The sequence below is a fragment of the Quercus suber genome, unplaced genomic scaffold, assembly GCF_002906115.3.
Source record: "Quercus suber isolate HL8 unplaced genomic scaffold, Cork oak 2.0 scaffold_65, whole genome shotgun sequence".
Classification (NCBI taxonomy): Eukaryota; Viridiplantae; Streptophyta; class Magnoliopsida; order Fagales; family Fagaceae; genus Quercus; species Quercus suber.
Window position 1 is genome coordinate 1,144,536 of NW_027069530.1, and position 144,179 is coordinate 1,288,714.

Sequence of the window (144,179 nt, forward strand, 5' to 3'; positions counted from 1 at the left end):
TAGAAGTATAAGCATCTGAATAATTTATGATATGATGTTCTTTTAGAATTGTTTGAACAAAATTTGGTCAGCAATGCAATTGGATTGTAATAAAAAAATAAGAATTAGAAATGAAAATGAAGAAGAGTAATGAAAAGTGCATACAGTAGCAAAACCAGAGAGCGTCAAAGCAGGTAGAGCAAGACAAGCGCCGCGTTTGAAGACCTGATGAGGCTTTAGTTTCCGTAGACATCAGTTTCTGCTCTCTCTGTCTCTCTTTATGGTAGGCTTAGGGTTAAGCTTTCTCCAGTAAAGTTAGAAACCTCAGGTCAAACTGATTCGATCAAAACTTTCTCCAAGTCTTCACCTATTTTCCTAGGATTCATTCACCAGCAACCAAAGAGACTCTAAAATAAATATAGATAGATGAAATAAGAACTGTTTTTTTTTTTTTAATAAGTAAAATATTTTAGTAAAGAGAAGATAATGGAACAAGACAATGGAGCATGACAATTATACCCCTCTTTATGCTTGAGATTAGAGCAGTAGCATTGGCCTGGGCAAAGTTTTAGGCCAATTTTACAATTTTTACTTAAGAAGCTACTTTTGTGTTTTATCCATCCACTTTTGAAAACACTCCACATCTGACTTTCTGTTCTAAAATCTATCCATTTAATGCTTAGAATATCCACTGTTACTTCTTGAGTACATATCAACCTAAAATATTATCTGTTGCTATTGAAAATGCATCAAGAAACAAATAACACTGTGATGGTTTGGTTTTGAGGAACCTTACTAGCTCATTTCATATCTAGTACTAGGTTTCCAAAGTAATTTTTCTGGGAAGACTGCAGAGAATTTCTTAATTGAATCCATTTCTCAAATCAAAATTTCAAAGCAACTAGTTGGTAGAACTTCGAGAGGCTTCAATAAAATTATTGTTCAACACGAGGGCTATCGGAGAAGATGCACTGGTAAAGATGCTTTAGAACATCTTCTATTTTCTCACTCTCCCATGTCCTAAACCACAGCTTAAAAGAGACACAACCCTCTAGAACTTAAACACAACCTCCTGAGTTTCCACTATTAAGTTTCTATACTGAACTTGATCTATAAGTTGACACATGAGACTGAGAACTCTATGGAATTTCTCCACATCCAATTCAGTAGTTTCTTTCTTCAACTTCTTCCATCTTCAAACAGACCCAAGATACAAGACCCAGACAAAAATCCCAAAACCTTAATGTTAGAAAACCAGCACATCCTAAAAGATGGTTCTGATAAACAAAAATGCATTAGCTCATTACAATAACAAACACTTACCAAATGGGTATTTGCATATCAAAATTCAAGATTTCCCATTCCAATCTAAACAAAGTTTTCAACATAGTAAGAATCCACAAAAAGCATATATGTGAAACCCCAAGTACCAAATACAAATCCACAAAGCAAAAGCAACTCCATCAATCCAATTCAGACACATTTCACATCTTTTCATGTTACCCAACTAGCAAGGGAGACACAAAACGAAGCAAAATTGAAAATGGAAGTGCAAAAAAAAAACCCAAGTTAAAACAAAAGATAACAAACCTGATAAAAAGGCCAAAAACAAACACGCCTCGAAACTAGATCCAAACACTCTCAGCTCTGCCTTTGCAATTTGCATAATCTCATTCTTCCTCTCCACTGGTCACTACTGCAACCTCCACTTCTCCACCGTCTGATCTATTGCTCACACTCACACACTAGTAGAATCGGCTGAGGTATGGTCTTCTCTGATATCTCTCTCTCTCTCTCTCTCTCTGCTGCCGCTACTCTTTGCTCTTGCGTTTTGGGTTCTTGATTTTTCCTTATGTAGAATCGGCGGTGGTTAACGTCGCTGGCGTTTTGGTTAATTGGTTTCACTAATAATTGCTTTTGGTTTTACTAATTATTGTTTTTTGGTTTTAAAAATATTTTACGGAAAAAAAAATAATAATTAATTTTGTTGAGAATTTTTTAAATTCCTCATAAAAATTGATAGTATAACTTTCCTAATATAATTTATTAACAATTGTCATAGCAACCATTAACATAAGCCATTTATTTTTTATGGGATGCGTTTTATTTTTATTCCTAATCCTTCGGTTTGAGCCTTTTAGTTGTGTATTACAATTACAAGTTTATTACTACTACAAAAGACTTCAATCCAAAATCTTGCGTTTTGAATGTTTTGAACCTCCTAGCTTGTGTTTGGTAAAGAATTATAAATTAAAATTATTTTACTGTTTAGCTTATTTTTATTACTATTTATAGTTCTATTGCACTTTTTGATATTATTCATTAATCTAACTGTACTATTTTAACTCACTTTTACCTTTATCTATAGTATTTTTAGCAATAATTTTTTAATTTTAACAAAATAAACAGTATTTAAACACACCCTAAATACATAAAATATGTAAGTTCTTGGATGCAAAAATATGTAAGTTCTGATTCATCAACAACACAACATCAACCAAAGGGTACAAGCACACTATAATATTACTAACCCTTCTTCACCAACAGATTAAAGGTCAAATACTTATGTGCACACGCTATTCTATACACTCTTATACTCTCTTAAAATGAATTGAAATCCTGACTTGATTTCAATGCATTTTAAGAGTGTGCAAAAGTGCATAGAATATGATGTGTATGATAACACTTCCATAAAAGGGTTTGTACGCCACAAAACAACTCTCACTATAAACCGTTAATCCTTTTTTTTCTTTAACAACAATTTGGAACCACAGATGTAAAAATGTTAAGATATTTTTCACAATCGCTTCTCAAAAGGTCTCTGGTACACTGAGCAATCAAATGGAGATCTTTTGTTTTCCCAACCTTCATCGTGTTATTCGCGTACATATTTGGCGCGACAGAGGCAATCCTTCCTAGTTCACTTAACAAATTTCCAGTTATTTGGTTATGCTAGGTTGGATCACTTGCACTTTTAGGGTATGTTTGGTCAAGGAAGTCAATACCGTACCGGAAGTTGTACCGGTTTGGCCACCGGTACGATATATTTCGGATATCAATCAATACCAATGTACCGTTTCGAGTTTACTGCTATTTTATATTTTATATATATACATACACACACAAAATAATAAAAAAGAAAAAACCGTTAATGATATTGTCAGTACAACAAGAATCTTGTCTACCAATCTAACATTTAGAGCCACATTGCCATTCCAGATATTGTGTACGTGTAAAAAAGAGAGAAAAATGCCCAACACTTTGCTTATTCTAGTTTTTCTCTTCCCTTGTCCTACATTTATTTTTTTTCTACTATTGCACGCCTGAAGCCTCTTTTTTTTTTTACATTAAATATCAACTTTGCTATTACCAAAAAGAACTACATCCATTATCCATCGTCTAATGCTCCACATCTTCCAAAAGAACTACATCCATAGGTTGGCAAGCACGCCTGAATCTAGTTGCCTGCCAACATCATTCCTATTTTCAAGACCTATCATTCCTATCTTCAAGTTCAACACATCAGCTTCACACGCTATCTCATTCCAACCACACATTACCTCTTCCTCTTTCGAATTAATTTTGTCATCACTCTTCACTTTTTATTTCATTTCTTCCCCATTAGTTTCTATGATTTCTCTATTCCATAATCTTCTTACACTCCCTGTTGTCTCTCCTGAGTCTACACTATAGTTGGTATCAGAGCCATATAATTTGTTTCTCCTCCTTTGATTAGTATACTTTGATTATTGTCCTGATTAGTATGCTCTGTGATTTACAGTTGCCACAATACGTGGATCCTCTGTATTATTCACATCAGAACACTGGATTTGATAATCAAGTAGAACACTAAGGGGTTTGTTCTTAGAAGTCTCAAAGAACCTTGTTTTCCTTAGTAACCTTGTGGACGTTTAAGCCCGAGTTGGTGTTTAGTCCTGTCAGGCTTTGGTAAATAGTTCTTTCTCAAAGAAACTATCATGGCAAATGCATCTTCAGAAATCACTGATATAACTAGCTCTGTCTTTGATCTCTCCCTTCACAAATCTACTGCAAATAGGTTACCTGTACGAAATTTCTCATATTCCTGAAGATAGTAAGATCCCTATTATTGATTTCCTTATTGTAAATCCTTATACTGTATTTGATAAACCTCAAACCTCTTTCAAACAATCTATAAAAAAAGTTGTTAGGTCCTTCTCGTCCCTCTACTGTAAAAGAATATGTTCAAGCCTCTAAGTTTGACCAGTTTAATATCCCAGAAAGTGAAACAGAAAATTTTATTACTCTTGCCCTTCCTAGAGAGTTTGTGATTCCATGGCAAAAACAAGGGTACACTCATCTTCATTTTGGTGCAGTAAGGCTGGCACTAACCTTCCACGGAAGAAAGGGACTTCCTATAGCTTCTAGAATTTCACTTCTTGATTCTAGATTTCTAAAATACCAGAATGCGGTTATTCGAACTGTTCAAACCACTCTCAATGCAGGAACAGTTTTTGTTACCCTTTTTCCCAACTTCAATATGTCCCTCAAAGATCCTCATCTTTGTGATGCTCTTAAAGTACAAGTTAAGATTACAAGTGCTTCTCAGGTACAAGATACATTTGCAGCCACACTTCATTATCAGTTGGCCTATAGACTCCAGAATCATGCTTTTGACATGGCTGTACTAGATCTAGCTCAGTCGAATGATACTCTACTGATTCAAGTTGATCCAGGGATGACACCGATGTGTACATTTGTTCCTAGACAACTGAATAGGGAACAAATGACTTCTATTTTTTTAGAGTCATGGATTACAAGATATTCATCAAGCAACTAAGCCAATTCAGTCAAACAAGCCTTTCTTTATTAGAAAAGCAAATGGTGAAGTGGAGACAAGATTTATAATGGCTCCTCCAGAAAAGAAAGATGTAACAGTCTTCCCGACTCAAATGGCAATGCTCTAGCTGGTTTTATATGTTGGTGAAAATGGTCTTAAAATTAAGGCATTTGGTAAAGATGAAAAGCCTTGTTACGAAGGAAAATCATTTTCTGGCCACATGTGGTGGGATGTTTGCAATTGTGTTGACTGCCAAGAAGATGAAGATTTTGAAGAAGATAATTCAAGAAGAAAGAAGAAATCTTCCCAGCAAAAACTCAAAGAAAGATATGAAGCAGGAGAACCAGAAGTTGACCTCCTTGGAGAATCCTCTGGTAAATTTGACTACTACGTTCTCTATTCCAGAACCAAGAAACAACCTCTTCCTTCTCCTTCCCTATGCAAAGAAGAGCATAACCAAAACTAGAAACCTCCATTAATCCCATACTATCAAAAGATCCTTCCCCAGATATCAAAATGTCAACCCCTCACTGTTGACCAAAACCATACACAAAAACCTTTACCATGCTACATGTTTAATCAAGCTTCGTCTTCCTACTCACAGGATTTCCCTCCATTAGAAAGATTTGATCATCCTCAATCCAACACCAAACATGTGTGGAAGATCAAAAACCCTGTTGGAGTTAATCCAGATGGAACCAAGAAGCAGGTTTCCTCGGCAGAAGCAACTTTAAATTGGCAAGCAGAAAATGTTGTGGCCCAAAACCAAGTTCTTTCAAAGATTCTGGATAATCAACAAAAGATGGTTGACGTAGTTACTCATACCTTTTCATCCTCAAACGCCCTTATTGAGGATTTGAAAAAGAAAATCAAAGCAGTTGAACAAGAATTGGCAACCATTACAGCTATAGTAAGAGATCTATTTGTCTCTTTTCCTCTTATTGGGCAAAAAGAAAAAAAAAAAAAAGAAGACAGTTGTTGCTACAACTCCATTCTATGGAAGGATCACAAAAAGAAACTCCTCAGACTCCTCCGATACATGTTCATATGCCCCTTCAGCCTCGCCAATCATTATATAAAGACTTGTCTGTACCATTGACCTCTCCTTTTTCCCTAATCTCTCCCTATCAAAGTTTTCAAACATTAGCCATAACACATCCAGACCATAATCCTTTTAAACCAAGTGGAATTTTCCCTGCCATAACCTACAATATTCCACCTTAACCTGAGCCTCAAAACAAACCACAAACTGAACGTTTTCCAATCAAGAAAGACAAAGAACCTTTGTACCAACCTCCTGATCCAACTGTTGGTGCTTCTTCAAGGCCTCCAGACATGAACATGTTGGCTGTAGACCCTGACCCTCCAAACCCAATTTCATCATTCCTCAAAACCCTCACCCTTGCTGATTCAAGAGAACCGTTTGTGCTCCCTGTAATTGAGGATTCTGAATTAGACCTGTCAGATCTTGGTCTAGAGGAAGTGTTCATGACAAATATAGAACCGAAAGTAGAAGAAGAAGATGATGTTCTTCGACCCAAACAGCACCCCCCCTTCACCACCAATATTTCCCCCACCACCTATTATCCCAGAATACCAAACAAGGTTGACTTATTCATCAACCACTGACTCCAAACATCTGTTCACTCTTGACAATATCCCCCCTTCTAAATGGCATGAAGAATTTTTCAACATATACTCCTAGTGTATCGCAAAACTCCAAGCTCCAAATGCCACTGTTTCTCAGATTATTGCTAAGTTTGTTGCAAGGATCACAGGAAGATTGCGAGAATGGTGGATTAATCTAGGAGAATATAGGCAAAGACAGGCCGCTCAATGTAATACCTTGGAAGATTTTTTCACGATAATCCATAATGAGTTTCTTGAATCTATGACTCACTACACTAACGTAGCACGAGAAGAATTTCTACTGATGAAATGCTGCTCATTTGAAGAAGAGATTTGGAGAAACATTTTAATAGAATGTCAAGAAGATACTACTCTTTCAATGGTATGGATGATGTCAATGTCAAATATACTTTTCTCAATTCTCTTCCACAACCATTGGGAGACGAAACTCTTCGCATGATGAATCTCCAAAAGATAACATTGCAGCAAGCTTCCTTGGGAGAAATATATCAGCATGTGCTCATTGCCCTAGAAAAACTCTGCAACCAGAGAAATTTTCTTTCAGAAATTAGCAAGATTCATGGCAAACTCAAGGATAATTGTAAAAAGAAAGATTTACGAATCAAGTGTTATAACAAGAATTGTACCTACCCAATAAAAAGAGGAGATCATTTCAAAAAATATTCCTGGAAGAAAAAACACTATGCAAGTCAAAAGAAAAAATCTTTTCGCAGAAAGAAATGGAAATTTCTTAGAAGAAAGCAGTTTAGAGGAAAAACTTTAAAAGTCTGTTTTGTATGCAAAAGATTGGGCCACTTTGCAAAAAATTGTCCAAAACGGAAAAAAGCAGCAAAACTTTTGGAGCAAGCACAGATTCAAGCAGATGATACTCCTTTTTCAGATGTAGAGTCCCTCTTTTCATTAGATGATGAATACTCCCCTCAAGCCTTAGCAGTTATGGCTTATCCCACTTCTGAAGAAGAATCAGATCTAGACAATGAAGAAGATTCAAACCCAAAAATCCAAACCATCTTTACATCACAACCCATTATAACCCCCCTAACCAGTCCTACACCTATAGCTCAAGTAAATATCCTCCTTAATACTTAAACCAGACCCATCCCAGTAATAGCCTTATTTGATACAGGAGTAGCAACAACAATTCTCCATCCTAAGATATTACCCAAAGAATGTTGGTTACCTCATCATCAGATGTTCAGAGCAGCAAATGGAGAAACATTTTTTATCACCCTGAAAAGCAAGCCCATCCTCATCAAAATTTTTCCAACACTCACCATCAAGCACCAAGTCCTTGGCTTCCCTCTTACAGGAAGAGATCTTCTTATAGGATTTAACCTCCTTCATCAAATACCCAACCTTAGATGGTCTTCTAAAGGACTCATGCATAAACAACACCTTCTCACCTGGACTCAAGTTCCTCATTTATTCACAGTTGATCTTTTTGATTCTCTAAGATTTTAGATTATCAATGACTGTTGTGCAAACAGTCACTCTGAATTCCTCCTTAAAAATCCAAACCCTTTGTGGAAAAATCCAAATTTCTTCATCAGATTGCCTTTCAAAAAGAATGAAGACGTTAACCCCACAAAAGCTAGTCACAAAAGAATGAACCTAGAACACTTAACTTTGGCCAAACAAGAACTATATACCCTCCTTTCTGAAGGACTCATTGAACCTACAATCTCGCCATGGGCATGTGAAGCTTTTTATGTTAACAAATATGCTGAGCAAGTACGAGGAAAACTTAGATTGGTAATCAATTATCAGGATCTTAACCATTTCCTTGCAGATGACAAATTTCCCTTGCCAAATAAGAATGCTCTTTTCCAGCATCTTTCAAATGTCAGAGTATTTTCAAAGTTTGATCTTAAAGCAGGATTTTGGCAACTAGAAATCCATCTAGAAGAAAGATACAAGACGGTATTTTGCATTCCAGACCATCATTACCAATGGACTGTCATGCCTTTTGGCCTTGAAAATGCTCCATCCCAATTTCAAAAAGCAATGGTAACACTATTCCAGCCCCTCTTGACAAATGCATTAATTTATTTGGATGATATCCTTTTGTTCTCAAAGGACGAAGAGTCTCATGAAAAGTTACTCATTGAATTCTATAATTTGGTGAGATCTCAAAGGGTAATGCTTTCAGAAAAGAAAATGGTCATAGGACAGTCTTCCATAGACTTTTTGGGAGTAAATATTTCAGATGGAAAGTATACTTTGTAGCATCACATAGCTGTCTCTTTTGGTGAATTTTCAGACAAGCTCATGGGTGCCAAGCAAATACAATAGTTCCTTGGAATTGTCAATTATATGTCAGATTTCATCCCAAAGATTTCCAAATACAGGAATTGTTTGGCTTAATTACTGAAGAAATCACCTCCAGAATGGAATTCTGTTCATACAGAAGCAGTCCAACAACTGAAGAAATTAGTAGAAAAGCTTCCCCCTTTGCAGATTCCAGGACTAGGTAAACGAATACTGCAGACAGATGCTAGTGATGAATACTGGGCAGCAGCCCTTTTTGAAGAACTTAATGGCAAAAGAAGCATTTGTGGATATAAAAGTGGTGTATTCAAGCCTTCAGAACTTCATTACCACTCCACTTTCAAAGAGATTCTAGCAATCAAACATGGGATTGACAAATTCCAGTTCCATCTCCTTGGGCATAATTTTCTAGTAGAAATGGATATGTCTTCCTTTCCCAAAATGCTCCAGTTCAAAAGGAAAATGCTTCCACACCCTCAGTTACTCAAATGGTCAAATTGATTTTCACAATGGTCTTTTCAAGTAAAACACATTAAAGGCAAAGATAATCTCATCACTGACTACCTTTCTAGAAAGTCTCATGTCCTTAATACCACTATTATTCTTCCACCCCTGTGTGTATATCCTATTACTGATCTATCCTCATCCTCAAACCCTTCCCTGGCAGAACCTGATGATATCCTTACCATGATAGACACTCTCCCTCCAGAAATAAAAGACTAGATAAAAACTTTGACCCTTCAAGCCAGATCCAAAAGAATCATTAGAACCCTTCATGAATACCTTAAAAAACACCAATGTCACTTTTTAGCTGTTTTTCCTGACATAGACCAACCATGGAAAACCCCTTTTGCCTTTTGGGTAACTAATTGGAATGTTGCACATTACCTCTACATGTGGTATTTACTCAATAAGTATTACCTATGTCTTTATTTTGAACCAGAATTCTACAGATATATTTTCCCCCATGGAAATAAATATTTTCACAAATTCTGGTTTGAAATCTTAAAAAATGATGCTCATAATGGTGAATGGATAATGTATCCAAAAACAGAACACCCAAGATTTGGTCATAAAGTCACTTCAGCATGTCTAGTAGCCAAGTTCAATTCCAAAAATGATATCCGGGCAGATGGAATTCTCCACCCTTCAGAGATGCATTGGGTTACTAATTCAGATGGTACTCTCCATACACATTCAGATGTTTATTGGGTATCATGTTATCATGCATTCACAATGACTGAATCTCTTAATAAAGGAATCCTCCCTAAAATAGTACTAACTAATCCAGATGGTTGCAGACAACAATGGCCACATGAAGATCATTAGGAAATGCCTAATCCTCTTGTGGGATATGATAACCCTCACTATCATAACCATGATCCAAATGATGTTGATGAAGAATGGTTCCAAGGAAGAGATGGATGAGATTAAATATCTTTAAAAAAAATAAAAAAAAAAAGGTCCGAGAAACGTCTTCAGACGTAATCCTTTATCTTCTACTGTTCACTATCTATCCCTTTGTCAGAAGCATATCCCGGATAATCCACCCCTGCACATAGGCCCCTGTGTAGCATGACACTTGTTGACCAACTCCAAGCAGGCCTCACCTCTTCAGCAGCTTATCCTGACATATGAATTAAGATGGTGGTAGATCCTTATCTGCCAAAAGACTCTTCAAAAGCCAGGCCCCTACCCTTATTATTGACATTTGTAAATCCATAAACAAGGCCCCTACTTTTCTGATATGTATTATGCATGCTGTAGTACGAAGCCGGTATGGCCAGTATTTTTTTTGGTACGAAACAAGGGGGTATTTGTACTGGTGCACTGGTCGGTACGATATATACTGGCCGTAGTACAGTACGAAATTAACTTCCTTGTGTTTGGTAACTGTTTTTTCCCTTTATTTTCTATTTTCAAAAACAATTTTTTTTTTTAGACTAAAAAACTTGTTTAACAACCCAAAATAAACAGAATACAAAAACTATTCTTAAAACTCAATTTGTGAATGAAACTGAAAACATGTAAAAGTCTGTTTTTAGTTTCTAATTTTCAAAATTCAATGAAAACACACATTTAATTTAATAATTTTGTCTCATTTAATGAGTTAGCATTAGAATTCAAATCTTAATAACAACATATTTTAGTATTTTCTATTTTTTTTTTAAAAAAAACTATCTTTTTAATTTTGACTAACCAAACATGTTTTTTATTTCAATAATACCAAAAAAAATTGTTTTTCTTTATATTCCCCAAAACAAGTTTTTGAAAATAGAAAATAAAAGTTGTTACCAAGCATAACCTTAGAGTCTATAATTTGGTAACGGTTGTGGTTGTCAATTTGGCCAAAGAAATTCTCGTCATTATATTTTGTAGTCGGCCTTTTGTTAGATTGGGCTGGGCTGCCTCCTGTGGTACTAGGCTCAAGTGTTCTAAGTAAGGGAGTTGAAACTAGTCCAACTGCAATTCAACTTGGTCCGGCTAGTGTGCAATCTATGTCTTGTTTGCCAAGAGCATGCTTGCGGCAGGCAGAACTATTCTAGATGAATCGTGGCAAGCAGATATGATAATAAATAAACAGAGTACTTTGACTTTTTAATCAAAGTGAATAGATAATCCCTAATTAAGAAAGATAATCATAGTTTAACAACAATTACTTTTATAAAAGGAATGAATGAGTAATATATGGGTTAATCAAAAGAAATAAAGAAATCAGATCAAATCTAATCCGCAGGACCAAAGTCAAAGAGGGAAGAACGTCCCTTCTCAACCTGAATAATCTCCCAGGGATATCCTGCCATGGAAATTACTCACTTTGAAGGAAACAGACCTAAATGGTTGATGCCAAAGGAACCCTTTTGCTTTTGGCAAAGAGCATGACTTTAAGAGAGAGAGAGAGGGAATCAACCTATTGATGTACGATCTAACTCTCTCTGTTTTTTCCTTTTTATTTAATTTTCCTCTTATCTTTCTTTCCTCCACACTTGATTTCTATTTCCTAGTTTTCCTTATAAGTGCTTGTTACCGTGATTCTTCCTTTCTCTAGGCATGGCTAGAGTCTCCCTTTATAGTGCCTGTCGTGACCAGATTTTATTATTTTAGCCCTTAACCACCTTTGTTTGGTTTGAGTGTACTTGTCAACCACCACTGGTCCGTCTGTGTTCCACTCCCTATCTCCAGACAAAGGAAAACTATTTTATTTGTTAGTCTGCCGTGGCACTCTTTCCTGCCATTGTGATTCTCTCCCTCTCTATCCCTCATGGCATGCACCTAGTGGTTCCAACTCAAACTTACTTTTTTTGGGTCGTATGTCATTCCAGCAGGACGTATCTTCCAAAAGAGCTTGAGCAGGAACCCCAGAATAGGTTTTCTCCTCTCCCCACCGCCAAACCATGCCCTCTTACCTCTGTCCCATGACCTCATCATGTCCCATATTGGCTGGGTACATGCTAGTGATGTCTCGGCCTTGCGCGTGCCTCCCTTTCATGTATGTCCAAAATTTGTCTGCTGCTTATGCGTTTGCCACGGTTTGGAGGCTTGCTTGCACAGTCTGCCGTCCGTCCTTGACCTTTTATGTAAGCTGTTTTCTGATTTCTCGCTCCTCTTAGGTGCTAGGCTTTGTTTGATGTTGAGCTTTGCCTTCTTTCAGTCCACCCCTTTGATTGCTATCATTTTCTGCCATATCACTCTATCATTCCTGCTATGACATTTATTTGATCCAATCTTGCTGGACCTCTTTGGGCCTGCCGTTTATTCTTTCTCCAGTGACTCAATATGGCCATTGGTTTTTTTCATCACATTACTTGCGGGCTCCTGTGTTCCATTTGTTTTCTCTCCGGCATCCTTGGCCCATTTGTTTTTTTACTAACTTCATTGGGCTTCCCCGGCCCAATTACCTTGTTCTCATCTTTGGGGTTCATAGGCTTGCCATCAATCCCTTACTTTCTTTGCTTGCATTACTTTGGGCCTGCCATGGCTCATTTTCACTTTTCTACATTATATACTGCCCATGGGTTTGCTATTTCTCTCTTTCCGGGCTCCTTTGAGCCCGTTTGCTTCCTCAAGACCCATTTGTTTATTTTATGGACTTGTGACCCATTATTCTTGCCGCTTAGGCTTAATGGTTTTTTCTATCTATTTACCAACTCCTTTTCTACCCATGTTGTTGGGCTCCTTTCTCATTTGACTTCCAAAATGACCATCAACATATTTCAACATGCAAAACTTGTACCATATGACTACACGTTTATTAGTTAGACAAAATGCACTAACTAAAAATGTAGCATTGGTAACATAGCTCTTGCAGTCTGTAGGTGTGGTATCACCAACACAAAGAGCTAGGCCATAGCCCATATGCTTTGTCTGGGTCTTGGCCTTTATAACCCTGACCAAACCTGTAGGTGCGATTTGATAAGTAAGGTTATTGAGTCCAAATCTTCTGTCCCACTTTTCCTGCTTCACTCTATACTTCACAAATAAAAACTTACCACGTGTTCACCTAATTAATTAAATACTATCATTATTAATTTATTAATACTACCGTTATTAATTAATAGTAGTATTTAATTAATTAGGTGAACACGTGGCAAGTTTTTATTAATGAAGTATAGAGTGGAGCAGGAAAAGTGAGATGGAAGATTTGGACTCAAGTTTATTAAGTAGCCTTTCAAGGTTCATTTCATAAGGGTCTTCGGTCATGAAATTCCTAGTGCTTATACAATCATGAACAGAAGCTACAGAAACAGCTTGTAGAAAAAGAACACTAGTGATTAGCAAAAAGAAAGAGGTGGTGAATTTCGAGACAGACATTGTTAATGTGGGTTATAACTTATATGTTTAATTGGTGACATTTCAACACTGTATATATAGGGATAATTAGCTTTGGCTTTAATATATATATATATATATAACCATTTTAAAGAGTTATGACTCATTGTCATTAGGCAATGTTGGTGACCTTTGGCTAAACTTTTAGGTTAACTGATCTTTGGTAAGGTCTTTTTTGTTGACTTGGGGAGCTACTTCAACTTGCATTTGTAGGGAATTCAACCGAAATTCCCAACTTGTGAGAAACAAAAAAAAAAAAAAAAAAATAGAGAAAACACACGCCAAAGAAAACAATCACACGCACAAGACAGTATTTACGCGGTTCGGTAATTTGTTTACGTCCACGGAGTTGCAGGGATTTCACTATTATCAAGGAAAAAATACAAAGTGTAGCTATAGTGTTTTTCTCTCTCAAAAAAACAACAAGACCGAAACCCTAATACCAAAAAATGGTTTCTATATTCTGCACACAGGATTCACAATGGGCTACAAAACGAACTAAAAATTTTTCCTAGGGGCGTTGCCCCCGAACCCCTAGGAGGCTTAGCTCATGGAGGAAAGGCTCATTATTCGGGTCGAGTCGTCAACCGAATCAAACACAACTAAGCTCCACAAAACCCAACAGCATTGTACAACTGGTGCCTGGTGGGAAGAAAGCAATCTCAACCATTAACATTAGTAAGTGATGAGTCTATCCAATAGTCACATTGTGCAGTTGATAAAAGTATTCATTTAAAGGGGTGAAATTAAATAACACATTGACCTTATTTAAAATTGGGGAAACATTCCCTCTGATTATAATCCTCAAATTAATCTAGACATGCAACAGTGGAATTTATATAATTTTATGTAGTTTACATGTAATTTTGGCCGATTCGGCTATTCTTCTTAATAATATTATAGTGTTCTTTCTAAAAAAAAGGGCTGTCAAATACCATTGGATTTTTAATTTTAAAAAAAAAATCACGTGTATTACATCTAATAAGTGTAATTTTTACATGATTTTTATTATCCTCTTATTTATTAAAAGTGTTAGTTTTCCTTTATTTCTTTTGATTTGTTTTGATTTTTTATTTATATTTATCTATTCATTTGTGCTTTGAAGGATTGAGAAGATTTCAGATTAATCCACATCTTGTGGATGTAAATCGGTTGACTTGAAGACCCAATTAAATTTAAGTCCAATTCGGATTAGGATTCCAGCTCGCACATTCGTTAGTATTTTTGGCATAACTTTTGGCTCAGATGTCCAATCGAGATGATTCAAGTTGAGCTGGAAAGTTAACATAAAGGGCTACAACTTTGTAGTTTACCAAGAGCCCGATTTTTGAACTTAAATGGGCCAAAATCGTTGGTTAAGTGAAGCCTAAAAATCTGGAATTTTCTCCAAACGAGAATTCAACTTGTAATAGGATTCCTTGACCTATTTAAAAGCTCTTTAGGGCAAATTTAAGGGGGGCCACATTGAAGAATTTTTTTGGGAGTCTTTCTGAGGAGGAGGATCTAAGAACAAAGGCGAGAGCTTCATGTTGATCAACCAATTCAGATGAAAAACATAAGTTTTATTTGTTTTCTTTTCAATTTTATCATGAACTAAATTTTATTTTCTAGAGCGTTGATGTAGTCTAGCAATGAACACACAATTTGTTTTCTGAGTTATTTTATTTTTAATATTTCCATGATTGAGTGTTTAATTCTTATTCTTAATGCTTACTATTATTTTACAAATTATTGTTTAATCAATTGAATTACAATGAGACCGAGAGGTGATTTGTTATTTTAGTTCTAGAATTAAACACTATTAGTTGAGCGAAAGTAGAGATGCTTTACCACGATTAGTGTGATTTTTCAGAAAATTCAAAGTACGTAATGAGTTTCCAGTTAATTAAATTCACATAGAAATATGGAATTGTTAGCTGAAAATATTTTTGATATTATTCGAGAGAAGATATTGAATAGTTAAGGAATTTTTAATCATCAACCGGAGATTATTAGAATTTAATAATTAAGAAGAATAAATTGTGTGGGATTTGTTAGGTGAAATCAACTGCTCTAGATCCATTCTTATCATATTTTTACACTGTTAGATTTTTACGCTTTGTTAATTCTTTTTATTCGTAGATTTATTTTTATTAAATAGTTTAATTTAATTTAGATAGTAGAACGTTCCATTTATTTTTGATTTTCCAAATAGTAATTTATTTAGTGAATTTTAGTATTCAATAACATAGTTAATTCATGTGGGTTCGACATTCGTTTTCTAAAAAAAAAAACACTTTACTACTTGTTATGATTCTGTGCACTGGCAGATAATTTTACGCAAACAAGTTTTTGGCGCCGTTGCCGGGGATTAAATATTTGTTATTGATATTGATACTAGCTAGATATTTACTACTTTGGATTTTATTTCACTTATTCAAAAATTAAAAAATTAAAAAAAAATTAAATTAGTGCATTTGAGTTTGCTTTCTTTCTTTTCAGGAATTAGAAGTGCATGCCCCAATCTAAACTATTAGAGCATACACTTTTTGATCTTGAAATTGAAAGAACCTTACGTCAGCTCAAGAAAGAAAAGAAGAAAGAGGCCAACACATCTCTATCTAATATGGCCGATCAAGAGCAAAAGGCGTTAAGAGATTATGCTATGCCCTTGGTCAATGGAGCTACATAAAGCATAACGAGACCAGCCATACAAGCCAATAATTTTGAGATCAAGCCGGCCATCATTCAGATGATACAGCAAATTGTCTAGTTCGAGGGGCTGTCACAAGAGGATCCTAATGTCCATATTGCAAATTTCTTGGAAATTTGTGATACTTTTAAACATAACGGAGTGACAGATGATGCGATTCGACTAAGGCTTTTTCCCTTCCCACTTAGGGATAAAGCAAAAGTTTGGTTGAATTCTTTGCCATATGCCATCATTACTACATGGGAGGAGTTGGCACAAAAATTCTTAGCAAAATACTTCCCTCCCACAAAAACAGCAAAGCTAAGGAATGATATCACCACATTCATCCAATTTGAGGGTGAATCATTATATGAAGCATGGGAGAGGTACAAAGATTTATTGCGAAGGTGTCCTCATCATGACCTTCTAGCATGTCTTCGAGTGCAAACATTCTACAATGGTCTAGGAGCTACAAACAGGTCTATGGTTGATGCAGCGGCTGGTGGAGCTTTAATGAGTAAAACTCATGAGGCAGCCTATGAACTTCTGGAACAATTGGCATCCAACAACTATCAATGGCCTACAGAAAGAGCAATGCCAAGAAAGACAGCTGGAGTTTTAGAACTTGATTATATTACCTCATTGGCAGCACAAATGGCAACTTTGACTCAACAACTAGGTAAAATGAATGTTAATGCTATTCAAACTAATGTTTTTTGTGATCATTGTGCAGGAAATCATTCAAGTGTCGACTGCCAAGTGGGAAATCCGTTTGCCCAATCGAGTTATGGATAAGCAAATTACGTGTCAAATCTTCAACGTCAAAATAATCCATACTCAAACACGTACAATCCTGGATGGGGGAATCACCCCAACTTCTCATGGAGCAATAACCAAGTACAGGCTAAACCACCTCAACAATTTCCACAGTAAGAGAAGAAGCCGACACTTGAGGACATGTTCATGCAATACATGCAGAAGACAGATGTGGTGATCCAAAATAACTCAGCTTCAATCCGTAATCTTGAGGTGCAGATTGGTCAGCTTTCAAGGATGCTCACAGAGAGGACTGCAGGAACTTTGCCAAGCAATACTGTCACTAATCCGAAAGAACATGTAAAGGAAATATCATTGAGAAGTGGACGAACATATGAGGAGCCAAAAGTAACAAATGCCAAACAAGATGAAGCTGTGGATAATGAGGAGTCAAAGATAAAGGAAGCTGAGTCAGAGATGAAAGAAGTGGAGTAAGCTGAGAAAACTAAGGAGAATGAAAGAGCTTCAAAATTCAAAAAATCCAGGGAAGTTAGTTTTGAGACTTATTCTCCAATTTATGATCCACCAATTCCTTTTCCGCAAAGACTAAGAAAAAATAATGTGGCTGATTAGTTTTCTAAATTTCTAAGTATATTTAAGCAATTTCATATTAATATTCCTCTCATTGAAGCTTTGGAACAAATGCCTAAATATGCTAAATTTTTGAAGGATATTATATCAAAGAAGCGGAAATTGGAGGAGTATGAAACAGTAATGCTGACAGAGGAGAGTAGTGCAATCTTACAAAAGAAGATGCTGCCTAAGCTGAAAGATCCGGGGAGTTTCACTATCCCTTGCACTATAGGAAAATCTTATTTTGATAGAACTTTATGTGATTTAAGGGCAAGTATTAATCTAATGCCTCTTTCTATTTTCAGGAAATTAGGTCTTGGAGAAGTAAAGCCGACCACTATCTCTTTACAATTGGCGGATAGATCTATTAAATATCCAATAGGAGTCATTGAGGACGTATTAGTAAAAGTTGACAAGTTCATCTTCCTGGCTGACTTCATTGTCCTTGATATGGATGAGGATGAGAAGATCCCTTTGATATTGGGTCGACCTTTCCTTGCGACGAGGAGAACCTTAATTAATGTCCAGCAAGGAAAACTTGTTTTGAGGGTTGGAGAGGATGAGGTCACTTTTGATGTATTTAAGCCTATGAAATTTCCTTCTGAGACACATTCTTGTTTTCAAATAAGTGACCGAGATGTGATCATGGCCGATGAGACTTGTGCAATTGATTTTCTAAAGTTACCACTTGAGGTATGTCTTACTCGCTCTACACCTGTTAAATTCAATGATGAAGAGGTTAAAGAGTGTGAAAGATATTTGGAGGCTACACCACTCTTTCCTTCTTCAATGCAACCAAAAGTAGAAGACTTAAAATCATGTTAGCCAACATCTCCATTAGAGGAACCACTTAAACTTGAGCCCAAACTGCTTCCATCAAATTTAAGGTACGCTTTCTTAGGCCAAGACTCTACTTTTTCAGTTATTATTAACAGTTCTTTGAGTGATGTAGAGGAGGAAAAGTTGCTGAGAATCTTACGGGACCAATAAATGGCTTTGGGTTGGACCATCTCTGACATCAAAGGAATTAGTCCTTCAATTTGCACACATAAGATTTTAATGGAGGATAAATATAAGCCGATTGTCCAACCCTAGAGAAGATTGAATCCATCAATGAAAGAAGCGGTGCATAAAGAAGTGTTGAAGCTATTAGATGCCGAAATTATTTATCCTATCTTGGACAGCGCATGGGAAAGCTGTGCTTTCGGTGGTAAGGACCGTTTGTGGTAACCCAAGTTTTTCCCTATGGGGTGATTAAAGTCCATCATGAACAAAAAGGGACATTTAAAGTAAATGGACAAAGATTAAAACCCTATATGGATGGATACTTTAACTCAGAAAAATGCTCCATCGATCTCATCTATAAAAAAGGATGAGAGGATAACGTCTAGCTACAGACGTTAAATAAAACGCTTTTGGGAGGCAACCCAAGTTTTTTTTTTTTTTTTTTAATTTTTCTGTTTATGTTTTTATTTTTTTTATTTCCTTCTCTTTATCTTTTTTTTTTTTTTCCCTTCCATTTTGTAGGAATAAAGAGATCAAAGAAATCTTCAATGGGTACATGGCTGGACCTCAAGGAAAAATATTCAATTAAAAATTAGGGGAGCATCTCTTCTCCTTTCTCATTCTTTTAATTAGTTTTTCTTCCTTTTTCCCATTGAGGACAATGTGAAATTTAAGGTTGGGGGAAGGGAATTTATTTTATTTATTAAAAAAAAATTGCCTATGATAAGAATATGGTTGAAAATTCTTATAATTTTTAGGAATCATTCTCATTGCTTAAGTCCAATTGTTAATTCTTTACTTGATCTTGTTTAATTTGATATGATCATTAATCATTGTGCATATGTAGAGAAATTTTATGTGAATTTTGTAAATTTGGATGGTCTCTACTTATTCTAGAACTTGTTGAATTATTCTCATGGAAAAATCTTATACAGAATATTACTTGGGAAGTGATTTAGGCATTCTTTAAATCGATTGAGCCTTTCAAGCTTACCTCTTTATTATCTTTATCCCTAGTTACCCAATTGATCTATTCTTAAATTGGGTTGAAGAAAAGAGAACAATATAATATATGAGTGTTTAAAAAAAAAAAAAATGTACAAAGTTCTATTTACTCCAATGTTTTGATTGCTTAGTAACTAGGGGTATTCATTACCAATGTTTACTCTTACGTCAAACTGTAACTTGAAATATAAGTATGCAAAAGCACTTCAAGTTTGTGACTTGTTGAGTAACTGGGTGCATCCATCACAAATGTCTGCATTCACGTCAAAAGATAAGTGGCGACTTGAAGTAAGAAAAGAAAGAAAAAAAAATTGATGAAGAGAGGCATTTTGAGATATTCAAAGGACTGAAAAAAATTTATATTTTAGAAGTGAGAGTGCTCTATTTGCTTAAACCTTATCTTTTCTTAATAGCCCTCACCATAGCCATACATCACAAGCCTAATAAAGACCTATTGATCCTGGGTAAAATTTTGTTTTATATTAATGGAGAGTGATTTAAAAAGCAAGCTTATGGAGTTTTTAGAGATTTGTACTTATTTACTTGTTTGCATAAAGCTATCAGGGAAGCTAATGATGAAATGAGAATGATAATGCGATGGAGTTGAGTTTTGAATTAACTTTTGGACTTGATTAATTTGGAGTGATTCCTTTGAATTATAAGCTTTATGCAGATCTTTGAGGCAAGGAAAAAAAAATTAAAATTTATGAAGCAAAGCTTGTTCTAGTTGTTTTTTTTGCTCGAGGACTAGCAAAGTTTAAGTTTAAGTTTGTCCTTAGATTCTCCTCCTCAGAAAGACTCCCAAAAAATATTCTTTAATGCGGCCCCCCTTGAATTTGCCCTAAAGAGCCTTTAAATAGGTCAAGGAATCCTATTACAAGTTGAATTCTCGTTTGGAGAAAATTCCAGATTTTTAGGCTTCACTTAACCGACGATTTTGGCCTATTTAACGTCAAAATTATGGCTCTTGGTAAACTACAAAGTTGTAGCCCTTTATGTTAAATTTCCAGCTCAACTTGAATCATCTCGATTAGACATTTGAGTCAAAAGTTATGCCAAAAATACTAACTGATGTGCGGGCTGGAATCCTAATCCGAATTGGACTTAAATTTAATGGGTCTTCAAGTCAACCGATTTACATCCACAAGATGTGGATTAATTTGAAATCTTCTCAATCCTTTAAAGCACAAATGAATAGATAAATATAAATTAAAAATCAAATCAAATCAAAAGAAATAAAGGAAAACTAACACTTTTAATAAATAAGAGGATAATAAAAATCATGTAAAAATTACACTTATCAAATTCCCCCAAACTTAAACTTTGCTAGTCCTCGAGCAAAAAAAACAACTAGAACAAGCTTTGCTTCAAAAATTTAATTTTTTTTTTCCTTGCCTCAAAGATCTGCATAAAGCTTATAATTCAAAGGAATCATTCCAAATTAATCAAGTCCAAAAGTTAATTCAAAACTCAACTCCATCGCATTATCATTCTCACTTCATCATTAGCTTCCCAGATAGTTTTATACAAACAAGTAAATAAGTACAGATCTCTAAAAACTCCATAATCTTGCTTTTTAAATCACTCTCCACTAACAAAATATTACCCAAGATCAATAGGTCTTTATTAGGCTTGTGATGTATGGCTATGGTGAGGGCTATAAAGAAAAGATAAGGTTCAAGCAAATAAAGCACTCTCACTTCTAAAATATAAATTTTTCTCAGTCCTTTGAATATCTCAAAATACCTCTCTTCATCGTTTTTTTTTCTTTTCTTTTCTTACTTCAAGTTGTCACTTATCTTTTGACGTGAATGCAAGCATTTGTGATGGATGCACCCAGTTACTCAACAAGTCACAAACTTGAAGTGCTTTTGCATACTCATATTTCAAGTTACGGTTTGAAGTAAAAGTAAACATTGGTAATGAATACCCCTAGTTACTAAGCAACTCAAAACATTGGAGTAAATGGAACTTTGTACAATTTTTTTTCAAACACTCATATATCGTTCTCTTTTCTTTAACCCAGTTTAAGAATAGATCAATTGGGTAACAATGGATAAAGATAATAAAGAGGTAAGCTTGAAAGGCTCAATCAATTCAAAGAATGCCTAAATCACTTCCCAAGTAATATTCTGTATAAGATTTCTCCATGATAGTAATTCAACAAGTTCTAGAATAAGTAGAGATCATCCAAATTTACAAAATTTACATAAAATTTCTCTAGGTATGCACAATGATTAATGATCATATCAAATAAAACAAGATCAAGTAAAGAATTAACAACTGAACTTAAGCAATGAGAATGATTCCTAAAAATTATAAGAATTTCAACCATAATCTTATCATAGGCTTTTTTTTTTCTTTTTTTAATCAATAAAATAAATTCCCTTCCCCGAAACTTAAATTTCACATTGTCCTCAATGGGAAAAAAAAAAGGAAGAAAAACTAAATAAAAGAATGAGAAAAGAAAAGAGACGCTCCCCTGATTTTTAATTGAATATTTTTCCTTGAGGTGCAGCTGTGTACCCATTGAAGATTTCGTTGGTTTCTTTATTCCTACAAAAATGAAAGAAAAACAATAAGATAAAGAGAAAAAAAATAAAAAAAAATAAAAACATAAACATAGAAATAAAAATAAAAACTTGGGTTGCCTCCCAACAGCGCTTTATTTAACGTCTGTAGCTAGACTTTATCCTCTCATCCTCTTTTACTGATGAGATTGATGGAGCATTTTTCTGAATTAAAGTCTCCATCCATATAGGGTTTTAATCTCTATCCATTTACTTTAAATGTCCCTTTTTGTTTATGATGGACTTCAACCGCCCCATAGGGAAAAACTTGGGTTACCACAAACGGTCCTGACCATCGAGAGCGGAGCTTTCCTAGAAAGAGTCAAAGTCTTCAATTAAATAATAGAACTTTTTGCCCAACTTCGAATTCCCTACTTAGAATATGCTTATCATGCCATCTCTTAGTTTTATCTTTGTAAATTCGAGCATTCTCATAAGCATCATTGCGGAACTCATCCATCTCATTGATTTGTAATATTCTCTTCTCGCCAGCTACTTGTAGATCAAAGTTCAGTATCCTTGTTGCCCAATAGGCTCTGTGTTCTAGCTCCACCGGTAGATGGCATGCTTTTCCATAAACAAGCCAGTATAGTGACATCCCGATTGGTGTTTTGAATGCTGTTTTATAGGCCCATAAAGCATCATCTAACTTTCTCGCCCAGTCTATACGAGAAATATTCACAGTCCTTTCCAAAATATGCTTCAGCTCTCAATTAGATACCTCGACTTGTCCGCTCGTTTGAGGATGGTATGGTGTTGCCACGTGATGTGTAACTCCATACTTAGTCAGTAGTGCTTTAAATTGGCGATTGCAAAAATGCTTTCCGCCATCACTGGTTATTGCCCTTGGAGTGCCAAATCGGGAGAAGATATTCTTTTGTAGAAAATTCACTACGACTCTCGCATCATTAGTCAGCAAGGCAACTGCTTCCACCCATTTGGAGACATAATTTACAACCACCAAAATAAATCTGTTAGAATATGAGGATGGAAAAGGACCCATAAAATCTATGTTAGGACATATGTGTTTTCACTTGTTAAGAACATATGTCACTTATTTATGTAAATTGGCTAATCCTTTGACAAAATGTACTCTACTTGTAATTGGGTAGTTCTAAGTGTTTTTAATACTTCAAGAAACAAGGTTTCAAGTTCAAGTGTTAAAGCCATGTAAGTCTATCCGAGAATCAAGTGAGAAAGTGTTGAAATTTAAAGCTCAATAGCTACTCGACACCTCCTCGATACCTGGCTATCTGTTGAGATCTTCAGCTGATTCTTATCGCAATCTCGATAGCTTCTCGATAGTTGGTTGATTGATCAAGAAAGCTTCTATCCCCTCGACACCTGCTCAACACCTTCTCGACACCTGCTATCTGTCGAGGTTACGGGAATTCAGATTTCTATTTTTGGGCCAGGCTTTTGTATTTGTGTAGGGTTTCTTTTCTCACAACCCTAGACCTATATAAGACTTATTTTAAAGGCTGTCACATAAGAGAATACAAGGAGAACATATGCAAGAGGTGACTAATACCTTATTCTCTTTGAAAGAAACTACTGCGTCTTTGCGCCTTAGGGTTTTGTAACCAAGTGCTTCTTGATCTTCATTATTGATGAAGTGAAGAGCTTTGCAGCCAACATCTTCTTCTAGTTGGTGATTGAGTGAGTCACGTATTGGGATTCATGCAAAAGAGTTAGTCACGTATTGGGATATGTGCAACAAAAAGGGTGGCGTTCATATATTGAAGAGTTGAGAGGTTCTGAAACAGTAGAAGGTTTCTGTTATGAGTTCATCTACGAGGATTGTAGAGTCTAGGGACAAAATTTTTGTACTAGATTTGAAACCTCTCTTTACTATAGTGGATTGCTTTTCAGGAAGGTTTCCCCCCAGGTTTTTTACTGTGAAAATAGTTTGTTTCATTAGTTTTCCTAGGTCATCATATCTTGTCTTATTTATTTTTCCGTTACATAATTTTGACATGATATCGATGTTTGTTTGTTTTTAACAAGTTTTATTAATAATAAACCTAATTAACAACTTGGACTTAAAACTTGTTAATTCTATCAATCGGGGTCTAAATTTCACAACAATCTATACCCCAAACATCAAATAATTCAATAACTAAAATATTGTTTAAAGGCATCTCATGTTTCCTAGAAATATTTCCAACTCTTTGACAATGATCACACAAATTAACAAATTTAAATGCATCTTTAAAAATAGATGGCCAATAAAACCCGAATTGTAGAATTTTTGCCGTTGTTTTTGCACCACCAAAGTGGCCGCCAACTTCCAATGAATGACAATGTCTGAGCATGTTCTCCATCTCCTCATCAGGCACACATCTTCTGATTATCTGGTCCACACAGTGCCGGTATAAAAAAGGTTCTTCCCAAAAATAATATTTCAAGTCAAAGAAGGACTTCTTCTTTTGTTGATATGTCATCCTAAGAGGTAGAATTCGCGACACCAAGTAGTTGACTATGTCTACATACCATGGAACAAGTTGTATAGCCATCAAATGCTCATCCGGGAATGCTTCTTTTATTTGAAATTGTTGCTCATCATCTGTACCTTGAAGCTCCATCTGAGACAAGTGATCCGCCACCAAATTTTCAATACCCTTCTTGCCCTTAATCTCCAAATCAAATTCTTGTAGAAGCAAAATCCATCGAAGCAATCTTGGTTTAGCATCCTTCTTTGCAAGCAAGTACTTCAAAGCAAAGTGATCGGTGTAGACAATCACCTTTGAACCTATCAAGAAAGAACGAAATTTGTCAAAAGCAAAAACAACTGCTAATAATTCTTTTTCAGTAGTGGCATAATTCAGTTGAGCTTCTGTTAAGGTCCTACTTGCATAATAAATAACATGAAAATTTTTATCTTTTCTCTACCCTAAAACAACCCCTATAGCATAATCACTAGCATCACAAATTAATTCAAATGGTAAATTCCAATCCGATGACACAATTATAGGTGCTAAAATTAATTTCTTTTTCAATGTGTCAAAAGCATGCAAGCATTCATCAGAAAATTCAAATTGAGTGTGTTTAATCAACAAATTGCAAAGAGGTTTAGTAATTTGGGAAAAATCCTTAATAAACCATCGGTAGAATCCGGCGTGTCCCAAGAAACTTCTTACGCCCTTCACATTGGCTGGTGGTGGGAGTTTTTCGATCACTTCTATTTTTGCTCTGTCAACTTCAATTCCCTTAGAGGAAATTTGGTGGCCTAGCCCTATCCCCTCCTCTACCATGAAGTGGCATTTTTCCCAGTTCAATACTAAATTTGTCTCCTCGCATCTCTGCAAAACTGAAGATAAGTTAGACAAACAATTATCAAAAGAATATTCAAAGACAGAGAAGTCATCCATGAAGACTTCTAAAAAATTTTCTAACATGTCTGAGAAGATGGACATAATGCATCTTTGAAATGTGGCTGGCGCATTGCAAAGGCCAAAAGGCATCCGCCTATATGTAGATGTTCCATATGGACAAGTAAAAGTGGTCTTCTCTTGATCTTCAAGCGTGATGGCTATTTGATTATAACCAGAGTATCCATCTAGAAAATAGAAGTAAGCATGCCCTGCAAGTCTTTCTAGCATTTGATCAATAAAAGGTAAAGGAAAATGATCTTTACAAGTTGCATCATTAAGTCTTCTGTAATCTATGCATATTCACCATCCTGTGGCTGTCCTTGTTGGTATAAGTTCATTATTATCATTTTTGATCATGGTTATTCCACCTTTCTTTGGGACGACTTGTACTGGACTTACCCATACGCTGTCCGAGATAGGATAAATAATTCTGGCATTTAATAGTTTCAGCACTTCTTTATGCACCACTTCTCTCACTGATGGATTCAATCTTCTCTGGGGTTGGACAATCGGCTTATATTTATCCTCCATTAAAATCTTGTGTGTGCAAATTGAAGGACTAATTCCTTTGATGTCAAAGATGGTCCAACCCAAAGCCATTTTGTGTTCTCACAAGATTCTCAGCAACTTTTCCTCCTCTACATCACTCAAAGAACTGTTAATAATAACTGGAAAAGTAGAGTCTTGGCCTAAGAAAGCGTACCTTAAATTTGATGAAAGCGGTTTGAGCTCAAGTTTAAGTGGTTCCTCTAGTGGAGATGTTGGCTGACATGATTTTAAGTCTTCTACTTTTGGTTGCATTGAAGGAGGAAAGAGTGGTGTAGCCTCCAAATATCTTTCACACTCTTTAACCTCTTTATCATTGAATTTAACAGGTGTAGAGCGAGTAAGACATACCTCAAGTGGTAACTTTAGAAAATCAATTGCACAAGTCTCATCAGCCATGATCACGTCTCGGTCACTTATTTGAAAACAGGAATGTGTCTCAGAAGGAAATTTTATAGGCTTAAATACATCAAAAGTGACCTCATCCTCTCCGACCCTCAATATGTGTACTATGAAGACACAATGGTTATCTATATTTGCTAATTCCATAGTTGCAAGTAGGAGATTTAAAGTTTGGACATCTACATTAGTAACACCTAGATAAGTCAAACTATCAAACTATAATGCTCTTGACAATTGTTATCTATAACTCTTAACACTTCAAAAATAAATAAATAAATAAATAATGTGTAGCCACTTGACTACAGTTTCTCTTAAGAGCCTCTTTCCATTTCTCTCTTTCCTATAATTTTTTCAGTAATTATTTTTTTTATTTAACCACATATTACTTTCTCATATAAATTTTTATTTTTGAGGTTTAGACAATAGTCTAATGGTAATAACATCCTTTGTAACTAAAACCTCATGTAGTATTTTGAATTTCATCTTTCCCTTTTCCATTATCTACCTATCTAAGGACAAGTGGTATGTATTACAACGTATCAAGGTAAAGGAGGTAAGTAATTGAATGTTGAGATATTTGTAAATATTCTTTAGATTCAAGTATTGAATGTTGTTTCTTCTCCACCAAAAAAAAAAGTATTGAATGTTGTGATATTTTCCACATAGGCAACTCCCCTCTTTGAAAAAAATGAAATTTCTCCAGTACTTGTCTTACATGAGAGAGGTGGCCACCATTAAATAGTTAAAATCGCATTCACAATAATGAGCCTATCATCATAGGCAAAAATAGTGCAAAAGGTTTGAAAAATGAAAATTACAAGGTTGGATTTTTAAGCTAATCTCAGTTGAGCTTAGGTAGCTTGAACTTTTAGGGTTAAAAATGAATAAGGTTGCTCAACATTGGCTCATTTGCATTATCAAAACTAGAGGCTTCTTGATTAGGACCTGATTGTGTTAGTCATGAGCTAAGCTCGAGAAGCTCAGATTGCTTTACTTCCCTATATATTAATCTACAGCCCAATATTAAAAATTTTAATTATCACATATTTTCCAATCCTTCCCCAAAGCTTTCTTCCTTGCAAAAGATGGATGGGTTCTGCAATTGACTTTGTAGTTTGCAGCATATCCCAGTTTATTGGGTTTTAGATCTTGTTTTACCGACAACAGAAAAACATGGTCTAGTCTGAACTGCTATGTGCTAATCCCATTATTCATCTCTGCAGCTGGTAGGAAATGTTGCTGAAAAGTTTCATGCTTTGTGCTCGAATAATAGTTTTCGATGTTCTATATGAGGATCCTTATATTCAGGATTTTTCTCTTTCTTCCAAATGTTCTTTCATCATCTGTGGCATACTTAACTGTATGCAGTTTATTATAGAATAAATAAACTCCCTTTCTAGCATTTCTTGTTGGCCTTATAATTGTCCAAAAAGTCGATGCTTCAAGTAGGCTTTGTGATAATTTTATTGTTTAATGTTATCCCAGATTGGCATTAATGCAAAGGGGCAATCACATCGGTTATAAATACTGAATCAATGTATTGTATTTCTCCTAGTAATAAAATATACATGAGTGTTGGGCTTTGTGGAGCCTAGTTGTGTTTGATCCAGTTGACAATCCGACCTGACCTGAAATAATGTTGCGTAAGTATTAATAGAAGATTTTCTAAGGCTTAGTCCATGGAACTACGGCTTGGGCCAATAGGCCCAAGCTGTAGCGCTCATTTTTGGCCTGTTTTGTAACCCATTATGAATCTTGTGCGCATAATGTAGAAACCATTGTTTTGGTTATTAGGGTTTTCTAGTTGTAGTTTTTTAGAGAAAGAGAAAAAAATTATACTGCCGCACTTTGTATTTTTCCTTGATAATAGTGAAATTCCTGTAACTCCGTGGACGTAAGCAAAGTGCCGAATCATGTAAATATTGTCCTGTGCATGTGATTATTTTTCTTTGGCTTATGTTTTCTCTATTTTTTGTTTCTCACAGGTTTAAGAATTTCGGGTTAATTCCCTACAACGAGTGCCTTATATAGGAGGCAAAGTGTGTAGTACAAGTATGTGTGCTATACAAGTAAACAAGGTGGGCCTAAAGCCCACAATCTATTACACTTTAACAGCGCCCCTCAAACTCAAGGTGCGTGTGAGACTAACTTGAGGTTGTCAACCAAAGTACAAAGGCGTCCCTTAGGACGTGACTTGGTGAAAATATCTGCAAGTTGATCTTTAAAGGAGACCGAGAATAGCTTGAGACCACCATGGACAAGATGATGATAATAAATTAAATGACAATCGATCTCGATGTATATAGTTTGTTCATGGAATACATCATTGTGAGTAATATGAATGGCACTCTGGTTGTCAGAATAAAGAGGAGTAGCAGAGGATGTGGACACACCTAAGTCCTTAAGAAGCCATCGTAGCCAAATCGTAACCAAAGGAGCTCAGATGTGGTATCAGCAAGGACACGATATTCTACTTTAGTACTGGAGCGGGTCACAAGGGTTTGTTTCTTACTCGCCAAGAAATCATAAAAGAGTCAAAAAGAAAGCAATAACCAATAGTGGACCTGCGATCAGTAGGATCTCCTGCCCAATCAGTATTAGAGAATGCACAGAGAACAAGAGGAGATTGAGTAGAGTAGAAAAGGTCATGGAAGAAAGTGTCTTTCAAGTATCGAAGAATGCGTAGAACAACAGCATAATGAGTTGATTGTGGAGCAAACAGATACTAACTTACTTGGCGAACAATATAGGAAATGTCTAGATAAGTGATAGTGAGATAAACTAAGCTGCCAATCAATCGTCTATAAAGAGAGGGATTAAACAATGGTTTCCCCCCCGAAGGAGTTAGATGCGCACTAAGTTCAACTGGAGTGTCAACAGTCTTGCTATCAGTGAGTTCAGCTCGAGACAAAAGTTCAGAAGCATACTTGGCCTAAGTAATATAAAGACCATCTATGGAATTAGTGATTTCAATACCCAAGAAGTAGTTTAGATGTCCAAGATCTTTCATCTCAAACTATTGACTGAGAAAATTCTTGAGTTCTTGAATGCCACTAAGGTTATCACCAGTTATGATCATATCATCCATATATAAGAGAAGTAAAATGACGTCTTTTTCATTGTGACGAAGAAATAAGACAGAATCATAATAACTGACAATGTAACCTAAGCGAGAGATGGTAGAGCTTCGGGGTGTGTCGGTTCGGTTTCTGTCAGTTTTCTAAGTGTTAGCCAACCGAAACTGAAATTTTCGGTTTGTGAAATTCTCAATCGAAACCGACCGAAATAGTTGAAAAACCATCGGTTTTGGTTTGTTTCGGTTTCGGTCGGTTTTGGTGGGTTTTTTCGGTTTCCTTATCATTTATTTTCTAACAAAGCAAACAAAGGAAAAAAAAATAAACAAACCCAGAACAAAGAGACAGGAAATTGAAAAAATAAACAAACCCAGAATATAAACAACCAAGCACAAGGGTTTTTTCAAAACCCTAACTTTATTTGCACATAAAAATTGAAAAAATAGCATTGATTCAATATTAAACAAACCCAGAATATAAAAAAGAGAGAGGAAATTATGGAGAAATTAAGCAATAGAGCGATTGAACAAAGCTAATGAACAAAGTTAATACAAAGCGACAGAGAAAGAAAGCAATAGAGAAAGAAAAGAGAAGACAGAGAAAGAAAAAAGAAGAATCATACCGTGAGAAAAGAAGGAAGATGATCGTGTCGTGGGGAGACCGGTATGGGAAGGCCATCATGTGGAGGCCGGTGTGCGGAGGCCAGCAGCAGAAAGAAGATTTGGAGTGACTGTGGAGTAAAACTTACCGATGTGAAGGGTCTCTCTCTGTCTCTCTTGCTTGTGTGTGAGAGTGACTGTGGAGGGCTGGAGGCTGTGTTCTGTGTGTGAGAGTGAGAATGAGATGAGAGTAAAATGTGTACTAGGTTTTTAAATTTTTGTTTTAGTTTAATTAGTTTACCTAATTAATTTAAGTTTTATTAGATATTTAATTAGTTTAATGGGTTAATGGGCTTGATTATATGCAAGGCCCGAGGCCTAATGCATTAATGCATTTGAAAGGCCTAGTTGCAGGTTGCCCAATATATTTGCAAGGCCAGCCCAATCTGATTTTATATTATATATATAATATTATAATATAAAATATATTATATATATTATTCAGTTCAGTTTCGGTTTGTTCAGTGCATACATACCAGAAACCGAAACCAAAACTTTGGTTTGTGAGAAATAGAAACCGAAACCGAACCGAAAATTTAACATCGGTTCGGTCGGTTTCATTCGATTTGTTCGATTCATCGGTTTTTGCACACCCCTAGTAGAGCTAAACTTGGCAAACCAAGATCGTGGAGCTTGTTAAGGCCATAAAGTGCATGTTGAAGGTGACAAACCTTGTTTGGTTCAATAGATAAACCAAGAGGAGGTTGCATATAAACTTCTTCACTTAAATTCCCATTAAGAAAGATATTTTTGACATCCATCTGAAAAATGTCCCATTTACGAGTAGCAGTAATAGCTAAGAGGGCACGAACAGATGAGATTCGAGCAACCAGAGCAAAGAGTTCTTCATAATCAATCTCATATTCCTGTGTAAAACCTTTTGAAACAATACGAGCTTTATATTGCTCAATGGACCCATCAAAGCGAGTCTTGATATTGTAGATCCACTTACAACCAACTAAAGATTTCATAGGGGGGAGAGTCACCAAATCTCAAGTATAGTTTTTAAATAATGCATCAAGTTCCTCTTTCATTGCAGTCTGCCATAAAGGGTTAGTGGAGGCCTCACGATAGATGTGAGGCTCGTGCAATGTAGCAAAGGCAGTATAATAATGATAGTCAAGCAAATGTGTAGGAATGGATCTCACCCGAGTTGAGTGACGAGGTGAAATGTCTTGTGCAAGATCTTCAGGTGAAGCAGGAACAGGGGATCCAAGTTCAGGGTTGGGCAACTCATCTTCCACCTGTTCATTAGAGGATGATCCACAAGAGGCATCAAAAATATCTAGTGGTTGGACAAAGAAGTCTATAGAAGGATCAGGAGTAACTATAGAAGGAATATGTTGCTCATCTGGAAAAAGATTTAATACAGAGGAGGTAGATAGGGAGGCACGGAAGTAAGAGAGCTCGACAAAGGAGCGATGTTCTCAATAGATAACATTGTGGGAGATACAAAGATGATGAGAGATAGGATCATAACACCGATACCCCTTTTGAGTTTCGTCATAGCCAAGAAAACAACAAACTCTAGACTGAGGCTCAAGTTTGTTATGCTTATGTGGTTGAAGAAGAACGAAACAGGCAAAACCGAAGGAGCGAAGGTGATGATAATCTTAAGGTGACCCAAAAAGACGCTCATATGGAGTTTGATTTTGGATGATAGGACTGGGAATGCAATTAATAGTATGAATAACATGAAGAGCAGCTTCGCCCTAAAAAAGAGCAGAAACTTTGGCAGAAAGAAGAAAAGCATGAACAGTATCAAAAATATGATGAATTTTTGTTTGGCTCTACCATTTTGTTGAGAGGTACTTGGATAAGTTAGTTGATGAACAATGCCATAGGAATGCAAAACAGCTTGAAAAGCATATTGAGTGTATTCAAGAGCATTATTAGATCGAAAAATTTAGATACATTTGGAAAATTGAGTTTCAACTATTTTTACAAAATTAGAATATACTTGCAATAATTTAGAACGATGTTTATATGAAAAATCCAACTATAGCGGGAATAATCATCAACAAAGACAACAAAATCGAGATCCACCAATACTAGAGACAAAGGAAAGCCCCCAGACATCAGAATGAATAAAGTCAAAGATATCAGTGGACATTGATTCACTAGTATTGAAAGGCAAAACTGGTTGTTTTCCTCATTGACATGAAACACAATTAGAATTTTCTGTGGACACTGAACCTAACAAACTTCTATAAGCTAAGTGTTGTACCCGAAAGGAAGATGCGTGACCAAGTTGAGCATGCCAAAGTGCAATGGAAGGAATAGAAGAAATTGCAGCAACAACAGAAACAAGAGCAACAGGTTGAAGATGAAGATTGTCCATAGGAAACATACGCCTAACTCTAGGACTGGTCCCAAGCTCTTATCCCGTCCTCAAATCCTGCATAATACACCCAAAATAACCAAAGGTAATGCGATAACCCAACTCAGCTAATTGTCCCACAGAAAATAAATTGTAAGAAAGGTTAGGAACATTAAAAATCCTAGGAACCAAGAGGTTAGAGGTCGAGATAGAACCTATATTATGACCAAACATTGTGAAACCAATTGTGCGAATATTGAAAGGGTGTGGTGTAAGTTCAAGTTGAGAAAATAAAGATGAGTAAGGTGTCATGTGATTGCAACAAGCAGAATCCATAAGCCAAGAGGAATGAGACATGCCAGATGAAACTGAGAGAGAAGAGAAATAAGATACATTACTAACCATACAAATGGTATTAGCGATGATGTTTTGTAGATCAACTGTGGAAATAGTGATAGTGGATCCAGAAGACTTGGAATTTGTGGAGACGGGAGCCATTGGTTGAATACTCTCAGTGTTAGCAACAATAGCAGCAGAAATGGAAACAACTAATTTGTTGCATTGATAGCAAGTCTCAATATTATGGTTAAGACGTTTGCAAAAATTGCAAAAACGTTTGTTGGATTGTCGGCAATGATTGTGCAATAAGAAAAAAGACTTGTCCTTACTCTTCATTTAGAAGCAAAATGTGCAAAAATGGACTGCAAAAATGAAATCTACGCGAGGAATTGGGTAAAGAGCATTGGACTGCAAAAAGTCAACAGTTAACGCTGGTCAAAGTCAACGGATAATGTAAGCATGATGAAGTCAGTGGTAATGTGGCGCTAACGTAAGCAGATGACGTTAGCTAGGGCTAATGTGGCAGGGTGATGTCAGCGGGTGCAGAGGAGGCGCATGAGGTGCATAGTTGACGCTGCAGAAAACTATGGTAGTGCGTGAAGGCGTGTGTGGCGTCCGATGAGGTTGGTTCTTTCTTGACGATGTAGATCAAAGGAAGACAATTTCAACAGTGATAACGGTGACTGAATCGGAGCAACCCTTATGGTGCGTGGAAGAATTTTGCTAAAATTTTGACCGACGCGCAGCGGTGCGTGGATGGTCAAATGGTGATGTTCTGGCAATGTTGTGTAGAGTTGTTGAAAATCTACATGATGAAATTTCTTATGTGCTAATAGGAGGTCTGATGTGAGAAATTTGAAGGTGGCAGTGGTCTTGGTGGTGGTGAGTGAACTTTTGACAATGGAGATTCAACCTTGAGAACCTCTGATGGCAGCTGAGCAGTTAGGAGAGGGCATTGAAAAGGTTTACTAACTGGAGAAGTTGAGGCAGCGGAAAATACCAACAAAGATAAGACTACAAGATACAAGAAAATTAGAGCAATGACTCTGATACCATGTTAAAAATACTGAATTAATGTATTGTATTTCTCCTAATAATAAAATATACATTACTGTCTTATATAAGAGGCAGAGTATGTAGTATAAATATGTGTATTATACAAGTAAATAAGGTGGGCCTAAAGCCCACAACCTATTACACATTAACAACATCATTATAAATTCAACACAATTTTCTTTTTTTGGCAAAGCATGGATCTAGAACTAGTACGTATTTGATAAACACCTAATATCACATGGATCTCTTTGCTTTCTAATATTTTGCTTAATTTCTCAATAAAAAATATTTTAAAAATCGCTTAATGATTTTTCTTTAAAAAAATAAAAGCCAGAAACCCCAATTTTCACGATCGAGACGACAATAACATGTTTCACCAGCAATCAGCCAATCACAAATGCATTTAAGGAGCTGGCTTAAATCCAGTGCACAGAACACTGGATCCGTTGTCACGTATTTACATTTCAACCAGTTCAGTGCACAACACAACAGTCTAGTGCGCAGGTGCCCTCAACCAACCTTGCCATTTACTACAATTTTTACTTTCACTTCACATATATAGAAATGGCGGGAAATAGAACGGCGTCACGTGCATGTCACACGCATTAACTCTCCAACTTTCCCCGCCATTTCTAAACCCAGACCCGCCCTCTCTCTACTTTTCATTTCCACTTTTCAAAACCATCGCTATCTTGCACCGCTGCGCATTTTAGCACCACCGTCCCTGTCTTTCTTTGCCTTCACCGTCCCCAGTCTCGCTACTCACCCCGGGTCTCACAGTCCTTCCAAAACTTCGCAATCCCAAACTGTACACGTGGAAATTAGGGTTCAAATTTAGGGTTTTGTTCAGATGGGGAATAAGGTCACGGACGAGCTCTTATCCACCGTCCGATCCATCGTCGGCTCGGAATACTCCGACATGGACATAATCAGAGCCCTACACTTGGCCAAAAACGACGCCACCGCCGCGATCAACATAATCTTCGACACGCCCAATTTCAAATCAAAAGAATTACCAGCCATTCCCAAAACCCCCAGAGTTTCTCGCGCCGTTGCTTCGAATTCTTCGAAGCGAAACGGCTTCGAGAACCAGAATTCGAATTCGAATTCTACAGTGCGCGAAGCAAATGCTACTGATTGCAGCGTTAGTGACTCCGGTGAGGGTTTCGTCGAAGAAGAAGTCGTGAGCCGAGAGAGTTCGCTTGGGGACGAGTGGTGGTTCGTAGGTTGCAGTGAAGTTTCCGGGCTGTCCACGAGTAAAGGGAGGAGAGTGAAGCCTGGTGATGAAGTGGTGTTCACGTTCCCGCTGAAGAGTAGTTCTTCTCGTTCTCCGTCGCCGGGAAAGGTTTTCGGGAAGGGAAGACAGCACGCTGCGGGGGCTTGTTCGGAGATTGTGAGGTTTTCGACTAAAGAATCCGGCGAGGTAATGTGGAAAATAGTAATTTGAGAATCAATGACTGATTGTGAATGTGATTGATCAATTTGAAAACACACACAAGGAAACAAGAAAAAAAAAAAAAAAAGAGCCCCTAATCTATTCTAATAGAGGAAATAAAATCCGTAAGGGTAGAACAATCTGAGAAACCCCAACATCGAGACCAATCAAAGAGGGTCCTTTGGCACAACTCTAATAACTGAACCACAGATTTCCCCTCATCCTCAAAAGCCCGCCGATTCCGCTCAGACCAAATAGTCCACATTAAACAGCCTGGGACCAAATCCCAGATATCAGAACTATGCTTCCCAAGCCAATGAAACCAATAGAATAATAAGTCCTCAACTGAACCTGGCATGACCCAATCGATCCCAAACAACTGAAGCATATGCATCCACAAAGAATGAGCTATTGGACAAAAAAGTAACAGGTGATCCACAGATTCTGCATTACAACAGCACAAATAACAACGATTCACCAAAGGACGACCACGAAGCATAAGATTATCCAAGTTAGNTATTTTTACAAAATTAGAATATACTTGCAATAATTTAGAACGATGTTTATATGAAAAATCCAACTATAGCGGGAATAATCATCAACAAAGACAACAAAATCGAGATCCACCAATACTAGAGACAAAGGAAAGCCCCCAGACATCAGAATGAATAAAGTCAAAGATATCAGTGGACATTGATTCACTAGTATTGAAAGGCAAAACTGGTTGTTTTCCTCATTGACATGAAACACAATTAGAATTTTCTGTGGACACTGAACCTAACAAACTTCTATAAGCTAAGTGTTGTACCCGAAAGGAAGATGCGTGACCAAGTTGAGCATGCCAAAGTGCAATGGAAGGAATAGAAGAAATTGCAGCAACAACAGAAACAAGAGCAACAGGTTGAAGATGAAGATTGTCCATAGGAAACATACGCCTAACTCTAGGACTGGTCCCAAGCTCTTATCCCGTCCTCAAATCCTGCATAATACACCCAAAATAACCAAAGGTAATGCGATAACCCAACTCAGCTAATTGTCCCACAGAAAATAAATTGTAAGAAAGGTTAGGAACATTAAAAATCCTAGGAACCAAGAGGTTAGAGGTCGAGATAGAACCTATATTATGACCAAACATTGTGAAACCAATTGTGCGAATATTGAAAGGGTGTGGTGTAAGTTCAAGTTGAGAAAATAAAGATGAGTAAGGTGTCATGTGATTGCAACAAGCAGAATCCATAAGCCAAGAGGAATGAGACATGCCAGATGAAACTGAGAGAGAAGAGAAATAAGATACATTACTAACCATACAAATGGTATTAGCGATGATGTTTTGTAGATCAACTGTGGAAATAGTGATAGTGGATCCAGAAGACTTGGAATTTGTGGAGACGGGAGCCATTGGTTGAATACTCTCAGTGTTAGCAACAATAGCAGCAGAAATGGAAACAACTAATTTGTTGCATTGATAGCAAGTCTCAATATTATGGTTAAGACGTTTGCAAAAATTGCAAAAACGTTTGTTGGATTGTCGGCAATGATTGTGCAATAAGAAAAAAGACTTGTCCTTACTCTTCATTTAGAAGCAAAATGTGCAAAAATGGACTGCAAAAATGAAATCTACGCGAGGAATTGGGTAAAGAGCATTGGACTGCAAAAAGTCAACAGTTAACGCTGGTCAAAGTCAACGGATAATGTAAGCATGATGAAGTCAGTGGTAATGTGGCGCTAACGTAAGCAGATGACGTTAGCTAGGGCTAATGTGGCAGGGTGATGTCAGCGGGTGCAGAGGAGGCGCATGAGGTGCATAGTTGACGCTGCAGAAAACTATGGTAGTGCGTGAAGGCGTGTGTGGCGTCCGATGAGGTTGGTTCTTTCTTGACGATGTAGATCAAAGGAAGACAATTTCAACAGTGATAACGGTGACTGAATCGGAGCAACCCTTATGGTGCGTGGAAGAATTTTGCTAAAATTTTGACCGACGCGCAGCGGTGCGTGGATGGTCAAATGGTGATGTTCTGGCAATGTTGTGTAGAGTTGTTGAAAATCTACATGATGAAATTTCTTATGTGCTAATAGGAGGTCTGATGTGAGAAATTTGAAGGTGGCAGTGGTCTTGGTGGTGGTGAGTGAACTTTTGACAATGGAGATTCAACCTTGAGAACCTCTGATGGCAGCTGAGCAGTTAGGAGAGGGCATTGAAAAGGTTTACTAACTGGAGAAGTTGAGGCAGCGGAAAATACCAACAAAGATAAGACTACAAGATACAAGAAAATTAGAGCAATGACTCTGATACCATGTTAAAAATACTGAATTAATGTATTGTATTTCTCCTAATAATAAAATATACATTACTGTCTTATATAAGAGGCAGAGTATGTAGTATAAATATGTGTATTATACAAGTAAATAAGGTGGGCCTAAAGCCCACAACCTATTACACATTAACAACATCATTATAAATTCAACACAATTTTCTTTTTTTGGCAAAGCATGGATCTAGAACTAGTACGTATTTGATAAACACCTAATATCACATGGATCTCTTTGCTTTCTAATATTTTGCTTAATTTCTCAATAAAAAATATTTTAAAAATCGCTTAATGATTTTTCTTTAAAAAAATAAAAGCCAGAAACCCCAATTTTCACGATCGAGACGACAATAACATGTTTCACCAGCAATCAGCCAATCACAAATGCATTTAAGGAGCTGGCTTAAATCCAGTGCACAGAACACTGGATCCGTTGTCACGTATTTACATTTCAACCAGTTCAGTTCACAACACAACAGTCTAGTGCGCAGGTGCCCTTAACTAACCTTGCCATTTACTACAATTTTTACTTTCACTTCGCATATATAGAATGGCGGGAAATAGAACGGCGTCACTTGCATGTCACACGCATTAACTCTCCAACTTTCCCCGCCATTTCTAAACCCAGACCCGCCCTCTCTCTACTTTTCATTTCCACTTTTCAAAACCATCGCTATCTTGCACCGCTGCGCGTTTTAGCACCACCGTCCCTGTGTTTCTTTGCCTTCACCGTCCCCAGTCTCGCTACTCACCCCGGGTCTCACAGTCCTTCCAAAACTTCGCAATCCCAAACTGTACACGTGGAAATTAGGGTTCAAATTTAGGGTTTTGTTCAGATGGGGAATAAGGTCACGGACGAGCTCTTATCCACCGTCCGATCCATCGTCGGCTCGGAATACTCCGACATGGACATAATCAGGGCCCTACACTTGGCCAAAAACGACGCCACCGCCGCGATCAACATAATCTTCGACACGCCCAATTTCAAATCAAAAGAATTACCAGCCATTCCCAAAACCCCCAGAGTTTCTCGCGCCGTTGCTTCGAATTCTTCGAAGCGAAACGGCTTCGAGAACCAGAATTCGAATTCGAATTCTACAGTGCGCGAAGCAAATGCTACTGTTTGCAGCGTTAGTGACTCCGGTGAGGGTTTCGTCGAAGAAGAAGTCGTGAGCCGAGAGAGTTCGCTTGGGGACGAGTGGTGGTTCGTAGGTTGCAGTGAAGTTTCCGGGCTGTCCACGAGTAAAGGGAGGAGAGTGAAGCCTGGTGATGAAGTGGTGTTCACGTTCCCGCTGAAGAGTAGTTCTTCTCGTTCTCCGTCGCCGGGAAAGGTTTTCGGGAAGGGAAGACAGCACGCTGCGGGGGCTTGTTCGGAGATTGTGAGGTTTTCGACTAAAGAATCCGGCGAGGTAATGTGGAAAATAGTAATTTGAGAATCAATGACTGATTGTGAATGTGATTGATCAATTTGAGTCTGATATGTTGTGTTTGAATTGATTGGTAACGTGGCAGATTGGTAGAATACCGAATGAATGGGCTCGGTGTCTTTTGCCACTTGTGAGAGATAAAAAGGTTAAGGTAGAAGGTTGTTGTAAATCTGCTCCTGATGTTTTAGGCATAATGGACCAAATTCTTTTGTCGATAAGGTATATATTGGTTTTAACTTAATAATGATAATCTGCTTTTGATTTCATATAATTACTTTTATCTTTGAGATCGACTCGTAATTTGCTTTGGATTATAAATAATGACTTCGAAGATGTTTTGGTTAATTTTGCGTTGAGAAATTGATGACGAGGCTAGCATGATTAAGATAGTGTGGTTTGTATTAGTTGCATATGATTTTGTTTTGGATTTTTTATTTTTTATTTTATTATTTTCTATCTGGTTGGTGTGTACAGTGGTTGATGAATTTACGTATTTGTCTTCAATCTAGTGTGTACCTCAATAGTTCTATGTTCCGTAAGCATCACCAGACCTCGCTCAAGGCAGCCAGCAATGCCACTGAGGAATCAGTAGTTCATCCTCTACCAAATTTGTTCCGGTTGCTCGGACTAATCCCTTCTAAGAAGGTGATAATTTGTTATTTTACTTGTTTCATCTTTCTCCTTCAAGTTTATTCCTTTAATCTGATCATAGATGCAGCTGGTGCTGCTGAATTTGGATATATGATGTAGTTAGCATCTTTTTGTTATCGTATATTGTATCCTGCTGAGCTTTTACATAGAAGTTGTAACTGAATTTTTATTTACTTTATTGATTGGTTGTAATTAGGCAGAATTCACTCCTAGTGACTTGTACACAAGGAAGCGGCCTTTAAACCCGGAGGTAGGGAAACATTAAAAGCTTTCTTTTTCTAGCTGTGTTCATGGTGGAGTTTAGAGCTTAATCTTGCTTTAACAGGATAGTTCTGGTCTTCGGGCCTCGTTGTTACACGTTAACAAGTCTATGAATCCTTCTCGAAACGAAAATGAAGTGGAAAATGAGGAGTCCATTTCGGATGCTGATCTCGACAACATTGTTGGTGTTGGAAATTGCTCTGAGTTAGAGGTACTGTCATTTCTTAGATGATATTGAACTTTAGTGGGGCTTGCTTATGCCTATATAGAAGGTGAAATTACTCAAAAGTGTGTTGTGTTATAGGAAATGGATCCCCCTGGTACTCTTCAATGTGAACTTCGACCCTACCAAAAGCAGGCTCTTCATTGGATGATTCAGCTGGAGAAGGGACAATGCCTGGATGAGGCGGCAACAACACTTCATCCATGTTGGGAGGCATACCATCTTGCAGACAAGTACGTTAGATCATTATGTTATCTGATCCTCTCTAATCTTGAGACTCTGTATTCATGGGAGTGTTTTTCTATCTAGGAGGGAGCTGGTTGTCTATTTGAATGCATTTTCAGGTGATGCTACAACAGAATTTCCAAGCACACTGCAAATGGCCAGAGGAGGAGTATGTTCTGAGATGGCTCATACCTAATTTTGATTTTAATTCCCATTCATCATTGTTATAACTCAGTATATTGACTTTATTTTGCAATTAAAGATTCTGGCAGATGCAATGGGTCTTGGGAAGACTATTATGACCATATCCCTTCTCCTTGCTCATTCAGAAAGAGGTGGATCAACAAGTAGTCAGTACATGAGTCACCCGTCAAGTGAAGATAGTGAACTCAGTGGTATGTTGGACCACTGCCAAGATCCACCAAAGAAGACAACAAAAATTTCAGGTTTTGATAAGTTGATGAAGCAAAAGAACATCCTTATTAATGGTGGAAATTTGATTGTATGTCCTATGACACTTCTAGGCCAGTGGAAGGTATTAGTATTGGAATCCTTATTTACTGTTTGTTATTCTGCATAATTGTATCAAGTGCTTCATTGAAAGTTGGTACTATAAGTAGCAAAGCATATGCATGCTCATATGCTTTTCTGTTTATGAGAGTCAGACTGAATGATTCAGTGAATTGTCAGGCAGAGATTGAGACTCATGCACAACCAGGGGTTTTGTCTCTATATGTTCATTATGGACAAAGTAGACCAAAGGATGCAAGAACTCTAGCTCAGAGTGATGTTGTAATTACCACATATGGAGTGTTAGCCTCAGAGTTCTCGGCAGAGGTAATTTAAACATTCTTATTACGTATCAAAAATTTAAACGCTCCTTCTTTATCATGGAAATTGTCTGAGTATAATTTGCTGCCTTTCTTTGCCTGAGATCAACAAATGCATTTTTCTTGTTGTATCTGTTTATCTATGTAGAATGCTGAAGACAATGGTGGCCTTTACTCAGTTAGATGGTTTAGAGTGATTCTTGATGAGGCACATACCATAAAATCCTCTAAAAGCCAAATTTCTATGGCTGCTGCGGCTCTAGTTGCTGATCGTCGCTGGTGTCTTACTGGCACCCCCATCCAGGTCAAGTTTTTATGGAACTTGTTGTAAACTGGTCAACTTTCTTTGGAAATTATTGTAAACCAAAAAGGGTTCTTGTGAATGAATGTTACTACTTGTTGGGTGTCCTCTCTCTCTCTCTGGTACTTCTGTGCAATCTTTTTAGCAACCAAATGAACAACTTTACTAAATCTGAAGAAAAAAGGTTCCTTCAAACTTGTCCACTATTTCTTCTAGATGTCTTTTTTAGTCAGTATTTGCTCTCTCCCTCAAGTCTATTTCATAGCTGAGAAATCTGACCATGAGCTGCGGTCCACATAAAAAAAGCCACCCTATTAGGAACCTTAACTTTCCAAATACCCTTCCAAGGGAAGGTGGAGGGATCTGCATTACGAATCTTATGATAGAAAGATCGAGTATCAAACTTCCCACTGCCATTAAGATCCCAACAAAGCCTATCACAACCTCCACCCCTAGGGATTCGGGTTTGAATGAAGTGGAAGAGGGAGTAGGAAGCCGCTAACTCCCAATCATTGAATGCCCTCTGAAATCTTAAACTCCACACTCTGTCATTATCACCCGTTGAAGGGCTTAACACATCAGAAATACAAACCTCTTTATTAGCTGAACACAAAAATAACTGAGGATAAAGACTTTTAAGAGTGACATCCCCAGTCCACTTGTCATGCCAAAAAAGAGTACGAGATCCATCCCCCACCACAAAAGAGAAATACTTAGCGAAAGTTTCCCACCCTTCACTAATACTCCGCCATAACCCACAACCATGGGCCCTACTACAAGCTCTAGTGCACCAACCCCCTTTTCCCTCCCCATATTTCATGGCTATGACCCTTCGCCACAGATGAGAGGTTTCATGGCCATACCTCCAAAGCCATTTCCCTAAGAGGGCCTGATTAAACGGCGCCAACTTTCGAACTCCTAAACCACCCAACTCACGCGGTAAGCAAACCTTTTCCCAAGCCACCAAAGGATATTTGAAACAGTCAACTGATGAACCCCACAAGAAGTTCCTTTGAATGCGTTCCAATCGAGTCGCCACAGCTTTGGGGATAGTAAAAAGGGAAAGGTAATATGTCGGAAGGCTTGAAAGGGTACTCTTCAGCAAGGTGAGTCTACCACCCTTCGACAAATAAAGCCGCTTAGAGAAGGTGAACTCATTTGGTTGTGATAGCTTAGAGAACCATGCTGTTCTCCTTTCAGAATATCTTTTATAGGAGATCTGAGTGAATTCATATAAGCATTTTACTTTTCCATCAGATTCAGTTCTTTGTAATTTGTCACATCAATCAGTATTTCAGTAGTTTCCTTTTTGTCCAGGAATAACATTTCCTTTGTTCGTCTGGATGGGACTCTAAATCTGCAGCAGCGGGAAAAAGTGTTAAAGCAGTTTTCAGAAGATAGCAACATTCTGGTATTTGACTAATTTATGCAGTAATGTTCCTGTTTATCAAAAAAAGATGCAGTAATTTTCCTTCTTTTGTACTGTGGGTAAAGAAAAGTAGTCTAACAAATGGTTTGGGTTTAATAATTGGAGCTTGGTTATTGCATTAGGTATTGCTGATGTCACTGAAGGCTGGTGGAGTTGGAATAAATCTAACAGCAGCTTCCAATGCCTTTGTCTTGGTATGCAATGGAGATTGAACTTTCCACTTTTTATTGTGATATGCTGTCTTCCTTGTATGAAAAATAGCACAAGGAATTGGCATTGGTATATCTCATTCTATAAGCACTAACTTCTTGTTTTTGGTTGTCAGCAAGTTATAAAATATAAATGAATCTTTGTTAAGGTTACTGGGGTTTTTGCACCTTCATAATGTCCGACTTAGGTGGCAATTTAGCCAGATCATTATTATTTAGGAGGATCAGCTTTTTTATGCTGAAAATTTGGCGGTGCTTGTGAAATTGTGTAATTATGCATCTGTTTTTTTTTTTTTTTTTTTTTAAAATTACTAGATGAGATAGATAATGCCTTTACAAATAACTTGCATATATGTTTTAAATAAGCTATTCTGCAGTAATGTTTTCTTCCCGCTTTTGTTCTTCAGTTTCCATGTCCAATACTCTTTTGGGCAAGTGATTTTTGCTTTGGTGAATTTGGTGTTTATGATCTGATCGACTTTTTTGTAGGATCCATGGTGGAATCCAGCAGTAGAGGAGCAAGCTGTCATGCGCATTCATCGGATTGGACAAACTAAGAGTGTGATGATCAAACGGTTCATTGTGAAGGTTCTCTCTCTCTCTCTCTCTCTCTCTCTCTCTTGAATCCTTAGCCCATGTGGCCAGAAATTCTAGTTTTATTCTTTCAGTTTTATAGTGACACTGGCAATACAGAGTTGAACTTAGTGACTGCACTGAGTCGCTGACTCAACATTTCTTCAGTGGTAATATAAATAGGGTTTAGAATTTTCCAACAGAATTGCAACTTGTCCCTTTCTACCAAAAGAAAACAATAATAATAATTAACGCAAGGCTCGGAGGACCTTTTGCTTTACATGGGTAAAGCTGGGAGATATGTTGCGAACATTTTGTCTTGGACTCTACAATAAGCACTATTACCAATTATGTCATGTCTCTCTGATGCAACTGTGTACGCTCGTTTAAATGCTTTGGATGGCAGGGAACTGTAGAAGAAAGAATGGAAGCAGTGCAAGCACGTAAGCAGCGGATGATTTCTGGAGCTTTGACTGATCAAGAAGTCAGAACTGCACGAATTGAGGAATTGAAAATGCTCTTTACTTAGACCACTACAGAAATATAATAGCTGTTCCTTCACATGATGTCCTTTGATGAGAATGCTCTTTTGCTCTAAGAGCGCATGAGATCAAGGTGTTTATGACCTGGTAAAATGAGCAGCTTCTGATGCGGCACTAGAGCTTGAAGGAAGTTGACTTGGGGCTATTTATTTAAGCCAACATGCTATACTTCTTGCGGAGGCAGATCGGGGCGGCAAGAGTTTTTTGCTATGCAATTTTCTTGCATGCTCATGTATTTCCACCATGGGTTTTAAAGCGGTGGTCAATTTTTGTAATTTGATGGATACAGAATGAATTCAATTTGATTTGATTTACTAGACAGACGTTTTAAGTTAGGTCAAGTCTTCAAAGGCAACGAATCGAAATGAGAAATGCTATGTCCACAACACTTTCACAACAAATCTTAGGTGATATGTTGTTATTTGTTGTTATTGGTGGATAAGAAAATAATCAATGGCAGGTTCAAATTAAAATCAATGACAATTTGTCACCTAGGACTTGTGAAAATTTTGTGGACTTAGCATTTTTCAATTGAAATTGCATGGCCGCATGGCCTAATGTATATCATATGTATATCGTAAGAGAGTATTTTAACGTGTTAAGATGGAGATAGTTGCATCAAGGTTAGCATATTGTAGTTAATCGTAATGACAATTGTGTTCGTGAATAGTCAAAGTATGGTTGTCTAATTTCATCTTAAACTTTTAGTGGCCAAGTATCTTTAGTAGCATCCTTAACATGATTTGGATTGGATTCAATATTCTTTTTCATTCAGTAATATTTCTAGTTATCAACGAATTTTTCGAATTTTAGGTGGGATGGGGAACTGACGACAGGAAGAACACTACTCTCCCTAGACCTCATTACCACCCCCCCTTGAGGAGCGTAGGGATTCGGAAGAGTACAACAAGCTTTTTCATTTACTGGAAAATGGTGAAATATAAGAGAAACAAGGCTTAGTGTTGGAGGTGGGTTGTAAAATGATTTTGATCAAGCCTTGCAGTGGATTGTTCAAACTTTGTTCACCAATGCCAATCAACATGATGGATAATTATAAATTATCTTTTGAGCCAACTCATCTACTTTAGCTTAGTTTATTTAAAGCTCTGTTTAAATTATGTCTTAAGCTTGGTAGTGTGTTGTATATATGAACACTCCTTATTGAGTGAGGAGTTATTATTCAGTGTTTCGGGTGCACAATAAATGTGTGCTCCTTCCTTTCACATAATATTGACTCTCCCACCATAATAATGAGCACAATAAAAATTATTTTTGTTTTGGAAAGGAACCGCGCTAGCCATAGATATGAACTAGGTGTCGACTTTAACTCTTGGATTTTTGGGAGATTGGTTTTCAATTCAAAGGGCAACCAAAAAAAAAAAAAACAATATTTTATATATTATATATTAGCATATCTTAACTATTAAAAAAAAAAACATGTTTCATAATATATTAACATATCTTAACTAAAAATTTTCATGTCTCACAGATCATGGATCTTGATTCTTGAGGGTATTTGAGGTTTAGAAACTTTAATAGACTTTTAATTTTAAAGAAATTGAAGGGAGAATAGAAGAAAACATGCTAATCATAAAGGATACCTTGCCTTGTGGCTTAAAGGGTTTTATATATATGTATGTTTTGGGGGTTGGTGTAGTGCCTAAAACTCCAAAAAATACCCTTGAACCTATGCTCACCCATAGGATTGGATGATTGCTATCAATTTTGAAAAGTGGTTTTAGGGTTTTGGGGTGTTGAATGTGTACGCATGCACTAATCAAGTGTATCCATCACATGGTTCTTATGGAACCTTAACTTCCTAGTCATTCAAGGCCTTATTGCTTGGGGCATAGTGGTTAAGTTTTCATCTTGAAATAATTATTGCTTTGCCATTAAGGTTAAAGAACTAAGTTGTTGGACAATGCAAAATAAGATGTCTACATGTGGTCGTAGTTGCTTACTAATAGTAATGGCTTTGGATTTCCAAGATTGTTCAACAATGGTGAAATTTAAGGCACAATTTGATAGTTTTTGGGATTAGCTCATTATTAGAAACACTGGCTAATCGAGTGTTTTGGATTGTGAGTTTTAGGTTGTGGGTGTAGCAACCGACAAGTAGATGAGAATTGTGTTACCAAACAAAAATTTAAGTTTTGTTCTCAAACACACTTGGTTTAGTTGGCACATTTTGACATCCCTTCTAAATTTACCCTATGGACTATACCCCCAACTTTAGGTAACCCAAAAAAAAAAAGGTTTACTCCTTTCCAAACAATGTTTTGTTTTGTTTGTGTTTTTTTTTTCCTATGCATATCAATAAAAAGAAAATTGTTCTTACCATTGAAAACGTGATGACATAGCTTTTTGAGAATAATCTTAGTTATAATTTTGAAATTGTGTCTTGAAAACATGATTTCATAATTTAATTGAAATCGTGTTTTGACCACACGATTTCAGCTAATGTGGCACACACACTCCGTAGATATTGTTTATAATAATCAGCGCTTTAATTTTATAAACAATATGTTAAAGAAGTGGTGTTATATGTGAACAATGTTGAAAATGATGTTACTCTAATTATAACATGTTAGGTCAACAATCGTGAAAATTATAGTTTATAGCCTTCCTCTTTTATAAAACTATCTCATACCCTCAAAACCCATGAAAATTTGGATTGCAAATTTGGGATTCAATGAAATAGATGATAACTTTTGCTTAAATGATTTATCATATCATATAATTTTTTTTTTTTTTGAGAAATATATATCATATAATATCTATCTAGGGTCCAAATTGTGCAACTATCAACTCTTGTTCCCAATTTTACAAGGACTAGTCCGAACTAAAATTAACCGTTGGACTAGGACAGTGACCGTTACAAATTACACCAACAATGGAGACAAAGTTTTTGAACTTGGAAAAAAATAGGGCGGGAAATTCCATTAAATAGGACATACTTCCCGCCATTTTGATCTAATTTGTCCCTTCATAGATTTAAGCAAGTGCAACTATTCGTGGTGAGACTCGCACCCAACTTTTAAAGTCTTTAACTATTTGGCTTTTTTTTTGGAAAAAATTCACGGGATCGGGTTAAATTCTGAGTCGACTCGCTTTTTTCAGAGTCAACCATGCTAGCGGGTTTTATAAAATTTATTTATTTCCCACTTTTTCATATTATTATTGATTGTATTGTATTTTTCATGTTTGAGGCGGTGGGCTTAGGGAAGCAAAATCCCGTGGAAATAGTATTGCCTTTGTTTTTGTGCAACTGGTTTGACTTTTCATGTGTCAAAAGTTATGGACCCCACATCGTATGGTTTTAGTTAGCTTGAAACGTACCATGCGGTTTTGTACCCTTTAGCTTCATAGTACAAATACCGTATCCACGAAAATCATTATAAATTCATAAATTATGTTTTTTTTTTTTTTTTTTCAATTTAAGTGTTTATAGCTCTTCAACACATAATTATTCACCGGATGTGTGTATTCTCTAAAATTACAAACACTAAATAATTATATGGGAAAATTATTTAGGAGTGACCATTAGATGTTTACTAAAAGTTTTAAATATAGAGCCTCATGGATCTTACTTTAAAAACTATTACACTAACCATTTGGAGTTATAAATTCGAACATAATCAAGCACAAAAAGAAAGAAATCAAATTTCTTTCAAATTGATAAGCATTTTCCTTATGTACATATCATGATTGGCTCTTCTAGTAAGCCATTTAATCAACGATTTAAGGCCCTTCAAGTGGAAGATGACCCCAATTATTGGTCAATAAAAATAAAAAAAGGCCTATGCAATATTTGTCTCAAAGTTTCTGCTTGAGAACAACTTATTTAATTGAAACTAAAATTTTTTTACTGAAAGTACTATAAATAAAGATAAAAGTTAGCTGAAATAGTACAGTGAGACTTGTGAATAGTAAAAAAATAAACTAACTTTTTAAGCCAATGCCAAACACAATCTAAGTATGTAATAGTTTTAACTAAATCTCAAATTTTAGCTAAAAGATAAAAACAACTATATGAAAATTATATCTCTCATCATAGGCTACACACACACACATGTATATATACTTTTTGGCTACATTTTTTGTACATTTAATTTCAATTTGGGCAAGGTGTTCTAGAATTTAAAGGATTTTTTTTAGAAGATAGAATTTAAAAATTTTTAATTAAATAGGAATAAAATAGAGTGTAAGAGTTGATAGTCAATAAATGTTAAAAAACATAGTTTTTTTTTTTTCCTTTAATATTTTGGATCAATAATTTATAAAGATTGATATTAAAGATGATGTAAATCATAATATAAGAGTAACTTGGATAAAGTGGAGAAGTCTAACAATTATGAAAAAAAAATTGTAAAATTTATTGTTATCAAATAGTACAAAAATAATTTTTGTACTATAGTGGGAATTTATGCCAACGAGAGTTTTTATTTTTTGTACACTCTTTATAAAATGGCAAAGTGGGCCATGTATAATATCCATACGAGTGGGAGGACTCACAGTACGGATATGAGGACGCCCTCATCTTATAGTCATTATTTAATAATTTTAAATAGCACAAAAAGATCTCAAATAATAAATAACTTAAACCCGTGACTCAGAGCCAACTCGGAGAGAGCAAGCGAGTTCCGAGTCAAAGAATAAGCACCACGCGAGCCGCTATAATAAAACTTGGTAGAAGAGTGTGGAGAGAGGCCGTTGTTGTTGTTCTCTCCTATTAGGGCTTTACTTCTCTATTTCTCTCTCTCTCTCTCTCAAAAGCCGCGTGCACTTCGTCAATGGTGATTATCAATCAGGTAATTTTTCGCTTCACTTTTCATCGAAACTTTTGAAATTCCCAATCTATATCATTCCGAAACTTCAAATTTTTTTTTTTGTGCAAAAAGTATAATTATACTGTAAAATTTTATTCTGATCGATTTAGTTTTTGCTCTGTATTTGTAGGATCTACATAAACCCTAATTTAAACCAGTATTTTTCATGTGAGGAATTTTTTTTTCCTATTGTTTTTGGTTGATTAGAGCGAGATAGAGGTTACTTGAAACCCTAGAAATCGCTTTCGATTGGATTCGGAATTCGGATTTTAGGGTCCGATCCGATTCTTGCACTCTAGATCGGTAAAATGGAGCCTCCGGTGGCCAGATCGAGGGGTCGGCCGAGGAAACGGAGGCGAAAAGATGCTGAGAACACTCCGGGACCGGATGCGAAGAAGCAGCCGGTGGAGACGAGATCGTTGGCTTTGGTTGGGCGCTATGTGCTGAAGGAATTCAATGGCAGTGGGATTTTTCTCGGGAAAGTTGTACATTATGAGGAGGGATTGTATAGGGTCAATTATGAGGATGGTGATAGTGAGGACTTGGAGAGTGGCGAGCTTCGCTTGCTTATTTTGAGGGATAATGATTTCGACGAAGATTTGGATAGAAGGAAGATAAAATTAGATGAATTGGTATTGAAGATTAGTGAAAAGAGAAGGATTGAATTGGAGAAGAAAGCATGTGCCTCGACAAATGAAGGGGATAAGGTTGAAGTGTCTACTTTGAGTGAGGTGAGTGGTGGATTGACAATTGAAAAGGATGGGGAAGAGGTTGAAGGCGATGCTGATGCTGATGCTGATTCATCGAGTGATTCTTGTGAGTATGCGATGAATAGGGATTCAGGGTTCGATACAGAGACCCCACCTATCCCGCTACTTGAGTTGCCACCTTCTTCGGGAACCATTGGTGTGCCGGAGCAGTGTGTTTCACATCTTTTATCCGTTTATGGCTTCTTGCGGTCGTTTAGTATCTGCTTGTTTTTGAGCCCATTTACTTTGGATGATTTTGTGGGGTCGCTTAATTGTTGTGTTGCAAACACCTTGTTGGATGCTATTCATGTTGCATTGATGCGTGCATTGAGGCGTCATCTTGAAACGCTCTCATCGGATGGCTTGGAGCTTGCTTCAAAATGCTTGAGGTACTTTTTTTTTTCCATCTCTTTATGTCTTTGGTTGATAAAACCCGACATCCTGAAATTTAAACTTAATTACTGTCAAGTTGTTGTATAAGCATTGTGGGAATGATGTTTTGATGGAATTAACTAGTCACTAGTTTTTCTTGTGTAGTAGATGTTGGAAGTATTTTTTTTATGCTGTTTTGTTTGGTTGCAAACTGCAGAAAGAAAGGTGGAAATGGGCTATGTTTTTCAACATACTATTATGTACTTCACTGTTCATGATACCACTGACTATTTCATTTAAGTGAGTTGTTTATATTTTTCTTTTAAAGCTAGAAGTACTAATCTAAGAAGATAATAATGCATTATCACTTTCTTTTCCATTGGCTATCAATTGAGCAACAACAACAGCAACAATTAAGCCTTAGATGGATTTTATTGATCTTTTGTTAAAATAGATGTTCGAATGGTGATTTTGATTCCCCATATATCTGAAGTGATTGATTATAAGATGTCCTTTATTTCTCTGCTAACCTCTACCTCTGATATTATAAGATAAGAGATATATTTCTTCATGCCATTATGCATAATTATTTTTTATGATAAATTACATTTGAAACATGATTCTATTTCCAGTTTACCGTGTTAAAAAGTTGGTTTCCCCACCCCTTTTTTTTAAAAAAAATATTTTTTTGTTTCCTGTCAGGTGCATTGATTGGAGCCTCCTTGATTCATTGACGTGGCCTGTTTACTTGGTCAACTATTTAACAGTTATGGGATATGCAAAGGGACCTGAGTGGAGAGAATTTTATGATGTGGTTTTGGATAGAGAGTATTATTCCTTACCTGCAGTTAGGAAGTTAATGGTTTTGCAAATCCTGTGTGATGATGTCTTAGAGTCTGCTGAGATAAGATCTGAGATTGACATGCGTGAAGAATCAGAAGTTGGATTAGATTATGGTACAGAAGCATCCAATCCTTCTGAAAACGGGCCTAGAAGGGTCCACCCCAGATATTCTAAAACTTCTGCTTGCAAGGACAGAGAAGCTATGGAGATTATTGCAGAAACGCATGAGATGAAGGCATCAGGAAACATAAAATTTTCAGGTTACAAAGGTACCAAACAGGATATGGATGCTGCTGATGTTGATGTTGATAGCAATGGTGATGAATGCCGGCTCTGTGGCATGGATGGGACCTTGCTTTGCTGTGATGGGTGCCCGTCAGCATACCATTCAAGGTGTATAGGTGTGATGAAAATGTTTATACCTGATGGGCCATGGTATTGTCCAGAGTGCACTATTGATAAGATGGGGCCTGCCATTACAATGGGAACATCACTTAAAGGAGCAGAAATATTCGGCATCGATTTGTATGGACGGATTTTCTTGGGTTCTTGTGACCACTTACTAGTGTATGTTTTCAATCCTTTTCATCTCCCTTATTGTTAATTACATTATACTGAATGTTTGATGAACCTAGCTTTGCGAAACCTAAACTTTAGTCTTTGATCCCTCACCTTATCTCAGACTTGTTCTTCAATTCTGTCTGTGCTGCTTTAATTTTCTTAATTTTTGAAATTTTCTTCAACCCATTTATAATATTTTGATATTCATGATTGTAGGCTTAAGGCTTTTGTAGATTCAGAACCATGTTTCAGATATTTCAATCGGAATGACGTCCCTAAAGTGCTGCAAGTTCTTTGTTCATCTGTGCAACATACAGTTTTATACTTGGGGCTGTGTAAGGCAATTTTACAATATTGGTCTATTCCAGAAAGTGTCTTCTCTCTTCCAGTACATATGAATTTAGCAAACATAAAGGATTATGGAACCCTTTCAATGTCATTCCCTTCTGGCAAGGAAGACCAGAAAGTTCTTCATATGCCTGAGGCTGAGAACTATAGGAATAATGAAAGCAAAGCCTCCTTGGATACAACTATTCACACTGACCATTGCAGTCTTCATAGCAATGGTGGTACAAGACAACAGGATTGTCAACTTATGGATATGAAACTAACTGAGGGGATAAAAATGGACTGTGCCATTTCTGGTGACTCAGTTAGTCAGCAAGCTGATCAATCTGACTTGACACACCAAAGTTTGGTTGGCCGATCAAGTGCAATAGAGCTTACTATGTGCACCTCCAGAAACAACAATGGCAGTTATGCTGGGCATGGCAGTGGTATGTGTTTTCCTGTGAATTTTCCCTCTCAAAGCAAAGAAGGTAATAGATCAGTGTATGGAAAGGGTGACAGCAATTCAGTTGATGATTTTTTGTACTTGGGGTCATCCCTTAAACCTCAGGCATACATAAATAACTATATGCATGGAGATTTTGCTGCATCTGCTGCTGCTAGACTGGCTGTTCTTTCATCAGAGGAAGCTCGGGTTTCAGAGGCTCATGCTGCAGATCCAAGGAAAGTTGCATCTTCTAACAATCTTTTGCAAGCAAAAGCATTCTCATTAACAGCCTCTCGTTTCTTCTGGCCAAGTTCTGAAAAGAAGCTTGTGGAGGTCCCAAGAGAGAGGTGTGGTTGGTGTCTGTCTTGTAAGGCTCCTGTTTCAAGCAAGAGAGGATGCATGTTAAACCATGCTTGCTTGTGTGCCACAAAAGTTGCCACGAAGATCCTTGCCAACCTTCGTCTCAAAAAGAGTGGAGAAGGGAGTCTTGCGAGCATTGCGACATACATTTTGTATTTGGAGGAGAGTTTATGTGGTTTGATAGTTGGCCCCTTTTTGAATGCTATTTACAGAAAGCAATGGCGTAAGCGAGTAGAACAGGCTTCAACTTGCAGTACAATAAAGGCTCTATTGCTTGAAGTAAGTTCTTTTGTTACCTGGTTTATTTGGTTATTTGGTGTATATATTAATCGGTCTATGTATTAATGTTAGGTATTGTTTGGCCTAGTAATGCATTAGTTTTCTCTGTTTAATCAGATGTTTAATGTTATACTGACAGTTAAATGTTCCACTTTCAAATTTATTAAAAAAAAAAAAAAAAAATTATTGCTGGTTTTTTAATGGAAAACGTTTCTTGAGTTTGATCTCAAGTGACACCCCAAATGGTTCTATAAGAATTGAAATTGAATTAGGGCCCAGAAAGCTCCACTAATATGTTTGAGATAAATATGTGTATGTGTGTGTTTGTTTTGCTTTCTGAGCTTCTTAAAGCTTCTGATGTTTGTAGCCAAATTCGAAAGCTGTACTTTTTGTTAATAAAAATTGCATGAACACTATTGTGCAGATTGTTGTTCCTTTGAGCTTGTAATGTGTAGTTTATAATGTGCTATATGTGAAAAGTATTTTGGAAAAAAAAAAAAAAAAAGACTTTGTTGTCTGCTTTAGTAGGTACCTATAATGATTGATTGTGAAATAGAACGTAAAAAAGGTATGTTGAATGGTCTTGTGACAAATTTCTGTTGGAGCTATTAAAGGAAATGTGTCAGAAGTTCTAATTTCCCTTTTTAGATTCATGGTGCATCCTAATTGTCAAAAAAGTGTGGATCTGGTTTAGATAGTCAGAAACTCTTTTCATATCAAATTTTTTTTTTTTTAATAAGTAATAGTACTTTATTAAAGATGAAAAAATGCTCTGTTCATGGAAAGACAAAATACACAAACAAAATTTTCATATCAAATTTGTAATTTTCAGACCTTGGTTGCCAATTCTGAGTTTTACATCTAATGGTTGAAAGTTTTTATCCATTGGCTTATGCCTTTTAATCAACAAAATGCAAATGCAATATTTTCATAAGATTATCTTCTTGTATAATTTGGATTTGCAAACTTTTTGTATTACAAATGTTTGAATGAATGAGTGGCACTAAAAATGACTTGGCCACTTTCAGCAGCAATCAGCGGGACTTTGAGTATTCAAATTGTCTGATCTTGACTTGGTGTCACATGTTTATATATGTTTAATTTATATATTTCTTTCTTATGGGCAAACATAACTCACAAAAACGTGCCAAACTCAACCCATGACTTAACCACCATCCTCCCCTTGTTTATGGGAAGAAAATAAATTCTATTTAGTGCAATTTTTTATGTAGGCATTTTTGTGCGCATGCCATCTATATTTTGGTTGATTAGCTCAGTTTTGATTTGCAGCTTGAGGAACACATCCGCATCATTGCTCTTTCTGTGGACTGGGTTAAGCTGGTGGATGGTATGTTAGATGAATCTCTTATGATTCAAAGTTCTACATGCACCATTGGAACAACACAGAAACGTGGACTTAGTGGAAGGCGAAACAGGAAACAGTCTGCTGTGTCTGAAGTGACAGCTGATGGTTGCCGTGACCAGAGTTTTGAGTGGTGGCGAGGTGGGAAGCTGTCAAAAATTATATTCCAGAGGGCAATTTTGCCTCGCTCATTAGTTAGAAAAGCAGCTCGCCAAGGTAACTATGATGCCCTAGCCTTTCATTTTCTGAAAAATAATCTTACAACTTCTCCCCTTATTGTAAGCATCCTTTCCCCACCCCCTCCCCCAATCAGTTTTTAACGACAAATGGTAAACATTCCATCGCTATTGTAAGCATCTTTAGTCTTCAGTTGCATTACTGAAAATAAAGGGAAAATGTACTAATAGTATTCTGGCTCATCAGGTGGTCGGAGGCGGATTTCTGGTGTTGATTATTCTTCTGATATTCCTAAAAGAAGCCGACAGTCAGTATGGAGAACTGCAGTCGAAATGAGTAGGAATGCATCGCATCTTGCGCTTCAGGTTCGTTCTCATTTTTATTATAATTTTGTTGCTCTCTCTCTTTCTCTCTCTCTCTCTCTCTCTCAGAAAATTCTATAGGTCTTGCAGCAGATTGAACTATCTTTTGAAGATTGTAGTTGTATGACTTTTTAAATATGCAATTGGAATTTGCATCAGGTCAGATACTTAGACTTTCATTTGAGATGGAGTGATCTTCTTCGTCCTGAGCAGAACCTCCAGGATGGAAAAGGTCCAGAGACAGAAGCTTCTGCCTTTAGAAATGCTGTTGTTTGTGATAAAAAAATTGTGGAAAAAAGGATTAGATATGCAGTTGCTTTTGGGAACCAAAAGCATCTTCCTTCGCGCGTCATGAAGAATATCATTGAAATAGAGCAAAGTCAAGATGGAAAAGACAAGTATTGGTTTTCTGAATCTCGCATTCCTTTATATTTGATCAAAGAGTACGAAGAAAGTGTTAATAAAGTACTCTTGCAATCTATTGAGGAGCCCTTGAATGTAACCTTAAAGTCTCAAAGGCGGTTGAAAGCTTCCCGTAGAGATATTTTTTTCTATCTTACATGCAAGAGAGATAAATTGGACGTGTGCTCTTGTTCCTCATGTCAGCTGGACGTTTCTCTTGGGTAATTATTTTATAATATTGTGTTTTTTCCCCAATTGTTCAATAATATTGTATGTTTCTTATATATATTGTATTCGTTTGTTCTTTTTAATTAGTTCTTTACATTCTACAACTTGGTCCAAGTTCATTAATATTCTCTGTTGTGATTTTCAGAAAGGCAGTCAAGTGCAGTGCATGCCAAGGTATATAAACTGAGCCATCATGCCTATATCAAGTAACACGCACACTCACACACTCACACAGAGATACATATTTATGTATTTATTTATTACATGAAATTTCTGAACCATTGTATTATTTGCCATAATGTGGGCAGGTTATTGTCATGAAGCATGTGCCAGAAGTTCAACAATTTCCATGAATGATGAAATTGAGTTCTTGATTACCTGCAAACAGTGTTACCATGCAAAGGCTCTTGTGCAAAATAAAAGCTGTAATGAATCTCCTACCAGTCCCTTGCCATTGCAAAGGCAAGAATATCCTAACTTAATGACAGTCAATAAGGGTGGAAGGCCTAAAGCTAATAATCAATCATTAGCATCTGTGAGAACTCGAGATACTCGTTCTGAGCTAAAACAAGCTACTCGAGATATTCGTTCTGAGCTGAAACAAGCTACTTCTGATTCTAGCTTGGCAAACAAAAGCCGTCGCAAGCTGTGTTCTTGGGGTATTATATGGAAGAAGAAGAACAGTGAAGATACAGGCATCGATTTCAGGCTTAAAAACATTCTTTTGAAGGGCAGTTTGGATGTACGTCGCTTGGAACCTACTTGTCACTTGTGCCAGAAGCCCTATAGATCTGATCTTATGTACATTTGCTGTGAGACATGCAATAGTAAGTTTGCTCTAGATATAGACGCCACATGTTTTTTGACTAAAGATGCCTACTCTCTCTCTCTTTTGTTTTTTATTACTATTATTTTTTGATGCCTTGTGTTTGTGATAATTGGCAGAATGGTTCCATGCTGAAGCTGTTGAACTTGAGGAGTCAAGAATTTTTGAAGTGGCAGGCTACAAGTGTTGCAGGTGTCGTAGGATAAGGTCACCAGTGTGTCCTTACTCAGACCGTAAAGACAAGCTTCCCGAGGTCAATAAGACACGCACAAGGGATACAAAACAAGGAAATGTAAGAGTGGACTCTGATTTTGGAATAATTTCTGAATCTAGAGAACGTGAACCTGCTACTCCTGTGTATCCAATAGCAGAAGTTCCAAAACAAGAATATATAGACTGTGAACCAGCTACTCCAGTATGGAATATGGATGAAGGTTTGGACCAAGAATTTAAAGAGTTTAAAACTGTTACTCCAGCGTTTCCCATGGCAGAAGTGTCAAAACAAGAACATGATCCTCTTTTACCTCTTTCCAAAGTTGAGCTAATCACAGAGCATACTTCAGAACTGGATATTGAATGGAGTACTGCTTCTGTGCCAGGGCCGCAGAAACTTCCAGTCAGAAGGCAAGTGAAGCGTGAAGAGGATGTAGATGGTTTATTTGGGAGTAATCTTTCTCATGCTGAATTATCGACACACCCTGAAACAGACAGAGTCTTGAATCATGAGGAAAAAGCATTATCTCCTATGGTGGAATGGGATGTTCAGAGCGAGATGATGTTAGAATATAATGGTTTTAATTGTGAAGATATGGAATTTGAACCCCAGACCTACTTCTCTGTTACAGAGTTGCTGGCATCTGATGATGGTGCCCCATATAATGGAGTTGATACATCTGGGGATTGGTCGGGGTACATGGGAAATGCTTCTTGTACAATTTCACAAGATGAGTTCCCTGAACAGTATGGAATAGTGGGTAATTATACTGATCAGGAAGAACCTGCAAATTCTGTAGAGCCTACCGTTAACATCATTCACTGTGGGAGGTGTTCACATGCAGAACCAGTTCCTGATCTTTTTTGCCAGAATTGTGGGTTGCAAATACATAGTCACTGCTCACCCTGGGTTGAAGCATCATTTGAGGAAGGCAATTGGAGGTGTGGTAATTGCCGTGAGTGGCGATAGCTAATCTAGTTGTCCCCTTTTGAGGCTTTGGGTTTTGTCTACAATTGAAAATTTTATTGATCTGAATGGATCAGGATGGGAAAGTTCATTCTCCAATGCTGTTGGAACTGCGGAGAAATTTTTGTAAATGCTATGGTTGATGTTTAATAGGCCAAGCAGTGTCAACCGCTGCTGATTTTGAGGGAGATAGTTGCAGCTTCCTGACAAGTGGCTCCCATTCTGATGGATTCAGTTTCTCATTGGGAAGTTTGGAAAGATTGGCTTTACTATTTGTAGGGTTGATGGATTTAATTGATGATGCTAGGAGGTTGCAAATATAATATAAAAATGGAAAATTTATTTCCTTATCAGTTATATAGGTAAGGCCATCATTTTTCAAGCTACAGACTTTCTATGATCTTGGAAGATAAGCAGGTTTTTTGTGCTTATCTCTTTGAATTTCTTGTATTTAAAAAAAGAAAAAAGAAAAAAAAAAGGATGAAGAAAAAGAACTACCACAAATTTTTTGCAATCAGATGGGGTTTTTATTACTTGAATGCTGTTATGGAAGTTGTCTCTGTTTGCTGGAGAGTTTCTGTTGCTATCAATGCACTTATATTACCCAATGGCTTTTAGTAGTTTGAGGTTCTCTCTCCCCTGCGCGTTAGAAGAATTTTATTTTATTTTATTTTTTTTGGTATTTCATCGTTTTATGACATAACTAGGAAACATATTTCTGCCCAATCATCCAATAATTACTCTTATAATCTTATTGAAAATATTACTATGGATTAATAAAACAAAAACAAATGATGCAAACTGTTACAACTGGTTCTACTTCGTGCAGTATATCTTACATGCGATCAAATATTCATGGTACAGAAGCCAATCCAGTGAAATGGAAAGGGGAAAAAAATGAATAACAATGAAAAACCCTCACCCCAAAAGAGAAAAAAAATCTCACCAAGGCACAATTACATTGTGCATAAAGAATCTCAAAATCGCGACCAACCCCCCCTTTAGAAATCCCCACTCATAACACTAAGCCGACTACTAAATTAGCTCACCCTTTAATGCCGCCAGCCCTTGCATCTTGATTTTCTTTATCCACATCTTTAACTTGAGGGACATGGGTGGCCCCGCTGTATAAATCAGGTTTACATGTGTATAATGAACAAATCTTCAAAATTCCACTTTGTCACAGTAAACCAGCCAGCAAAGCCCCAGGATCATCTGTTAATGCTGCTGCTGGTGGACTGGTTGGTTGAGGTGCTGGTGGTGCCGGTGCAGGAGCACGGGAGGCTGTAGGAATACTAACTAATTGCTCCTTGATGAACTCCTTCAACCTGTACATCAACAGTCAGAAAAATCTGCCAAAGGTATTAAACTTAGGTTAGCAGTATGCAACAACAAAATTTTTAAAACGTACTCAAATGTCAATGTGGGGTCCCCTGAAGCAACTGTCAAACGCAATTGGGTTCGGTCTGCTGGATCTGTTTCAATTCTAGCCTGGAGTATCATAAAAGAAAACAGTCAAAACAGCAACCTCATACAATGCTATTACATCATTAATCTTATATTCTAAAAATCACAATACGAAAGCATTATCTACACCGAGGAAGTTTTCAATTTGCATCTTTTTCCAATTATATTCCCAAAAGGTCCTTCAACATTGTCCAAAAAATAAAAAATAATAATAAAATGATAAAATTGTAATCATCAGTGCTACTATTCCCAACTGACTCTCTCCTCCCAATTGCCCACCTCCCATTTTTTCTCCCTTATATTTTTTTAAAGAAAGCGTTCTCTAATAACTTTTTTTAATTGGCAAGTCACACTAGCACCCGTGATCATTTACTTAAATGTGGAATCATTTACCCAAATGTAGACCAAAAGTTTTAAAATTCAGTTAAGTTAAACTTTAAGTCTTACATACTAGGTCAGGTTAAATAATGAAAACAATAGCAACACATCAAATCATAGAAGTTATACGCTGAAAATGGATGGACATCACTTACCAAACAGAGCATGGCCCTTGTACTTTCTGAATAGAATGTTGTACTTGCTACAAGATTGTTTGGATTTGGGTCCTATACAAGAGAATTAAAAAATGAACACCTTCATACAACTAATAGGAGTCCAAGGAAAATTCAACATTTTTTAAAATTTCTTTTGAGAATACTTACAAGCCCTGGACTAACCATCAACCGTAAACTGTTAAATAAATTTGCCATGTCCAGGAGAGGCATTGGTTTTACGCCTCTAACCTGTTCACAGGAAAACATGAGCATATTAACAAATAGCAGATTTTTAATGGGGGGAAAATTTTACTCTAATGCTATAGAGAAGGCAAAAGGTACATACCACTTCTTGAAGCTTCAAAGGTGGTCCTGAAAGTGATCTCCATTGAGGGAAAAACTCTTCAGCAGACACCGGTATAGGCTGAAGAAATTTACTCAATACAGCAGGAAGACGGAGTTTGCAGTTGACCTATGATAGGGACAAGTAAGATAGATGAAGCCATGGATATTACCTAGCTTTGTGTTGATTGCCAGCAAAAAAACACATAAGTTACAGATATAAGTACCATATCGTTACCAAACTTGTAGGAGAAATCAAGAACTGCTACATCCCTACTAGGGCGGAGATTAACAATTTCAAGTGGGCATTGCACCTAAACAACCAAAGATTAAAAAATAAAAAAGAAGAAGAAAAAGAAGCAACTGAATAAGGACAAAAGATAAGTGGCTACTAGATACACCAACAGTCAGTGATCTACTACGTGAATAGCAAATAGTCTTCACCTGTGCCCTGGGAGGAATGGTTTCTGGGACTAATGAGAGCTCCAACTTCAAATGGGATGGAGGCAATATTATAGCCTGAACTGATAGTAGTGGATTAGTATTCTTGTTTCCCAAGAAAAGAACAAGACGCCCCTGATGTGCTCGCCATTCTGCTTTAATGCCAATCTGGGGTAACAAACAACAAAATTACCACAACACCAAGTTGAAGCATTAACTTTTTAAACAATTAAAGGCCAACAGGAAATACTACAAAGGGAGGTTATCCTATAATAAACTGCATACAGTTGAGTATAAATATGTCACAGATGATGAAAGAACTTTTGCAGAAAGAGAAAAAAAACCTGGATATAAGGATCCTCATATAGAACACCACTATCCTTCACACACAGTGCTTGAAACCTTTCAGCAATACTTCCTATTGGCTGCAAAGATGAACAATGGGATTAGCGAGTTAAAAGTTAAATTAATCACAACCAAACCTGGTCACTATCTTAAAGCACATAGCAGTTGAGACTTAGACCATGTTTTTCTGCTGTTGATAAAACCAGATGTGAAACCCAATAAACAAGGATATGCTGCAAAGTCTATTGCAGAAGCTCTCCATCTTGCAAGGAATAAAGTTTTTGGGGAAGGATTGGAAAAAATGTGAAAATTTTTATAGGGACTGCAGATTAATAGGGAAGCAAAATGAGCTGAGCTGCTTCAGCTTAGCTCATGATTGAGACAATCTAGTCCTAATCAAGAAGCCTCTAGCTTTCATAATGCAAATGAGCCAATTTTGAGCAACCTTGTATTTAAGCTCAACTTCATTTTTGTCTCCTAAAAGTTCAAGCTACCCAAGCTCAACTGAGATTTGCATATTAAAGGCTTGCTCAAGAGTTGAGATCACTCAAGAATGAGTCGAGCATGAGCAATGTAATACTCACCTTGTTTACAATCAAACCAGGATTTTTTTTTTTTTTTTAATTAATTTAAAATTTTTATAAATAAAAAATAACCCTGTCTGAGTGTAAACAAGGTGAGTTTTCCTAATTACGCCAGATTTCACTGCATAACATCTTTTCATTTTGCCCACCTCTTCAAACAAGCAATACAATGTATCATGAAAAAGGTCAATGGTACCTGAACAGAATTTGTCTGCTCTCCAACAGGTACTATGGCTGTGGCTTCCACTGCATTTGGAACACCTTCCACTCCAGAGACTATATTTTGTTGAGGCTGGACATCAGCACTAGGAGGGCCTTCAATAGCCAGTGGACCCAAGAGATCACCAAGGAGATCAGCTGGCGGAGGTTGGGGATCTACTGTAGTCAAGGTTCCATTCTCCTGGGACAATCCTTGATCTGCTACATGATGATCCTGTCAAGATTATCAAGCATACATCAATTTTCAATTAATAACATAAACAAACAAACTATTCAACCTAAGATTTCAAAATTAATGAGGGAAATTACACCAACAATGGTAGGTTCAGGAAAAAAAAAACACACAAAAAAGAATTTTGCAAAAAAGAAAGAAAGAAAAATAAAAATCAACCACTAACCACATTACTGCTCGTGCTGGGCACCTTTACCAGACTAAGCTGGGTAACAGGAGGTGTCCCATTCGCAGGCCGCTGGTCGGTTACAACCAGAGCATTTGATGTTTGCTGCAGTGCCCGCAACTTGATAGCACTTTGTTCCGCAGTATCAACTTCAATATCTTCAGCCTTCTTGATCAATGAGGACTAAATGATAGAGAGATATTAAAGTTAGCGCCAAAAACCTTCAGTTTCACTCCAAATAAAACCATCTATTAAGTATTAAGAGACTCATCCTACAAAACAAGAAAGTAAATTTCCACTGAAAAACTGCACTACAATGCACCTGCCGCTCAGGGAATTTGGGCATTTCAGCCAATATATCCATTAGAGCTGCACCTTTCCTACTCAAGGCAAAATATTCTACAGCTCGTTGTTGTATCTCAGCATCAATGCAACTCTCGTATCTACATGAATTAAAAAAATGTGTAATAGAAACCTACATCAATTTGTGACAAACTAAATCAATATACAGGGTGCAAAGGTAAAAATCTCACTTGTTAAATATTGCCCAAATCAGATTCTGTAGTTCTGGTTCTGGGGGTTGAGCGTGCATTAAAATTTTAGCATATGTTGAAAGAAGAATAGGAATGGTAGAAGACCTGTAAATAAAGAAAGGACTCTATGATATTTATATATATACTAGAAGGAATGAAAGCCAGAAATTAGTAAACAAGGGTTAAGGGCCCTTACGATACGGTAGGAAGCTTCTCATGTATGATGCTAAATAATTCCTTCAGACTACACCCAGGTCGTCTGGCCAAAAGGTGTCCAAATTCTCCAATGAGATATGCACTGACCTGTTGCATTTATGCCAATTCACAAATGAACTTAAGACACTTGACCGAATTAAAATGCTTGTTTGATGTATTTTTATATGTTTAATTAAGCTCCAAATGGCTGAGCTGGATTAACCAATATTTGGTTAAGCTTGGCACATGAACATAAACAAAGACAGCATGCAACTATGAGTCTATGATGAGTATTTTGGTAAAGCTTAGAATCATGCTCAAAAGGAGTTTTTTTTTTTTTTTTTAACCAAAATTTTGCATTTCTAATCTAGAATTAGCAATAACCTCTTATGAAAATCCTTATAAAGCATCATTCAGCAACAGCACACCGGCAACGAGCCATGCAATATAGAGTGAAAGACAAAACAAAGCAAAACCAAAATATATCTCTAGTTCTTAAATATATATAATTATATATATAGTTTAAAATTATTATCATGAAACCAAAACAAAGGAGACAGTATACAATATACAAACCTTCACCATAGTCTCATGTATAGCAGGCTTGTCAAGATACTCTCTGGCTTTTGCTGCTGCATAAGGCTGATCAGATGCACAAACTCTCAGTTAAATAATATAAATATAAACATTTGTCTTAGAAACAGGTAATTCATCCACATCCAAAAAAGGGGGAAAAAAAAGAAATGAAGAAAAGATAAAGGAAGCACAAAGTATATGTTAGAACATTTTGATTACCTGTAGGTCTTCATTGTTTGTAACAAACTGCACAACACGAAACCATATGTCATCGCTAACAAAATCCCCAGCCTTGTCAATCAATTGAAGAATCACATCCACATACCTGTGTCATATTAAATCAGAATGATATCATTTGAACAAAACACTCAGAATGCATGTTCTGACACATTAACAGCCAACATTTACTCAAGAAATTCAAATTGAAGGCCTAAGATATAACAGAACAAAATTCCCAGAAACTTAAAAAATAAAAATAAAAAATAGATATAGGCTCATAAAATAAAGCCTCTTTTTAAAAATTAAAAATTTAAGGGGGGAAAAAACCTAAAGAATTACAATCGTAAATCCAAATGGTCCATGAATTACTAGATAAGCGCCCCCCCTCCCCAAAAAAAAAAAAAAAAATATATATATATATATATATGCACAAAAAAAAGACTTAATCTCATTGATAGATCTCTCCATGCCTTAAAAGGTTCAATTATTTCAATCTCCAATTGTCCACAACAATGTGGAGTCACATTCCAAATGATACAATCCCTTCTAGCAAGAGTACACAGCTATGACCTTGGCATCACCCAATGAACCCCAAAAACAAAAAACACAAAAGACCACAGATCATGAGCAAATGAACAATCTACATTAGACCACAACAATAACATCTATTAATCTTCTCACATCCTCCAACAAATATGTTTTAAGTATTTAAGAAACAATTAATTCTATCATCATAATGGTGTTATCTGGATGGCTGTCCCTCATTGTTTCATGTGGTGCATTTGGACGGAGAGAAACAACTGGTGTTTTGAAGTGAAGCCAAATAGTCAATTGGCATATCATTTGAGTTACTTGCATAACATTGAATGCTGAAAAACGCATCAATTGACCAAAGTGAAATATTATAAATAATTTTAGCATCCACTCCCGCAGAGATATACTTTCGTAAGTGAAGCTAAATGTGTGTAGTTTTAACATCAACTATTATTTGTCATATTTAGTTAAATTGATGCAATCATGGTGGCATAATAAAAATAGAAACACAAGCCCTTGTTAATTTCCTTCTAACTTATACGTGAATAACCTGGATATCATGCTTTCAATAGAGTTTTGTCTGATCCTAAGAAGTCGCACACAAGTGCCATGCTTACCATGACAGATCAGGGGCAAACTTCTCCGCAAGAATAGCAGCTTTAAGTGACAATTCCTCACGCATTGCAAATTCTGCTGTACTGAGATACTGAAAAGAACAGAAAATGGCTTACTCATTTTGTGATTGAAATGGAAACTATCTCAGCAAGCTAATATTAGAAAAATATATGTAATTCAAATAAGACTGCCTCCACAAAATAAATAGTCCACAACCAGCATTGGCATACCTGCAGTATTTCTTCAACTATGTCCTTTGCATTTGTAACATCACACATACCATAAAGCAAATCAAGAGCACGCCTACGTATACTGAGCACACAAAATGATTTCATTAAGCAGAAGGAATTATAAGCACACCTGTGCGCACATGCATACATGGAGGCTAGCATCCTCCAGAGTAGAACATAATATTTATCTTTTAATTAACATGATCAATTAAATAATAAATAATTTTCAGTGCTAGAACATGTGCCGCACAAAAAAGAAAGCTATTGCAAATGAATTAGTGGCAGTATCAAGAGTTCTAACATTTTCAGAATGTAACGAAAACACTGCATGATAGCAAACTTAACCTGATGTCAGGATCCTTCAATGAGGTTATGATCTGAGCCTGATGTCTTTTGATAATATCTTGCACATCTGTTACCAACAACATCCGAGTCATATTCTCCTGCACCAAAGCAATGTAAAATCAAATCAAGCAGTTACAATGTAGCAATTAAATTTACCCTTCCAGATTTTGATATAGTAAGTCTCAACATGCTACCAATCATAAAGACAGATAAACTGTAGCGTTTCTAAAACTTACCAAGCCAAGATACCGAATATTTGGTTCCCGCACAGCAATAAATTTCCCAAGAAGGGCAACGCACTGAGACATCATCTCTTTTTCAGCATCAAGATGCATGACCTAAGAAAGGGCCAATCAGAACATGAGTATGTTGCAAGGAATGAAAGTGTCAAGAAACAACACTTAATCCTTCAATGTATATAGTAATTTGTTCCCACAAAATCCAATTGAAAACACTAGAGTTCCAAAAGCTTTCATCCTTTGGTTAGTTTTAGCAAGTTCACATCACAATAACATTGTCTACACAATCATATGCATTTGTGCATGTGTACATAAATACATCATTGTATGTATGCACGAACTATGAATGTGCATAAGAGCTCTTAGAGCTGTTAACAATAAAAAACCATTAAACCATTAAACAATCATAAGCCATTTTAAATAACAAATACCATATGCTAAAGATTTTTTGGGCCAAAAACTTACTAGAGCAAGGGCTTCAAAGAGAACAGCATGTGATGCATTGTTCTTATTTACATTTTTCACAACATCAGTCCCCATTAATATCCGTTGTAAGACCTGAAATTCCGAAATCAAATTTTAATATAATCAAAGAAATATGACCCAAAAAAAAAAGTCTTTTAACAAAAGCAGAACCTCAAACAATGATCTTCTGGTATTTGGATCTTCAATAGTTGGAAAATACTGAAGAGCCCTCATTGTCTTAACCTGCATTAACCAAGTGCTAACAAGCATTAATATGAACCTGTTAATACATTGACCTATTACAAACCCTCAACAATCAATCACCCACACTGGGTTATTTGTTAAGATGGAAATTGACTGAAACTAATTACGGGTAGCATAATTCTGTATCATACATCTAAAATATCAACAAATAAGAAAATTCCCATTCTAGGCTAACAATAAATAGGATTTCAGGGATTTCTAGCCATACAAAAGAAAAAATGTTTTAGAATAAACCACAGTGAACTGTACCCACTATGGCAAAAAGTATTAAGAAGCAGTCTCTTTGATAAAAACTGTCAATTCCTACTTATAGTTAATATATCTCCCGCTAAAATTTAGATCATATCCATTACTAAAACATTTAAGGACATTTAGATGTTACATAAAATGAATGACTCCAGTTTTATGGATTGACCATCAAGAATGAGCCACCAGAAAAGTGAGACGGATTGTCGTAACTTAAGCACAGAATACACTTATTCTTTCATGGCCTCTTTGACAGTGGATTTCCAGAATATACATACATATATTTTAGGGTAAATTATACTCTTAGTCCTTGAAATTTTCATTCTCTCTCTCTCTCCCTCTCTGTCTCTGTCTCTCTCTCTTATTTTTTCCCTCTTTTTCTTTCTCCAGTTTCCAGCCACTATGTGAGCCCGCTCCACCATTTCTCATCACAACTGCCTAGAATGCCTCCAAAGTCCAAACTAAAACACCATCCCACACCCCATACCAGTGGCAACCAAGACCCAGCCCTCATGAACCTACCCATAGTGAAAGACTCCAGCAACACACCCACAAGATAAGAGCCTAAACCCAAAACAACCAATTAGTCATTCACGAAGATTATCTTCCTCTCAGAATTTCTCCACTTTAAGCTACCAAGGACAAAATTTAAAAATTAAAAAATTAAAAAAAATAAAAAAGAAAAAGAAAATCATGAGGTAACTTACGTAATAAAATATAACTAGCAATCTAATACACACATTATTTTTCTACCTCCAATTTCATTTCAACTTTCCCACTCATAGATTGAGAACCCAGTAAGATTTTGAGTACATCCACCAAACCTACAGCCTTGAAAATGGTGGTTTTCATTCTCAGAAGCTTCTAGAGATCCAATGTCATGTTCGGCTGCTTGAATGGAGTTGCATGGACCATTGTCGATTATGTCAGAAGATCAAAGTCCAATCTGGAGTACCGAAGCACCCAGACCATCCATGTCTCTTCTCTCTCCCCTCCCCAATAAAAACCAATTTTCAATTCTTTTGTGCTTCAGATTTTTTCATGGCATGGGATATCTAAGTGGGAGTTGTTATTTTGGGCTTGGTTGCTAGGGTATTTGGTCCGGGGTGAAGGGGCCATGGGGGGATGAGAACAAAAGCATGTGAATGGGCTGAGGTGTCCTAAAAACATATAATTTTAGTTTTCTTAAGGTACCACCATGTATGCAAAAAGTGAACGGAAAATAAAATGGAAGGACTAAATTGTTAACATTTGAATATTTAAAGGACCGACTTTTTTTAATTTGAGGGACTAAAATCAAATTTACCCCAAATATCAGGGATCAAAATTATAATTTACCCTATGTTTTATGAATATGTATGCATAATATTAACAAGGAAATTCAAATTCTTCCAGATAAACAAGGATGTGCTGATTATTAGAAAAAAATTTCTTTGTCTATCAGTCAGTCTACAAGGGACCACCAATCTGATTGCATCACAAGCAATTGCAGGATTCCAAAGTTTTATCAGTTTTCAATTTATCTCATCTAGAAAAGAGTGCATTCTTGGCAACAACGATCAGAAATGCTGGCTAAATTGGGCATCAATTTGGCATCCATTACATACAAAGCAGGAGGAAAAAAGAACACAAACCTGAAGCCAGGGAGATGGGATACCATAGTAAGTGTATTCTTGTGGAACATCCTGGTTCCTGGCAAGCCGCTCTAAGGTTTTAACACACTTTGGAAGACAACTCCAATATGCTTCATGGTTATTTGATACTAAGGCAACAAGAAGGCTCATAGAAGATGTCAAAACACCAAGATCACGTTCATCTAATAGCTGTGCCATCCGATCCGCCCTAACACATATGGCAAAAAGGACTAACAAAATAAGCACGAGAAAATCTATTTCAGGAAAACAACCTTTTGTCAAAAATGGAACATTCAAACATACCAGCCATCTACATTGACAACATCAGGATTTTTCCTATACAAGCGCAGCAAACACAATGCAGCCTTCTTTCTCACAAGTGGTCTGGCGCTGCTAGAGATCTAAATCAAAAGGCTAGGTTAAATCAATAATTAAAATTAAAAAAATTTGCGGTCACCAAAAAATAAAAATTTGTGGTCTCTTACAAGTAACTTCTGGACATCAGGTGCTAACGACTCAGCAAAGTCTCTCCCACCAATGTTGCCAACCTACACAAATGAAGACAAACAATGGAGGGGCACATGAGGTCATGACAGAGGTACAATTTTGAATATATAGTATAGCACAAGAAATGATATGCAAGAGGAACAAGAAGGAAGACATTGCATCAGTGACAAGTTGATAAATCAATAATCTAAAAGACTTGTACCAAAAAAAAAAAAAAAATCCAAAAGACTAAACTTCAGAAAAATGAAACCAAATAGTCATCACAATACTATAGTTAAACAACAGAATGCCTTAAAACAAAATTCCACATACAAGGTTTTTTTTTTTTTTTTTTTTTTTTTTGAGAAGAAAATTTCACATACAAGTGATTGCACATTGCATGTGCTGTTACATGTAACATTGGAAAAATGAAAACTTGCTAAGTTTTTTCAATTAGTGAAAAATGAAAAACTTGCCAAGTCTTTCAGAAAAATGGAATCAGTGAACCATCATAGAAAGTATGTGAGAATCTAGGTACAGACTAAAGTAACCAAATATTACAAAAGAGAAAAGAAAGGGTGTATAATGAAGGGAAGGATCCACTGTCACAGCTTTAGACTTTCTTACAGGCAGTCATAAACCAGGAGAAAGGATGCTTGTTTTAATGATAGTGAGAGGAAAACGGTTGATCAAACCTTTTATGAACCAAGTTAAAAAAAAATAAATAAATAAATAAAGAAGAAGAAGAAGAAGAAGAGAGGATCCATGAACCAAGTCATTCTTAATGTTATGCTCAGGAATGAATAAGACCCTACTTAAAAGAGAATGGGGAAACTTATATAAGAAAATATGACCAAATTGTAAAGTAAAAAATGTGGCATTGTTGAGTAGAAAAAATTATGCACTTGCATGAGAAATTATTTAGTCTTTTCCTTGTAAAGGATTCCTCCAACATCAAAATTCCACAAGCTGCCAGGATTTAGTCTCCCGTGATTACTGAAGTGGAAAATGTAGAATATGAAAATAAAAGGGTAAAATAAATCACCTTCCCTTGAGGTTTATTGCAATGACCCCCCCCCCCCAAAGTTTGTATAAATGACACTCCCCTCTTGAGGTTTGAATAAATATAACAGTTAGGTCCATGCCCTCAGAAACTGTAATATAACAGAATATTCAATTTTTTAAAAAGACTCTTATCCAAACTATGGATGAAATGACACCCTCAATCCGTGAGGGTTGTCGATGAATGATACTCCCCCCCCTGAGGTATGTATGGTTAATAGGATTTTTTTTTTTTTTTAATGGAATATTCTGTTAGTCTTAAGAAGGGGAGTATCATTTTATAAAATGTTTGGGGTATTGTCATTTCTGCAAAACCTCAAGAGAGGTTGATGTAATTTACTCTTGAAGAAAACCATTTAGGTGATCAAAGCATGATCTAACTGTTTCCTTGTGATAAATAATTAAAAATTCTAACACGCTTTTACATCTGTTTGATTTAGCTTAAAATGCCAGTTTATTTTCACCACAATCTTATGTATAGGTTTGTAAAGCCTCAGATTTTTTCTAGGTATAGTTGTACTTTTACACAACTTATTTTTTAAACAAATTAAGGATCTATTTATTTTATATAATGTCAACCTATTTTCTTTTCTTTTTTATAGGTAATAAGAGTATTATTGAACAAACTGAAAAACAGATGAAAGCAAATACAAGGTGTTCATGATGGTGAACACAAGGAAATGCAACAAACAAACAAACAGCAACAAACAACAAGAAAAAACTTAAAGTGCAATACTAAGAGAAGAAATAAACTCAAAGATAGTGGAACAATCCGAGAAGCCCCAACACCTAGACCAATCAACCTATTTTCACCACTAGCTTATGTATAATTTTTTAAAACCTCACTTTTCTAAGTACAGTTGCACATTTACAAAATTTATTTTTTAAACAAAATAAACAAGTAAAAAGAAGCTCATCCAAACGCACTCTAAACCAATGAAAATATGCTCATCCAAATACAGTCTCTGCTATTTAAATACACAGAATCATGCTCATTTTTTTAAAATAATCAGTCTTGAGTCAGTCTTATCCAAATAAGCATATACTACATGTCACAATGTCATCATTCAAGATGGAGTTTGATTCCAACAGAGAATCTCCCTAGCATTTGAAACAAATTAACTAAAACACTTCTTAACTGTAACGTCTTGAACATAATGATTACAGAACATCCTTCAACATAACTGCTTCCAACTTAAAACATTGTATATCTGAAATTGTACACCATATATCTTGGAATAAGGGAAGAGAAAAAAACTACACAAAAGGAAAAACAGTAATGTTGCTTGTCAAGCATCACCACGTAACAGCCCTTCAAATACAGAAAGTACAGGTCATATTTGCGATCATGACAAGTGAAGGATCAAAATATGAATTACAGTACAGGCTAAATATTCCAGAAGCACTTGGTAAAGTCAAACAGGAAGTATAGTTTTGGCAGATTAAATAGTAAGCTCTTAAAATGTTAACAGCAATCGTATTGTCATACCATAGTCAATGCCAAACACTGGAAAGTCTCGTTGCGACCAATGATATCATTGCGCACAGTATTTATCGCCAGTCTCAAAAAATCATGGTTCTCATTTAGCAAACATGCTGTCACAATGTAACCAACCTGCACCCATTTTTAGGACAATAAAAATCAATCTGACAGTTGAGAGTGAAAGTATTTCTGACATAGAGGATGAGCCAATATATGACTAGCTTTGAGCATTAAAACAAATATGAGACGAGAAACATGTCTTTTGAGGACCCCAAGTTTGATAATAACAAAGCCATGAAGCCATAGTAAAAAAACCATAGTAAAAAATTCCTGGTCTTTAGCAGTTAAGAATGAACTTTGGATTTTGCCAAGTTCTTCTAATATTTCTTTAAATTCAGATCTATAATTATTTCAAATAATTGGGGCACATAACATAGACGCTAAGCTTAATTTAAGTTATTCAGGTTATAACGCAAAATACAACACAACCAATGTTGTTAAATCATTAATATTATTTTACTGATATGCTACACATAGACCCAATGTGTTTTTGAACCCTCAATCCATACTTTTAGGAAGAGGAAATCTTGAGCCAGAGCGCATTGGCTCAAATTGACATGCAAGATGATACTTACCTGCTTTTCTGGATACTTTGGCGCAGATATTAGAGAAACAGCTTCCATGTGACCAAAATCCACATCATAACCCAGCATATAAATGTAGAGCATTTTCCAAACATATTTCTTCTTCTCATACGGGGATAAACCCTATTGAAAGAACAAAAAATTTCAATAATCAATAGCTTACTTGTCTAGATTAGATATTGCCAATGTTCTGTAGAATAAGCAATGGTTGTTGCCAACAAGGGAAATATAAAAACAGCTATTCTCAAAGTAGCAAACAACCAAAATAATACAGGAAACTATAATTAAAAATAGAAAATAAATAACAACTAAACAAACAAAACATGTATGACACAGTAATTCATGGGAACCCAATCTAAAGCAGTTGCGCAAAAGGATTTTTTTTTTTTTTTTTTTCTTTGATAATCCAATAGTACAATGGGGAGGAGGGATTTGAACCCTAGATGTCTCCATTGGAAACACCGGAGGTGCCAATTGAGCTACAAGGCTCTTGGCAGAATCTTTTCTTTGTAGGTAAATACAACTCACACACCCAGACAGGATAGAAGTAGAACACTGAATTAGTGGCAAAATAATAGTCTAACAGCCCAAGCTGACATTCAAGCATGTTTTTTGACCAAGGATTAATTCCTGAGCATCACTTGAAGTGGCCAGGAAAATTTGCAATTCAACCAAGCAATAGATATAGATGGAAATTTTTCTTTGTGATGAAATTCCTTAAAAATTGATATAACGACACTGATTTGAACAGCAGGTTCAATCACCAGGCCAGTGAACTACCACACAAACACAAACATAAATCGCAAAATAGAGACTCAAGAAGTTCTCAATGTGTGTCTGTATAAATGTTTTTAGCGAAAAGGACTTTCTGCACAAAAATTCTAAAACTAAGGGTGAGCTAACAATCAGTCTCACTAGCTGGTCTGGACATGGACAAGTCACCTTCACCAAGGATGTTAAGAATATCCAGTGTCTTATAGTGCCTTATTTCATCCAAACTTATATCTTTGTCCAGAATTTATTGAAGTCAACAAAAAATCACAACAACAAGAACAGCAAATGCAGAATGACCAGAGTAAGTGTTATTTTTGTTCGCCACCCTACCAACTATATACTGACAAAAACAGTATGTCTCACTTTTGTTAGCTGCCCCTACAAGATGTCTAAACTATAAACTAGTATTGTGAAATTCAATCTCAATGATTTCTGCTAATATAATTTTACACTCCCTTCATAAAAATCCACGGGGAAAAAATTAGCTTCTTATACTTTAATTTCTAAATTAAATTTGACATAACGCCAGGAAAGCCGCTAAGTAGAGACCAACACTTACAAAAAAACAAGAAATCAAGAACAAATATTAGGGGATTAACAGCAGAGAGTCTAGGTACTTCACAATCTCTATTAAACACAAAAGAAATTGACCCTTAAGTAGTATCTATAAAAGTCCTAAATTTATCGGCTTCCCCTTGAATATGACCACTTGAACTTTATCCAAAACAGATGATCAGTCCTAAATTACATCTTCAAACTTTTCAGTATAATGATTAATGAAACAATATCTATGAGCCATATTAGGGGCTTGGGTGCAATGCTTACTCCATATGAGATCCAAAACTAGAAGCATTTTCCCGTCTTATTTGATTTCATTAACATACCAGATCTAATCCTACAAGAGCTGTGGGAAAGCATAAACAAGCAAATTAAATCTGAAGTTCACTTTTGCAGATTGAGCCATATTCACTTTTTCAGAATCATGCTTATCTTCTGAAATTATAGCTCCAAACAATTCAAGGAATAAAAACTAGTTATTATAACCAAAATCCTGGGATAGAAAATTAATTGGTCACAGTTAACAAGTCCCATTGAGCTATTAATACTAAATCTTATGACATATAATTTCCTCCATTCAGTACTAAGTTCCTAATGCCTAGCAAGCTATTCCAAAGATATTTAAAACAAGCTAGAAAAACCAAAGGCCTCTCTCATGCCAATGCCAACATATCCAATTTGAAGAATGAATCATAGAAGGCGCCATCAATCAAGTCTCTATGTTCAGTAGCTCACTAAACTAAAGCAAAGATAATTCAAATTCAGACCTAGAATTTTACATGTTCAATTCAACTATTCCTTCCGTTTCGCAAATTGCTTCGAATCCTAATCTAATCAATCGAAATGATGAGCAAGAAAATGAAGCTGAATTAAAATTCAAGCAAAATTATAAAATGCATATGCCAATGCCAGCATATACGACTAGAAGAATGAATCACAGAAGTCACCATCAATCAAATCTCTACGTTCAGTAGCTCACTAAACTAAAGCAAATAATTCAAATTCAAACCTAGAATTTCACATGCTCGATTCAACTATGCCTAGTAGTATGTCCAATAATTCAAAATCCCTTCCGTTTTACAACATTTTCAGCTAACGAAACACACAAATTGCTTCGAATCATAATCCAATCAATCGAAATGATGAGCAAGTAAACGAAGCCGAATCAAAATTCAAGCAAAATTAATCAAATGCATGTGTACGATAGAGATGGAAATGAAAAATGGAAACCCTAACCTTCTCGTTCTTGAAGCGTGTACGGACATTTCCGAGCTCCTTATCGACGCGGAGGCGCTCTTGCTCTTTGTTCTGGCAATTGCGTATGTCGCTGATGAACACCGAGAGGCCTCGCATCCCTGACAACGCCATCGCCGCTCAGATCCACACTCTCACACGCACACACGCACAGAGACAGAGAGAGAGCGTAACCGTAATCGTTTCTCTCTGAGCTCGCGAATTTCAGATCGCCTCAGCGTTTTGGATCTAAGAGGCTATATATAGCAATCTTGGAGAAGATCAGCTCCAAAAAAAAAATTTCAAAAAAACAAAAATGCGTAGAGAGAGGGAGAGAAGGGGATTTGATCTGAAAGATTGTGGAGAGAGAAAACAATTGTTTTTGCTTCTAGAGAGAGAGAGAGAAGGTAGACTGTGGAAAATTGGTGAAGCCGTCGCGGAGTAAAGGGAGGGAGACGACTTTTATTTACTGTGCCCCAATTGTATCATTTCCTTTCATTTTCCACCTAATACTTTTTGTTTTTCTTTCTGACCCATCATTTATCTCTCTTTTTAGTCTTCTTTTCTTTTCTTTTTCTTTTTTTCTTTTATTATTGCATTTATTACATTCATCTTATCCTCTATACGTTTGTGTTAAAAGGACAAAAATTTAGTTATAAAATTAATTATATTTTTGTATTTTAAAATTATAATTTTATTTAATAAATTAAATATTATTATATATTTTAAAAATTTATCAGTTGAATTTTATGTTCTTTACACTTTTAACATATATGTCAAATTTTATGTTAATCGAATATTATTTACTATATAATTTATAAATTTATATTTTTCACATGATTTTAAATTACAAAAACTTGCAATTTAAATAATTTATTGATAACATAGCTATTAATTTTTAATTTTTTAAAAATTTTACAAGCATGATGGATATAAGAAAAAATTATAGTTTAATAATAAATTTGTCAAAATTCACTCCTTATAAAAAAATATTGAATAAGATTGTTTTGTAATTAAACTTTGTCAATCTAATATATTGCCAAAGTTTTTTTATTTTTTATTTTTTGTATAAGTAAATAGTGTTCTATTTTATTTAGAAGAAAATAATGATTTAACCTCGTATTATTTATGGTATCAGCCACTTGGAAATTTTATGAATGAAACTTGGGAGTTTCAATTTTACGGCAAGTCCTTCAAATCTGATATTCAGATTATCTTCTTTTTTCTTATTTTTTTTCCTTTCTTTTTTGTGTTTCTAACTTTGTATTTCATCTAGGGATTAAGAAATGTGTCGTGCTATTTGTGTCCTTTCAAATTCTGTTTACCCGTGAAGTGAAGGTTTCCAAAGGGTAAAATATTAAGACAGTTAAAAAATAAATAATTTTTTTTTGTCTATATTAGTAAAACTTATATAGAAGGTAAAAATTTATTAACTTGGTCAATAAGATTGATTGTAGATTAGATTATTGATTCATCAAAACTCTCAAATTTAATTCTGCTCGTGAATTTAAAGGGACAGCTGGTTTTGAATTTTTTTTCTTTTTAAAGCATAAGGAAATTGCAAATATTAGGATATCTATATTAGTAAAACTAAAATAGGAACAAACAAAGTAGAAAAATTTAAGATGGGGGCTTTAATATCAAGTGCACACCCAACCTCTGCCAGGATTGAAATTTAAGATTATACACCTTTCAGTTTATTTTTGTCTACATTTCATGCATGCTTATCATTTGAAAAGACATTCTAATATAAGACGAACAAAACCCTTAAACCCAGATGGTTTCTAGGTTCTACAATGAATTTTTATTGGTTTTGAGTCATCGAAGCTCTTATTTTTATTTTCTTCTACGTGGTCCCTTCGGCCACATCGGATAAAATTGAAACGATACTTTTTTGTATGTGTCTTACGAAATCATGGAAAAATTTAAGCTCAGGTTAGTTCTTCTTTCTTGATTTGTTTAAACCTCATCATTTTTTTGTTGAAACGATTACAAGAAACAAATATTTTTTTAATTTTATTTATTAATTCTCAAAGAACAAACTGCTTCTATCTTATTAATGATCTAGAAACTCCCAAAGTTCTTGCAGAGTATAATGAACCAAGGATTAGAAAGAAAAAAAATTATGAGTTTTTTTTTTAAAAATAGATACGTTGGATTCATAGTGATTATTTTTATTTCTAAATTAAGACATCAATTAATTTTAGGTATAGGCTTGGATAGGGTTTGAATTCTAAATTCCTTATTTGATAACAAGTAATTTTATTTTATTTTTTGAGATAATTTCACTAAATATATTTCATGATTTGGTTACGGAAGAAATGCCGGTTGTAGTGGGAAAGGGTTGGGTCATGGGATATGGGTATTGGTAGGCCTATCATACACTTTTTGTCGGTTTCAGAAATGTCATGCAGGTTGTAGAGAATCTAGAGATGCTCATGGTATTGTCCATTGGATTTGGCATCTAGAAAATGGTTTTGATGGAGCTCGCTTTCCAGTTGAGAGTGAAAATGTTAGTGGTGGTTCTGTTGGTAATGGAGGTGATGGTAACAGACATGACATTTGTGTTTTTTTTTTTTATGAAGGTCTATAGTTAAGGTGGTGGAAAACAGCAAACGCTGTTGGCGTCATGTTGGGCATGATGGTTGCAGCCAATGCTGGTATTATGGTCTCGGTAAGCATCACGCCATACTTTGTTTTTTATACATTAATAATGGATAGGATGATTTAAATCTTAGATATCTCGTGGTATATTTTGAAAATTGTTAATAATTAAGGAGAATTTCAATTTTCCTCCAAAAAAAAAAAAGAGTAGGAATTCCAATGTAAAGTCCTTTTTTTACGAGAGAGACTGAACAGTTGCAAGCCACAAGTCCTTCAAAGTGAAATTGCTAATCACTATGAAGTTACCACACGTTTTTAATTGCAGAAAAACATACTTTTTAAAGTTATGAATCATTATTAAATGGACCGTAAAAAGGGTACATGACCATCCCTCTTTATATTCTTTTTGTTTTTTTAGTTTTTATTTATTTATTATTATTTAAGGTTTCCATGCTTTCAAAAGCAAGTTGCACCATGACAACACAAGGTGATGCTAGCAGCTTTTAGCCCTTTTGAGAGGCTGACGGATTTGAAAATCGAATTGCATATGGTAGTCAAACTTTTTATTAGTCTACACTACCAAATGAGCTTTTATTGAATTAATAGTTCAAAACATCGCCTTGAATTATATATTCTATTTCATTTGTAGTATCTAGAGCCAGGCCGAGAGTCCCAAGTACTTCTGCAGCCACTCGATTCCAACTTTACAATATTAAACCAACTTTGAGCAAGTCTAAATAAGACACCATACAATGTTTTGATCATGGTTTGCCAACATTACAAATTAGAGTTCTAAATACATAAAATCCTAAGACCTTAGAACCTAACAGTATCTATAAGAAGATTATCCTATTAAGACTAGATTTTTATATGGTAAGAATATATTTTCAACTCTACTTAAAATACCTACAAAATATGACTCTCCTACTAATCCATGTCTTCAAAACAAACTTATCCAAAAAAATAAAAAATAAAAAAAAGGAAAATTATGACATTAGACAAAGAAAAAAAAAAACATTTTCTTATAACACACATTAAATTTTGTGTTAGTCGAATATTATTTACTATAATTGCAATGAATTAATTAAAAGTTTAATTTTAGATATTTTATAAATAAGATCATTATAGATCTTGAAATTTTCTAAATATGTATGTGTGGGGGCCAAATAGCCAAAAGGTACTGTTAAAACTGTATATATTGGGCCTATGGCCTAGCCCGAGGATATTTACTTGTCCGAGGATGGTCAAACAATATTATGATGGGAATGGAAGAAGAGGAAGAGATAAAAATTGTATATGATAGTCCAAAAGATGTCCGAGGAGAGAAGTCATATCGAAAATGTGAATCCAAGATCAGTAGGAATGTCCTACCATCCTAAACATCCTATCAGGTTGCATCACGGTTAGAAGTCAGACATTGGATAGGAGAGGAGTAGAGGAAAGCAACAAATATCTACAAAAGCTGCTACCTCCGCATTAAATGCTCTGCAGCTAACTCCCTGGCTGCATTAATGTGAAGGTGATACTTGAACAGTGTATTTCAGCCTTACAACTACTACATGAAGACTTATAGGAGGGGTTGATGAGACAAATATTAACACCGACCATCCTGCATACACGTGAAAGGTGGAGATGAAAATGAAAGGGAGTATATAAAGGAAGGGTGGCAACCAAAATTGGAGATCGAGAATTCATGAGAAGAAACACTGTATCGTATAGTAAACAAACTTGTAACTGAACCTGAGAGTAATACAGAAGATCAGACCTCCTTTGACTTTGCCGAGAATAATTTTTCTTCAATACGTGCCTTCTTCTTTTTATTCTCTTATCATCTAGATCCATTTAGTGGTTGTTTGATCAACTACAGCTAATATTTAAACTCATTCTCTACAAATTTATTGTTTTAAACTTTTTTGGGCCTAAATTCATTCACACAGTAGACTTAGAATTCAAACTTGGTCCTTACAGTATGGTATAAAGAGAAAATATGATTTAATAGTCGATTTGTCAAAACACATATAGTATAAACATTACTTAAATTTATATCATATATATAATTTTAATCCAATTTATATATACCTATCCTTTTTAAGGAAAAACTTATATATACTTATCACATGGATTTTTTTTTTTTAACAAAAACCTTATTTATATTATATTTGATGTTCTTTTAAAACAATATATATATTGCATATTTTTTACATACGTTTATTTGACTTTTTTGTTTTGTGTTGTGTTTATTTGACTTTTTTTATTTTGTTTTATTTTTTTATTATCAGACCAAAACATTAATCGGTTTTTTGGCATAGACAGGGATTGAAACCTAGATATCTTATTCAACAATTAGAGATTTTACCAATTAAGCTAACTAAAACCTACCATTTTTGTTTATGTTAATAATTAGTCAATAACATTTCACTTTTTATGTTTTTTTTTTCTTTTAAATTTTGAACCGAACAAAATGAGTGCATATTCTTTTTCCCCCTAAATAAATGGGGGCATCTTCTATTTCTATATTATATATATTTGGTAAAAGTACTATTTTATCCCTAAACTTTAAAAAATTCATTTTTGTTCCTAAAATATTAAAAAATTCATCTTTCATCCTTAAACTATTGAAAATGTTTTTGTCCTTAATTTTTTTTTTAAAAATCATCTCTATTTTTGCCTTTAAAATATTTATAAAAAGAACTCTTTACAAAGTTTAAGAATGAAAAAAAAATATATATATATATATATCTATATAAGTTTAAATATGAAAAACAAACTTTTAATAACGTATGAAAATAGTATTTTACCCTGTATAGTTCATCTTGTAAAAAACTTTTAATAGTATTTTATTAACTATAATTGTGTAAACTTTGGTAGCCCGTAATCGTTGTCATTTCTTTCACATGCACCTAAGTGATAAGTCTAGATAGTAGATACACAACAGATAAGTTTATAATTTTTTTAAAATTTATTTATCAAAAAAAAAAAGTCTATAATTTTTTATTGGATTTATCTAAACCTACTACCGATATCACTTTACATTTACATTAAACCCTTGTCATATCAAAAATATTACTACTGGCCGCTGCAGTAAAGCATGGCAGACTTAAGTACCAACATCTGTTTATTATAATTCAAATTAATTTCTTACGTTGGTGAGCCAATTCACAAAGTTTTAGCTAAGATTTATTGGATACAATTATATTGATAGGTCAGAGTAAAACAGAAAGAGGTCAAAAATACTTATAACAAAGTTTTAATAAACCAAAAAGATGGCCAAAAAAAGAAGCTTGATTTTGATTTATTGCTTGTTGATATAAGCACAATCTCGCATCCCTGTAAGTTGTAATATAGGAAGCCAAACTAAATCAGGAGGCTTCTAGCCAGATCTAACGCCAAAACTTGAAGTACCTATCCTTTTAAGTTGAGAGTTGAAAAGCAGCTTCTACAGTAGAGATGAGTTTATATTGCTATTGTACCCCACTCAACTTAGCCCAGTCTACAAACTGCATACCACCATAAATATTGTTAGCAAATCTCACACCGACTGTGAAAGCCATTGCAACAGGTGGTAACCGCTTTGCCAATGGAGATGCTTCAACCAGTTGCTCCAGGCCATTTATGATTTGGTATCTGGTATTGGAAGACACGGCAAGAAAAACACCTGAAAGAGAAAGCATACGATAAGTAATTCCAGCAGCAGCAGATGGAAGAAAGTTACCTTCCCGTCCCATGGGTTCATTACATAGGAATTTAGGACAGGATACGTTAATCTTTTATAATTAGTCAAATTTTAGTTGTTCATTCGACAAGTTCTCGAGAATTACAATAGCCATAAACATCTCAATTTCCATGAAACTCAAGAATTCTAAATTCCACCTTTTCAGGTAAGAAATATCAATTCTCATGCATCTTGTATTTGTGAGAAATACTAATTTTATACTTCAATCTGACTTTTCACTTCTTTCTTAAAACAAACCAAATAAAGTTCATTTTAGAACAAAACTATTTAAATTTTCATCCGAGTAAGATTTTTATCAATATCTAAGTGTATTTTTATCATTTAAAACTATTATCCAAAATGGACAATTATTAATTCTTTAGTTACTAAAATAATATGTATGACTAGTTTAAACAATTAAAATTTATATTATTAAATATACTATTTTTATAATATGATATAAATTCAAATTCAAAGTATATCTGAACAGATAAATGTCAACTTTTAGTAATTTAATTTGTGAGTTTAAACTCCTAAGAATTTATAATTTTCAAGATTTGAAATTCTTCTCCTTATCGGAATAGGCCCTGAAGGAAATGAAAAAAATAAGAGAAAACAATTTAATCTCTCACAACTAATAAAGCTTTTATACTCAGACTAGAATGGGTTCACACTTAAGAGCATATATTATACAACACATCACATCTCATTTTTAAAAGTTGCAGAGGTCAGAATCAGAGGCATGCTCATTTCCATGTTACATAAGAAAGGAATAATATCCCTATAATGAACATTCTATAAATACCAAACATAAATGCCAGAACTGCATATATCAAGATTGGAAATAATGTATTAAAAAAATCAAAGCAATATGAATAACTCTAATGTTCACCTTAGCTAGCAATAACAAAAAACCAAAGTTGTCCACATGCATCGTTTTCTTAAAGTACTGACAACTATAGGCTATAGCAACACGTACAGTTTGTCCAAATCAAAACAGAACTTAATTAAAATTGCTAAATAGTTTATTCTTTTCTTTATTTATTTTCCTTTAGAAAAAAAAAAAAAATTTATAGGAGGGGCCATGGGAGAAAAGATATGGCAAGACATCTTTTAAAAGAAAAAGAAAAAAGAAAACCAGAATAACAAGCCCCCCAACCTAGGAAATCAAGAAAAAGCTAAAAATGCATATATTTCCAGAAAAGGGCTTCCTTAGTTCATCACCAATCTAACAAACCATTATCCATGTTGCTCAATCCAAAACATGTTACACCATTCAAATAAACTAATTTCAGTGACAAGAAGAGTCCCCTCTATTTATCCCTCTTATCAGTCCCTTCTTCAAAGGCAATATAAGCCAAACTAGAATTTTGGTCCCCTACACATTTGTAGCAGTTTCAATTTCATCCCATGTACATTTAATTGTTTCAATTTCGTTATTCAACTTTCAATATCAAGGTCTCTCAACTATTATTTGTATCAATTTCATCCCTCAACTTTCAGAATCAACCTTTTAAGTTTGACTTAATTTTGATTTTTTTTTTTTTTTTTTTTTTTTTGAGAATCACTTAATTTTGAAAGTTGAGTGATGAAATTGACACAAATAATAGTTCAGGTACAAAATTAACAACATTAAATGTATAGATCTCGAATTGAAACTGCCCACAATCTTGGAGGACCAAAAGTGTAGTTTGGCTAGTAACATATAGTTTTTAAGTAACATGAAGTTTTGTGGGAAGTAGCTATAATTATGAAGATTTTCACTTAAACCTACCTTATCAAATGCTACTATGTTCTAAGGAAAAAAACTATATAAAAAATTCATATATCCACGCAGTCAGGTAAGTCTTCTACCTTGTTTTGGTTCAGTTATGTGTATTACAATGATTCATCTGGTGGTAATTTATTACTAGCCAAAGATGTTCAAAGTAAATTCAAATTAATTAAATTTGAAAAACAACAGATGTAAGCCAACAAAGATTAATTGACAAGCATATGTACATAAGTCCCAATGGCCAGTGTTAATCCATATTTATCCACTTTTATTATAAATTTTTTATTTTTTTTATAAGTGATGATGATTCAATTGAAATTGTTAATAATTTTCTTTGCACTTTGAAACCTTGTATCTTGTATACATTAGGAAGATAATAGCTAAAAAAGAAAAGAGAACTTCTTTTTTGACATAAAAAGCTAATATATATGAAAGGCTAAAGCCAAAAAAAGAGAACCTTCTTTCGGTGAACACCTTAGCAATGTGATTTAATACTCGGAAGCAACTAAAACAAAAAGGCGTTCAGAAAAGTACAGAGACTATTGAAAGTAGTTGTAAGGGACTTGTTCATGCTAATACAAAAATAGGTAAAAAAATATATTATGCTAGTACCCTGTAATTTTGTACTCAGGAGCAACTAAAACAGAGAGCCATTCAGAAGAGCACAGAGACTATTGAAAATAGTTGTAAAGGGCTTGGTCATGCTAGTACAAAACTATAAGTCAAAATATTGGAATATGAATAATTACCCCAAAGAGCAGCACTTTGTACAAGAGGCGGCACAGGTATGTCCTCATCTGATTTGTTTAAACTCCTGATCATACATTCAATTACAGGTGGTATGTTAGTGTTTCCTTCAAAATATGGGGGCAAAAGAAGGTAATGGCAACAACAGTCTACACATGAATATCATTTCCCTAACTGTTGTCTATATGTAGGTAGTCTTTCTTTAGTATAACACTTACGACTAATAAATATAGGGGGAAAAATGGAAGTATATATTTGAAATTAACATTTTTTAATTTTTTATCATTTATTGTTTTTGCTTACAAAAATTTGGGAAATGAGGGAGTTAGACCCAGGTTCTCCCCCATTCAGGCAGTACCATTAAGCCACAAGGCTGTTGGCTAATGTTTGTTGGTCAATCTAAAATATTATCATAGTTTATTGATTAATGGAATTAGGGGTCAATGCCCTCTAGCCAAATCAATTTGTCTATTATTCATCAGTATTTCAGTAATTCAATCCTGAAAACACTTAGCACAAAGTAGACTTTTTCTTGTCACATTTTTATTGATAAATTTATTCATAAAATCCAATTGACATATTTACATAAAGTACAAACCAAGCAACAAAGTAATGCCAAAGAAACAAAGAAAATTCAAGGGGAAGCACAATTGGCTAGGGACCATGCCTCATGAAGCATAGGTCACTAGTTTGAGTCTCCTACTCATCCTCCCCTTGGGGCCAAAACTTAATTATCAAAAAAAAAAATTATAAAAAGGGAAAGAAAAAAAAAACAAAGAAACAACAGAAACATGTAGGATATGTATGTATATATATATATACACATATATATTTATATATATTTTGATATATAAGTAGGATAATTATCCTGATAGAAGCATACCGTTTGGCATTCATGATCATATTTGCAATGCCTTGGCCAATTAGACCACATCCAAAGCCAACTGATCCATATAAGACACCCTGGATCCAGAATATATCAACCAAATGAATTAAACATAGGAGATAAATATATACTAACACTTGAACCCATCTTTGGGCATATAGAGAAGTCAGGATTGAGCAAGAAACTGGTATCAAAATCCTGTTTTAAAGGGAACATTAAACAAGATACCACAATGAAAACCAAGGATGGAGCCAAGAACTCCATCCCACCCTTCCCACTGCAGGAGCATTATCCACAATATTCATTGTCCAGAAGGCAAGCAAACAGTTATCGGTTACTTATAAAGTTCAATTACATATGGTACCTTATAGAAGTATGTGGCAATCCGCTGCTTTGCTGAGAATCTACATCCTGGCCTTTCCGCTTCAAAAACACTGCATTAGAGATATATTTTTCTATGAATGAAGCACTCCCCAATCATCTAAAGTTTTGTGCAAAAAGGATGTGAAGTCCTTAAAAAGTTGACCAAAAGAGACATTAAGGAGGATATTTATGAGGCCCTTGCAAGGTATCTACTATCTATGGGTCCACAGTTAGTCAACAAGATTCTATCTCCCTTCAATATTGCTAGTTTCTAAGGATTTTAATCAATACTGTTAACATTTTCTGAACCATTTTGGTTATGATCATGATCCAAGACCCTAGGACAGTACTGTTTTACTAGCAGGCCCAGTTCACTAGTTTAATGCACAAGACACTACTCCAAGCCTAACACTATCAATACATTAGACTATATTGTAGCACTTATGCTTACATTCTTCCTAAATCCATTAATCATTCTTCCATAAACTCTATACAGTAACTTCTAAATAGCCAGATTTCTTTTTCAGCACTATTACCACCATTCTTCTCTGTAAATAAATCATCCACCTATTTACCAAAAAAATAAACTGTCCACCTGTCAACCAGATTCAATTCTGTCTCCCTAGGCCTTTCATTCGAAATCCAAACTAAAGCAAACTAAAACACTTTATATCTAAACAGTCACTGATCTAGTATAAAATACATATCCAGCACTAAGCAGCAAGGTGCATACAGCATAGGAAAAAAAACACTGACTACAGAATTATAGTTTTAGACGGATCCTATAAATTTTAAAAAAAAAAAAAATCATAGTGTCAGTTTGCAACAAACCTACTAGGAAGAGCTGCACAAGCCCGGTTAAAGCTTCCAAATAAACCTCTTGGCATGGATGGCTGACCAAATCGAGCATAAGGTGCTAGTAAACCAACCAAAGCAATGTCTACCACTACACCAACTAAAAGATCAGCAGCGTACAACTCAAACTCAGCCCAAAAATCCTTGCCTCTTTTCTGAACTTCCGCAAATGTTGCACAACAAGAATCTATGACTATCTGCATAACACCAAATCAAAAGCAAGAATTTCATTATTACATTAACATTAGATACATGGCACCAGCTCTGAGAAACCTGTAATATGGACTCATTCAATCTGAACTACACACTTAATAACCAAAAGCTGCAATGATTATTTAATTTCAATATATATATATATATAGAGAGAGAGAGAGAGAGAGAGAGAGAGAGAGTTAGGATCAAGTTACACCACATCTAACTTTTTCTTAATTTTACAGCATCTAATAACATGTTATTGAATTACTATTTTGAAAATCCCAACATTGGATTACACATGTGCCAAATTTTGTATCAGTTAGATGTTGTTTACTATTCGATCCATAAACTCATTTTTCTTAGTAAATTTTAAGTACAAAAAGCTTGAAATTTTAAAATAATATAGATGAGATAGCTATTGATCTCTAATTGTATCAAAATTTGCAAACATGAAGGGTATGATAAGTTATCAAAATACACATCCATTAAAATATTATTGAGTGGTGAACCTCTCTCTCTCTCTCTCTCTCTCTCTCTCTCTCTCTCTATATATATATATATATAGGTTACTCTCTCTCTCTCTCTCTCTATATAAATATATATATATATATATAGGTTGCCAAAAGACAATATCTTTTCACATCATAATGTGGCTTTTAGAGTTACAAATAGTCCTAAATTATTATTATTTTTAACTAATTAGAACTCATCATCTTCTTAGATAGAGCAACCCTCGCAACACTAAACAAATTATAATTAAAATTATGTTTGATCTTCTCTAACCAAATTCTAATAAATTAGGTAAGTTTTTTTCCCTATAAATTCTCTAATTTGACACTTTTTTATTAATTAAATACTATTAATTAAACACGCAAACATAAAAATTGTTTTTTCCATTAAAAAAACACTGAAAACAAACCTCGGTTCCAACTTTAAAGAGAAAAGAAGGATCAGCCAGCATTCGATTTCGAAGCATGGAACAGTACTTCATCAAAAATCCTAATGGCCAACCGGACCCCTGCAATCAAATATTAACTTTTCTATTCAACTCTAAAAAAAAAAAACTATATGGAAAACTCAATTGGATTTAGTAACATGCAAAGCACATTACCTGCAAATCCAAGTATCGCTCAAGAAACACTTGGCGAATCCCAGTGATCTTAGCAGCCTCCAACATATCTTTAGGAAGCTCAACACCGCGATCCTTCGTTTTCCTCATCACTTCCTCCAACTTCAATATCGGCCCGAACTCCTTTTCCTCACCATTCTCTTCTCCGTCGCCACCGTCGCCGCCGCCGCCGCCACCATTACCATTACCACTACGATCATCGTCATCTCCGCCGTTGCCGCCAAAATCGGGTTTTTGCCCATGATTACCATCCAAAACCCTAACTTCATCTTCCGGCACCGTGATCGCGTTGGCCTCCGACGACGACGACTCGATGGCACAGTTGAGTTTGAAGGAGCGGTGGTGGTGGTGGCTCTCGAGAGGCGGGTAGTGGCGTTGTGATGAATGAGAAGAAGAAGCTATTAACTTTGGTGGAGAGTACATGGTGGCCGTGTCGTCGAATCGTGAAAGACTGAAGTGGACGGTGAAATTGTGTTTGTGAGTACATTGCGGCGTCGGATTGGTGGTGGTGGTGTCGTTGAAGGGGTTGTGTAAATAAGAGAGCTGGAAGCTCGGGGAACAAAACGACATGTCGTTGAAGGAATTGGGAAATGAAAAAAATGGTGGCGGCGGCGAGCGTTGAAAAAAGCTCGGGGGTGACAGTTTACGATATGAGCAATCGAATAGTTCAATACAAAAAGCAAAGGGGGAAGACTGAAGAGGGGTTTTAAGGTTTTGTGCAGTGAAGGAGAGAGTAGAGAGAGACAATTGGGAAGGTTGGGATTAAATGTGGTCAGGTCCAGGGAGCTGAACCGGATCATGCAATGAAATTTTGGCAAAAGAAAATATGAAATTTTTGAAAAAACAAAAATTTATTGCGTCGCCTGAGAGATTCGAACTCTCGCGGGGAAACCCCATGTACTTAGCAGGCACACGCCTTAACCACTCGGCCAAAGCGACGGTTGATGTGAGGTGTTGTTATTTTTCCATACACATACGTTTTTTTACAAATCTTACCCATTAATCTTTTTATTATTATTATAATTCTATAAATACAATGGAGAAGGGAGGTTTTGAACAAAAGACCTAAAGTTCGATTCTTGCCAAAACCAAAAACTAATTGATATTTTTCTCTTATTACAATAAGTAGTTGTAAGGTAGGAATTTGTTCCCCCCACATCTGATTGTATCCTACCGCGGTGCGGTTTTGTCCTCGTCCCCGAGTGCAGGCACGAGCAAGCAAGCGCCTAGCTTGGACTTGTACTCGTCGAGTCCCACATCGGTTAGAGAGAGCGCCCCACTACCCTTTATAATGCTTCAGGAGCTTGGGTAGTGGGGCGCTCTCTCTAACCGATGTGGGACTCAACCATTACCACTACGATCATCGTCATCTCCGCCGTTGCCGCCAAAATCGGGTTTTTGCCCATGATTACCATCCAAAACCCTAACTTCATCTTCCGGCACCGTGATCGCGTTGGCCTCCGACGACGACGACTCGATGGCACAGTTGAGTTTGAAGGAGCGGTGGTGGTGGTGGCTCTCGAGAGGCGGGTAGTGGCGTTGTGATGAATGAGAAGAAGAAGCTATTAACTTTGGTGGAGAGTACATGGTGGCCGTGTCGTCGAATCGTGAAAGACTGAAGTGGACGGTGAAATTGTGTTTGTGAGTACATTGCGGCGTCGGATTGGTGGTGGTGGTGTCGTTGAAGGGGTTGTGTAAATAAGAGAGCTGGAAGCTCGGGGAACAAAACGACATGTCGTTGAAGGAATTGGGAAATGAAAAAAATGGTGGCGGCGGAGAGCGTTGAAAAAAAGCTCGGGGGGGACAGTTTACGATATGAGCAATCGAATAGTTCAATACAAAAAACAAAGGGGGAAGACTGAACAGGGGTTTTAAGGTTTTGTGCAGTGAAGGAGAGAGTAGAGAGAGACAAATGGGAAGGTTGGGATTAAATGTGGTCAGGTCCAGGGAGCTGAACCGGATCATCCAATGAAATTTTGGCAAAAGAAAATTTGAAAAAACAAAAATTTATTTCGTCGCCTGAGAGATTCGAACTCTCGCGGGGAAACCCCATGTACTTAGCAGGCACACGCCTTAACCACTCGGCCAAAGCGACGGTCGATGTCAGGTGTTGTTATTTTTCATACACATACGTTTTTTTACAAATCTTACCCATTAATCTTTTTATAATTATTATAATTCTATAAATACAATGTGGAAGGGAGGTTTTGAACCTGGTAATTAAATCTCCCCATTGGAAACAATAAAGGTACCAACAAATTAAGTTACAAAGGCGTGAATTTTAATTGACTTAAATGATAAGTCTCTTATGGTCGAACAAAAGACCTAAAGTTTGATTCTTGCCAAAACCAAAAACTAATTGATATTTTTCTCTTATTACAACAAGTAGTTATTAAAAGCGGACGTCATAGGTTAAAACTCTATCAAATAAATAATAAATAAATTACAATGCTCTAAGCAGACCATCATTAATCCTTTTATATTACTACCATTGCGACAAATAGAATATTTTTCAAAATATTTTCCTTTAATTTTATAAATAAAAAGAGTTTTATGTCCACAACATTTTTACAACAAATCATAGGTGATAAGTTGTTATTGGTTATAATTTAAATGTACAACTTAAATTACTTTTTTTTTTTAAGGAAAACAACTTAAATTACTTTGCCCACTCATAACAACCAATAACAACTTATCATTTAAAATTTATTGTGAAAATGTTATGAACATAGTATTTCTCTTAAAATAATTAATCTAATTATATAAGACGTGATATTACTATGTCCTTGATATTTCTTAAATGATAGGATTATAATTTATTAAACCCTTTAAACTAATTATGTATATATATTTTAAATAAGGTGGCCTACAACTCCAGGCCAGGCTTAAATTTGACGATGATTAAATTATTAAAGTAGGCTACCATATAAGTAAATCACATGATACAAAAGAGAAAAATGAAAGAAAAAAATGTAATGAATGATGTCGCTTGTAAGGAACTTAAATTACAATGTCAAAATGTTCTCATGGACTAAATCGACATAAAAACATAATATTCAAGGAAGAAATCAATTGTTCAGGTCGAAGCAATTGACAATGTGGAAAGTGGAAACTCCAACCAAATCCATCCCTGTTCTAACCATGACTGCAGCCAAAATTATTGACAAAAAAGCCTGAGACAAACTCATTCCTCAGCCGGCTAAAACTCTTTACAAGTTACAACCTCACAGGTCACAGTCCTTTCCTCTGACACTGTATCTGACGCATCCACTTTCTTTTTCTTTTCTTTTTTTGACCTTTATAGGTTTCTAATTTTCTATCAACTGTACTTGAAATATAAACTTATATGGTATATACACAAATGGCCATTCAGCAAAAGATTTTTAATATCATTTTTTAAATATTGTGAAAATATGTGTAGATAAAAAAATATTTTAAAAATATGTGTTGTGTTTAAACACTGCAAATTGTTGTTTAAATAACAATACCAAATATCTCAAAATGTGTAAAATGTTGTACAAATTGTGTATGACTATAATATAAGTTTATAATGTAAGTTGTAAACTAAGATTATTTTTTTTTTAATTATTCTAATTTTTAATGCCTAACAATGCTATGTGCTTATTGATTTTGAAACTATGCTTTACAGTTTACATCACCAACGTTAAACACAGTAACACACTCTTTGCTCGGACGGTTTGGCGTCGTGATATATGCAATCCTTTTTTTTGGCACGAGCAAATCATGAACCTAATTAATTGCAAATGCTTTGTTTAAATTAGTACTTCTTAGCTATTACCTATCACATATAATCATATATTTCAGTCAAAAGCAATGTCATTCATGTTGATTTAAACGGTATAAAAATTTTGAAGTTGTATGTGAAATTATCACAAGTCACAACAATTACTTAGCTATACCATTTTTTTTTTATAAACACTTGGCATACTAAACCATTGTGAATAAATGAATAGTAATACTAGTTTTGTGGATAGCATTTGAAAAGGAACCTTGATTTCATGATATGGGATCAAAGCATAAACTGAAATTTTTTTGCCATTTAAGAGTAAAAAATATATTAAGATTACAAAATAAATAAATACACGAGTAATAAGACTGACATCTATAGTATTTACTCAATGTATTTAAACTTAATCATCTCAAAATAGAACTTGGCATTCTTTTAAATCATGAAATTCATTATCTCACAATCTGTACAATATCATTCCAACTAAAGCCCTAATTAGATTTCCCGAAGTAATTTTTTTTTTTTTTAAAGCACACAAACAATCCTTTAGATGGAACAATACTACATGAGATTGGCAAGAAGCAAAACCCAAATAACCAAGTCCCAAATCTCTTTGAAATTTTTATTTTGTATCACATCCACCCCTTTGTGAGTGGGGTGTTATATGTCCACGTGATACAAAATAACACCTCCTAACTTTGGGTCTCATATAACAAATCGCGCCAAAGCCTATTGCCAAACATATAAATCATTTTGCATAAAAACAAAAGAAAAACAAAATCACACACACTTAGCTGCAATGTGCAGACAACAGAGTTGAGGTGTTCTTCTTTGTAACTTAAAATATTCTCCACATATATTGAACCGTGAAAAATGCAGATGCTGTCTAATTTCATGAGTAGGTTACAAGAACAAGAGCTGCAATCTACTTTTGAAATTTGAAGTATCCTAGATGAAGGCTATGGATCAGAAGCGAAAAGCTTACAAAATCGTGCCTTTCAACAAGACCATCATTTCCATTGCGGCATTTCCTATGAAAAGCCTTCACATTATCCCAATATTCATTTCATCTTTGCACTTCAAACCTTAATATGGAGATTCACCAAAGGCTAAACAAAATAACCAGAACTCAGTTCATTTGGAAGTTCAGACACAGGAAACATAAACCTTTTCTCATCTTTCCAATGTTTGACAAACTTATAACTTGATTCACTGTGCTGTACATGTATAAGCACCAAAGAAGAAATAACTACAGAAATGAAAAGTATTAACAATATTTAACTGTAACTTGATGTATTCACTTGTATAGACTCCACCACAGAGATTGTGGAAAACAAAGCTGTGAGTCCAAATTTCAGATGGGATCAATGCTCCATCTTCAATGACAAATCATTACTTTCTGATTTTCTGGTTAATTCTTTGATGCCTACCAACCCCTATTCTACAAGCCCCAAAGAAAAACAAATTGGCAGCCATTCTCCTTCCAGACACTCCAAAAACAATTCTGAGGAGCAAAACTAAGGCTCTTTTTCGACTGCCTCCTGATAATGCCAGATTCAAACAAAGGAAAGAAGAGGAAAATGCTCGATTGTTGAAAAAAAAAAAGCCAAAAATAGGAGGCAAATTGTAACATTTTCCTTTCCTTTCCTTCGCACATTCTGAACGAAAGAGTCTATGTACGAAAATGCCATCCTCAGTTTTCTTGTACTAACCCTCAAAACAAAGAGAAACTTTTCCTGTGTCTGGAATGACGGGGAGGACATGCCTGCTCAACTGATGCTCTTGGAGTAGGTCCAGTGCTTTCACCAGTATCTGGTTGAGCATCTGAGGGTCGTGGAATAAGCTTGAATCCAAGTTTCTTTGCAACCAAACGAGGAGAACTAAGGGTACTATGTGATTTCGTCACCTTTTTCATTTCTTGCTTTATTTTACTAAATTCTTCCTCAAGTTCCCCAACTCTAGACCTCATCCTTTCCATATCCACCTTTAGAACCTGGTTTTCACGTACTACTGTCACCCACCCGTCCCTCTGTACAATCTGACCTGCCATGTCACCTGGGACAGTCAAAGGACCTGCAGGGGCACTTTCAGCATCCAATACATGGAGACAGCCAGCTAGTGCTGTCCTTAACTGCATCTGCTCGAAGAACAGAACTTGGAGAACAACTCTAAGTGGCAACCTATCATTTTGGGATGCATGGGCACAAGCATCAATTGATAGCTTCTGGTAGTCAATTACGTTGCAGAGTTCTTCCTTATCCTTCTCTGAAAGCCAAGGGTGTGCCTGCAAAATGCCATTTTTTCCCTTGTAAATACAATGCTATTATCAATTATAAACCTCAAAAACCAAAAGATGCTTTCACTTTTATAGTAGGTTAAGCAAACTCAGACCTTGAAATATATATCCACTGCTCTGTATAGCCCATCATGCAAAGGTCTTGAAGATTCTGGGAGGGCCACCGCAAGTGCACGAATCTTTCCTGGTTTCAAATTCACATCAGAAGCTACCTCTGCTATATAGCCATCTATCAACTTTGCAACTTTTCTTAATGGTCCGGATGATGGCGATGTTTCCAGGTCAAATGATGATGGAGAAAATGATGTTATCCCCGACTCTGAAGACATAAAATAATGAATGATCCTTTCAACACAGTCAGTATTATATAATGTGTCAGAATCTGAATAAGTAGGAATCAGAAGACCATCTAGGGTTGCCAGTTCTAGTTGCATTCCTATCCTCCTCTCCAAAGAGTCCTTGCACGCATGAGAGACGCCCAATATCAATGCAACACGAAGAAGTCCCAGTAAGAAACGGCAAAAGGATTTCCCCTTTTTTTCTGGCAGGAGCTTCGCAATGCTTTCCAACAGAACTCTTTGATCCACAGTAGCAGGTGTCAAGCTAAAACTTGCAACTGTTCTGGTTTTGCCACTTTGTCCACCCTGCCATCGGCCTAGACCCGGTAGGTACTTTCTGGCGTAGTACATTGTTGCACCAGCTAGGTTTTCAGGTCTTATACCTTTTGCTTCCATTGTCTTCATGAGTTTCTCAAACAAACTCACACTAAGATATGAGATGTCTTCAAACCACCAATCAGATTCAGAGCTTCGAATTCTGGCCCCTGTGTTAATTCCGTTCCATAAGATGCTTCCACCAGGGCTCTGTAAACTGCCATACATCATCATGGGCCAACCAAACAAACTAGGATCTGTACAAACCATCATAGATAGAGCATTAAAACATTTGTTCAATATCTGGAGCTTTTCAGCCCTTGACATGACAGGCTCAGAACTTTGAAGAGCCAAAATACAATCTTTCCAGTTGCGAAGTATATTCTTATGGAAGAAACTCTCTGACTTAGAGATTAAATTTCCTTCTCCATACTCATCTGTCATTTCAAGGTAGTCTGCCGCACAGTACACCACTACTACGTTTCTTGGTGTCAGTTCGACCCGGACACCATAGCAGAATTTAACTGCGATCAAGAAAGTGTCAGGGCCACCGGGGAACTCTTCCAGCACTGCAGTGAAAATCTTCTCATGATTACTTTGGGATTCTTCATATTCTCTTGCTATCTTCCCACATTTTGATATGAGAGGAAACTGGAGAGTCATCCATTGTAATAAATTATAATCTTATTTAATATTAATGCAGTACAATACATAAAGAATAAAACTTACAGCTCCAACTGCAGCAGTTTTCTATGAATAATGACATTCAATTGTATTTCAAATACAAGAACATACAAAGACCAAACTAACTGCAAACAATATGCCTAAGAAGTATAGCATGCTTTTTTTTTTCTTTTTCTTTTTCTTTTTTTGAAAAGTGAGTTTTGGCCACAAGGGGAAGGGGCCTAGGAAATATAACATGCTAATCAATGAAAGTTAACAGCAAGATGCAGATTTCAAAGAATAAACAGTGCATGGTAATAAGGGGAACACATCTAAAAATGGCTACTTGGTTTTCATTAAACAAATGCCCTACACAGTTTTTTATGCTAAATCTATTGGAAATTTTGATACTGATGTACATAATATGGCAGACCAGTTGCATATAAAACATGTGGAGAACAAGCAAAATCGCCACTCATTCAGGTACACCAAGATGCTCCCTTTATGTAAAAATTTTCAACGATTTTAAACATATTCATGAAGTTTGTCCTTGTGATCAACCATATGAAATTGACTTGTGGACTAGCTCTCCCTCTTGCCTCCCCATTCCCCTCTCTTACTCTTGGTTTGGGACTACTGTTGGTGCAAACTCAAAAACTTGGAATAACAACTTGGGATTTTGGTATTTATGTAAGCAGTGTGAGATCCTTGATGGGCTAAATCTAATTGTTGTAAAGCTTGGCTTGGCAACGACATTGATAGAGGCAGTGTGAGTATTCAATGGATGGTAGAACTGGATTTCTAGCAGTCCCTTAATTCTTGGGGTCATGATGTTTCAAATTTATGTGATTTAGCAGAAGCAATGTGCAATGAAAAAGAGAGAGAAGGAGAAGAAGAGGGGCTTTGTGGTGAGTGCAGTTGGTGTCCTTTTTCTGGTGGTGTTTGGCTGTTAAGAAAATCAAGGAAGAGAATATAGCCTTTGGGGTTTTGTCATTGTTGTTTGATAATTTTAATTTTTTTCACTTTTGTAATCTTTATTAGAGAATAAATTCTCCATAAAATAGGATTATGGATAAAACCTCAACTTGAACATCTAATTCTCTCCATTTTTAACTCCCCCAAAACCTATGGGTCTAAAAACAAGTGTCTTTTAACATGTCATCAACATGTATATTAAGTTAATCATAGACTAAAACTTTAACAGATAATACAAAACAAATCAAAGAATTGAGAAACCATTGAATGGATATGTACACACAAAAGAGAAAAGAAGATAAATCAAGTTCTTATGATGAATACCCACAACAGAAAATGGATAGAAATACCTTGTGTAGATGGAAGTTAATGCCATCCACCACAACCGTAATATCACTCGGCAATCCAGCATTGCAGAACCTGTCAAACCCATAAAATCCACCAAAATTATTAACATAACTACCTCCAACAGAGTTTTAAAGCTATAATTAATTTCCATTGTAATAAGCCTTAGGCCTTCGAGCTTTTAAAGGCCTATTTATTCTAGGACACAATAAATAATAAAAGAAGATAAACAAGAATCAGAATTAAACAAGCTCAATTAGTAAAAGGAGCCTGAGTTCAAATTTCAGCTAAACCAGTTTAGGCCTGATAATAAAGTGCGATCAGTGGACGCCACAGGTTCAAATTCTATAACACTATTTTTTTATAAATGAACTAAACAGAAAAATTTAAACAAAATATTATGAAACCAAAGCATATGAGAAGTGGGGTTTGTGTGAATGAGTACCAGTCATTGCCTTCTCGACGAAACCCAGAGACCTTCCCAGCTGGAGCCATGGCCAAGCGAGAGAAAGGAAAGGCCTTTCTGTCTCTTTCTCTCTCTCTCTCTCTCTCTCTCTTCTACCAAGTCCACTTCTTCATTTTCCGTTGGAGACCCAAATATTAGTTCTCTCTAATAAAAAATAAAAAATAAAAAAAGAGAAAGAAAGAAAGAAAACAAAGATACCCAACAATGAAAACAAACAGAGCTGAGAGCAAGAATCGGAGTCCCACTGAGTCAACTGGGGTCGTGTCGGCAACAGTGGGCCTTTACAGCTAGGAAATGTCCGTGCTGGTGTGCCCACCAAAGATAATAAAACCAAACAAAAGCAATCACTTTGGGATTTTGTGAAAAAAAAAGAAAGAAAGAATTTTATAGATCACGACCAAGCAAAAAGTGTGTTTAACGTTGGTGGTGTCAGTTTTTTTCAACTTTTTAAGCACAGAAGCAGAACAATGAAACTATGAAAGGGTAAAGCTTTTTTTTCTTTTTTTTTAATATAATTTTAAAAAACAGGAAAGTGGGTGTGAGAGACAACGTCAGAGGAAAGGTTGTAGGGGTCATAGCCGGCCGAGGATTGATAGGTAATTATATGAAACCGGCCGAGGTTGAATGATGTTTGTCTCATACTTTTTGCCGAACATCTTGGCTGCAACAATCAATGGCAATCATGGTTTTTGAAGCGTGCGTTGTTCTTGTTTGGTTGGAGAAGCCCAGCACTGTGTGTGTGTTATTAGTGTGTATTGGGGGAAAGTAAAGTCTGAAGAGAATTGGGATGTACGCATGTATTTGTAACTGCTCAGTCCATTGTTAAGTGGGTTATTTTAGTGTTTTAGGTTCCGTTTGGTAGGGCATTTTAGCAAAATGCTAACAAATGTCTTTAAGTACTGATTAATAATTTATTTAAAAATTTTTTTTATGAAAAATTAAAAAAAAAAGTAATTAATATTTTGATAGCTTTTTTTATTTTTCATCAAAGTGATATAAAAATTTTCATAAAATGAATTATTAACTAGTGCCCTAAAGGCACTCGTTAGCATTTTTCTTTAAATAATATTAATGTATTTCTACATACTTTTTCACCCACATATATTTCAAAAAAATTCAAATAACATTACTCAAACTCTTTAATCAAACAGGTCATTACTAATTCAATAGTGAAAATAGTTGAGGGGTAACAAATCACATTCATTTAAACTTATTATTTTTTTCTCCCCATGCCAATTTGGCACTAATAAGTATATATGAATGTGATTGGCTACCCTTCAACTATTTTATTCAAGTTGCGACAAATATTGTGGTTGTAGAATAATATTATGAACACAATTTATTTTACAACTTGCTATGATGGCAATTTATGAGTGGAGGATACTCTCTTTTACATGGATCCCCTATAGTTTATGTCATTTTTATTTTTCACACTTACAACCTGTTATTTTAACAAGGAGTGAACAACAATTGGCCATGATGGAGAAAAAATAAGAGGTTTATATGAATGTGATTGTCTACCTCTCAATCACTTTATTTAAGTTGTGACAAATGTTGTACCTCTCAATCACTTCATTACTAATTCAATAGTGAAAATAGTTGAGGGGTAACAAATCACATTCATTTAAACTTATTATTTTTTTCTCCCCCATGCCAATTTGGCACTAATAAGTATATATGAATGTGATTGGCTACCCTTCAACTATTTTATTCAAGTTGCGACAAATATTGTGGTTGTAGAATAATATTATGAACACAATTTATTTTACAACTTGCTATGATGGCAATTTATGAGTGGAGGATACTCTCTTTTACATGGATCCCCTATAGTTTATGTCATTTTTATTTTTCACACTTACAACCTGTTATTTTAACAAGGAGTGAACAACAATTGGCCATGATGGAGAAAAAATAAGAGGTTTATATGAATGTGATTGTCTACCTCTCAATCACTTTATTTAAGTTGTGACAAATGTTGTAGCTGTAGAAGAACGTTATGGGGGATGTATGCATTTATTTGTGACTACTCAGACCATTGTTAAGTGGGTTATATTAGTGTTTTACTAATACAATAGTGAAGAAAGAGTCTATGGAGGCAAGTTTAGTGCCAAATTGGGCAGGGTGGAGAAAAAAAAAAGGTTTATACGAATGTGATTGGCTATCCCTCAACTATTTTATTCAAGTTGCAACAAATGTTGTGGTTGTAGAATAATATTATGAACACAATTTATTTTACAACATGCTATGGCGGCAATTTATGAGTGGAAGATACTTGCTTTTACATGGGTCTATGCTGCCTATTATTTATGCCATTTTTATTTTTCACCACTTACAACCTGCTATTTTAACAAGGCATGAACGATATTGTTTTGTATGGCAAGTTTAGTGCCAAATTGGCCATGGTAGAGAAAAAATTAGAGATTTATATGAATGTGATTGTCTACCTCTCAATCACTTTATTCAAGTTGTGACAAATGTTGTGGTTGTAGAAGAACATTATGAACACAATTTATTTTACAACTGGCTATGGTGGCAATTTTTGAGCAGTAAATACTCCTTCTACATGGGCCCATGTTGCCTATCATTTATGCTATTTTTATTTTTCACCCCTTACAACTTGCTATTTCAACAAAAAAAAAAAAAACTTGCTATTTCAACAAGGCGTGAATAACACTAGTTTGAGTAGTTTGTAGGGCTAGTCCTTATCCTTTCTAGTTGTTATCCTCTCAAATATTTGTGTAGATAATATTAGGGATGCATATGTTTTTCATAATGGTCAGTTTTGATTGGAAATTTGGAATACAATTACTTATTCCTATGTTGCATGGCCAACCTTCCTTTTTAGTTGTCCTTTTAAATATTTGTTTGGAATAATGTTAGCTATACACAATTTTTTATAACATTTATTATAGTCGGTTTTGATTGGTGTAATATTACTTATTCCTATGCGGCATGGCTAGTCCTTATCTCTTTTAGTTGTCTTCTTAAATATTTTTATGGAATAATGTTGGGTATACATAAACTGTCATATCAGTTATTTTAGTTTGTTTTTATTGGAGTAACATATTTTTTTGTAGAAGATGATTGGAGTAACATTAGTTTTACGTTTTTCAACACCTTATTATATTTGAATCATAACATATATTATTTAGAAAATTAAAGATAATTTTGTTATACTTCTCACCTTTTTTTATAATTATAATTTTCACTTTTAAATAGTAAGAAATGATGAAGATGAATAGAAAGTTAAAAGATTGAATCTTATCATAATTCAGTCATAATCACATTTAATCAAATTATAAATAGTACTTAATGTGATGACGATGTAAATAGGTCTTTCGCATGTTAATAGCATGGAATTGAAGGTCTTTGTCTTTGGCTTAAACTAATTTTTTATTATAAAAAAAAAAAATCATTAATCCTAAACATATTTAATATATTCGTTCCTATATATATATATATATATTTTTTTTTTTTAGAAGACTAAAAAGAGAGACCTAAATCTTTGTAAGAGATTGAAAGTTAAAAGATTGAATCTTATCATAATTCAGTCATAATCACATTTAATCAAATTATAAATAGTACTTAATGTGATGACGATGTAAATAGGTCTTTCGCATGTTAATATATAGCATAGAATTGAAGGTCTTTGTCTTTGGCTTAAACTAATTTTTTATTATAAAAAAAATCATTAATCCTAAACAGATTTAATATATTCGTTCCTAAATATATATATATATATATTTTTTTTTTTTTGAGAAGACTAAAAGGAGAGAACTAAATCTTTGTAAGAGAACAAAAGAAAAAAGGTTTTTTTTTTTTTTACTTTTTTTTTATCATTTATAAAATTAGAGCTATGGACATTATGTTTTTTTTTTTAATAAAAAAATAGAAGAAAGGACAATTGTTGATTTTGTAAGATCCTTATTGCATTAATCATTTATGAAAATAAAAAATTTATAGTTTTTTAAAATTATCTTGTATATATATTTATGCATGTGAATAGACGTGCATTACATAAATTATTTCAAATTGATTAAATTTTTATATGTTTAATAAATTTTAAAAATATTAGCATACTACAATTGTGCAACTTCTAAATTTTTTAATTAAAAGTCTTGATATCAAATATTCATTAAAAAAAGTAATTGAAACTTTTATGATTTAAAAGGTATTTCACAATTTACAAACTACTAGAAAAAAAATAATTAAGTTATTAACATATTAAGTTATGTAAAGACTACCTTAATGTAAATATTTTTGTTATATATAAGAAAATAACATATTTTAAAATCATGTTATATGCATACTTTATGTATGTATGTATATAATAGGTTATTTATTGGATTTAATTTTTTTCATATATTTAGTACTCCCAAATAATTTTAAGTTCTATTGCCATTTGTTTGTCTTTTTTTTTCCCCATTTCAAAAGAGACATATTGACCTTATAATAAAGAACAATCATCATGACATTGTAACATTATATAAACTCTTTTAATGAAAAAATAAGATAAAATATCTCTCTTTCTCTCACTTATTGTAACAATTGAGTTATCAAAACATATAAAGCATTGTCATAATCAGATTCTCTTCCAGATCTAATTATCATAATTATGTTAAAAATTATATCACATGCTAGTCTTTTCAACCTTTTTATCTAATCTTTCTCTTAAAAAAAACACTTTTTGTGTAATGTTTATTAAATAAAAAATTGTTTAGAGAAGTCTCTGAACACAATAAATCACCAAAAAAATCACGCACCATTTTTAACATGGTGGAGCCCAAGTGAAGGGAGTGGAAAGAAAACTGAAAATTTTATGTGAGTGTTTTTATTTTTCTTATGATTTTTATTTCTCTGGTGATTTTGACAGATTGGGGAAGGGTTGATTTCTTTTTAGTACATTTTTAGCAAAAAATATTTCAACAAAAAGTTAAATAAATTGTTCCCAAATGAATACACTTGTTCAAATTATCTTAACGGAATTCAATCATTTAATAATTAAAAAATGTTACTAAAATTTATGGATTCAAATTAGTAAAAACTAAAAAGTCTCACCTTATAGTAGATAAGGAGTAAGCATCATTGTTGATTTTTTTTTTTTTTTTTGGACATTTGCTAGTTTTCTTGACAAATTTATGTTATCTTAACAATAAGATGCCTAGTTTTTCTTGACAAATTGACAAAACCATAGCTCTCATGCGTTCTCCACCCAAATAAGAAGATGATTTGATTTCTTGAAGCTGACAACTCATTAGGCTGGTCCCAAAGCAACAACCCCATGCCCTAGAGAATAAGTAGAAGACACATGCTTTGCTTGCAAAAGTAGATCAGATCATCAGGGGAGTGAAGCTGAGAGATTATGGATTATGATAACTAGTAGTATATAGTGGTTGTGATATGATTATTAGGACTGTCTTTCTAAAATAATGGAAGAAAGAGAGTCGAAATAATGTCTCGTTATCAGAAATTATATTCTTGTGATATACTCAAATGCCCGGCAAGGTAACTTGTATTATTATTATCACAAAGCTGGGACATGGGACAACAAGACCTGAAGGAGATCGATGGAAGCAATCTTGATTGGCAAATTATGTAAGGCTGCCTAATAAAACAAAAGGAAAATAAAGAGGGAATTGGACAGAACTTCTGGAAAAGAAGCAGGAGAACTAGAAGTCTAGAACATAGCTCTGATACAATGTAAAAGTAAAAGCAAGAAAATAAAACAATTTAGAGAGAGAGACAAAGTGGAAGCAAGAGAAAAAAAGAAAGGGAATTCACTAAGTTTGGTTATATAACAGTTTACGTCCATAAAAAGCCCTAATTTTTATAATATAATATAATATAAAGAGAGAGAAAGAAAACAAAAGCAAGAGAAAAAAGACACAGGAAAATTACATAATTCAACCTAAAAACCTATGTGTATAGAAGATATTATTTTATAATTATAGGTACATCTTTACTGTGAACTCTATGTATTACAAATTTACAATGCACCCATAGCAGGATATTTATAGAAGGCCGAATCTTAGACTAAGTTAGTTATAAGAGTAACAGCATCAGATATTATAAAAAAATTATATTTTAACACACAAAAAAATTATTTATTTATTTTAGCATAGCATTTAACATTACATTTTAATTCATATCTTATTTTAACACAACATCCATTAAAATAACCTAAAATAACATCTACCATCTATTAAAAAAAAAAGTAATAAAGAGAGATTAAAGAATTAATTCTTTCTCTTGTCAAAAAAAAAAAAAAAACATAATCACACATCGTTGTAATCAGAAATACAATAATATACTATGTAGCATCCTACTCATAGTATATGAGTTTCATAACTCTATGAAACCCCATATTATGAAGGAGATTTATATATACTGTAACTGGATGTAGGAGATAAACTCTCTTAATTAATGAGATGGGTCTTTTTTGATGAACACATGAGATGGGTCAAATACAATGTTTTAATATGGCATTTATTGTAAGCAGTCCANTTTATATATACTGTAACTGGATGTAGGAGATAAACTCTCTTAATTAATGAGATGGGTCTTTTTTGATGAACACATGAGATGGGTCAAATACAATGTTTTAATATGGCATTTATTGTAAGCAGTCCATCAAGAAACAAAAAGATTACCCACGCAAAGGGATGAAAAATGTGTCACTTCAGTCATTAAAAGTATTAATTAACTCCATTACAGCGATAGCCCATAGTAAGGACACATTCAATTCAAGCAATGGACAATTAGTCAATTCTACTTGACTAGATTCAAGAGAAATCATTACGAATGTTGGCCCATAACCCTTTTTTCTCCTCTTTTCTTTTGAGTTTATTGTTATCATTACACAAATCTTGATCACATGAATGAATGTGTTTTTCCCCCCTCCCTTTTTATAGTAAACACTAGAAGAATTTGAAACGATTGAAGCGGGAATGGGCAGGAGGGGAAAGAAGTTAAGAGTAGTTCTTAAAGCATTTTGTACTCTAAAATTTCATATTTAATCTTCCATACTGTTAAAGAGTGGTAGAATAATACCTTTTAATTGAACATGTCCCCACAATCCATTATATATTTTGTAAGTGTTTTTAGGCAAATGGGAAGACAAAATTTATCTAAAACTTAGTCCAACTAGCACTTAAATAAAATTGATTATATATTGATCAGATTTTCTCTAATAAGCTTGAAGTATTATTAGGAAATTTGAAAGAAGATACACATCAAAATTAGTTCTAGAATTATTTTATTTTATTTTATAGATACCAATAGAATTTCAAACTATGGTATCTGATTTATGATGATTGTTTTTTATTATCAGACCAATACATCATTTGATTTTTAGTGAAAACGAGATTTGAACTCTAAATCTCTTATTCAATGACAAAATACTAAATCAATTAAGCTAATTAAAAATCACAAATCCTAAAAATTCTATTTACAAACAACCAAACAAGTGAACTACAAACTTCTTTGAAATCTTTTATACTTTGATCTTTTTGTTAAACCATAATATACTTATTAATGAAAAAGAAAATGACAGGTAAATTTATCACTTCTTTATTATAGATCTACATTATAGGCAAAAGGATGAAACAATGATAAAAAAATAAATTAAGACTAGTAGTTTTTTTTTTGGTGAAAAATTAAGACTAGTAGTTATTACCATAAAAACGTATAAGATAAACTTTATTTTCAACGTTAGAGTTTAGGGGTGGTTAAATTTTTTTTTTTTTTTTTTTAAAAAAAAATTCAATTAAACGTATTTTTGCTAAACACGCGTGCCTTGAAGTTGAACACTGACCCAAATCCACATGTGCCTAAAGGACCATTTTAAAAAAGGGAATCAAATTTGATAGATCAAATCAAAATAATCATTAAAAAATCTCAAACGTGGTTCAAAATAAAAAAGAAAATTTAGTCATAATATTATAAAATGTAATTTCTCTACTCTTTAGGATTTAGAAATTAAAAAAAAAATTACGTCAGTTTCAAGACTTAATGGTAGCCCATTTGACAAAAGTGGACAAGATGCTCACATTCGAAATATATGTAAGCTAAAGGACTTCGGAAAAAAAAAAATAAAACCTATTACTTCAAAAAAAAAAACAGACCAAATATAAAGGGTGTAATGTGTAATCACTGACAAAGTTAACCTTCTTTTTTTAGAAACTAATTAAGTTGACCTTAATTTGATCATATAGTGAACTATAAAAGTGACTAAATCAAAGAAAATTATAAAATAATATTCTGAGAGTATCTTAAATGTATATTTTTCTTCTAATATGAATTGTAGATTTCATTATGAATTTATTTAGTAGAACTCACTATTATGTGGGAAGAATAAGTATATATTTATTGTACTTACCGAATATTTTATAATTATTTGTAAATCAGAATGTAATTCTTTCTATATTTTGCGGACTGATTATATAACACCTCAAAACATAAAAGGCATTGTCTTCTCGTTTCAACATTTCCAAAACGGTCAGCACCCGGCATCTTCATAAAGATTATTAATATATTTCCCAGTTGGGAGAATTTTCATATAAAAAAGAAGGGCAGCGAATTGATTGTCAATTTCATGTGACAAAGGTAGCCTCTAATTTCAACAGGCCGGGTAACTGTCGTGCCAACTGCCAATATGAAAATCCAAAGTGGTTATAGGTCAATTTGTGTGAGAAAAACATATGATATTGACATATTGTGCTTCTGGGAGCACCAGAATAACACAATATGCAAAATGCCATTATACAATTTTTATTTTATTTTATTTTTGATAGAGCCATTAGACAATTTTAATTGTATGAAAAAACGTAAAGTATTGTACAAGTGTCAGCATCTCCTTTTGCTCTACAGTCTACATGTAGCATTGAAAATTTTTTTTTTTTGAAACAGTGGCATTGAAATTTTATCACATAATGCTATCAGTTATTACATTGTTTAAAGTACATGAATAGGAAACTTTTTGCCTAAATTCCTAATGCAGTGTCAAATGTCAACGTACCCATGTTTTACTCAACAGTATTGTTTCTTTTTCGGACTGGTGACTCAAACAGCACCAAAATCCTCAACCCTTTTAGATTTATCTCTATATTATTATATAGTTGAAATTGAAACTGAACAAAGAATTAAAATAATCTATTATGATTTTATGCCAAGTGTCCCTCCAATTTAAAAATATTTTAAACCAAATAATATTTGCAAAAATCTTTTGGCAATTTATTTTGTATGACTGACAACACCTCTTCTGTTTTGCTTGTATGACAATACCTGTCACATAATGATTGTTAATATTATATAAGTTCACAGCTATGTAGGGCCGATTCCAAATTAATATCCCGTGCAAACAAAAAAGAATCTACTTACACGAAAAAAATCAATTAATATATTGACTTGGGCAGCTTACGCACAAGAAATTATAAAGTTCGCTGATAGACTATGTCACTAATTTATTATTCTATTAAAAAAAATTTATTTGTTTAAAATTGTTGAGTCAGTAATTAATTTTCGTTTAAAAAAAATTTCTAACTAACAATTTTAAACAAGTTATAATTTTTTAATGAAATTGTGGATCACGTCATTTGTCCACCATATGCGTCTTATAATTTCTCCTAGGCGAACTCAAAAATAAATAAAGCAGTCCCATACATCAACCAGTTATATAGCATGGGACTTCAATTCTTTTCAAGTCATTGTTCTATTCATTTATTGATTTGATTAATTATATTTACTCCTGTGAATTGAATGACTAGACTAATTTATAATTGTGGCATAGTTGCATCCTGCATGTCAAAATAAACTCTACCTAAGAATTTAGCAAAAAAAAAAAAAAAAACCTACCCAAGACCATGGACCCATCATTACCATGGATGAGCCTTCTTTGGCGGAGAAGTCAAAGGGCAGTTTAATCAAAGATCATGTATAACAACTTCCACCTAAAATAATAGTACTAGAAGATTAAAAAATAATAAAAGATCTGAAGATTTCCATGTTAGAACATAATGGCAAACAGTATTACAAATTTAAGAGAGTAAAATACAAAAATCTCCTTTGAAATTTAGAAGAATGATACTCCAGCCCAAGTTTTAAAGGAAGTGACTTTTTTATCCCTTAAAGTTTTGAAGAAAATCAATATAGTCATTCGGTTAATAACAATAAAAAAAAAATTCCAAATTTTAAAAATATTAACTTGATCAAGCCATAACCATGATTAGTGAAAGCTTTTTGGGTTTAATATTACAATTCTTTATCACCAAACTTCTCAAAAAAAAAAAAAAAAAAAAAAAAAAAAAAAAACTAAGAGCATTAAGATTGGGGGTGTAAAACCTCCTGTAGGGTCAATTTTTGTAACCCAAGCCCAAGAGGGATGGATTATGAGCCCAATAAACCCAAGACAATGAATTTGTAAGAGTGGGCGAAAGAGCTGAGCTGTTGCAAATTAAACAGTGATTAATTATGGTATTTAAGGATGCATTAGCACAAAATCATGCTTAAATAACTGGACAAGCGTATATCCGAAGAGGTGTATTACTGAATGAAAGGTGATTAAAACTCTTGGAGTTACAGTAAAATTATTTCCTACTTCTCTCCCTTTTTCTCCCGATCCCCCATTATCAGAGACCTCTTCTCCTTATATAGCACCCTCTCCCGTCATCTTCATCGTCCAGCCCAATAGGTATCTCTGGGCTTTTACCCCCCCACACCCCCCAAGTTGCTATTTTAGCAACCCAACCATTTAAATTGAGCTTCATCCCGGGGTGGGTTGCTAAAAATATTTAGCAACCATGAATAGTAAGAGCACTAGCATTAAGGGGTGTAAACACCCCCCAGTTGCTATTTTACAACCTAAGCCACTCAAAACCTACTCCATCCGAGTTTGTAAACTTAAAAATTTTGCAATCTATGAATAGTGAGGTTGCATATATGCAACCTTACAATTCATAGGTTGTAAAAAAAAAAAAAATGTGGTTGTGTGTGAAGAGAAAAAGTGAGTGGGGAAAAAGAGAGAGAATAATATTTTTTATTATTTTATTAGGTAGTTTATATTATTTTATTAGGTTGTATGTAAAAAAAAAAATTGAGATATAGGGTGAGCTATAAAATGGGTTGGTAAAATAGATAAAATAGTATTTGAGGATGCAAAATAGATTTTTTTTTTTCTTCATTCCCAGATACTAATGCTCTAAGGTTGTATATATACAACCTTCTATTCATGGTTGCTAAACATAAAAGTAACTATAAAAGTACATGAAAGTACGAAAAAGATGAAAGAGAGAGATGGGAGAGAAGAGAGAGAATGAGTTGATAGGTTAATTTATATTATTTTATTGGGTTGTATATAAAAATAAAAACTATGATGTTGGGTGTATTGTTGGATGAGTTAGTAAAATAAATAAAGTAGTGTTTGAGGATGTAAAATATGTATTTTTTTACATCCCCATTAGTAGTGCTATAAAAGTAAATTAGTACTCAGTGATAAGTCATCAATGTCGATGAGTTTGAGTAATAAGCACAATAATGTGAATGTTACTACCATTTATTTAGTTAAAGTTTAGTTATTGCCATTTTTGATGCAACCTTTTTATAAAAAGAGGAGAGAAAGCACTTGTAATTAGGAATCAAGTTGAATAATACCGAGTTCCTTCATTTATTTTCTTACTCATTTCCCTCTAATCTGCCCCTCTTATTCTAGAGTCTAAACTAACCTCAAATTCGATCTATCATTTCCAATTTTCACACACTCCACTTTAGTAATTAATCACCAAAATATAAAATACTAATCACTTTAATTATTTGTTTTATTAAGTATGTCCATCAAAGCCTACTGTAGTGTGTGTGTGTGTTTTTTATTTTTTGAATCCCCCTTTTACCAAAAGAAATTAGCCATTTGATTTCTAATCAGGCAACGTATTTATATTATTAATATTGTTATTGTTGTCAAGCAAGGCGCCCGTGGCCTAATGGATAAGGCGTCTGACTTCTAATCAGGCGATTGTGGGTTCGAGTCCCACCGGGCGTGAGATCTTCTTTTTCATTTTGGGCTGGGCTACCTGTGAACAATTCCGTAACTATCGGCTTACTGCCTTCTGGGCCTCTCACGAAGGCCTCAAATCTTATTCCTTTTGTTTCTGGTCATTCAAATATATTTTCGAGCTTTAAAATTACCATTTCTTCATATCTTTTCTTTCAATAGAAATATTTTCTTCGAAATTCTTTTGCCAAACAAAAAATTATTCGAAAAATTTCTTTCATATCTATTTCTTTTGTTTTGTTTCATAGCATTACTGTTAGACAAATTGCAAACCTTAGGTATGCCATTGTTTCTACTCTTGTTCTGTAGAATGCTTCAAAATAATTCTCCATTTATTTGACGTATATCTCTGCATGCGAGAAATGTTTGACCAGATTTTTTTTTTTAAAGAGTAAATGTATTAAGGTAAAAGGGGGGAAACGGGTCCAGACCCATCTCTACCTTCTATATAGAAGATCCAATCTAGAAGATTAGAGATTGTTATGGGTCCATCCCAATTTTAAAATGCTGCCCAAGAAGCAATGTTATGGGCTAAAAAGTTTAAGTTCCTAGGAACATAACAAAATTCCCAACAGGAGAGGGATCTCAAAGAGGCATCGACATTTGACATAACTAGACAGGGAAATCAGAAGGGGAAGCTGAAGTCTGAAGAGCCTCAATCACTGTGCTTGAATCAACTTTAAATCGAACAAAAGAGAGGTTGAGCAAGGCAGACAATTTCAAGGCTAAAAGAGCTGCTATAACTTTCCAAGAGCAGGATCCGATGAGGAAGAAGTGAGTGAGCAAATAGGATATCATCACTGTCTTTCCTGCAAACAGCAGCAACCATGGAGTTGTTGGGCCTGATTGATACATCAAAATTGGTCTTCACCCAGCCTAGAGGAGGAGGAGGAGGAAGCCATTTGGAGGGTTTTGGGTTTTTGAGAACAGCCCATGGTTTGATTAGAATGTTACTTTTGTGTTGTGTTGATACTGATATATTGTACTCATTCCAATATATTTTGAGCTAACAACATTTTTGATTGACACCAACGATGACGAATTGGTATCATAAATTTAATCTCAAGATAGTAAGATTTAACATCTGAATAATATATATGATATGAAAACCTTTAAAATTTATTTAATTAAAAAAATTTAACTTTTAATTGACATCTTCAAAGTGACACTTATCTCCAATTTCTCACAATTTTTAATATCAAAATTACAATATTGGTTCCAAGAAATAAGAGATCCACCAAGGCACCACCGTCAATGCCTTGTGATATTTTAAGTTTTTAACAGCCACATCAACAACAAATATTAATGGTAGTGACCAAATCCAAATTCTATATAAAAGTTTTATGATTTGTTTAGATCAAGTAAGAGTAGAGTAGAATTGGTCCAAAACTTGTCTATTTTCAGCTAACTTTATTCTACTCTACTCTCACTCCCTCAATCCAAATAGGGCATGTGTAAATCAAAATTACTTTTTTTTTTTTTGTAAATGAAAATAGGAGTTTGCTCGGTTATGGTAGCCCCGAACAGACCGCTAAGGTTAAGGCCCTTGGGCTAACCCGTATAGATGCCCACCAACGAACTCCTGGTGACAACGAGACTCGAACCGAGATAGGTTAGATGAAGTATTCGAGCCTTACCAATTGAGCCAAGCCTCCGTTAGCATGTAAATCAAAATTGCACTAAATTATAATGGTATAATTTGCAATTTCATTTTTTCTGACTGTTGGGTCTGGTGGTGGTTGCAGAAATGGGGCAATAGTAAAAATCATTCACTTAAACTATATTGTAAGAAAAGGAAACGCATTAAACATGTTCTGGCTTACCAATCTTTGACCCAAAGCCATTATAGCTAAATATTGAGAACAAGGTTGTTCCACAAGAGATATGCATGACTAGATGTACGCGTGTATAATAAGCAAGCACGTCAAACATTACTAGAACTGCTACCGCTGAAATTTTGGTTAGAAGTAACGACCGAGAATAGAGTTAAAAGCTTTTCCCTTTCTTGAACAAACTATTTTTTTTATTCAATAACTCTCATCACACTACTTATGTAGAAGTAGAACCCAGCAACCAAAAGAATTGCCAGAGATTAATAAATAATAATACTCAAACAAGATAAATAAATAATACATCACGCCCTGAGAGTGATAAAATAGGGAAATGACAACCATTACCCCATGAGAAGGTGAGAACATAAACCAGGCTTTCCTTGTATAATGGCCCCCAACATGTCGTAGCCAAGCTCTACTGACAATTACAGTTATACGATAGAGTTCAGTAACAGAATCTAAGGTCTTCTCCAGAGATATCCGGAACATATTCCTCAGCTACTTCAGCTATAAGACTAGTGACACCGGAAAGACAAAAAAAAAAAACAAAAAAACAAAAAATAGGGTATGTGGGAATCAAAGATTAACATATATTATAGGACTTCCGTAAAAAGAATTGTAGACAACAACAACCTGAGCAAGAATCCCCCTTCTCGTAAGTGCCACCGAACACCAACTTGCTTTAGTTGGCAGCTGGTTTTGCAATGGCCTGCTTCATAGCCTCGGCATATGTCCTGTGTTGATAGGTGAGTGTTGATTCAAGCAAATCCCAGAGCGATGTCTTGGGGTCCCAACCTGGAAAACCCATAAACTACTGTCAAATTGTTTCTAAATCTCGAGGCTTTACGAGATAAAAGTAGAGTAGAAAATAATCCTACCAAGTTGTTTATTGATTATGGTCATGTCAGGAATTCTCTTGTCACTATCGTCATATCCCGCACCGTAAAATTCTTGGGAGCTCACATCAACTGTAGGTTCTTCCAGAGAAGGTTCACCACTTACTTTTGAATAAACCTGTATAGTGGAAGAACATTAATTCTCAAATCCCAAAAAGCATAAAAAAGTAATAATTAAGCCAGTCTTTTCCCAACCAAACACACATAAAACAATCCTTCAACTCACATCAGTCATCATTTCAGCAAGCTGCCTAACTGTAACTTCATTGTTAGGGTTGCCCACATTAAAAATATGGCCATTGGCCCTAGCGGGATTTTCCTGAAAAAAAAAAAAGAATAGGATCGCAGTACTCAGACACTGTCATGTCAAACATAAATTTAAAATAAAAGAAAAAGGCAGTATATCATAACGCACGATCATCAACATAACAGCTTCAATTGCATCCTTTATATAAACGAATGTTCTCTGGGAAACACCACCATCCACAAGCTTGAGTGGCTCATGACGCAGTAGATTCTGATACAGGAAGGACATGATTAAAACAAATATACAAAACAAAAGAGAAATACTCTAAAATATCTACATACACTAAAGATGCGAAAAAACTGATCATACATTGCTAAAGCATGCCAGAACTCTGGGAACACCCTCACTTGGACCGTCAATGCCAGGAATGAAATCCATTCTGGGTCCAATCCAGTTAAAAGGTCTCACAATTGTGAACTCCAGACCATTCTCTGCACCTTCAGCTGTAATAAGACAAGAAGTCAGAAATATTCATTACAAAATACCAATTAAGAAACAGCCAAGCCAATGGAAAAGGTAGGAAACCATAAATCAGCCTCTCAATCAACTGCTTTGCACATGCATAGGACCATCGCTGCTTCTCAATAGGGCCAAAAATGCATGGGGACTCATCTTCTTTAAGAACGAAATATTCAGGCTCCTGGAACAAAAGAGAAAATAGAATTGAGTCAGCTCATAGAAAGTAAGGTATAAAACAAACCACATTGACTTCAAAGTAATGTAACATATTCATATTAATCTAATATCTGCAGATAAACTTAAAGCAATAATAAGAAGAGAAAAGGGATTGTTTCTTCGAAACTTGCATTAAACTCTGAAATGTCAGTCTGACCCAACCAAAAATGTCAGGGCAAGCATTAACTCACAATGTCAAAAGTGAATTATAATTCTATCATAAGAAAAGCAGTTTTATACCTCAGTGTATAGAGAGAATGGTTATTCCTCCAGATAAGTACTCAGAACAAAGGGAAACTGCCAGCCAACCTCATATAAAAACGCACACAAACACCCACAAAAGCTACCCCTCATAAAATGCACACGCCTCATAACCAACCTCATATAAACCTTAAGAAACCTGTTGACCCTGAAAAAATTAACCAACCTTGTAACTCACATAAGCAAACACACCTCATAACCAACCCCTCTATCTCTCTCTCATATGATAAAATTGTAACATTAACCTGAACCAATTCATGTTACTTTTTTCTTTTAAAAAAATGGGCACTTACTCTTCCCATAATAATGGGATGGTGAGTGAGGTCATGTGTTCTAGACCCACAGGTGGGTTGCGTGTATTTAAAATAAAAAAAAAACTAATGTCATTCTAGAATCTTTCCACTTCCGAAATGTACTCCAACCATCTCTCTCTCTATTTTTTTTTTAAATTAAAAAAAAAAAAGAGTAAATTCTCTCGTCATTCAAAAACACCTAATAACAGGAATAAATAAAATTACTGGGATTTTTGTCATCTAAAACTTTCATCAACTTCTAGAAGACTAGAATTCTCAACAAATATATGCATATGGTTATAGGCTACAGAAATTATCAATTTTTTTTTTTATTGAATGCAACAATTCAGTCAGCTATGAGTGACAACAACAAAAACAACCAACCAGCCACAGGCCCGCATAAGGGAGGTGTGAAAAACCCATATCTAAAATAAACACACAAGAATAACTACTTTTAGATGAGAACATATAAATAAATAAACGAATAACAATGGCATTAGTAAGACTATCATCACTGAAACATAAATATATAAAAAATAAATAAAATTCTCTACAAACAACCCGCATTGTCTGAAAATGGCTTAAACTCATAATGTAAAGAAGATGGCTACCTAAAACAGAGCTCTTGAAGATCAATAATTTCTATAGTAAATGAACTACCCGTGCTTTTGTGCAAAGATCTTCAATCTATACAGTCATTCATGGCAGTTCAAATTACTAGCATTATTTATTACTGTTAACATTAATAATCAATCATTCCTACACATATCATTTCAAATCTTGATCCACATTATACATCCAAAACATATTTACATCAAAACAGCAAATGCTATGCCACAAACTGTCTGAATTACGCAACCGTCAAATTAATCACAAAAAAGGTAGCAAGAAAATCACAGATCTGAACTATATCAAGAATTGTCAACAAGTAAAAAAAGAAACGAAGAAAGCGAACGATTACCTTACGAAGAGGACTGTCTTTAGGAAGAAAGCTCCCAATCGTTTTCCCGTACACCTCACAAGTAGAGAAGTGAATGAGACGCTTATTGTTCTCTGAGCAATACTTAACCTAATCAAATCAAAAATCACAATCACACACATCACCTTCAATCAAATAACAACCAAATCTTTGTAAAGCGAACATAAAATAAATAAAAGTTCCAATCAATCAAATCAAATTCCAATTGATTACAAATGCAACAAGAATTGAAAAAAAAAAAAAAAAACGCGATTTTGTTCTCAATCAATGCTTACCACAGGGAGCGCATCGATGAAATTGCTGTAAATCGTATCGAGTGGACGCGTGTTGTAGTCCGCCGGAGTACAAATCGCCGCCAGGTTTATCGTCTACGACAAAAATTCAAGAACAGTTTCAAAAAAAGAACGAAGAAATTGAGAGAATCTGAAATGGTAATGTGTATAGAGAGGAGTGGAACTAACCAGATCTGACATCTTGATGAGGCCTTCGAGGCGAGAGTCGTTCTTGATGTTGAGGCGGTGGAACTGGATGATACTTAACCTAATCAAATCAAAAATCACAATCACACACATCACCTTCAATCAAATAACAACCAAATCTTTGTAAAGCGAACATAAAATAAATAAAAGTTCCAATCAATCAAATCAAATTCCAATTGATTACAAATGCAACAAGAATTGAAAAAAAAAAAAAAAAACGCGATTTTGTTCTCAATCAATGCTTACCACAGGGAGCGCATCGATGAAATTGCTGTAAATCGTATCGAGTGGACGCGTGTTGTAGTCCGCCGGAGTACAAATCGCCGCCAGGTTTATCGTCTACGACAAAAATTCAAGAACAGTTTCAAAAAAAGAACGAAGAAATTGAGAGAATCTGAAATGGTAATGTGTATAGAGAGGAGTGGAACTAACCAGATCTGACATCTTGATGAGGCCTTCGAGGCGAGAGTCGTTCTTGATGTTGAGGCGGTGGAACTGGATGCGATCGGACCAAGGGTGAGCCCCCGCGGGCTCGAGAAGGTGCTTGATCTTGTCGCTGTAGACATCGAGACCCAACACCTTGTGCGGCGTCTCCGCCATGAGCTTTTCGCAGAGGTGGGAGCCAATGAAACCACCAGCTCCGATCATGCATATCGTCAGAGGCTTGATTGGTTTCCCGTCCAGATCTACCCTCGCCGCCATTTTTCTCTGTTTGAAGCTTTTCTTTGTTGTTGGTTTCTTTGCTTTTTGTGCACTGAGAGAGTTGAGTTTGAGAGAGAGAGAGGGAGAGAGGAATTTGGTTTGGAAGGAAGGAAAAGATGTGAGGAGAAGAGGGGTGAAGAGATATTTGAAGGGTAAAAAGAGAGCGGAAAGGGAGGGAGGATGTGTTTCTGTGAGTGGATGTGACTCCTCGTCACTTCTCTCTCAGCCTAAATCAATTGGGGCTTGGAATTTTTTTTGGAACACTCTCGCGCGTGTCAATGATCTGAGTACTCGCGCTGTTTCTGGCCACGCCCAGGTGTGATTTTTTTTTTTAAAATTTTTTTTTTAAACCTCCTCTATTTTCATAATAATTCTTAATTGGCAAGTTGTTATAGAATTTTAGTTTGAATTTATTATTGATATTACTTTTTTACTTATTAGTAAAAATAAGTAATAACCTACTATATAATATTTATTATGAAAATATTGAATAATGAGCTCTGATATAGATATGGATTATTTATAAGGAAAATAAATTGTTCCCTTTCTTAAGTCAAATTTGTGTATGTTGAAATTTTCTATTCCTCTCTATTTAGGATTTTGCATTATTTAATCAGTTAATATAGATATCAGTGTGATAAAACTTACCAAAAAAATGAATACTGAAATAATTCAATAATATTGAAGTCATTATTTTATGGATGAGTGTGAGTGTTTTTTTTTTGTAGTGACTTACTAAAGTAAGAGTTTTTTTTTTTGGCCGGGAATTACTATAGTAAGTAGCTAGTTTGATAAAGAATGGGAGAAGAAATTATTCACTTTCATCAGTCAAATTTGTGTATGTTGAAATTTTTCGCAATAACAGGCTTTTCAATTTTTTGAAAATGTTGAAATTTTCTATTCATCTTAATTTAGAATTATGCATTATTTAATCACTTAATATAGATAAAAGTGTGATAAAAACCTACCCACAAAAATGAATACTGAAATAAGTCAGTAATATTGAAGTCGTTAGTTCATGGATGAGTGAGTGTGTCTTTGAGGGCATAGTCACTATAGTAAGAGCTAGTTTGATAAAGAATTGGAGAAGAAATTATTGCATTTTCTTCGTTCAAATTTGCACATGTTGAAATTTTTTTTTCCTCTTGCAATAAGAGGCTTTTCAATTTTTAGAAAATCTTGAAATTTTCTATTCATCTCAATTTAGGATTTTGCATTATTTAATCACTGAATATAGATAAAAGTGTGAAAATGAATATTGAAATAAGTTAATAATATTGAAATCATTATTTCATGGATGAGTGTGTATCTTTTTTGAGGGTGTATATATATATATATATATATTTTAATAACATTTTTGAGGGTATAGTTACTATAGTAAGAGCTAGTTTGACAAAGAATGGGAGAAGAAATTATTCCATTTCATTAGTCAAATTTGTGGATGTTGAAAATTTTCGCAATAAGAGGCTATTTAAATTTTTTGTTTTAATAAAATGTCAAAATTTTCTATTCATCTCAATTTAAGGTTTTGCTTTAATTAATCATTGAAAAAAAAGATAAAAGTGTGATAAGACCTACCTAAAAAATGAATTTTAAAAAAAATCAATAACATTGAAGTCATCAAGGATGAGTGTGAGTGTGACTGTTCTTTTTTGGGGATGAGTCTCGTCATGCTTCTGTCTATTTTTAATAATTAAAAATTGCAAAGTCCTAAATTGAAATGAATAGAAAATTTCAACATATTTTTAAAAATGAAAAGCTGGAATAAATAGAAAATGTAAACTTTTTTTTTTTTGTGAAGAAAAAGTTCAAAAATGCTAGTATCTATAAAGAAATAAGGAAAAAGGTGGTTTGCTATGGGTTTTATTTATTTATTTATATTTTTATTGTTATCTATATGTGGTCCGTGGGTCCTAGCTTTACCTACCTAAAAAATGAATATTGAAACAAGTCAATAACATTGAAGTAATCAAGGATGAGTATTACTATGATTGTGACTATTCTTTTTTGGGGACAAGTCTCATCATGCTTCTATCTATTTTTAATAATTAAAAATTGCAAAGTCCTAAATTGAGATGAATAGAAAATTTCAACATATTTTTAAAAATGAAAAGCTCTTATTGGAATAAATGGAAAATGTAAACTTTTTTTTTTTTGAAGAAAAAGTTCTAAAAGGCTGGTATATATAAAGAAATAAGGAAAAAGGTGGTTTGCTATGGGTTTTATTTATTTATTTTTATTGTTATCAATATATGGTCCGTGTGTCATAGCTTATATATATATATATATATAAAGATTAAGTTTTTTTTTTAGTGGGATCCTTAGTTTAAACATATATTTAGTTACACATAATATATATATATATATATATTATTTTTGATTAAATTCAAACACATGATAAGTGGAATCCTTAATTAAGTTCTCCCATGTGTGTGTGTTTTTTTTACACTTTTCTAATATATGCAACTTGGAGATATAATGGATTATCTTTTATTATTTTTATGTTGCTGATTATTTGTTACCATCTTATGGGTTGCCTATAAAATTTCTTAGAGACCCTTTTTTAACACCTCACCTCCTTATCCATTTTAAGTGTATGTCTCCATTCTAATCTTTTATCAAGAAAGTATATGCCGCCCCTCCCCCATAAAAACTTTGAAAATACACACGTTTATTTTTATAATTTACTAATTTCAAAAGGCACACATAGAGTTCTTTCCTTTATAATATAGTTGCAAGTTTTTCCTCTATTGTTTTAGTAGGAGAAAACTTGGGTGTGCATATTAAGTTATCTATTGATTACATTGACCATTAAAATACAAACAAAAAAAAATATATTATTTAATTGATTATACAAATGCGGAAAAATGAATACATCTTCGATGTGGATGATTTAAAAAAAAAGAAAAAAAAGAAAGAAAAACTGCCTCCGAGCACCCGTGTTTAAGGTTAAGAGTTTTGAGAAAAGTTCAAAATAATTAGGGTAGAAACATGTACCAGAATTAATGATTTTTGAAATATGAAGTGAGTTTGAGCCCCATGTAAATAGCTTACAAATAATATTTATTAGCCTAGTTGTTATCACCTAAATACATCACTCTATATGTTTATTAATGATAAAATGTATGAAAAGTTGGAAATGTTTTTATTCTATTGCTAAAAACCTTGTAATTCAGTTAACATTTTTTTATGGTTTACGGTGCAGACATTTAGAGTTTAAATGGCCCTTACCGAACTACCAATCGTTAACAAAAAATTACATCACTCTATACATAATTAATGATCATATATGAGGTTTCATGTCTTTATTCTAGCTCCATTTGCTTTTCTCCTAAAAGAGACATCTTTAATCTGAACAAATTATATTGTCTCATGCTTCTCCACAACTAGACTTCCAATGCAAGAAAACAACAAAATAATTCACAATTCATGAAGAAAGGAATAAAGACAAATGTAAAATTTTATTAATCATAACTATTAAAAACATGTATGGAAAAATGAATAAAGGCATAAGAATTCTCTTTTAACCTTATTCCATGATTTGACCCGCAAAAAATCTTGCTGTTGATGATGCTTGAAGAATCATCCCCAATCGAAACAACATATCATCACCTCCATTATTTTAAAAGTTTGACAAAACATATTTATTACAGTTATTCACTTATTCGTACAGTCGGCATGTACAGAGACTTTTGAAATCTTAAAAGCTCTAAAACTAATGGATATATATATATATATATATTACAAAATGAAATGGATAATATATATACATAGGATGCATTTGTTTGCTACTGATGCAGTCCCTCTCATAAGATTGCTTGGGCCAACGTAGCTTATTTGAATTGAAATATGAGAGATGTGAATGAACAATTAGTAACTTGGTAGAAATATAGTTAGTTCCAGAAAAAAGGAAAATAATAGGAATATAGCAAAATGGCCCAGCTTATCCTGTCTCGTCCAATTTCACATAGATTTTTCATGCTTTAAGAAAGGGGACAAGACAAGATGAGACCATAGGTGCTCCAACCCCACCCGTCACTTCTTCTCTGATGGAAAGCCCATACAGCATTTTCTCAACCTCAATTAGTTGGCTTTGTCACTGATGAGATAGAGATGGAAAAGAAAATGAATGGAGGCGAGGTGAAATATAATAGGGAGTAGTAAGCCCCATCCTCTGTTCAAGAGGAAAAAAACATGAATGTTATATTTAATCTTTTGTACTTGTTCTATATATTAATTTCTTGATACACTAGTCTCTCTCTTTATCAAAATAATAATAATAACACACTAACAATTATATAGAAAGAAACATAAGTCCTACTTTTTTTTTAGAGAGAGCGAAATCTCATTCTAATTCATGCACGGACAAATCAAGTCTCAAATCAACCAAACAATTTAGCTGTCAAAATTTATATGCATGCTATTAAATTTTGGATCATATTTAGTCGTTTATCACAAATTCTAGCCTAACTTTTGGTTTAATTAGAGAGACTCAATTTTATTTTTAAGTTTTGGATGAAGAGAGCCTCAAGTTGAGCACAATAAGATGCCCTTTAACATACCACTTTATATCTAAATTTGTGTCCGTCATTCAGTTTTATGTCAGTATTTTGTCAGTTTTATAACCTTTAAGGTCAACTTTTTACAATTTTTTCTATTTATTCAATTTTTTTATTAAATGAAACCCATATTATTTTAACCTTGACAAACACAGCGTGGTGCTCGTTAACATTTACTTGGACAAAAACAAATTCATCATGAATAGCACATGGTTGATGCTCGTACAATAATCTTATCCAAAGTGGTAAATAGAAACAACAAATTAAAGATAATAAAATAGAAAGCTGATAAAGATATGCACGGTGCTCATTAACATTTGTCTGGATAAAAACATATTTATCATGAATAGCACATGGTTGATGCTCTTACAATAATCTTATCCAAAGTGTAAATAAAAACAACAAATTAAAGATAACAAAATAGGAAGCTGATTAAGATATGCACGGTGCTCGTTAACATTTGCTTGGATAAAAATAGATTCATCATGAATAGCACGTGGTTGATGCTCTTACAATAATCTTATCCAAAGTGGTAAATAAAAACAACAAATTAAAGATAACAAAATAGAAAACTGATAAAGATGAGCATGGTGCTCGTTAACATTTGCCTAGACAAAAACAAATTTATCATGAATAGCACATGATTATGCTCTTACAATAATCTTATCTAAATAAAAACAACAAATTAAAGATAACAAAATAGGAAGCCGATAAAGATATATACAGTGCTCATTAACATTTGCCTGGATAAAAACAGATTCATCATGAATCATGAATAGCACGTGGTTAATGCTCTTACAATAATCTTATCCAAAGTGGTAAATAAATACAAGAAGTTAAACTATTAAAGATAACAAAGTAGAAAGATGATAAAGATAGGTTTGGTTGCTTCTGGCAAAAGAGATAAAGGATTCCTTTGAAATTGGTCGCAAAGCGTAAGAAAAGCGCGTGCAGTAATAATCAGAGACCCAATTAGCAGTGGCAAGCCTCAAAGCACAAACAGAGAAATATGACCCACGTGAGCATGAATATATACAGCTCATTGGAACAAGGCGAGTCACATGTCTCCAGTGGACAATTGCGATCTGAGAAAAAGAAAAAACGTCATGACTTCCCTACTAGTTGACATCGGATCATAGCAACATTACGCGCTGCTATCTGCGGAAACTTCCTAGCTTTATCGCGATTAATTTATTTGCAGTACTGATAACTTGACAAGATATTACTATTTTTATTTTGCTAAAAAAGATATTACTATTTTTATTGTTTACTATACTATAATAATATTAGTGCTGTGTACCGTGTACGTAGACTTTTTGTGAAATCACATTATGCTACTTACCCAAAAGGGGAATTTCAATTTTTTTAATATAAAATAAGAGTATATATTAGTAAATTATTTTAGAAAATTTTTAATGAAAAAATGAATAAGTAATTAATTGTTTTGATAGTTTTTTCAAATTTTTATAAAAAATTTTCAAAAATAAATAGTTAATGTGTGCCTTTAGGGCAATTATAATAGAATTTTAATGTATAATCTTTACTCTATAATGATTGTTCTTATCGTCAAATAAAAACACTAATTAATACAATAATAAAAAATTACTAATACTATCTATACTACTTAAAAATTGAGAAAATTACATTTCACCACTCTAAACTATTCATCATATTAAAGTTTGCAACCTAAACTATGACATTTGTCATACTTTGTACCCCGCCGTTAAGTTTGTTGTTGACTTGGATGAAATTAAATTTAAAATTTATGATGCAAAATGTAATCATGAGTATAATTTAAGATAGTAAAATGTAATTTATCTTTTGTTTTAAAGCATTAAGAATAGAGGCAATTAGGTCTTCATGTGTGATGCCACATTTTTTCCGTCCAAATTAATAGCAAACTTAATGTCGATGTACAAAGTATAACAATGATCATATTTTAATGTGCAAAACATGCCTTCAAAAAATGTAGGACGCAAAATGTAATTAGAAATATAGTTTAAGATGGTAAATGTAAATTTTCCTTAAAATTGATGTCTCTTTCTATCCTCAAAGTAAACCAAAACCGCCTCCTCACTTATCTTCTTCCATTTCATCACCTTCCCAAAAAATACAAGCTAGCCAACTCCAAAACCCGCCCACTACAACATGCTACGGCACTAGCTAGCCGTTGCTGAACATGTTATGCTTTTGACTTTTTGAGTCACAAATGGAGCAATGTACCACTACAACACGCTGTTGTACTAGCCATTGCTAAACATGTTTTGCTTTTGACTCTCTGAGTCACAAATAGAGCAATGCATGTGTACGTGGGCATGCATGTGTGTCAAGAAAGGTGGCCTCACATATTTTTTGTTGCATTTTTTGATTTTTTACATCGCCTTTGATTGATTGAGTGCAGATTGACATGGATCACATGTATGGTAAAAATGGGCTCATTTTTCTCTTCGTTGATGCTTTAGAATTTTCATGGTAGATTTAGACTTATTTTTCACTAGTCCATTTTGCATTTTAAGCAATCTTTGAACTTATTAGATTACATTTTTTTCCCCATTAATAATAGTAGAAGTTTCCTTTCATGATGTTGGCCGGTAGGGTAGGAGTTTTAATTTTCACGTACGGTAGAATTTTCCTTCTGATTTCCATTCATTTTTCTATACGTGCACATGAATATATCTTACATTTGGTGTGGTGATATTTTGATAGAGAGGTACTATATCCTAAACATATCCACATTTTATGGGATAGAAGATCCAACAAAAAATATTGTCTGATAGTTTTGCACAGTAACCCAAGATAACTAGATCGTTTGCATTGCCATAATGCCATTTACAATTCATTGCATTGTCATATACAATTTCCCATCATTTACCACAAAAAAAGAAAAAAAGGCATCTCTTTTGTTTTTAATCTTTCATTTTCAGTTTCAAAAAAGAGAAGGGAACCAATTTGGAAGAAAATAATAGGCTGGGACATTGAAACCCGCTCGTGGTTTTCTTCCAAAATTGTTTTTTTTTTTTTTTTTTTTTTTATAGTATCTGTATTAAAAGTTTTTTTGTTTTTTGTTTTATAGTTCAAATATACCTCCCCAGGTAATAACTATAAAAACAAATCACTAGTCAAAATTGAATATATAAAAAGCATAGAATAACTTAATATAAAATAAAATAGAAGAGGTTAAGTTATTGAATATTAATCGTTAAAATGTCACCCGAATGAAATCTCTCAAATTATCGTCAAAATTAATATTATTTAGGGTGCGTTTGGTACGCTGAATGGGAATTATGACATGATTTTTTTTTTTTTAGAATGAATGCTATGATCTTTTATTAAGAAATCCTGGCCAAATCAGCTTGATATGAAGCAAAAACATCCGATGTAATATCTTCCATCCATATTACACAATTTGGGATAGTAATAGCTAACTTCACCGAATCATGCGCAACTTGGTTGCCCTCTCTAATTGTATGAGAGTAAGACAATAAAAGCTGAAGTGAACCTGTAGGCATCCTGTATCAATAGACCAAATGGAGCAAGTCAAACGTCCTTGGTTACTAATGCCTTAATCACCAACATTGAGTCTCCCTCAAGAACAGCTTCTAAGATGGCCACCTTCCTAGCAAACTCAAGAGCCCTTGTGGCTGCCATGGCTTCAATTTCTATTGGCTGGAGAAGTTGGGGATTTTTTCTGACATGGCTGCAATCACTAAGTCTTCTCTGTTTCAAACAATAACTCCCACACCTAAACAGTTTTCTTTAGCAAAAACAGCTCCATCAAAATTAATTTTGAAGATATCCAATGGAGGGGGCTTCCAACATGTTCTTATGTGTGGTCAGCTAGGTGGCGGTGGCGATAAGATGGCTTGAAATTCTGAATATCTCTCAGCTGCTAATTAAGAAAAATGGTTTAAGGAGCAACATGGCTGTTGAGAGCGCACCTGGTTTCTTTGAGTCCAAATGGTCCACACCGTGAAAGCAAAGAGAGCTAGCTTCCGCTGATGTTCAAATACCCAAGCCATCAATTCACTAATGCTAGAAAAAGAAGTCTAATTTCGAAAATTCCATGTGATGTCCTTATCCCACACACAATCCAGATTTTTACAACTCTATATTGCATGAATCATATCTTCCACTTCACACCTAAATCGGTCACAGGTCTGATCCGTGATAATTGTTCTTCACAAAAGATTGCTCTTTGATGGAAGAGAGTTTCGACAAGCTCTCCAAACTAAATTCTTCACTTTATTCGGACATGCCAATGCCCAAAATTTCTTCCATAAGCCTTTTTCATGGTCAAGCCGAGCCTCCATTTGAGAGCCATCCTTTGCTTCCTTCAAAAACCGATACCCCAGCTTGCAACTAAACTTCCCATTTGTGCTAGTGGCCAAAACAGCGAGTCCACAGGAGCTTTTCGGGCCAATGGAATTTTCTTAATTTCTTATGCTTCTTGTAGTGCAAAAATTCCATCTACCATGTCAGCATACCATGTGCGTGTCCCTTCATCTATTAAACAATCCACTGTAGCTTCCTCCATAGATTCCACCATCGGAGATGCTACCTTTGTTAGGTGTTTTTGTGCAGTAATGTTGCCATATTTTGATAGATTTCTAATTGCCTACCCACCAACAAGCTCCCTCTAGGACAACATCATGACCTCTCAAGATGCTTTTCCAAGCATACGATCCTGAAGAGGATTCTTTTGCATCTATTAGAGAACCATGAGGAAAAAACTTCACCTTGAACACTATAAAAGAGAGAGTCTTTATTATGGATAAGACGCCATGCTTGCTTTGCTAAAAAGGCATCATTAAAGTGAGCCAAATCACGGAAGCCCAATCCTCCTACCATCTTAGATTTTGTTAATTCACTCCATCAAAGCCAATGAAGTTTTCTTCGATCTCCCCTTTGGCCCCACCAATATCTTCTTATCATAGCCTCAATATCATCACAAAGCCCAATAGGAAGTTTAAAGCAACCCATGGCATAGGTAGGAATAGCTTGGATTACAGATTTAATGAGTACCTCTCTACCGGCTTGTGATAACAACTTGCTCTCCAATCCTTGAAGCTTCCTTCATACCCTCTCTTTTATATAATCAAAGCTCGCCTTTTTTCTCCCTACCCATAAAAGATGGCAGGCCCAAATACTTCTCATAGGATTTAACTTCTTGAAGTTAGAGAAGATTCTTGATATTTGCTTTTGCTTCTTCCAATGTAGACTTGCTAAAAAAAATTGCAGTTTTGTCTTTGTTGATCTTTTGCCTCAACAAAGACTCATATTTAGCTAGCAACTTCAAAATATTATTACAATCCTTATAGGTTGCCCTGCAAAAAAAGCAAGCTATTGTCTGCAAAAAACAAGTGGGTTAATTTTAGGCCTCTCTTACATAAGGAAAAACCTTTAAGATCACCATTTCTCACTAAGTGTTTAATGAGAGCATGTAGACCTTTAGTACAAAGGAGGAAAAGGAAAGGAGAGAGGGGATCCCCTTGCCTATACCTTGTTTGGATGAATCATTCCCATGGGTTCTCCATTCACCATAATGGAGTATGTCACTGTTTTTACACAACTCATAACAAGAGCAATCCACCTAGGGCAAAAACCCATTCTCTCCATAAATTTCTCCAATTAGACCCATTCAACCTTATCATAGGCCTTACTCATATCTAGTTTTAAGGCCATAAATCCATGTCTACCTGAGCTATGGTTCTTCATATGATGGAGAGTTTCAAAGGCAACCATAATATTATCTAAAATGAGGTGATCTTTAGCAAAAGTAGATTGGTGTTCAGTAATTAGCGATAAGAGGAATTTTTTAGTCTATTTGCTAGGACTTTAGAATATATTTTGTAGAGAACATTACATAGACTAATAGGCCGAAATTCAGACACTAGTTCAAGGTTATTAACTTTTGGCACAAGAGTAATAAGAGTATGGTTTATAGGGTCGGGTAAAGTACTTGTGTTTAACCAAGAGAGGACTGCATTGGTTACATCATACTTCATAACCTCCCAAAAATGCTGATAGAAGAGTGGAGGCATTCCATCGGGACCCGGAGCCTTTAAAGGTGCCATTTGATTTAAAGCTTCCAACACTTCCAATTCTGAAAAGTCACTCACCAAATCTGCATTCATCTCCTCAGTCACTGAACATGGGATTTTCTCAAGAACCTTGACATTAAGGCTCGGGTTTGAAGAGGAGAAAAGCTCTTCATAGTAATTTGTCAGCTCCAACCCCATTTCCTCATGCTCGGTTAACCACTCACCTCTAGCATTTTGATCCCCCCAATTAAATTCTTCTTGAACCTCTTTGTAGCCTTGCTATGGAAAAAAGCTGTATTGCTATCTCCTTTACTAAGCCACAAGACCCGTGACCATTGACACCACATTCTAGCTTCTCTATCTAGAAGGATATTTATTTAAGCCTTGAGACCCCTAACCCGAGAGTTGTTCCCATTGACTATTGCTTCATTTTTGGCCACCACAAGCAATTTCTTTTTCTCTGCTAATTCCCTTCCCACATGTCCGAAACTATGCTTACTCCACCAAGTTAATTCCTATTCACATATAGCCACATTTTTAAGATAGCTAGGCCTGGGTTCAGCTCACAAGTATTGCTCCAAGTTGCTTCAATAGTTTCACCACAAGAGGGCTTTGACAACCACATTTCCTTAAACCTGAAGCATTTCTTCCTACTGGGCTCTTCCAACCCCAATAAATTTACCCAAAGGGCAGAGTGATCCGATGACATAGATTGAAAGTGATGGATTCTAGTTCCGGAAATTTATGAAACCAAGAATTAGTAGCCAAGCATCGATCTAATCTTATTCTAATAGAATGACCATCATCAAAGTGTCTTGCCCATGTAAATTTTGCACCTACAAATCCCAAATCCATGAAGCCACACTCATCAATCACATCTCTAAATAACTGCATTTGATTGTAATCTCTCCTCAGCCCACCCAACTTCTCATCATGCTAAATAATTTCATTAAAATCCTTGGCACAAAGCCAAGGTCTGTTCTGCCTTGAATTCAAAGTCCTTAACTTGTTCCATGCTTCAAATCTCCTTGAGGTCTTAGGATCCCCATAAAAGCCAGTAAATCTCTACTTATTCTCGGAGTTTCCATTGATAATAGTGTCGATATAATACCTGTGTGAATCTACTACAGTAAGGTTCACAGTATTCTTCCAAAATAACACTAAACCACCACCTCTATTAACCCTCGACACCACCCACTTCTGATCAAAATTAATTTTACTCAACGTACGATCTAGCCTTGCATCATTTGCCCATGTTTCGGCTATAAACACGATAGAGAGATCTTTAGCCTGTATCAAAGTAACAAGCTCATTCTTTGTATGGAGGTTCCCAAGTCTACAACAATTCCACACTGATAGACTCATTAGTTTTGGCAGGGCTGGATCCCAGCCTCCGCCAATATCTTCTTCTTCTTGGTTGTGCCTGCTTGAGAAACCTTCTTTTTCTTTGGTAACTTAAGTAGGCTTTCTGTTTCCCCAGCCACACGTTTCTCCCCTACTGCTTAAGTCATTACTGTGTTTGTCCCTATCTCAATTCTAGCAACTCTTTTCCACGAGCCTTCAGCATGCATGAGTCTGTTCCGATTATTAGAAATCATAGCTAGAGAGGCACGTGGTAAGGAAGGGTTAAGTTGTGCACGTGCTTGTGAAAGCATCTCATTAGAATCCTTAATAGAAGGTGATTCTATAATATTTTCCATACCTAAACATGCTCTATTCTCAGCAATATTCGAAGCCGCCAAGTCAAACTTACGAATTTCCTTATCAATATCCTCTATTACCTCCTCGAAATCACCGGCCAGCTTTTTTCTCTACACAAAATCTGTCAATTTTGAACTTTCAAATTCTGTAACACTCCCTGTCTCTTGTGGCATCATATTCTCCATATTTATCTCCTGAAAATCTGGAGCAATATTTGCACTAGGAAAATTACTAACACTTTCCTTATCAGGTCGAATAACCTCCGGGAAGGTTTACCTGAACGGACCACCACCGCAGGAGGCTTCTGAGCCGATTTGCTGATGTCGTCGACGCACCTGATTTCCTGCTAGCGAAAAAACCGAACTTTAACCATATTTCTCCTTGTTGGCACAAACGGCGCTGCCTTTATCCAAGATCCGAACTGCTCTGACTCAGTTTTCAGGCTTCCTTCGTTCTCAATCCAAAGAGCACAATCACGATCATTGTGTGTTAAGTAGCCACACCAATAACACAGGTTGGGGAGTTGTTCATATTTGAAAAACACCCACAATTCTTTGCCGTTGTCAAGTGAAATTACCCTCCCCCTACACAAAGGTTGAGTAATATCCGCTGAAACTCTTAACTCTCATAAAATTATCTCCTTCCGATTCAGAATCATCAGTCAAGACATTAATCCTCCCTGTAGCCTCACATATTTGTTCGGCCACTTTTCGTCTCCAAAATCTCACCGAAAGATCGTGCACTTGCACCCAGAAACTAGCTCTATTAAACTCCATATACCCCATGTCTGTATCTCTGTCATAGCATTGTAATACCATGAGATGTTTATCAAAACTCCATGGTTCCGCATCAATAACTTTCTCCATCTCTTCCTTATTATCAAAAGTAAACAAAACCACATGATCTCCCTCCTTTTTGATTTTAAAACCATTCACTGATCTCCATAAAGGTGTGAACATTTTGGCTATAGCATCTATGTTGAGAGCACACTTTGTCAAGAATTTTGCAGCTAATATGTACTCTGTTGCTGCCTGTTCTCCCGAAATCTGAAGGTTTAACCCTTCGCAATCCGATAGTGTTAAACAAATCCATGATCTCGTTAGGTCCTCCATCCTAAGGAATAAAGAAAAGAATACTGTTTCCCAAAATCCTAGAAGAAAAAACCACAAAGCCTCAAGGCAAACTTGTTGCCTTGGGGAACACAAACACCTTCAAAGAAGGGACTGCTATTCTACAACCTAGGAGAAGATGGAGACCCACCTCTCGCTAGCGAGGAGAAACTTTTTGAAATGCAGGTTGCACTTCACCCATGGCTATAAAAACCGGTACGGTAAAAGAACCGGAATAGAGGGTGTTTACCGGTTTTATGGTCCGACCGGAGTCCAACCGGTGGTCGAACCGATAATGTCATAAATAATAAATAAATAATTATTAATTATAAAAATAAATAAATAATTTTATAACTAGTCATTTTAACTAAAAAATTTAATAATAGTAAAACATTAAATATTAACTTACCAACTTTTGGACACCACTTAACAAAATTCAACCAAAAAAATAAAAATAAAAAACCATAAAAAGGAAAATTGTAACAATTACCAAACATTTTTAGTTATTTTTTAATTTGTCAAATAACCAAAAGAAAGTTACCAATAGGTAACAATATATTTACCCACATGATACTTTTTTCCCACCTATCCTACATGAACACGTCTATATCACACCCACCACACATTTATTCAAACTTTCAAATATCTCTCTGGACTTAAAAAGTTTCTTTCCTATTCCACTTTTTGCTAAAGTCTCATTTCCGGATTTCCCTCTTCAATATTCTCTCCCTCTCTCTGTCTCTTTGTCTTTTGACTTCTCCCTTTCCTCTTTTTTCCTATCTTTCTTTTCATCTTTTCGTTTTCCTCACTCTCTCTGCTTTGTCAGTTTGTCTTCCTCATGAGAAATGAGGAAGTTTCCGCCTGAAACTTTAGCATTTTTTGTGCAATATTCATGAGTTTTTTTCTCTTGAACAATTTTTGGCCTCCATTCACTTGGTTTTTTAGGCGTACGGCGTACCTGCACAGGTTTATGCGTGCATTTCCTTTATATTAGTAGTATTTTAGGTGAACTTGTATTGGTTTTTTTTTTTTTTTTTTGAGAAGCAGTACTGGTTTTTCTTTGAGAGAGTGAGAAATACATTCCGACTGAATTTTGATTACGGCCGGTAATGACCGAAACTGTAACGTGAGAGCGAAAAGGCAGACCACCACAGCAAAACCGGTTCGATCTTTTGTTTTTTCGGTTCTCAGGTTGAACCGGACGGTTATTACTGTTTACCGGGTTTTAAGCTATTTTCGGTTTTTTATCATAACCGGACCGGATTTGATGCCGGTTCCTGGTTTAACCGGTCAGACCGGCAGGTCCGGTTCGGTTTTTAAAACTATCACTTCACCATTATATGCACATGCATTTATTTATCAAAAAAATACAGGCACATGCATAGATATTTACAAAGTTCATTGACTAAAACTTTAAAAGACATTATCTACGACACTACTGTTACCAAGGTGGAAGAAGGACGCAACTATGCAAAAAGAATTAAAGTTGTGCGGCTATAACTTCACCTCACAACTCATTACATGGATGCGTTATGGCAAAATGTGTGATCTTAGTATTACTCAAAGATAAAAAAAATATTAAAACCACACTTTGATTACAATTTTAATTTGCCACAATTTGTCACATTTTTTAAAATTGTTTGGTATTTTTGAAGACACTATAAATTATACATTTTATCTACATTTTCTTCGAAGAATATATAACAAGATTATTACATTTTATATTTAAGTTCTTAATTCTTTCTATTAAAAAAAAAAAAGGTTTTTAATGTGTGAGAATTTATGAGGAAACTATTCACAATTGTTGTATGTTTTAAGGGGAAAAATAATTAAGATTCAAATGTGTTACTACTCAATATAGAAGTTGGGGCCATAGATAATAAATTTTTGAGTGATAGTTGTTAGGACATATGTGTTTCACTTGTTGAGAACATATGTCATTCTTTTATATAATTGGCTAATCCTTTGATAAAACGCACTTTACTTGTAATTGAGTAGATCTAGGTGTTTTTAATTCTTCAAGAAACTGTGTTTCAAAGTCAAGTATTGAAGTCATCAAGACTGTCCAAGAAACAAGCTGAGAAATGCAAGTTCATTAAAGCTCGACAACTAGCACGTGTCAAGCTTTAAGAAAGCTGTTTCAACCCTATGTGCTCGACAGCTGCTCAACAGCTCCTATCTGTCGAGGTTTAAGAATTTCAGAATTTTGATATGATTTCTTGGGATCCGTGAATGTGTCTTTGGGCCTTCTTTTCTCCTAACCCTAAACATATAAAATGATTGTTTTAAGAGCCGTCAAAAAGTTCACAAGTTGCACAAGTATTGAGCAAAGTCTACTCAAGCAAATTGTGATCAAAGACAAAGTTTTGGGTATTGAGAAATTGTCACATACTTGGGAGCCGTGCATCAAAAGGGGAAATTGTCATTATAGAACAAGTCCAATTAGGTATTGAAATAAGGATTCAACTGTAAGTTGGTATAAGGTACTGAGATTCCTTTACTTGTAACCGCTTGTTGTGATAATAGTGAAATTTCGAGAGTGGTGACCTTAAAATCACCCGGTGGGGTTTTTGCCGTGGAGGTACTCCACATTCGTAAACAAATCACCGTGTCAATTTATTTTCTGTTGCATACTTAGTTTTATTGGTAATTTGTTTGTGCTACCACGCACTTTGCATGTTAATTTGATTAGTTAATAACTTGGCTAATTAATCAATTAATTTAATCATAATGGGTCAATACGTTTTTGGCCTATCAATAGTTTAACTGTGTAAATTTAAAAAAGAGTTCAAAAAATTGAGTTCAAAATCAATTTTAATATTAAGAAAGAATGTAAAGCACGACTTTATGGAGTAATGTTTTTTTTATTAATAATATTTTACATTTAGCTTGGCCATTGGAAAAAATTTCTAACTCCACCACTAGCATAGTGGCAAACTAGTAGTAGTGAAAGTGGATACTCAGAGTGAAGGAGTTGGGCTACACCAAGAGTATTATCCTTACTGCCAGCGAAGAAATCCAACTTTTTTGGATGGAAAAAAATCACTAGGCATGGTGGATTGCAAACATAATTGAAGATATGATCATGGTTTTGAAATTTGAACCATTCAAAAAACCGAAAAATGTAAAGGTTCAAGGTTTTTGAAACAAGACTAGGGTCGAACCGTAATGACACAATAGTTAATTTAATAATTATTTAAAATATAAATAAATATATTAAATTAGTAAAATTTGAAAATTTGACTAAAATAGTCTAAATAAATGTAAAGATTTATCTTTCAAATGTATTTTTCATATCATAACTTTCCTAAGGAAAATAAGAAATATTAAATCTTAAGATAACATAAATAGATATTGAGTTTGTCAATCAAAGGAATCAATATCATACCCGAAGCCATTTCGGTTTAGTAAGGGAATGAAATATTTAGATATTGGTCAATATTAGTGTTCTGTTTTTGGATTACTGCAATTTTATATATATATATATATATATGCATGTGTGTGTGTATTCATTAACTTATATATACTATGAAATTAATATACTTAACATTTCAAACCCAAGAAAAATTATCAAGCTTTACAATCCATAATAAAACTTAGTTATCAAAAGGATCAAAATTGAAACAAAACAAGACCTAAAGGGTTTCAGCGAAAGTAAATAAAAGACATTAGAGAGAGAGAAATTGAAATGAGAGAGGCCCATACCCAACTACAGTTACCAGAGATCTATAGAAAGGAAGGAGAAAAAATTCAATTAAAGAAAGGGATATCAAAATTTTACCTGATCTAATAAACAAAGGTGGGTGGCTGAAATGCACAGCCAATTGTTGGAGCATCATCATTGGCTGATGGCAGATCGAATGTGGTGTGGGTGCAAGGAGAAGACTGTCATTGGGTTTTGATGAGATGAAGAGAGAAACAAAGATCAGATGAGAGGGATCAAAGAGAAGAACGTGTTTGAGTTTGGGAAAAAATTCAAGATATTATGTGGGTTATAATCGTGTGTAATAAGATGTATTAAATTTTAAGTTATTAGTTGAGGTGGTACTTATTATTGGTGGCGCAAAAGAGGTTCTTTAGGCAGCTACGGACAGAAGGTATTCTCAAAAGTTAAGAGAGAAATTGATAGTCAACCATTTCCCATGAAATTTATTTAAAAAAAAAAAAAAGGCTAGAAGATTGGTGGAAAAACAATGCCCAAGAAAATTTAAGAAGAAAATTAGTGGCTGACAGACTGACAGTGAAGCATTGCAATTGCAGGCAAAACAGCAAAAATGAAAACAAAAAAAAACAGAAAGAGAGAAGAAGAAGAAGAAGCAGCAGGCAAAACAGCAAAAATGAAAAACAAACCCNATACTATGAAATTAATATACTTAACATTCTAATTTGTAAAAGTTCAACATTCTACTTTTTTCTTCTTCTTTTTTTATGCAAGCATTTGTCTAAATTATCTTAAGCCATGCCTAAGCCTATTTGACTACCCAATAAACTTTTTTGATGATTAATCATATAGATTTATAATTCAGAGATCTACAGCCATTGCAGGGCACTTTCCATTCAATCACAGAACCTTCAGTCATACCCAACAACCCCAATTTTCAAACCCAAGAAAAATTATCAAGCTTTACAATCCATAATAAAACTTAGTTATCAAAAGGATCAAAATTGAAACAAAACAAGACCTAAAGGGAAAAAAAAAAAAAAAAAAACAGAGAGAGAGAGAGAGAGAGAGAGAGAAGAAGAAGAAGAAGAAGAAGAAGAAGTTGGTCATTTAGGAATTCTGTATATGGATTCTCAGGTACCTCCACCTCCTCCCTCAAGTCTGGTGCTTGGTTTCTATTTCTTGTTAGGCTTTGCTTTTTTAATAAAGTATTGTATTTCTAAAAAAAAAAAAAGAAACCAACATAAGAGCCGTGGAAAAAATACTCTCCTTCAAGTTTAAGGACAAGAAGCTTCCACAAGAGGCACTCACACACCCCGCCTACCACAAAAACAACAACAACAACAACCGCGAGTCGCTTAGGTCGTACTAGCGGCTTGAGTTCGTAGGCGACGTGGTGCTGGGACTGGCCGCGGGCAAACACTTGTACCCAGAACACCCTAGCCTCAGTCCAGGACAGCTCACAAACCTGCGCTCCGCCAATGTCAGCAACGACAAACTCGCGCGGGTCGGCGTCCGCCACGGCCTCCACCGCTACGTCAGGCACAACAATAATCTTGACGACTCTCTTCTTCATGAGGTCTAACAAAAGCTTCTCAGTTTTCTTTCTTTTTCTTTTTCTTCTTTTACAATTATTTGTTTAATATTTACACTAGTGTTCATGTAAATGTGCATGTCAGCTTGTGTTACCAACTGTAAAGTAGTATCGGGAGGCTTTGGGGATATGACTCGATAAGTGGTAGGTGTAGGAGAAGCCATTTGTCTTTCCAGTATTCCAGTCATAGTTTTTGATCTATCTCCCGTGCACCCTCCATCTGCAACCAAGTGAAATCACCAATTAACTCATCCAAGTGAGATGCATATGCCTCCATGAATGATGTATCTAGCTTTTAAAATTTGTGCTACCAAATTATTTGGTGATGTGAGTTATCGTGAACATTATTTTTAGCTAACAATGCCAAATTCAAAGTATGAATGTCTCGAAATCCCATGATCTTGCTCCATTTCACTCAACTAGTGTGATTCTCTTCCTTTTGTTGACCCCACCAGAAATTGCTACATACAGAATATATCTCGATCTTTTCACACCCACTTTGGGAATTTACATCTACCCATTGCATGGGTAGGCACAGCTTAATTTGGGCAATCGCTTTGATTAAAATTAACAAGTAATTACTTGTTAATTTTCTTTTTCTTTTTCTTTTTATTTCTTAGGGTTAATGCTTTTTGGTTTATTATTCTGAATGTTTGCAATTGTCTACTACATTATATATAGCAAGCATAACTTGTACAGAAAACACCGTAGGGTAATTCTTTTTTTCTTTAATTATTTGTTCGTTAGTTACATTTTGTATTATTCTTAATGTTATTATCTCTCTCTTTTTTTTGTTTTCTTTTTTGTTTGATAACTTGGCATATCATTTTAAATTTATTGGTCCGCGTTAAACATTACAGTTTTTACTTAACAAGTGTAAAAGGCTATATAGAGAGAGAGTGTGAGAGATTTGGTCCAAGTTCAAGTCCTGCAAGTTGTAATTATTTTAGAGCAATATTAGAGATAAATTTGTTCACAACCTTTTACACAAGTGATTAAGGTAGTAAGTTGTGATTAGAGCAACATTGCTTTCATATGGATCCATCACATGGATCCACGTATCGTTAATATTATTTTATTATTTACCAATTACAATAAACCACATCAACAATTGTGAATAATTTTGTGTCTTTAGATTCATTGTTCCAATTTTATTGATTTTTTAAAAAAATATATATATATATTCCTAATAATAATAATAACCTAACACTCTACCTTTGTGGGAGAAGTGCACCTTGAGCTAGAGGTCATTTGGCCTAAAATTTTTTTATTTTTGTCCCTAAAAAATTTACAAAAGTTTATCCACACTGTTTAAGTTGCATAGTGGTTTCGACATGGCAGATTGAAAGATTGAGGTGTTGTCCAATAAATTTATGAGCAAAATGATGGAAGTACACAATTAACACTTTTTAAAAATGTTAACCTTATTATACACAAACTGTTTTACACAATTTTACACACTCCAAAAAGTAATTAAAATTATGACTTCAGTTCGTTTTTGTAGTGAATATATGAATCGAAGGCACCCTTTGAATGCAAATAAACATTGATATTATGCTTTTAAGAGTTTATAATTAGAGCTATGCTTGTTATACACAATGTGTATAAATACACGCAATATGTTATTATAATTTGAAAATGTGACTTTACAATGTGTTTTACAGGATTTTCCCTTATAATTAACTATTTTGGTGTGGATCTGTATATAATTTTGGAATTATCTTTGACTAAAATTTGTTCAGAATTTGAACAATGATTTAGGCAAATTGTTAATTCTACAGATTGAAGAGTTTGCTAATGAAGTCAGTGAGGAAGACGACATCATTTTATATGGATCAATTAAAGCCCCAAAGATTCTTGCTGACATTGTAGAGTCTTTGGCAGCAGCTATATATTTTGATCTCAATTTCGACCTGCAAAAATTATGGGTGGTGCGTATCTTACTTCTCTTTTCTTATCAGGCAAAAATGAATTGTCTTTTTTTCTTTTTCTTGTTTTGAACATTTGCTATCTCTCTCTCTCTCTCTCTCTCTCTCTCTCTCTCGATATTGAATTCATCATTGGTTGTTTTATATTTGAAGATCTTTAGGGATCTCTTGGAACCTATTACGACATTGCATGAACAGTGTCAAAAGCAGGGGAGGAAAGTTGACATTAAGCCCGGGAGGGAAGGGGCAAAGAATATTGCTCCTGTATATGTCGATGGTGTGTCTATTGCCTCATGTTCTTCTGATCAATCTATGGACATTGCAGTGCTTAATGCAGCAAAACAAGCATTGCTCAAGTTATCGAAATCTATGACCACTAACTTACAGGATTGAGAAGGAAGAGGGTCTAAATCAATACAAGAAATATGTATGTTCTGCTCAAGTACCTATAGATGGTGGTTTGTCTATTGAGGGAGAAGAAAAGTAAGGAAAAAGGGAAGCAGAAAATTCTGCTGCTTCATGTATTATCCGTGCCTTATTAGAGTCTAATAAAATATGAAAGTAGAAGCCACACCTAATCTTCTACCATGAGTCATGATTGTTGAACTTATAAAGATTGATGTGTGTTGTATTTATTCAGATGATTTGGACAAACAAAGCTACATGGAGCACAATAGTTTGTCCATGTCAATTTTACCGATTACATGTATATCAGGTGTCAACAATAAATGGATATTTATAAATTCCTAAATAAATATGTGCTTAAATTGTGTCAGTTGTTATCTTTGGTTCAGCTTATATGTTGTTTTAGCACAAATGATCCATTTGTCTAGCATTGTTTTCTAAACTTCTTAACGTGAAAAGATATTGCTTTGATGCTGACTACTTTCCCTTCTAATTGGTCATATTTGAGAATTTGCTATGTTTCTTAATAGTATGCAAGTCAGGGAATTTAAGAGTTGGGACGGCAAGAGGAAATGCTCTCCTATACGAACCCATGCAATAGTAAGTAACATGTAATTTATCCACCATTTTCTAAATAAACTCTCCAAAATAAGCACTCAATCTCAAATCATTTCTGCCATCTCAAGATGCTAACAAATTTGATACACACCCTTACCCAAAAAAAAAAAAAGGCTAACCCCTTTCTCCTACACCCGTAGGTGATTTAGCAACGTTCATACATGCTTGAAACAGTAGTAATTTATCAAAGTTTGAACATGTTCTATTACATAGCAACAAATTTTTCTATTACAAACTAAATTGAAACAGTAGTAATTTATCAAAGTTTTAAGGGATCCATTGCTTGAATCATGCTTGCTTTGGAACTAAAAGTTCAAGATTTGATTTATTTTATCTCAGAAAAAGTGCAAGATAATTGATATTGAGTAAGGAACATTATTAGGAGTACTAAATGATTGCAGTTGGTTTAGAATCTTTAGATGGAGTTTTCAAGATACACATACATGCATAAGCTCCCACTTTGGTGGTCTAATAGCAAAATATTTCCCATGTTGTGATGTTCTACGAGCAAAGGTGGGGAATAACCCCTTCTATGCTTGGTGGACTATTCACAAGAGGTCTCAATGATCTCAGGAGGTGACCCATGATCGAACTTGCACAATATACCAAAAGAAGTGAGGAGACAAGGACCATGGTTAGGGGTAGAACCAGGGGCGGAGCGAGAGGGGGGCGAGGGGGGGCAAGTGCCCCCCCTAAACTTTCAAATTTTTTTAGTACTAATATGGTACATATATTACACATTCCCTCCCGACACAAAAGACATTAGGTTGTAGTTGTACAGAAAATGCAAATCCTACTGCCATAAGGAAATAGGAATCATAGGGGAATGGGGCTGACCTAATAATGATTAAACAAAAAAAAAAAAAAAAAAGAGGGTCGTACTGCCAAATGAAAAAGGAATACACTACCTAATACTAATATTAATAGGACTCTATAAATATATATATATATATATAGTATAAAGTAGTAAAGGATGCCTCACATTTAATAAAAAAAATAAAAATAAAAAATTTCTTTTGATACCAGTCTCTTTCGATTTGTACCTTAGAATTTTTGTTGAGTTTTTAAAAGCATTCAACACTTAAACGAATTGGACAGCTTGTTGAAAAGATGGTAGAAATGAAAAATGATGTTTCATATCCATTGGTTTACTCGTTAGTGACCTTGGCATTGACCTTACCTATTGCAACAACTATTATTGAAAGACCTATTTCAGCAATGAACATAGTTAAAAATCGACTACGCAATCGAATGAAAAATTAATAGATGAATGATTGTTTAGAAAGATATATTTAAGACTACTGAGTGTGAAAAAATCATATAGCGGTTTCAAAATATGAAAATCGTCGAGGGCAATTGAATAAATTAAGCTAGATGTGAAAAACCAAATTAAAGTTTACACTTTATGTTAGATTCTATATGACAATTACATTAGCATATAATTGCTTATTTATTTTGTTATTAATACTGATTAATTTTTTTAGATTAGTTTTTTACTTTTAATCTTGCCCCCCGACCTAAATTCCTGGCTCCGCCACTGGGTAGAACCTGTTATGGTTGAAGATTTATTGATTTGTGATTGTAGCAGCTAGCTTGAGACCGTGGCAGAGAAGTGTATGAAGGACAACAAATATGTTGTACTTGTACCTCTTAAGTCATATGCTCTACTTGATTAAGTTGATGTTCACTACTTATCTTTTTTGAAGAAAAAATACACGAATTGATTGAAGAAATAAAATAGAGTAACTCATTTTAGAGTTATTAAAAATCAATGATGTAGAAAATTTTATTTTTAATCCTCAAAACATTATAAATGTATCAAATTAGTCATTTCACGTTAGGAAGATTTGCTTACATAGCAAATTCCAACAAAGTGACATGATATTTCATTATAGCAGCAAAGTTTTAAAAAAAATTTAAAAAGCTAAACTTGTTATAACAATCTTTTGAAGCTAGGAGAGAGAGAGAGCTCAATATCACTTGGTTAAAGTAAATCCCACAATAAATTCATATAATCAAGAATTTTTAAATTAAAATATTACATAAAAGAAAGTATAGCGAAATTATTATAGGTGATAAAAGTCCAACCAATAATTACATTAGAGTAAATCATTTTGCAGTTATTAAAACCTATCCATTTATTATTTATTATATATTGAATTAAATGAGTATTTCAAATTTTAGTACATTGGTAATAACTTGAAATATATGCTAAATACTACATATTAGTCATTAATCAGGTGCGTGCTAGTTCACCTTTTCCCAAAAATACACACTCAACCGAAAACAAAGCAACAAAAATAGCAAAGGATAAGTTATGACTATGAGGATATGATTAGGACAGTCCTACTCATTGTGGTGGATTCATTTTTACAACCAATGGAATATGCTTCATTAAGCAATGTTCAGCCACTTTAGAGGAACGGAAATTCTGCATGCACACACCAGGATTGCTTTTCGGCATTAAGTGCTGTCAATCTTGAGGGCATTTTCTTTGGACTTAAGTTCGTCCCATAGTGCTGTCAATTTGTATAAGTAAGGAACATATTAGAGGTACTTTTAGCGAAAAAATTATTTTTGCTAATTTATTTTACTATTTAACCTTTTTTTTTTTTATTTACAGATTTCATTGCACTTTGTAGTACTATTTATGAGTCTTATTGTACTACTTTATTTAACTTTTACCTTCATTTGCATTATTTTTAGTAAAAAGTTTTTAATTTCAGTAAAATAAATAGATCCCAAACAGACTTTAGATATGAATTTAAAATATTATATATTTTAATTTCAGTAAAATAAATAGATCCCAAACAGACTTTAGATATGAATTTAGAATATATTATATATATATATATATATTAAGAAGATTTAGAAAGTTAGTTATAATTTTAAAAAATATTAAAAATACCCCTAATCTAATTAGATATTCTTTATTCTTAAAAAATAAAAAAAGGGAATTAAAATTGTAATTAAACAAAAATTAAAAAAACTACCACAAAAACTATTTTTCTTAAAAATTAGCACACTCTCTACTTAAATATATTTCGTGTGCATTTAATACTCTCTTTTTTTCCCCTAAAAATTAGCACACACTAAACCTAGCAGTTTTTCTTCATTTTAAAACCTAAATTTTAGTTTCTTAAAAATTTTAGTAAAATTTACATTAAACTCAAGATAAAAAAAGAGTCTCATTGCACATGCGAAATGCATGTGATGAGGCTAGCATGCATTATAGAAACATATAATCTATATTCCATTTCATTCATTTCTTTTTCATTTTTTTTATTACTCAAATACATTCCATTTTTTTTCAGCCCGTTCTTTTCTATTCCTTTATGATTAACTCGTTTTATTCCATTTCATTACCCTTATGAACTCTCAATCAAAGGCTTAGTTTTATTCAATGTTGCTATTACTTTCTTTTTACTCCATTTCATAACAAATAACAACAAAGGAATTGTACTTGTTGAGTTTGTTTGCATTGAATCCACGCCATCCTAAATCGTATTCTTTCCTTAGTTGGGAATCCCTGATGTACTACAAATAGGGGTGTCAATTTGGGTTAGCGTGTCGGGTTCGTATCGTGTTGAGGTAGGAGTATTCGACTAAATGACTCAACCCTAACCCAACCTATTTAATAATCGTGTCATGATCTTTCAACTCTAACCCGACTTGTTAATAAGACGGGTTGACCTGACCCAACCCATTTGACACGTTTAATAAACGAGTCGTGTTGAGTTGACACGAATGAAACACAACCCATTTCAACTTGCATAATATTAAATATAACATTTATCTAGAAATAATTATTTTTACATCCCAAAAAGCAGTACATATACTTCAAGTTTTCAACCCATATTCAAAATAATATAATTCAACAAAAATATAACATTCATCTAGAAATAAGTTCTTTACACTCCAAAAGAAGTGCATACACTTCAACCCAAATTCAAAATAACAAAGTTTCACAAAATAAAATAACATAGTTCAACAAAAATATAATATTCTTGGAACTCGCCAAATGCTAAGTATCAATATTGAAAGAATTTGAGCAAACAGTAGACTAATCCTGACTATGACCACGATTATCATCCATAGATTCTTTGTTGATGTCCAAATTCATAACATCTTTCACAAGCTCATCCAATTTCATTTGTGTAAGTTCTATGCCACCAAAAAAAAAAAAAAAAAAAGTATTAGTAGTTCTAAGGTCTGTAAAGTTTCAATTTCCAATTATATCCCTTGTAAATTTTTGTAATTACTCACTTTTCTTATTAAATTTAAAATATATGTTGGATATAAAAGGTATTTGACAAATCTAAAATAAAATAAATATTTATTTGTTATATGAGTTAAACGGGTTGTGTTAAGTGGGTCATTTCGGGTTGACACAAATAAATTGGCGTGTCAAACGTGTCTATTGCGGGTTATACGGGTTGACCCATTTATGACCCGTTTTTTATCGTGTCGCTTTTGGGTCGACCCGTTTATGACCCAAACCCATTAAGACCCAACCCTAACCCGAAAAAACCCGTGTCGGGTTCATGTCGTATTCGCGAGTTGGGTCGAACATTGACACCCCTAACTACAAACCCTTTTTTCACATGCCAACACAATATATAATAAAAGCATCAAAACCTCCTCATTCACTTCCATGAATTAGCAAGTTGGTCATTTAGGAATTTTGTATATGGATTCTCGGGTTTGTCCCGTGGAGGAGGAGCCTCCTCCTACATTTCTGGAGCTTGGTTTCTATTTCTATTTCTGGTTAGGCTTTGGTTTTTTAATAAAGTATTGTATTTCTAAAATGGAGGAGCAAAAGTTTCTTCCTCCTATAATTTTGTTGCTTTATTTCTGTTTCTATTTCTTCGTATGCTTAGCGTTTTTTATCCTTTGCTTTAGGTTTTGCTTTTTTAACAAAGTCTTGTATTCCTAAAAGAGATTAAATTCTATAAGGATGGGGTGTAAAACCTATGTTTTACACCATCTAATAAGTGATTGCCACATTAGCATTTTATTTAAAATTTATTAAAATCCAATACATCCTATCATACCTAATAACATCTCAATAGATTCCTAATTTGGTTGGATTTATATATGGGTATTAGAATTGATTGAGTATGATTGTGTTTATTCTTAAATATGTGATAAGTTGATGTGGCATGTTAGGATTGGAGGTGTAAAACATGGGTTTTACACCACATCCTTATAGAATTTAATAATAAAGTCTTGTATTTCTGAAATAAAAAAAAATAAAAAATAAAAACTTCACCAAGAAGAAAAAAACAACATAACAGCCGCGGAAAAAATACTCTCCTACAAGTTTAAGGACAAGAAGCTTCTACGAGACGCACTGACACAAATCTACAACAACAGCGGCAAGTCATTTACGTCGTGGCTTGAGATCCTAGGCGACGACGGGATCGTACTCACCGTAAAGCAACACCTGTCCTCAACATACCCTAGCCTCGACCCAGGACAGCTCTTATCCCTACGCGCAGCCAACACCAGCGACGAGAAACTCGCGCGCGTTGCCGTCCGCCATGGTCTCCACCATGTCACCTCTCTTCTTGATAAGGTCTAACAAAATCTTCTCACTTTTCATTCTATATATATATATTGCCATTTGCCATATTGTTTGTAAATGAAAAACAACGAACTACATTAATAATTGTGAATAATTTTATGTTTAAACCTAAATTTTAGTTTCTTAAAAATTCATTCCTGGTAACCTCCCTAACAATAAATAAATTCAAATAGTAAAATTTACATTAAACTCAAGATAAAAAAAAGAGTCTCATCGCACACGCGAAATGCATGTGATGAGGCTAGCATGCATTATAGAAACATATAATCTATATTCTATTTCATTCATTTCTTTTTCATTTTTTTTATTACTCAAATACATTCCATTTTTTTTTCAGCCCGTTCTTTTCTATTCCTTTATGATTAACTTGTTTTATTCCATTTCATTACCCTTATGAACTCTCAATCAAAGGCTTAGTTTTATTCAATGTTGCTATTACTTTCTTTTTACTCCATTTCATAACAAATAACAGCAAAGGAATTTACTTGTTGAGTTTGTTTGCATTGAATCCACGCATCCTAAATCGTATTCTTTCCTTAGTTGGGAATCCCTGATGTACTACAAACCCTTTTTTCGCATGCCAACACAATATATAATAAAAGCATCAAAACCTCCTCATTCACTTCCATGAATTAGCAAGTTGGTCATTTAGGAATTTTGTATATGGATTCTCGGGTTTGTCCCGTGGAGGAGGAGCCTCCTCCTACATTTCTGGAGCTTGGTTTCTATTTCTATTTCTGGTTAGGCTTTGGTTTTTTAATAAAGTATTGTATTTCTAAAATGGAGGAGCAAAAGTTTCTTCCTCCTATAATTTTGTTGCTTTATTTCTGTTTCTATTTCTTCGTATGCTTAGCGTTTTTTATCCTTTGCTTTAGGTTTTGCTTTTTTAACAAAGTCTTGTATTCCTAAAAGAGATTAAATTCTATAAGGATGGGGTGTAAAACCTATGTTTTACACCATCTAATAAGTGATTGCCACATTAGCATTTTATTTAAAATTTATTAAAATCCAATACATCCTATCATACCTAATAACATCTCAATAGATTCCTAATTTGGTTGGATTTATATATGGGTATTAGAATTGATTGAGTATGATTGTGTTTATTCTTAAATATGTGATAAGTTGATGTGGCATGTTAGGATTGGAGGTGTAAAACATGGGTTTTACACCACATCCTTATAGAATTTAATAATAAAGTCTTGTATTTCTGAAATAAAAAAAAATAAAAAATAAAAACTTCACCAAGAAGAAAAAAACAACATAACAGCCGCGGAAAAAATACTCTCCTACAAGTTTAAGGACAAGAAGCTTCTACGAGACGCACTGACACAAATCTACAACAACAGCGGCAAGTCATTTACGTCGTGGCTTGAGATCCTAGGCGACGACGGGATCGTACTCACCGTAAAGCAACACCTGTCCTCAACATACCCTAGCCTCGACCCAGGACAGCTCTTATCCCTACGCGCAGCCAACACCAGCGACGAGAAACTCGCGCGCGTTGCCGTCCGCCATGGTCTCCACCATGTCACCTCTCTTCTTGATAAGGTCTAACAAAATCTTCTCACTTTTCATTCTATATATATATATTGCCATTTGCCATATTGTTTGTAAATGAAAAACAACGAACTACATTAATAATTGTGAATAATTTTATGTTTCTAGATTTATTCTTTCTATTTTATTGAAAAACAAGCCAAACACTCCACCCATTTTGTGTGGGAGAAGGAAGTGCAACATGAGCTAGATTGGTTTAAAAAGTTGTAATTTTTTGTTATACCATGTTGTGTATGCTAGAGTGGATGCGGAAGAGGAAGCATAGAATAGGAACATCAAGAACACGAGGGTTACGTGGTTCAGCCTTGACGGCCTACATCCACGGAGGAATCCCTTAAGGACTACATCTTTATTGTATAGGAGTGTAGTACAATAACCTGTGTTACAATGAACCCTAACATGAGTATATATAGGCGACTAAACCCTAGACTACTAGTACAAGCAGGAATGGGCTTGGGCCTATTACATTGGGCTAATATATGTTTAATATATATCTCTAACACCCTCCCTCAAACTCAAGGCGGAAGCTCAATGAAGGCTTGAGGTTGGATAAGCATGAGAAGATCACTTGGAGATGCTTTTGAAGAAACCACAATGAAGAATGTGCCAATTGACCATTTTCGGAGCTTCAAATGAAGAAACGGAGTCCAAAATTGGAATCTACGCGAAAAACTGAGCAAGATAGGCCATTTTGGAAATTTTGACTTTTGGTCAAAGGTCAACGCAAAAAGTCAAAGTCAACTGGTCCAGGGTCAAAGTCAACGGATACTGGTCCGGGTCGGTTCCGGGTTTTCGAGTCGGGTCACGGATCGGGCAGCAGAGCCGCTGACGTCATCCTATGACGTGTCGCTGACGTGGACTAGGGCTGATGTGGCAACGGCTTGCGTGGCGCTGACGTGTCAAGATGATGTCATCATATGACGTCAGCAGGACTGTTCGGCGCGTGGAAGGCGCGTGTCAGCGTATACCGGCGCGTGGTGGCGAGACAGAAACCCTGGCGGCGCGTGTAAGCGCGTGTGGCTTCAGATGAGGACCGGAATTTCAGGTTTCGTAGATCGGCGGACGAGGGGGCCGTAGGGATGGCGCGTGTACCAATAAGACGATATGAAATTCAGGAATCTGAGGTGGCGCGTGGGAGAGTTTCGGAGCTGTTGGCGGCGCGTGTAGCTTCTTTTGGTGGCCGAATTCCCGGGTTTT

General features: G+C 34.8%; 8 protein-coding genes, 4 non-coding genes and 1 pseudogene across 13 annotated transcripts; 6 read left to right on the top strand and 7 right to left on the bottom strand.

Annotated features, from left to right (window-relative positions):
- Nucleotides 1-16,535: 16,535 nt before the first annotated feature.
- On the bottom strand, nt 16,536-16,642 carry LOC111985229 (small nucleolar RNA R71). Its single transcript, XR_002880031.2, has one exon. It is a non-coding gene; the product is annotated as a small nucleolar RNA R71 (small nucleolar RNA).
- A 1,033-nt stretch (nt 16,643-17,675) lies between these two features.
- On the top strand, nt 17,676-18,431 carry LOC111999032 (uncharacterized). Its single transcript, XM_024031160.1, has one exon. The coding sequence runs from the start codon at nt 17,676-17,678 to the stop codon at nt 18,429-18,431; it is 756 nt and encodes a 251-aa protein (XP_023886928.1).
- Nucleotides 18,432-34,394: 15,963 nt separating this feature from the next.
- LOC136067270 (DNA repair protein RAD5A-like) lies at nt 34,395-35,403 on the top strand. Its single transcript, XM_065772870.1, has one exon. The coding sequence runs from the start codon at nt 34,807-34,809 to the stop codon at nt 35,401-35,403; it is 597 nt and encodes a 198-aa protein (XP_065628942.1). The 5' UTR covers nt 34,395-34,806.
- Nucleotides 35,404-38,178: 2,775 nt separating this feature from the next.
- On the top strand, nt 38,179-44,706 carry LOC111985216 (DNA repair protein RAD5A). Its single transcript, XM_065772871.1, has 14 exons — nt 38,179-39,109; nt 39,213-39,346; nt 39,637-39,772; nt 39,975-40,028; nt 40,104-40,250; nt 40,344-40,495; nt 40,572-40,656; nt 40,750-41,022; nt 41,178-41,324; nt 41,466-41,647; nt 42,909-43,029; nt 43,170-43,241; nt 43,746-43,844; nt 44,236-44,706. Exons 1-14 carry the CDS (start codon nt 38,537-38,539, stop codon nt 44,356-44,358), a joined length of 2,298 nt encoding a protein of 765 aa, XP_065628943.1. The 5' UTR covers nt 38,179-38,536; the 3' UTR covers nt 44,359-44,706.
- Nucleotides 44,707-48,999: 4,293 nt separating this feature from the next.
- Nucleotides 49,000-58,212, top strand: LOC112020054 (DDT domain-containing protein PTM). Of its 2 annotated transcripts, none has more exons than XM_024052618.2 (10): nt 49,000-49,182; nt 49,331-50,338; nt 51,024-51,731; nt 51,942-53,139; nt 54,430-54,718; nt 54,926-55,044; nt 55,201-55,664; nt 55,817-55,845; nt 55,980-56,498; nt 56,617-58,212. In XM_024052618.2, the coding sequence occupies exons 2-10, from the start codon at nt 49,509-49,511 to the stop codon at nt 57,678-57,680; spliced, it is 5,220 nt and encodes a 1,739-aa protein (XP_023908386.1). In that variant the 5' UTR covers nt 49,000-49,182; nt 49,331-49,508; the 3' UTR covers nt 57,681-58,212. The 2 variants fall into 2 exon arrangements, with proteins under 2 accessions (XP_023908386.1, XP_023908387.1); XM_024052619.2 differs by having other exon boundaries at nt 49,408-50,338.
- A 216-nt stretch (nt 58,213-58,428) lies between these two features.
- Nucleotides 58,429-74,843, bottom strand: LOC112020050 (AP-2 complex subunit alpha-1). Its single transcript, XM_024052595.2, has 27 exons — nt 74,345-74,843; nt 71,768-71,899; nt 71,139-71,264; nt 68,587-68,649; nt 68,405-68,502; nt 68,102-68,309; nt 66,129-66,200; nt 65,958-66,050; nt 65,490-65,591; nt 65,254-65,351; nt 64,909-64,990; nt 64,681-64,769; nt 63,530-63,635; nt 63,311-63,376; nt 62,736-62,842; nt 62,540-62,644; nt 62,329-62,449; nt 62,007-62,189; nt 61,586-61,822; nt 60,805-60,885; nt 60,464-60,628; nt 60,247-60,333; nt 60,024-60,149; nt 59,846-59,926; nt 59,678-59,749; nt 59,089-59,168; nt 58,429-59,005 (listed from the first exon to the last, which is right to left on the bottom strand). Exons 1-27 carry the CDS (start codon nt 74,474-74,476, stop codon nt 58,858-58,860), a joined length of 3,060 nt encoding a protein of 1,019 aa, XP_023908363.1. The 5' UTR covers nt 74,477-74,843; the 3' UTR covers nt 58,429-58,857.
- Nucleotides 74,844-80,209: 5,366 nt separating this feature from the next.
- Nucleotides 80,210-88,468, bottom strand: LOC112020065 (protein RETICULATA-RELATED 1, chloroplastic). The gene is made up of 8 exons (XM_065772872.1): nt 87,953-88,468; nt 86,589-87,370; nt 86,397-86,495; nt 85,259-85,479; nt 84,429-84,498; nt 84,062-84,141; nt 83,181-83,245; nt 80,210-80,600 (listed from the first exon to the last, which is right to left on the bottom strand). Exons 1-8 carry the CDS (start codon nt 88,338-88,340, stop codon nt 80,407-80,409), a joined length of 1,899 nt encoding a protein of 632 aa, XP_065628944.1. The 5' UTR covers nt 88,341-88,468; the 3' UTR covers nt 80,210-80,406.
- On the bottom strand, nt 87,464-87,545 carry TRNAS-GCU (transfer RNA serine (anticodon GCU)). Its single transcript has one exon. It is a non-coding gene; the product is annotated as a tRNA-Ser (tRNA).
- A 151-nt stretch (nt 88,469-88,619) lies between the features above and the next one.
- TRNAS-GCU (transfer RNA serine (anticodon GCU)) lies at nt 88,620-88,701 on the bottom strand. Its single transcript has one exon. It is a non-coding gene; the product is annotated as a tRNA-Ser (tRNA).
- Nucleotides 88,702-91,464: 2,763 nt separating this feature from the next.
- On the bottom strand, nt 91,465-96,532 carry LOC112020066 (BTB/POZ domain-containing protein At3g44820). The gene is made up of 5 exons (XM_065772836.1): nt 95,951-96,532; nt 95,732-95,859; nt 95,292-95,361; nt 92,746-93,954; nt 91,465-92,638 (listed from the first exon to the last, which is right to left on the bottom strand). The coding sequence occupies exons 2-5, from the start codon at nt 95,779-95,781 to the stop codon at nt 92,069-92,071; spliced, it is 1,899 nt and encodes a 632-aa protein (XP_065628908.1). The 5' UTR covers nt 95,782-95,859; nt 95,951-96,532; the 3' UTR covers nt 91,465-92,068.
- An 11,178-nt stretch (nt 96,533-107,710) lies between these two features.
- Nucleotides 107,711-107,783, top strand: TRNAR-UCU (transfer RNA arginine (anticodon UCU)). The gene has a single exon. It is a non-coding gene; the product is annotated as a tRNA-Arg (tRNA).
- Nucleotides 107,784-109,844: 2,061 nt separating this feature from the next.
- LOC112020049 (UDP-D-apiose/UDP-D-xylose synthase 2) lies at nt 109,845-114,410 on the bottom strand. Its single transcript, XM_065772837.1, has 9 exons — nt 113,950-114,410; nt 113,764-113,856; nt 113,021-113,128; nt 111,356-111,470; nt 111,140-111,273; nt 110,939-111,040; nt 110,750-110,842; nt 110,506-110,641; nt 109,845-110,422 (listed from the first exon to the last, which is right to left on the bottom strand). Exons 1-9 carry the CDS (start codon nt 114,217-114,219, stop codon nt 110,310-110,312), a joined length of 1,164 nt encoding a protein of 387 aa, XP_065628909.1. The 5' UTR covers nt 114,220-114,410; the 3' UTR covers nt 109,845-110,309.
- An 18,005-nt stretch (nt 114,411-132,415) lies between these two features.
- Nucleotides 132,416-135,371, top strand: LOC111997008 (ribonuclease 3-like protein 2; annotated as a pseudogene).
- Nucleotides 135,372-144,179: the final 8,808 nt, after the last annotated feature.

Coding starts and splice junctions, on each gene's coding strand:
- LOC111999032 (XM_024031160.1), top strand. CDS start 17,676: ATGCCTAAATATGCTAAATTTTTGAAGGATATTATATCAAAGAAGCGG.
- LOC136067270 (XM_065772870.1), top strand. CDS start 34,807: ATGGGGAATAAGGTCACGGACGAGCTCTTATCCACCGTCCGATCCATC.
- LOC111985216 (XM_065772871.1), top strand. CDS start 38,537: ATGGGGAATAAGGTCACGGACGAGCTCTTATCCACCGTCCGATCCATC. Junction 39,110..39,212: donor CGACTAAAGAATCCGGCGAG/GTAATGTGGAAA, acceptor GTAACGTGGCAG/ATTGGTAGAATACCGAATGA. Junction 43,030..43,169: donor CAGAAGATAGCAACATTCTG/GTATTTGACTAA, acceptor TTATTGCATTAG/GTATTGCTGATGTCACTGAA.
- LOC112020054 (XM_024052618.2), top strand. CDS start 49,509: ATGGAGCCTCCGGTGGCCAGATCGAGGGGTCGGCCGAGGAAACGGAGG. Junction 50,339..51,023: donor CTTGCTTCAAAATGCTTGAG/GTACTTTTTTTT, acceptor GTTTCCTGTCAG/GTGCATTGATTGGAGCCTCC. Junction 56,499..56,616: donor TTGCTGTGAGACATGCAATA/GTAAGTTTGCTC, acceptor GATAATTGGCAG/AATGGTTCCATGCTGAAGCT.
- LOC112020050 (XM_024052595.2), bottom strand. CDS start 74,476: ATGGCGTTGTCAGGGATGCGAGGCCTCTCGGTGTTCATCAGCGACATA. Junction 66,201..68,101: donor TCCCATCTCCCTGGCTTCAG/GTTTGTGTTCTT, acceptor TGGTTAATGCAG/GTTAAGACAATGAGGGCTCT. Junction 59,006..59,088: donor GACCCCACATTGACATTTGA/GTACGTTTTAAA, acceptor GTTGATGTACAG/GTTGAAGGAGTTCATCAAGG.
- LOC112020065 (XM_065772872.1), bottom strand. CDS start 88,340: ATGTCGTTTTGTTCCCCGAGCTTCCAGCTCTCTTATTTACACAACCCC. Junction 86,496..86,588: donor AGCGATACTTGGATTTGCAG/GTAATGTGCTTT, acceptor ATTTGATTGCAG/GGGTCCGGTTGGCCATTAGG. Junction 83,246..84,061: donor ATGATCATGAATGCCAAACG/GTATGCTTCTAT, acceptor ATGTATGATCAG/GAGTTTAAACAAATCAGATG.
- LOC112020066 (XM_065772836.1), bottom strand. CDS start 95,781: ATGGCTCCAGCTGGGAAGGTCTCTGGGTTTCGTCGAGAAGGCAATGAC. Junction 95,362..95,731: donor CGTCGAGAAGGCAATGACTG/GTACTCATTCAC, acceptor TGGGTTTGACAG/GTTCTGCAATGCTGGATTGC. Junction 93,955..95,291: donor TTAACTTCCATCTACACAAG/GTATTTCTATCC, acceptor ATGACTCTCCAG/TTTCCTCTCATATCAAAATG.
- LOC112020049 (XM_065772837.1), bottom strand. CDS start 114,219: ATGGCGGCGAGGGTAGATCTGGACGGGAAACCAATCAAGCCTCTGACG. Junction 111,274..111,355: donor GATTGAGAGGCTGATTTATG/GTTTCCTACCTT, acceptor GTCTTATTACAG/CTGAAGGTGCAGAGAATGGT. Junction 110,843..110,938: donor AAGCTGTTATGTTGATGATC/GTGCGTTATGAT, acceptor TTTTTTTTTCAG/GAAAATCCCGCTAGGGCCAA.